Below are 144,179 nucleotides of genomic sequence, written 5' to 3'. Positions count from 1 at the left end.
ATCTGTTTGAACTGTTCATTCTTGGAATTGTGTCTCTGAAAAACCTCAGAGAAGCAATTCTCCAAATAGCCCATGTGCAGCAAAAGAAAGGCCAAAGCAATATATATGTATATATATTTGTGGAAGGCAGATGTGAGCACCTGCAGATGAATGTTAAAATGTAATCTTTCCTAAATTGGCAAAACCTTCTGAGACTTCCCAGCCTGAAAGGGGTCTTAGCAGTCTCACCATGAACATAAGGGGAGAATGAAATTGTGTTGTAGCTTTCTAAAGAAGAGAATGGAGACAAGAAAAACACCAAATACAGCTTAGTTTTATCATTATTAGGTAGGATGGGTTAGCCTCTCAAATGAGACAGATGATTCTTAATCAGCTTCCCCCAGCATCTCCTGATTGCTGCCTATCCTACTGAAGACCATTCCCTGATCCTTACAAATGCTCGGGGTTGAGCATATATACCTGCTTGCCCTCTGCTTCCTTCTGCTGTGTTAATAAAAACGCTTTCCCATTATTTTAGCAGTACATGTCTTCAAGTTGGAAATTCAAAACATTCCATTCTCTCTCCCTCTCCCGTCCTCTCTCTCTCTTCCAGAAATCTTTATCGGTAACTCCCATGGCACGTTCACTGTATGCAAGGCAGTGTCCAGGATGCATGGAAATGCCGGGCTAGGAAAGGCTGAGTGAGCTGAAAGCCTGGCCTGCCGGGGTGTGTGGGTCGCGGAGGCGGCCAGCAGGACAAACGGGCTCCGGTGTTGACTCAGCTGTGGCCCAGCCCCGCCGCGATGCTGTCTCTGTGCCGTCCATCCTGTCCCGAGCCGCCACGCCCAGCGAGGTGGCCGTGAATGCTGGTGCACAGCGAGGGAGTGTGGCAACACGCTGGGACGCTCGGAGCAGCGGTAAAGCAAAGCGCGTGGCACCGTCCCAAGGATGAATGGTGCTTGCTCAGTCGGCGAGGGCATTCGAGGGAAAGTCTGATAGAACTAAGACACACTAACATATCTTACTCAAAAATTCAGATAGAGAGGACAGAGGTTGTCAGAGTCAGGGGTGGGAGAAATGGACGAAGAAGGTCGAACGGTGAGTGTGTATGTGTGTGTGTGTGTGAGCGCGCGCCAGGAGTGTGTGTGTGTGAGCGTGCGCCCGGGGTGTGTGTGTGCGCCCGGGGTGTGTGTGTGTGTGTGTGTGAGCGTGCGCCCAGGGTGTGTGTGTGTGTGTGAGAGAGAGAGCGAGCGTGTGCCCGGGGTGTGTGTGTGTGTGTTAGCGTGCGCCCAGGGTATGTGTGTGTGTGTGTGAGCGTGCGCCTGGTGTGTGTGTGTGTGTGTGTGTGTGTGTGAGCGCGCGCCCGGGGTGTGTGTGTGTGTGAGCGCGCGCCCGGGGTGTGTGTGTATGTGTGTGTGAGCGTGCGCCCGGGGTGTGTGTGTGTGTGAGAGAGAGAGCGTGTGCCCGGGGTGTGTGTGTGTGTGTGTGTGTTAGCGTGCGCCCAGGGTATGTGTGTGTGTGTGTTAGCATGCGCCCAGGGTGTGTGTGTGTGTGTGTGTGTGTGTGTGAGCGTGCGCCCAGGGTGTGTGTGTGTGTGTGAGAGAGAGAGCGTGTGCCCGGGATGTGTGTGTGTGTGCGTGTGTGTGAGCGCGCGCCCGGGGTGTGTGTGTGTGTGTGTGTGTGAGCGCGCGCCCGGGGTGTGTGTGTATGTGTGTGTGAGCGTGCGCCCGGGGTGTGTGTGTGTGAGAGAGAGAGAGCGTGTGCCCGGGGTGTGTGTGTGTGTGTGTGTGTGTGTGTGTTAGCGTGCGCCCAGGGTATGTGTGTGTGTGTGTGTTAGCATGCGCCCAGGGTGTGTGTGTGTGTGTGTGTGTGTGAGCGTGCGCCCAGGGTGTGTGTGTGTGTGTGTGAGAGAGAGAGCGTGTGCCCGGGGTGTGTGTGTGTGTGTGTGTGTGAGCGCGCGCCCGGGGTGTATGTGTGTGTGTGTGTGTGTGTGTGTGTGTGTGTGTGAGCGCGCGCCCGGGGTGTGTGTGTGTGAGTGCACGCACCCGTGCGCAGGTATGGACACATGTGAATCTTAATGTCAGAAAATCTGAGAACTGGCTGTTATTAGGCTTGTTCTTTAACACTTCTGTACACCGCACAAGACCGTAGACCTCAGAGGACTAACCTAGTATTTTCTTTTTGTGGCCTGAGAAAGGGTTCCAGAATTTCCTGGCTCTTTCGCTGGCTTGACTTGCTAGAATGAATAAAAACCTGAGCCCTAAAGGTTGTCTTCATGTAAATCATACTGAAAGAAAAGGCATAGAACAGGACATGTTTTTAAAGCTTCAGTTTGGAACTCTGTGTTTTTAAAAGCCCTACAGAAGCAGGCTGGTAAGTCTGTAACTACAATTAAGCTGTAGCTCCACAAAGAAACCAACCAACACAATCCAAGTAGCGGGTGGTCTGATCGCTGGCGTGGTCTGGTGGCCTCCAAGAGACAGACGTGGTTCCCAGCCCAGCCAACCAGGGAGAGAATAACATGCAATTATCCCGAAAACCATGCCTCTAGAGTTCTTATGACGATACCAATTTTACTCGCCAACACACATGAGCATTATGAAATTGTGTCCTTTTGCACAGTATTTCCAGCAGAGGTGGTTTGACACCGCTCCATGGGCACCTCCTCACCGGGCACCCCGTGCACCTGGGCTGGGATTAGAGCCAGTCACGCCAGCCTCCCTGGGATGGAGCCGTGACAGTCCTTCCCAGCTCAGCCCCACAACCAGCCCTGCACCCAGCGACCACATCACGAGTCCCTGTGCCTCTCCAGCCAGCCATGGTGATGCCCCACACACGTTGTCAGGGATGCAAGACAGCCTTCCGCTCTGACGTCAGGCGTGGTGATGCTGAGTTAGGAGCAGGGAGGCCGACCCCGCAGTCCCTCCACCAGGGAAGCCATGATCCCCAGCACTGCAAGTGTCTGGCCTCTTGTGAGTCTCACCAAGCACCTTGCACAACAGGTGGATCAGATTCCACAGGAGAAATGAGGACATTAGGCAGAGGAGTTGTTTCCTTTTTCAAATGGTGTCAAAGAAACTCAACGGTAACGGCTCTATCTTTCCTCCCCCCAGAATGACCATTACTGTGATTTCACCTTAAAACCGTTGGGGAAGAGCCAGCCCATTGGGCATTAACAGGCCTGAGACATCAGCAACTCTGCTAAGTTGCTTCATGTCAAATTTCTCTGGATTGGAACTCCCCCCCCCCACTTTGTGGTTGGTTCTAGAATCAGAATTCCACGAAGAGGCTCCTGGAGGACTCTGTTTGGACGCCCGTCCTGGTCATTGGAAGTAACTGAAACTCCCTAAGCGATGATGGCCTGGGGAAGGTCACCATCAGGGGCTGCCCCGAACACCACCTTGGGGGTTGCTGCATCAGAGAGTGGACAGAGTCCTGGCATATCGGGACACGGCAGGGGGAGACGTGGCTGACACACAGGCTTTCTTCTTGAGTCTAGTTAGAAAACCTTTCAGTAAGAACAAGTTTTATTTAAATATAATTTATGTAGCATTTCCCCCTGATGGATATGAATTTCTTCTTGACCTTATAAATACCTAAACAGAATTTTTTAAAGTTTCTTTCCATGAATTTCTTGACTATTAATACGAATTTTTAAAAATGATTGTATGAGAGCGCCTGGGTGGCTCAGTTGGTTAAGCGACTGCCTTCGACTCAGGTCATGATCCCGGAGTCCTGGGATCGAGTCCCGCATCGGGCTCCCGGCTCAGCGGGGAGCCTGCTTCTCCCTCTGACCCTTTCCCCTCTCATGCTGTTTCTCTCTCTCTCTCTCTCTCAAATAAATAAATAAAATCTTTAAAAAAAAATGATTGTATGATTTCCTAACGTGGACACTATTTATGTATCTAATGTGGATATTAGTTTATTTAAAATTAAATATGCTTCATTATAACATAGGTTGCTTAAAAGAATCTTCCTTTTAAATTATTAGGGTCAACTTTTTAAAAAAACATACTTGTTAATAGACTGAGGAGCCTCATCTGAGCTTCTGCGACACGCAGCAGATTTTGTTGCTCGGAAGGAGTTCCCCCTCAGTGTTGTCCATGTCCTGCCTACCTGGTTCTTCCAATGACATCTCCATCCACACCCCGTTAGGTCCCGGAGCCCCTGCGGACAGCACCTGCACCGCGCTCACTGTGTGCCTTCCCCAACACCAGAAAGACACCGTTCTCCCAGTAAACAGCAAATAGTCGATGTGAGGTTCATTAACAAAGAAAGCCATAAATACAAGAACCACCATAGAGTCCTAGGAACTTGTAGGGAACCTCAGGAACTCAATATGATTATAGAATGTGTTCATTTGCGTCAGCTGTTCATAGAAATATTGCTCTTCAAGACGATTTCTTCTTCGGGCCCCAATTTAAATGAGTTGGCAGTTTCGGAGGCGGCCCTGAGCAGGTGGGTGGGGAGCGCGCCCAGGCTGTAGGTTGACCAATTCTCTTCACCCCTATGCCTGGTTCACATTTCCCGAGTACCCTTCACAGTACGGAATAGAGTTTTAGGAGGTCAAATTACAAAGCCCAAAGCCAGCCATGGGGAAGCATCCTTCACAAAATACTTCTTCATTTGGAAATGCAGCCCATTAACACTCCTGTCTGGCTGCTAAAAGCAAGTGGTGTGTGGAATCTCAGAAGCCGTGAAAAGTGGTAGCCCCCAGAGTCTGCCTGCAAGAGATTTATAATAGGTTTCAGGCATGGAGATACTCAGTGAGTAAAAGAAACCTAAAACCAATGTAGGCAATATATTCTGTGTAGTTTAGAAATGACAGGCTGGCTGGTGACATAGTTTGTTGGATAATTAGATAATTAGATGAATATGTGGCTGCCCTTCAGTAGGTCAAGTGACAATGATTAGAGTTTATTCCACCAGACTACAATCTATAATTTCATTTTTTATGAAGGACATTCCTAAAAGACCAGATGAACTGTGACGCAGCCTGACTACACAGCAGGAGTAATAAATGTGATAGCTAACGTTCCTGTCCCCGGCACGGTTCTCCTGGGTGAGCATCATACAAACGTGCGAGGGCCTTGCTTCCATTAGCTGCATTTTGCAGAAGAGGACATAAGACGTGGGGCAGTCTCACCAGCACCGTGCAATGACTCGAGCAGGCAGCTCCTAAGTGTCAGGGCCAGAATTGGAACCAGCACCCTGGCTCAAATGCACACGCCCAGAAGCTCCAGGCCCGATGCCTCTGGAAGCGTTTGGTCCATCACTAGCACTGACCGCGAGGGAGGGGACTCCAGCTGCATCCACAGGCTCAGTGGACTGAAGCCTACACTGTCTTCTCGAGCCCAGTCCGTTGCTCAGGGCAACCTGTCCAGAGGGTCCTAGAAACTGGATGCCCCACCCAGCTCTGAGAACAAAGCAGACAGCGGTGCACAGGCACCTGCTTGGCGCCCTTTCGTGGGACTTATTAGGGGAGTTACAATCTCTGTAATTCTAGGGGGTTGAATCTTTGGCAGGGAATAATGGGAACAAGTAACCTAATGGGGAATTTCCCGAATAAAAGCTTTACATAATAGCTATTCTTCAAGTCCAGAGTCCACGGCTGGTGACGGAGGCAGTGAGCCATCTGTTCCAAGACACCTGCGTCCTCGTGCATGTTTGTGTCTTAGACCCTTGGCCGGTCGGGCACCCGCTGCCCCAAGCCAGCTGTGTGGGCATTTGAGCCACAGTGCGCCTCGTTCTCGAGCTCTGGCCGGGGCACCCTGTCTGCAGGTACCGCCTGCCTCACTCCCTGTGAGGTGGTGCGGTCTGTGTTCCCAGAGAAGGTCTGAGGTTAGCTCCACGCAGGATCACCCCTTGTCTGCCGTGCATGCCCCTTTCTAGAATGTGGAATTCGGGACAGAAGATTTCCTTAGTCATTCTATCCTCACCATAATGCTTTTATAATCATAAAAAGTTGTGGGTTTTAAAGATACAAATGTAGGGATCCGAAGGGGTACGTGCACCCCAATGTTTTACAGCAGCAATGTCCACAATAGCCAAACTGTGGAAAGAGCCAAGATGTCCATCGACAGATGAATGGATAAAGAAGAGGTGGTATATATACACAATGGAATATTATGCAGCCATCAAAAGGAATGAGATCTTGCCATTTGCAACGACGTGGATGGAACTGGAGGGTGTTATGCTGAGTGAAATAAGTCAATCAGAGAAAGACATGTATCATATGACCTCACTGATGTGAGGAATTCTTAATCTCAGGAACAAACTGAGGGTTGCTGGAGTGGGGGTGGGGTGGGAGGGATGGGGTGGCTGGGTGATAGACACTGGGGAGGGTATGTGCTATGGTGAGCGCTGTGAATTGTGCAAGACTGTTGAATCACAGATCTGTACTTCTGAAACAAATAATGCAAGATATGTTAAGAAAAAAGAAAAAGAAGAAGATAGCAGGAGGGGAAGAATGAAGGGGAGTAAGTCGGAGGGGGAGACGAACCATGAGAGACGATGGACTCTGAAAAACAAACTGAGGGTTCTAGAGGGGAGGGGGGTGGGGGGATGGGTTGGCCTGGTGATGGGTATTAAGGAGGGCACGTTCTGCATGGAGCACTGGGTGTTATGCACAAACAATGAAGCATGGAACACTACATCAAAAACTAATGATGTAATGTATGGTGATTAACATAACAATAAAAAATTAAAAAACAAAACAAAACAAAAAAAGTTGTGGGTTTTAAATTACAGATTTGCTCCAGGCCCAGTCCAGCACATGGCCGGCTCCCGGGTCTGACTCAGCAGAGCATGGCCTCAGGCCAGGTCTCTGGCTGTCCTGACTCAGCTGCCTTCCAGTTGATGCAGGAGGAGGAAGGGCCCTGCCTCAGTGGGTCAGCGAGCAGAAATCAAAGGAATGCTTGTCTTCAGTAGAAGAAAAGGAAGCCGACTCACAGAGCAAAACCTAGGAGATGGAAGGAGAGGACACTTGATCGAGCCATGCCTACAGCCAGCCTCACCCCGGGACTTCTGAGGTATGTGAGCTAGTACATTCCATTTGTAACATAAGCTACCTTGTGTGGGATTCCCATCCCTGGAAACTGCGGTCCTTCTAACTAAAAATCAGGACCTGCCTCACGGCGCTGCCCTGGGGCTCACCTGGGACGTTTGTAAAGAACTCAGCACAGCACAGTTCCTGCCCCCGAGAAGCACGCACAGTGAGGGTTCCCACCCTGGCCAACGTCGCAGACAGCCTGGGCCAGGACGGAACGAGCACTGACAATCCCAGCCGTGTGCACAGACAAGCCCCCGGCGCCGTCACAGCAACTCCCCGGTTCATGCTCGTGACTCACGGACAAGTAGGACAATCACCAGGTCTTGATTCGGTAAAGGAGAAAATGCCTGATGCCCAGAAATCGCCAGTTACTGGTCTCATAAAACCAAAAACTTTAGCAACAGACCCAAACCACAGCACAGTTTTCCCTTTTCCCACCTCTGGAGTGTTGAACACGTGGCCTCAGAAAAAATGCCGGAGATTGTTCTAGCTGTTCACCACATGAGCTGGCCATCTGAGTCCACAGGGACTGCCTCCTGCCAGCCAGGAATTCAAGAAGGTTGGTGGGCACCTGGGATTCCAGCCTGAGGTGCCACGCTTTGCAGAGCTGTGCCCCCCACCCCGCAGGCAGCTCGGGGCATGCTGCGCCGGGGGCCACGCAGTGAGGGGGGTCTCTGTGTCCGCACCCTTGGCCATCCCCAGTTACCGCCCCCTGGGAAGGAGTGAAGCCGTGTGGAGAGATGAAATTTACATTAACCCAGTCTGACAACTAGGTCAAAATCTGTTGAATGGATTTACTGTTCTGTTTTCTCCATCAGATCGTGGATTTTTTAAAATTCAAGAGTTCTGAGATACACACCATGTTAGAGCTCCAGGATGTACAAGACGTTCCTTTGTTGGTGACAGAAGGACCACACTGGGAAGGAGAGGGGGGTGGGACGAGCTCCTGCAGGCGGCTCAAGGGAGCGCTGGGTCTTGACAGGCCACCTGCAGCAAGATCAGATGGCTGCTGACTGCAAGCTGCCCCACGGTCCTGTGTGCCCCCGAGTCACAGGCTTGCAGAGATGAACGAACGGGTCTGCACATTCCTTCCAAAGACCGTCTCCTACATTTCTGGAAGTGCCCTCAGAGCGCAAACTGAGAATATGTTGAAATAGAAGCATTTGTCTGTCCCTGTGGGTCCAGATTCAAGAATTACAGATTTAGCCGAACATACAGTGTGAACACTAAGGTTACAGACAGAACCACTAAGCGTCTGGAAAGAGGCACGTGAATTGCAAAACCATGCTGCACTTTCCAGCTATAAGATGCAATTCTGAGCAGGATGTGGGTAAGCCTGATTCTTCCAAAGTAAATCTGTTCTGTCCATCCATGGAAATAAAGCTGAGTGTCCCACCAATGATGGAAAGCTGGAGTCAGAAATGAGACATTACCTGGGCCAAATAAATCCCAGTTTTCCTCAATCGTTCAATCTGTTAAATCCCCATGGATACCTCAACACTGATAAATTATTAACAATCTTCATTCTTTTGCCCATTTATTGGCAGATATATACTGAACACCTACAATGTAGCAGGAAGTGTACGAGGTACCAGAAAGCATCTAGGAACCCAGCCAATGTGGTCCCAGCCCCCACCGAGTTCATGGTCCAGTGAGGAAGGCAAGCCTGAAGCCGTTCTATGAATTTGTCAAGGGAATGACAAACTTATGTCATGAAGGAAACACACACAATTCTGAGAAAGAAGGATGGCTGGACCGGACTTCTACTCTGGGATCAGGAAAGACTCCTCTGAGAATAGGGAATGCATGCTGAACCCCGAGGAGACACAGTGAGGCAGGTAGCGTAAGAGGCTAGCAAGGGGGAAATCCTTGAGGTGGAAACAAGCTTGACCAGTTCTAGAAACAGGAGGAGGCTGGATGCACTGGGGAGCTCTCCAGGGTCAGCTGATCCGCCACACCCAGGGAGCCGCAATGTCTCCATTACAATGGACATCCCTTGATGGTTGGTGGAGAAGTGAAGGGAAGGTGACCTGGCCGTAAGGTGATCAGTCCTGTGCTTGAGAAAGATTGCTTTGTGTCCTTTTGCACAAAAAGAATTCACTAAGTTGCTTTTAGACTGATTTTGGATCTGCCAAAATTACGGTACATGTTAAAAATGAACTGGATTTACATGTATCGTGAATACATTTCAAAAACACAATTTTGAATTTTTGAGGGTTGGCGGTTTGTAGAAAGAGACTGTGTAATCCCATTTACTACATTTTACACACACAAAAAAAATCCTGTGTGTATATTGGGAATGTGAAGGGGACAGGCAGGGATCGGGTACAGAGATTACTTCCCAACAAGGAAGGAAGGAATGGGACCAACTCGGTAACGTCTGTTTTTTTTTTCCTAAATGTAAAGCATAAAGGGCAAAAGGATAATGTATGTACTTCTTTTTATTACATTGTTTATGATGTTTGAAATATTTCATAATTGATTATTTGAGATGTTATTCTGTATGTTTAAATGGCTACCAGTATTTATCAGTTAATGAATCTGGCTTAGTCCTGAAAATTGATGGAAGCCACACAACCTTAAGCATAAGTAGAGTTAATCTTCAGGGTAGGAATCCCCTTAAGTTACTTTATTCCTAGTGCTGGAGTCGTTAGTTAGGTAACTTATTCAGGATGCTTAAAGTCCCAGTGGAATTGAAATATGGCAAAATTAAATAAAAACTCACATGTTGTCATCTTTAAAGATTTAAGCTCTTGGTTTTATAAAAGAAAGCCTTGTTCAAGATCACATGCCATTCATCTACAGGGTTTAATTAAAACCTATGTAAGTCCAGGGATGCCCCGGGCGGCTCACTCGGTTAAGCGTCTGCCTTCAGCTCAGGCTCAGGGTCCCGGGATCGAGCCCCTCATCGGGCTCCCTGCTCAGCACGGAGTCGGCCTCTCCCTCTGCCTCTGCCCCTGCCCACACAGATACATAGATCTCTCTCAGATAAATAAAATCTTGAAAAAAAAAAAACGTGAAAGTCCCAACCTAGTGCCTTTTCGGCTAATGTCACTTGCTTAAATACTGTTGGCACAAATTGAAAAGAGGGTGGAAACCCTTCTCTCCAACTTCTGTTCTGCTCTGGTTTGGGTGAGACGTGAGGCAGAGTGTCCCGTCTTTCCTGTCCTGCGGCACCTGCACAGTCCACACATCTGCACAAGCCTCGCACAGAGCATGTGATCTCACTTGTGCGCCCTCCGTGGGCACGGCAGCGGCTGACAAGGAGTGTGGGCTCCGCGAGGTCCGGGGACAATGCTCGAGGCGTCCTGGACAGCCACACAGAACCGTGCTTTCTGCTCAGGGTCCAGGCACAGCGCCCGGCAGAGAATCACGGAGCAAGACAGTGCCCTGGCCCCCACGTCCACTCACGACCGTGCGTTTCCCACCGTGGAGAAGGGCCTGCACAGAGGGGAGGGCAGCTGACATGCTCACCGGCCTTGCAGTGATATCTTAGCCACTATTTTTGAAGGAGAAAGGAAGAACGGTGGTCTGACACATCCGAGTTCACCTGTCTGCACAGTAAGACCACTTCACGTCAGGATGGTCCAGAAATCGCCCGCTGGGAGTGTGTGGATACAGAAACTAAACGTTCCTAGTTCTCTCTTGAGACTGACTGAGGAGCCTCTGTGGGATTATTTGCTGCCTTGGCTAACGCGGAACATCAGAAGGAATACGGTGTATCAGTGAAAGTCAGCCACATCTTGATTTGTACTGCATTTTTTCCTGACGAGTTTGAAGCTAATGTGAGAGTGAGTTCAGGGCAAGAGAGGAAACTTCAGTCTCACAAAGATGATGATTTTGGAGAAGAGAAAAAAAAAAGTCCCCCTTTGCAAATACCAGATAACAGTGAGCCACCTCAGTTACTCTGGGGGGTCTGCGGCTTCCGTGCAAGCCCATGAGGTACCAGGCGGCGGCCCCCGCAGTCTGTCCAGTGTTTGGAATTGCATGACGATGTGGAAGGTCGCTGAGTGGAAAAGGTGGTTTTGAGGCAGTAGAAGCAGGTGGTGATGAGCATCTGCCAGGCCAGGCTCACTGTGACCTTCTGTTGTGATGAGCCGACAGCATATCCTCACCAAGGAGACAGACCCTCACTGAGAGCCGGGGCCCCACGCAGGGCGTCCCTTCCACAAACCCACAGCCTCCTCTCCTGTGGCAGATCCTGCTTTTTGCAGCCACCCCTTCTCTTTGGGGGGTCTCTGCACACAGCCCTGCCCCTCACGGCCCAGCCCGCAGCAACAGGACCTCCTGAAAAGGTCTTTGGATTTTTTTTGGAAGTTTCCGTCAACACTAGGACATACTTTGGATAGCTTCCAGAGCAGGGGAGTGCAATGCCCGGACCACCTTAATTCAAGGTCCTGTATCTGACCTCGTCGACACGGGGTCAGGCTGTGAGCACCTGCTGCACTCTGTTCCCACAGCTCCCGGATGACCTGCTGCTTAGACAACCCGAGCACCTCGTCTAGCACGGCCTCAGTGCTTGGTGCCTTGGACAGAAACTCAAATCTCTGGAAAATTTCAGGACAAGGACTTTTGCTTCCAGAGCATTCTCATTTGCAAAGCAATGAATAATAAACAAGGAATTTTGTCAATAAATGACATTATATCCCTATGCCATCATTAAACACTACATTCTCGGAATTTCCAAGCATTTGGAAAAAGGCCTCTGTCACAATGCTGAATTTAAAGACCGAGATCACAACGTAGATCATGCCATTTAAAGAGAGAGTTTGAGAGAGAGAACACATAGGGGGAAAACACAGGGAGAAAGACATTGAGAAAAATGCCAAAATGTCTAAAAGGCTTGTTGATGGTGAAATGATGTGTGACTTCTTTTTCATAATTTTTGGTGTCTTCAAACTGTCTCTCCTCAACGTGTACCACTTTTAGAATCAGAAAAATCACACACGCAGCCCTCCATGTATATGTGCATATGTGTGTGCATTCATGCCCGTGTGTGTGTCCTTATGGGGGTGCACACGTGTGCGTGCATGTGTGTCTGTGTACAAACCAAAACAACGCCAGGTCCAGTCAGGCCCCCAAGAGGAAGGATGCTCAGGGAAGAAATCGGTGAAACCGAACACACGCTAATGGCCAGGCTCTCAGGCACAGAGTCCTGAAGATGACGTATCACATTTAAAAGTCAAATTTTGCTAAATCTTAGGCCTGATTTAGGCTGTAGGTTTGCAGAGAAAGCATGTTGACATAAAAAGCCTGCTAAACCTCTGAATGTCCAGTCCCAGAACCTGTCCCCAAATTCAGGATGTCGGGGACCCCTGAGAGCACCAGCTCCCTGCCTTTCACAAAAACAGGAGAAACTGAGCCCAGAGGGGTCCAGCGACTGCTCGGGGCCACACAGCTAAGGAGCATGGTGCTGGACCGGAACCAGGATCCTGCTGCGCCCTTCTTACTGTGCGATGCTATCTCAAGTCCAGGACGTGAAACAAATGATGTCTAAGATCCAACTATTTGTAAAGATTCCTACAAATCCCACGACACACAGAAGACGGCCCAGGCGACCAGCGGATGTGGTCAGCAGACTGGTGGTGTCTCCCCGAAAGCTCCCAGAGACTCACCTGCTGGGGCCAGCGCCTCTGAGAACAGGCAACAATCAGAACAGTGAGAAAAGACGCTGCCGCACTTTTGTCCCTCGTCCCGCTTGCTGCCGATTGCCACCTGCGCGTGCCAGGGGCTCCACGGGCAGGGACAAGTGCCTCTCAGCTCACACTCCCATGTCAGCAGACCCCAAAGCCACCACGAACCCACAGCCACGGCCACGTCCAAGCAGCATGAGACTCCGGACTGCAGGGTCCCTAAGAAGGCCTTGGGGCCCCACACGGGGACACCCTGCTGATCCAGAGGCGACAGGTGCCTGGAGTTCCTTCAAAGCTCCCGTTGCTGGTTCACAGCCTTCAGTACCTAAACTGGGCCTCTTTGCCCTATCTCAATACTTCTCCTTGAAATATGCAACCTTTCCAGAAGGTCTCAACAATAGAGTAAATAATACGAGTGTTTGTGTTAAAATGAATCCTGGTGATGTCTGTCTGCATGAACGAAATGAAGATAATTGCTCTTTCCATCCTGACTTCTTTAGAATGATAACATACAGGGCCAGAATTATTTAGTTCTATTTCCATATTCAGTCAGAATGATTCCCATCCACCCCTGGAAGAGCAGGAGTGTGCACAGGTGAGCGCCCGTGCCAAGTGCCGCAACGAACCCATAAAACATGGGACATGAGCTGAGGCCCCAGTCATACTCCACACTGGCTATGCTGCCCCGGGGCTGGGAGAGACAAGCTCCCCTCTGCACCACGAAACCTCCCCCCACTGAGGACACCAGAGCACCACCCTCCTGGCAGACACGGCCTCTACACCTGAGCTGCCCAGTGCTGTTTATCAGGGTCGGCCTTCCACCCATTAAGTCATGTATTCATCCCACAAACATATAATAATACAAGCCTACCAAATGCCAGGCCCACGTATAGGCCACACAGACCACAGAGAACAGGACACGAGGAATCCCGGCGCACGGGCTTCCGTTCCAGCAGGGACGCCTACCCTACATCAGCCCCGCAAGCCCCCCGAGTGCAACCCGCAGGGGGCTGGTGCAGAGCCGGCTTCGTGGGGCTCCTGATCCCAGGAGGGCAGTGACAGACACCCCCGACCCCCATCACCAGTGACCGAGTGAATGATCACAGATGGGGGACAGGCTGCAGACGCACAGGCCTGCCCTGGCACCTCCAGGGAACCCCTGGAGGAAGCCAGGTGTACGTGGGGGCGAACAGGCGGAGTGGGACTTGAGCGGAGGACGGGAGCCGCTCAGGCTGCAGTCCCCGCACCGACAGCGCTGCCGGCCGGCAGACAGCGAGGGACCGGAGCTGCAGATGCACAGGTGGATATAGCTGGGGCACGTGGTCACTCCCGAGGGGGCCCCGCCGCCGTCGCTGCAGCCCATCCCATGCCATCCCCACCAGGTGAGGCGGACCCCCCCAGCACGGGTCCTCCTGGCCCGCAGCGGCCATGGGGAAGGGATCCGAGCCAGGATGGCCATGCAGCTCCTCCAAGAGAAGGACTCGCACCTGGGATTCCCACGCACCGTGGAAGACGCGGAGTGATGCCGGAGCGCCCGGCACAAGAGGCCGTGAAGACAACGGGCCATGCCCCCTGACAGGGTGCCCCAGCCAGGCATCTGGAAGGGAGTGTGCCCTTCCAAGAGCTCATCTGCACTTCCCTCAACTGAGTGAGGCACACTGAGCTGCCCAGATGGCAGATCTGTGAGCAGCATAAACATGCTGGGATGGCTGGGTGGGCACCCCATGTGGGGGCAGCCACGGCACAAACCTGCAACGGAGCAGGGGCTCTGGGTTGGGCGGCAGGCTCAGTCAGAAGCGCCGCCAGGAGCCGTGAGCCGACACCCGGCAGCTCTCAGGCCACTGTCAGCGATGCTTGGGGGGGCGAGGCCCACGCTCGGGGACCCCCATTCCAGGGCGGCCCAGAAGCTGGTGGTGTGCTGGCCTCACTGAGCCGGACGGCCTCGGGGCGGGTTCCAGGCAAGGTCTTGATGCTGCTGCTGAGTTTGTTCTTGGTGGCTTTGGTACCATGAGAGGGGACAAGGATGGGCAAGGAAGTGCTCTGTTCTCAAGGGAGACTTGGAAAAACAGAAAGGAACTGGGCCTTGCTGGGGGCTGGGATCAAAAATCAAACTGGCTCTTCTCCCAGCCTCTCCAGGACTGTCGAATTAAGAAGGAGCTTTGGGGTAAGGATCACATGCGGGGGGCACAGACTAGGCCTCCTAAATATCGGGGAGTGCCTCGACCACACATGAGGCCGCTAAGGCGATGGAGGGCAGGCCTCCCAGACACTGTCAGCTGCACCTTTTAGGAATCTTCGGGACTTTTCACAGCAGTCCTGCAGAAGTCCAAGGTGGAGAAAGGAAAGGCCCGTGTCCGTGACCTCTGTGCGTGTCGCTTTTGTCGGACGGCACGAGCCCAATGGATCCACAGAAAACCTACCAGGCCTGTTAGCTCATCTCACGGGAGGAACCACTGTGTGGGATGGAGACAGCACCAGATGGAAACAGGAAACGGGCTGAGTAAACCATCCGCTGCAGACACCAGCCACTTCTTACAGAAAAGAAAGGACAGCTCGGAGGGAGAGCCAGGAATCCAGAAGGCAGAGCCAAGAGTGATGGAAAATCCTGCCCAGGAACGAGACTGGAGCCCTTTCCAGGAACCGCGAGCTTGGGCCGCCTGCAGTGCGGGTTGCCATGGGCCAGGCCGCTGGGCACCTCCCCAGGAGGGTGCGATGGTTCATTTTATGTGTCTTCGTGGCTGGGCCCCGGGGCCACATACTCCCTCGAGCACCAGTCTACACTTGCTGTGAACATACTGGGTAGAGGCGATTCACGCTTAAATCGGTAGACTCGGCTGAGGCAGAGATGCCCCTCCAATGCCGGGGGGCCTCATCCAGTCGGTGGAAGGCTCAGGGGGAAAGGCTGGGGTGCCCCAGGAAGAGAGGATCCTGCCTCCGGATGGCCTTCAGACTCCAGCGGCCACACCAGCCCTTCCCTGAAAGGGTTCCCGCCAGGAGCCTGCCCTGCAGACTGCACACTGGCCAGCCCCACAATCACAGGAGCCAACACCTTACCATAAATGAACCTCTCCCTCTGTGTCCAAATACGGACATCCTGCTGGTTCCAACACAAGGGTCTACGGCATTTGTTCTATCCCTGCCCATCACTGTTGTTGGATGTCTGAGGCCGATAGCTCTTCTCTTCGGTGTGTGGGGCTTCATATGAAGAAGAATATGCTCAAGGAGTTGTACGCAAGGACTAGTGCCCAAGAGCACTCGTTCATACCTGGACCTGATTTCAATGACAAGATCCTGGAGCCTGAGCCCAATGCCACAATAGGAGGAGATCTGGGAACTGGATGCAGGGAGTCGGGTCATTGCATGTGGGAGGAATATGAATTTAGTAGCCAGAGGGCGGGCTGTAGCAGATGATATTTTCCCAAGATGGCCCCATGGATGCATCCCATCCAGCACTACCCTCTTACAATGCGAGAGGACACTCCTCCACGAAGCTGAGGGCCGTGTTCCCTCCCTGTGAATCCAGACAGGCCGGGAACTATGTGAAGTGATGCAATGTGACCTCTAAGCCTAGTTCAGGAAAGGTGGTGCAGCTTGCACCTGTGGCTCTATCTGCTCAGGACACGGTCCTTAGGAACCATGCCGCAGCATGGACGAGGTCCCGAGGCACGGGAGCTGCCATGTGGGGGAGGGCCCCTGGAGCCGACACAGAGAGACAGAGATGCTCCAATCCCCACCTGTTGGCATCAGGCCAGCCTGGACCCCAGACACCAGAGGTCAAGAGCCTTGGGGTGGTTCCAGCTCTTAGCCTTCAGACTAGCCCTTCTCCCACTGAGTAGCACAGAGGTGAGCTGTCCCCATGGAGCCCTACTCAGACTGCAGCCTTGTATGCAGAATAAATGTGTTCGAGGCCACTAAGTCCACTCGAGTTGCTATCATGAAAATACCATGGGCTAGGTGGCTCATAAACAACAGACTGCTCTGGAGGCTGGGCAGTCCAAGATCGGGGACCAGCATGGTTGGGTGAGGGTCCTGCCAGGTGGCCAACTTCTTGCTGTGTCCTCACATGGCTGAGGGTAGAAAGAGGGCAAGCTCGCTCCTGTCTCTTCTCATAAGGGCACTAACCCCATTCAGGAGGGCTCCATCCTCATGATCAAATCACCTCCCAACAGCCCCACCTCCAAATACCATCGCACTGGGGGTTAGGGTTTCACACACGGCAGCCCTACGTTTGTGGGGCAGTCTGAGTACAACCACACCTAACTACAGCAAGGGTCTTGGCAAGCCATATGAAGAACTGTGGGCTGCAGCTTTGACAAGAGGAAGCGATGGACTGCCCAACGCCAGCAGCTTTGTGTTTGTAAAGGACCACTCTGACAACCGTCTGAGAAACTGACCGAGGGGACAAGAGTAATGTCCAGCGCCCCAAATGGGTTCGACTGCCAGTGAGAGCAACAGACCACGGTGGCTCAGAGGTAGCAGGGGCAGCATGCACACACGCAAAGGACCCCACAATCTCAGACTTTTTCATACGGTGGTAATAACAGCATTAACATTGGCACTGTGGTGATCAGCTTAGGAAACACTTTGTCTACGTCACCTTATTTAATGATTTCCCTTTATGATTCAGTGAATCTCGGTTCTGTAAAATTAATCCACGCCCTACTCCATCAAACCCTGAAGTATAAAGCCCCATCAGTTTACCTAAAGGGAATAACACAATTAACCTAGGAGTAACATTATATTAAGTTACAAATTATGACTCTCTGCTCTAGGTGCTGCTCCCTGGCCTTCCGTCAGTTTTTCTGTGTGCCCTATTCCTCACCACAGGGCCTTTGCACACGACTTCCCCTGGAACTTCCCCAATACCATCCTCCTTAGCCACTTCTCAACCTTCCGATCTATGCTTTCACAGTTTATTCCTTTCCTTCAGAGCACTTGGCTGGGTTTGTTCCTACACATGAATTCACATGGTTACATGTTTACCACCTTTCACCTTACAGAGTCTCTCTGCAAGAGGTGGGGAACTGAGTCTACTTCACTTGCCATTGTATTCCCAGGACCTAGAATTGTGCCTGACCCACGGAGGCACTCAATAAATATTTGCGAAAGAATGAAATTAATTTTTAACTGGTCAAACATCGCCCAAGACATGGAATGGCTTCAATTTACAAGGCACTGTTTATTTTAATATCCTTTCTAGCAGGAGCCAGGTTCTTGGCAAAAGATAAACTCCTAGAAGTTTTTATTTTATTCCAAGTTATTGCTGCTCTGTTTGAACTATTTTGCAAATATGCTCTAGGTACCAACGCTATAATTTTAGCATAATTACAATAATTGCAAAAGAAAAACCCCAATCAGGGCCACAGTGGAAACGGTAATCCCTTGAACTCCAGAGAAGAGCAGGTATTACCCTGAGTCACGAGGGGAAGATGTGCAAAATGGCAGGACAGGTTTCTGATCTGCAAGCAGACTGTGCCACAAGGCACCTCTGAAGCCCACTGAAGCAGCCGTCCTCTTGGGTCACACGGCTCAGATGTAGGGGGGCTGAGGGTCATTACAGCTGCCTAAGTGATTCCAGATTCCCTGCAAAGCTATTATTACTGAGCAATTTATGCTGTTGACATTTAGAAAACAACAGAAATACGATTCCAGATGGAGGCGTTCAAAGCTTGGAGAGCCTCTGTTTCTCGGTACAGGAACAAAGACTCTAAAGGTACATCTCAAGCTAAAAAGAGACCTTTGCCTTCCCATGGCCGAAGCTGCTGCTTGTATTGGGGCCTACGGAAGCGAAGTCAGAAGCGAGGGGGACTGTCTGGAAAGATGATCACCACAATTCCAGATCCTTCAGCCCTCCCGCTAACAGGCAAAGTGCTCTGAGGGTCAAGGTAGGGCCTTCCCTGAAGGAATGCCCAGATTATCAGAAAGGCAAGATGACCATACACACAGTTGCCCTGCCTGCATTTAGCCTCAGTCTAAGATCCACAACATTTAATTTTTTTCTCACCCCCTCCCCAAACCAAGACTGCCTTAAATACAGGCAAAAGCTTCTATTTTCATTGTGTCCCAATTATATTATCAGCAATGGCCTCGCAGTTGACACTAAAAAGCTCAAAAGACTTTTTATCTCATTAAAATGTTTGCTTAGTTTTCCCCAGAAGAGAGAGCTGGAGTGCCAATTACCATAAATTTGCAGACAATGGCCATCCCCGGCAGAGATCTGATGGCAGGGGAAAGCTGTCTTCTGTGGGTTTTGGGGTGTGGAAAGAGGTATTCTAATAATAGGACGCCATTAGCTCAGGGTAAAAGGCTCACGGGCAACGTTGGCATCCATTAGAAGTTCCTAATTAGAATCTGAGTAACTGCTACTTAATGAGATGGAGGGAAGGGCCCAGAGAACAGGCTGGGAACAGGGCGAACTCTTCATTTCCTCAATGCTCCAGCGGGATGAACACGAATTTCAGACCTGCTGGTCACGTGCCTTCAGTGGTTTGCGCGGAAATGCCGCGCCTTACCAAATTGGCTTCTTCTTTTTCTTTTCCCTTACAATAAATATGGGGGGTGGAGGTTGAGAATATGGCTTTGTAGGAAATTAAGAGGTGCTGGAATGATTTAAAACCTTCCTGATTTAATGTTATGGGAGCCCTCACGCCTGGGCTAGGGACCCTCCCCCATGAACTGCGCCGTCCCGCGCAGGAGGCAAGGGTCCCCAGCACGTGGGGGTGCGGACCGGGAAGCGTGGCTGGCATTTTAAACTCCCCTCCAGACGTGTTCCAAGCGATGGCGCAGGGCGAGCCGGTTCCGTGCAGCCGTCATCCCGCGCCCCACCGTGATGTCGGGCACGTTCGCACAGGCCACCAGCACCGGGCGGCCCCGCTCAGTCCTGGGGGCAAAAGGCTGCCCGCAGCGGCAGAGGCCTGCGACCCCCGGGGGGCTCGGGGTCCCGAAGTGCCGCCACAGGGCGCACAGCGGCCGAAAGAGGAGAAACGGCGAGGCGCCGCGGACGGGGAGCACGTCCCTCCGCTTCCCCGCGTCCCGGGTCCGGCAGGGACCTCTCTCCCGCTTCCTGAGGCCCCACGAACTGGGCGCTTCGGAGGCGCAGCGCGCAGGCCCGGGCCAACCCCTAGGAAAGCGCGGAGCCACGGCGCCCGGGCGCCTCTCCCCACCCCCGTCCCCGAGCGACTGCTTCGCCGGCGGCGGTCACCGCGGGGGCAGCGCGGGGGCTCGCGGTCCTCGGGACCCAGCGCGGCTGCCGAGTCCCACCCGCCTCCCCTCCCCCCACCGGCACGCCCTGCAGGAGGCGGCCACCCTCTTCCCGGGGGAGTCCCAGCGGATCGGCCGCCCACCACTACGCGGACGCCCCCGGGGATGAGGCGGAGGTCCGCCCACCCCTCTGTCCACACCTCCACCCGGAGCAGAGCCACCCCCGGCCACCTCCCCCACCTCGGCAGCCACCCCCTTCCCACCCCTTCTTCCCCAGTCCTGTGCCTCCGGGGGCCGTTTGGTCACTGCCTTCCGTCCTCGGGGCCCACCCCTACCTCGCCGCTCTGCGACTCGCCCTCCACCCCGGCGCCCACCCGAGCCCGGATGCGGAGCCCTAGTCGGTGGTCTCCGGCGCGCATGCGCGCGGGCCTCCTCCCGCGCACCTGTGCGAGCGCCCGGGGGCGGGGCGGCCGCCTCCCGCGCACCTGTGCTAGCACCCGGCGGGTTCCCAAGCATCTTCCCACGCGCAGTCGAGCGCCTGGGGGGGGGGGGTCTTCCGGCCCTTCCCGCGCGCCCGGGAGGGTCCTCCGCTCCTTCCGGCGCGCCCGCGAGCCCCCAAGAGTCCTCCGCTCCTTCCCGCGCGCCCGCGAGCGCCCAGGGTCCTCTGGCTGCTTCCCGCGCGCCCGAGAGCGCCCGGGGTCTTCCGGCGCGGCCAGGCCCGGGCCGGCGGGTCCCCAGTGCGCCCTCGCCCCCAGGGGAAGCACGCTCCCCCAGCCCGCCGCGGAGCGGGCGGCGGGGCTCCGGCACTCACCCTCGTCCGTGGAGGCCCAGCCGCTCCGAGGAGCGCGCCGAGGCTTCGAGCCGCGGGGGCGGGAGCGGCCACAGCCTCCGCCGGGCGCGCGTGCACACGGGCGCGCAGCCTCCGGGCTGGAACGCGAGCCCGCGCCGCCGCCAGTGCCGGCTCCGGGGAGAGGGCCGCGGCTCCGCGCCGGGCCCTCCTTGGCGCGCCTAGCCCGCCCGCCGCTCGCTTAACCCTTACCAGAGCCCCGGGAGTTCCTGCAGATGCGGGGGCTCGAGGCGTGGAGAGCCGCGCCACCTGTACCCACGACGGCCCCACGCGGACGGGCGCCAACTGCGAGCCGGACCCGGTTGCACCTCGTGAATATTGTTTGAATCCCCCCAACTACCCCCACAAGAAGCGAAGACCAGGTTCCCGCCGGCGCGCTGGGGCCTCTGCCAAAGGCTACGCTCTTTTGTGTCCAACTTCCCCTCCCCCGCCCATCCTTTGCAAAACCGTGAGATAATCGAATGTAGTGTTTATATGTATTTTTTGTGTGTGAAATTAGAGACGATGCATTGTTGACATATTTAGTGGTTGAAAACCTATTGCCTGCCTCCTTATAGATTCCAGAATAAAAAAGAAAAACGTTCATCAGACTGGAGGAAACGTGGAAACTTGTTCTGTCTAGCAGTGTGGCCTCAAGCATCCCCAGCTCCCTGCAGCTCGGGCCGGGCGTGGAGCCACGAGGGACCCTCTGGACCTCACAGAGAGGGGGAACAGCACCGTGCCCGAAGACCTGCGAGTGGATGAGGAAGACATTTCCTGGGACTTCAGCAGCTTTTCATCCCTACAGACAGCTGCTTCCTGCCGGGGTCAGTTCTAATTAAGACTGGACCTCGATGGTAAATGCTATTTGTAAAGGTTTTGTGCAAAATAAGGTTGATTAGATTTCCATAGGCACAGAGAGCCTCACACTGTTTCAGATTTTGCTTCTGACAGTCTTTGCCAGTTTACTATGCTAGGAGGCTTTTGGGTTCCAGTACCAGAGCATCCTGAGAAGACATTTTCATTCGGTGGCCCAAGTAGAATACTTTATGTCAGGATTTGGATCAAAGGAAGCAGAAACCAAGCAACCTATTGGGATATATATTTTTACATTATCAGTTAACTCTAACAGAAACAGATCTTCTGGGGGCTGAGATCATTCCCATCATGTTCCATTTGTATTTTGTTCTTTTCACTCCAAAAATATTCCAAAGTCTACTGGGATCTTTTTAGTGGATGTCTGTTTACCTTCACGTGGAGATCCTGTCACCAGCTCACCCTACACCATTGACTTAAAGACGCCTGGAGTAGAGTTTAAATTTCCCCAGCAGTGCCTGCAGGCCTTGCTTGCATACTTTTACAGAGGCACTTTAGGCTGACCCACAGAGTGAGAGCTCCATCTGGCTTCCCCACCCACTTTTGTGGATTAGTGTCCAGTGGCCACTAAGCTTTCCCCAACAGCTGGTGCTGTTGCCAGTGAGGTATTGGCCTATCTTCTCTACCATTCTGCAAACTTCCAGAGGTCACATAATATGTCATATTTAGCTTTTCTTTCCACTTTACAATGCTTGCCTTATACTAGGTTCTCAGTAAATGTTTATTGAATGAAAGAAAAAATAAATGAATTAACTTAAAATATTCATCCATCGCCTACACCATCTGGCAGATAAGGTGTGTGGGGAACCCCATCCATTTTCAGACTTTACATGTTTTATTTTAAAAAATGTACTACGGCCCCAATATGGTCAATGGAAATTGCAGAGGAACAATCCATGCATTTAATTAATTCATTCAAACTACAGGGATCTCCAGGGTTCCCAAAATCAAACATGGGATATAAGAACATCAACAAGAAGAAGGACTTATCTTAAACATGAAATAACATCTATTTCAAGAATACTTCAAGAATAATATTACTTTACTATTTTAAATTTTCCACTGCTCAGAAAGAGCCAAATCATGCATGGCAGCTTTGAAGAAGTGTACAAATGTATCACTGTGCAGAGCTGTGGAAAATGTAAATGAAACTCAGAACTGTCCTGGGTAAGACAGTCTGCAACCCTCTGAATGCTGGGGTCCAGCAGCCTGGGCTCCAGGCTTGGGGGACTATGAACCCCACTTGGAATTCAGCAAGTGGGATCTCAAACACCCATCTCACCATCTGCAAGTCTTGAGAATTTTGAACAAGACACTCGATCTCTCTGTGCTCCGCTCTCCTGTAAATCGGGATATGATTGCCCCTCCCACGGGGACTAACCCAAGGTGATGCATGCAATGCACTCAGTGCAGTGAGTCTTAACTCCAGGGGGAGGCCAACTCCACTCCTCAATTCTGAGTCTGTCCCTGCCAGTCTGGGTGATTGTCAGCAAATACACTCGACCTCTCCAGTTCGTTCTCCCCCAGACTGTGTTCGTCATACACATGCAGTACTTGGACGCAGAAGAGGTACCTGGCTATCAATGAGTCACGAGTTTTGAGCCCTGTTAGGGTGCTAGATACCGTTTTCCTACCAGTGCTCATACCAGAAAACAGATAATTTCCCCAAAGCTTTTAATAGCCCCTAAGAGTTTATGCACTCCCGCCTTCAAAAAAAAAAAAAAAAAAAAAAAAAGGCAATTAAACTCCAGTAGCTGTCAGGAATTGATCCAAATGCTACAAAGTACTTTGAGTCTCTTGGCATGAAAAATTAATTAGAATATCTGTGTGCTGGTGTGGAAACAATATTCCCTGCTTCATTTAAAAATTCTGCCCACACCGTAGGACTGTGAGGCCAACTTCTCCACCGCGCTCCCTGAAATTCGCTTTCCCCCCCTCGACTGCCCCCTTAGGCTCTGATGGACTCTGGGTCCGTGTGCAGTGTTTGGAAAGCTACTTCTTGAACACTGTGAAGCTCTTTCCCTCATGCCTTGAATTTTCCCAAGTCTCTAACTAGCCAGTGCCTGAGAATTTTACATTCAGAAGAGCATGCTCCTACGTAACCTGAAACACTGTTGACGCTGGGCTATGAATCGTGCGCACATATAGACTGTGTACTTGTGATGTCACTGCAAACATTTTCTGTTACAGACAGTCCCTGGTGGAGGGTGATACCGTGGCTCCTGATTTGAATAGAACAACAGAGACCCATCTTTTTAGCCTTCGCAAGTTATGATCAGTCCGCGGGAGGATGGTGCCTTATTGTACTGAATGTCTCCCTCCTGCCGTCTTCCATCACACTCTGCCGGGGACGCTGGGACCTGGCCTGTCCTTCACTAGGCTGCAGGCCGCGAGGAGGCAATAAATTCTTGTCACATGAGTAAATACGGCAACACTAAAAGGCCATTAAGTGCATTAGTGCTGATACTGGTAAACCTTCTTTTGGAAAAGATGTAAAAATTTAAGTTAATTTTAAATATTTTCAAGGTATGTGTTCATAATGTTAGAGCAAGTTATTACAGTTAAATATGATTTCACCTAAATCTATGTAGTATATCCATGTGTAAGTGTATGTATACTTTTGCGAAATACCTGGTGTAGATACACACACGCACCTGCCAGAAGTGGGACTGTTTCCATTTCACGGTGGAGGAAAGTGAACTCTCAGAGTGTACTGTAACTCTTTCAATTTTTTTTAAAGATTTTTATTTATTTATTTGACAGAGAGACACAGCGAGAGAAGGAACACAAGCAGGGGGAGTGAGGATGGAGAAGCAGGTTTCCCGCGGAGCAGGGAGCCCGATGCGGGGCTCGATCCCAGGACCCTGGGACCATGACCTGAGCCGAAGGCAGACGCGTAACGCCTGAGCCACCCAGGCGCCCCTGTAACTCTTTCATTTTATGTGAGGTGGAGCAGGGGTTCTAATCCTGTCCAGCCCCAAAGCCCTTCCTCATATTCACAACGAAGCACTGTCTTCTCGAATGAACGAATCCAATCTTCAGAGTAAAAATCAACAAGGTTGATGAGCACAAACACCATACTTCACCTAACAGGAATCAGTGTGTTAAAAAATAAAATTGGTTTCCTAGCCCATCTTAATAGCTCCATCCTACCACATTGATTTCCACCCCAACCCCTGAAATACTTTGTGCTGAGTTCAAGATTCACTTTTGGAGCTCAAACTGCCCTCTTGCATCGGCATGAGTCGCCCGAGATCAGTGGTGGGGTGCGTGCTGGCCATGCAATGTGGGGACGAGTCCTGCCCTCAGAACCACTCTGCTCAACGCTCCTACTTCAGACCATGGGCCTGGGGGAACTTTCCAGACAGGAAAAAATGTCTTATTTTTTCAAGTTCTTTTTACATAGTAAAGGTCTAATTAGTAAATCCTCAAAAGTGTAAAGTAAATACGGACACTTTTTCCAGGGCGCCTGGGTGGCTCAGTTGGTAAAGCCTCTGCCTTCAGCTCAGGTCATAATCTCAGGGTCCTGGGATCGAGCCCCGCATCGGGCTCCCTGCTCCGCAGGAGTCTGCTTCTCCCTCTCCCACTCCCCCTGCTTGTGCGCATATGCGCACACGTGCTCTCTGTCAAATAAATAAAATATTTTTTTAAAAAAAGGACACTTTAAACAATAAACCCCAACTTAAAGGTTCTTATGGGCTAAAATGTGTCCCCCACCCCCCATAGAGATATGCTGGAGTCCTAACCCCTCAGTATCTCAGAATGTGACTCTATTTGGATCTGGGTCTTTCTGAAGGAAGCCAACTTAACAGGAGGCCATTAGGGTGGGCCCTAGTGCACGACGAGTGTCCTTCCAGGAGGAGGTTCAGTCACAGGTGTGGACGGGCACAGAGCAAGCGAGTGGAGACAGACACAGACCGGAAAGATGGATGCCAGGGATGCTGGAAACGCCAGGGGCACAGGTCCTCTGCCAGCCCTCAGACAGCGTGGCCCCATGACACAGGGATTGCAGCCTGGCCTCGGGACCGCGGGAGCATCAATCTCTGTTTTCTCAGCCCCCCCCCCCCCCCATGTGGTGCTTCTTCACAGCAGCCCTGGGAAACTAAGACAAAGGTTTTGTGTCCTCTTTGAAAAACAGTGCCTTTCAAACTGTCTGCCGTGAGGAATCAGGGTTTTTTGTGGTTATTGTTCTTATTTGTAATTGATTGTGGACTGGCCTTTCCAAAATCCAGTAGAAATGAATTGGTAGAGAAAAGAGGATTTAGAAACGACATACAAATACGAAGCCACTTCCTTCCTATGAAGCTAAACGGGCACTCGAGCTCCGCACTCCGGGTCCGGCGAGGGGCCTGGGAGGCGGCCGTGGCCCAGGCTGTCCCTCCTGCCCCCCACAGGCCCCATCTGCGGATGAGCGGGCCGTCGGCTTGTCCTTGAGAAGCCCAAGACCACAGCACCCAGGCTGGCCGCGGGTGGAACTGTCCTGTCCACCGTCTTGCCAGACGATGTCCTATTGTGGAATCAGGCAATGCACTTGTGAAAAATCAGTCTGGGGCCAGGGGAGGAACGTGTGAGCATGGGCTCTGAACTATCTCCAGTAAATCTACGCAGAATCCAACAGCCTGCCGCCAGACGGCTCTTTCCTGCTGCCTGCTGGGATGCCAGTGGGTGCCAGTGGGTGCCAGGAAACCAGACCTGGATGGCCTATTTGAAACCTCAGCCTCCCGGGACGTGGGGATGCTCCTGATTTTAAGTTGACAAAGGTCCTGGACCCTGCTGCTTCCCTCCGCCCCAGCTTCTGCTCTCAGCCTCCCGGGAAGCAGGCAGCAGGGGTGGGGAGACCGCGTGGGGAGGGTACCCCCCTCTTCCTGGCTGCCCCACCCCCCTCTCCGCGCTGTTTTGTTCTGCAGCCGAAGATCCAGGCAGCCAGAGGGCAGGGGAGGGGCAGGCTGAGCTGGGGCTGGCCACCACCCTTTCCAGCTCCACCTGCTTCCTCCTGAGGGGCCTCTGCTTCCTGCTGGGTCTCCCCACCCCGGGCACCCGGTAGGGTCCCGCTCTGGAGCCTCCGTGGGAGGGGACCCCCTGGGAAAGCACCCAGAATCGTCAGAACGTACTTGCCTCTGGACCCTTCCAGCAAGACCGCGCTGGGCGCCTCCTGAAGCCCTCAGACAAAGGTCTGGTGCTGGAATGTCAGCGCACGACAGGCTGCGTTACCTGGGCCCCCCCACACCTGTGCAGCCCTTCCCCCGGACGCACCCCAGGCCCCCTCAGCGCCCCCACCTGCGCCTCAAGTCGGAGGCCTGTTCTACCTCCTTTCCTCGATGTCTTTGCCCATTCTCTGCTGCTGGGTGGCAGCAAGCTCCCAAAGCCGCTGGTTGGGGGGTCTGTCCCCACCCTGCCCGCTGGGTTTCGGGCGCAGGGACCCGCTCCCAGCTTGTCTGCGGACTGTAGCCGCGCATTTCTCTCCCGCCCTGCCTTAGTCAGCCCGGCTGCCATAACAATACCACCATGCTTCCTTCCTTCACTTCTCCCACGTCTGGGGGCTGGGACGTCCAGGGTCATCGGGGTGCGGCAGGTTGGCGCTTGGGACAGGGGGGTCCTTGGCTGTGTCCTCACATGGCCGAGAGCGAGCTCTGGGGTCTCCTCCTCTGATAAGAACACTCACCCCAGTCCGGGCCCCACCCTCATGACCCTCATTCGCCCCTGCTTGCCCCCCAAAGACCCCTCTCCAGGTGCCGCCCTGCTAGGGTTAGGGCTTCAACCAGGCCCCCAGAATTTGGGGGTCCAGACCTTCAGTGCATAGCAGGCCCCTCAGAGAAAGTGTATGTCTTCCTCAAGACATACACCACCTATCTCCAGAATCAGCTCTGCCTGACTGTTTTGTTCTTTGTGCCTTTTATTTCCCCTTGAAAGTGTATTGTTTTGCTCTTAGAACTGAAAAAACAAAAACCAAAAAACAAAAACCAGCTGCATGTGATTACCTCGGACGGGTCTGTTTAGGGAATGAGTCCCACAGAGACTCTGTTGGACATCCCAGGGCTTGACCATGCCCTTGTTTCCAACTGTCTCCTCTCCCCTGCCAAGCAAGGCCTCTCCGCGGAGCCCCCTGCTCCTCCCTGCCCGGCCACAGGTTCGGGCCCTGGGCCTCGGGCCTCTGCAGGGACAGGGAGCGTCGTAGGAGGGTGCGTTCCGAAGGGATGGTGCCGGCTCCCCGGGATTTACCACCCTCACCTTGCAGGACTGTGCGAGCGTACAGGGTCGGGTTGCGGAGCAGGCCGGGGGATCCGAGAGCCGGGTATGCCTCCCGAACCGAACCTCAGCTGCCTTGGAGAACAGCAACGTGTCATGTCCACAAGGCCTCTGGCCGGGGGTCAAGGGGCCTGCGTTTGGGGTCTGTCCTTACCTGTGCTGAGTCCTTGGATGCTGGAAACCCCCAGGCTGCAGGTGCGCTGTGGGAACCCCTGGGTGGGGTGGGGCTGGAGCTCTCAGAGCCCCCTACTGAGACCAGGTCACCCTCGCCCCTCCCACCACCTGCTCTGAGCAGGTGAAGCAGACAGGACAGAACAGGAAGCCAGGGAGTGGGTCCCAGACCAGGAGCTGGGAGAAAGCGGAGGCCAGGCCATCGGGGAGCCCTCCTGGGTCAGGTGGCGCTGGAGTGATTTTCGGACAGAGAGCGCACTGGAGAAGCTGCTGGGACACGTGCAGGCGGCAGGTGCGTGGGGCTGGCAGTCGCCCGGCGCCAACAGCGGGCTGTGTGCCTGAAGGAACCGCCTCCTGGTCCCCTCCTTCCCGTGGTAAGAAGACCCTTTGGACTCTGCTTTCCTGTGCTGCCTCCCCTTCACCCTGGAAGTCTTTTATGGCCCCCACAGTGAAAAGGGAACATTGAAGCCTTCTCAGAGACCCCAGTGTGGAGGCCCGTCGGATCGCGCCTCTGTCGGGTCTAGTCCCACGTGATAAACACCTGTGTGTCTAACCCACAAGACTGTATGGGGTCCCCGTGGCTGATATGACGAATCGCCAGAAAATGGGTGGCACCAGACAATACTAATTCATTTCTTACAGTTCTGCAGGTGGGAAACCCGACCCGGGCCTCGCTGGGCTGAAATCAAGACGTTGGTAGGGCCGGTTCCTTCTGGAGACTCAAGGGGAGAACCTGTTCGCTCGCGTTTCCCGCCTGCGGAAGCCCCTTCCTCCACCTTCGCGGCCAGCGCCGGACCCCTGCAGCCCCTCCCGGGCCCGTCTGCTTCTCTGACCCGCCTGTCTCTCCCCTGCAAGAACCCTTGCGACGGTGCCTGGGCCCCGATGATCCGGGCTCGTCCCTGCATCCCAGGATCCTTAATTTAGTCTCTGCTAAGTCCCTTTGGCCACGTTATGGAAACACATTCACGGGAGCTAAGGACGTGGCCATCTGTGGGGGCCGTGACTCAGCCCGCCACCAGCACGCTGGGATGGGCGAGAGCCACATAGCCACCCCGCACAGCGCGGACAGCAGCCTCCATCCCGGCCGCGTGGGCAGCTCCCAGCCGGCGCCCACTGCAGGCAAGCACGTCCTTGTTGGGAGAATGAACCTATCCGACCAGAAGTGGGAAAATCGTGGGATCGCCAGAATATTCACGGATGGCAGGACCACACAACGGACACGGAGGTCCAGAGGGAAAGAGAATCCTTCAGCAACAGCGGCAGCCTACTGCACACCGACCGCATGCCCAGCACCGAGGGAGACCGTCACCCATCACTTCAATTAAATCCTCTCGCCCTTGTGAGGCAGGAACTAAGTCCATTTCACACATGACAGAAATGAGGCTCAAAGACGTAATTCGCCCAAAGTTGGACGTTTAGCAAACCTAAGTGGTAAAGCTCCCATTTGACTTTCAAAGCCTCTGGCACATCTGGGGGGCTCAGTCGGTGTAGCGTCTGCCTATCATGATCCAGGGTCCTGGGATCCAGCCCCACATGAGGCTCCCTGCTCTGCGGGAACCCTGCTTCTCCCTCTGCCGCTCCCCCTGCTTGTGCTCGCTCTCTCTCTTTGACAAATAAAAATAAATAAATAAAATCTTGAATTTCAAAGCCTCTGGTTTTAACCCCTCGTCTGTTATTTCTTAGAAGTGAAAAGAAGTTTCAGAGTGCAGACACAAACCAGGAGGGTGGCTTCCAATAATTTTCTGGTCACTAATTTGGACAGAAGGAATGTGTGAGCTTTTTCCTGGGGCAGGAAATGCGCACACACACACACACACACACACACACACACACACACACCACCCAGCACACCAGTTGCATATTCTTCCTGGAAATTCATAGCCCCTGATGGTCAACCACGGCCCCTAGGGATCCACAAAACCCAGCCTGTGGATCCTTGTCTAAAGAAATTCTGTCCCTTGAGGAATTCCGTAGTGGAGTCAGTCGCGAATCTCTGACTCTGTGGGAGACCAAGCCCAAACTTACCACTTGTGTAAATCTGGATGTGCGTCTGTGGAACGTGCCTAAAACGGGGTGTGGCCAGCAGGAGTTTCTCTTTCTCTCTCGGCTGAGTACAAATCCAAATCCACTCTTTTCTATAAATTCACCACTATATTATGTCTTGCTTAAATGGGCTAATTGTTCACACCTGTTAGTCTGTATCAAGAGTTCCCTGTTGGGACCTAAACGAGGTATTTTTCAATGTTTTTTAACGTTTTAATTTTTATTTTTTTAAAGCGCGAGAGAGTGCGTGAGCACGAGCATGAGCTGGGGTATGGGGGGCAGAGGGAGAGCGAGAGAGAGAGAGAACCCCCAGCAGGCTCCACACCCGGCACGGAGCCCGGTACGGGGCTCGATCTCACAATGCTGAGATCACGAGCTGAGTCAAGAGTCCCGTGCGTAACTGACTGAGCCACCCAGGCCCCACCCCAAACAAGATATTTTTATGTTCAAATTAGAACAACAGCGCTGAAGACCGACAGATGCAGTAAGGAGACCGGGACCTCTGAGAACAGAGCAGGAATCCCGTATGTGCCCACCCAAGAAAGAAATCAAGCAACTGATCTCCAGGGGAGTGGAAGAACATGGAGACCTGGTGTTTCAGCCACGGCACAGCTGAGGAGGGGCTGTCCCACCCACCGGGGGCGTCCAGCAGCGTCCCTGGTCCCTGCCAGACTGCTGCCCCGTCCACTCCTGTGATTGCCCCCCAAAGCTAACGACAATGAACATGTCTCCAGACGTTGCCAAACGTCCCTGGGGGGCGGGCTAATCGCCCCTGGTGGAGAACCACTGAACCAGAGACCATGGGATAGGAATCCCACACATTGGACACCACAGAAACAACAACAACAACAAAAGCAAGCAATGATTTTTTGATAAGCAGAAAAAAATAAATAACTCCTCCATTACTCACCTACCTGGAACAAGGCGCACGGTGCTTTCTCTCTGCATGCGAGCGTGCAAGCCACGCACCACACCCCTGCACCTCAAAACCTCGGAGAATTCACCTGTCAGCCTCGGGGGGGACCGCTTTACTGGTCGCTTCAGATTCCTGTGCCCTCACTTCCCGGGGTGCCCCCCCAGCTCTGCATGCAGCTGCTGTACCGAGGCAGGACCCGTGGGGACCCAGGGCACACCCCCTCCTCCACCAGCATCTTGGATCTGCCCTCCTCCTCACGCCCCTCCCCCACACTCACCACCGCCTCCCTGGGCTTTGCCTCAACCATCACGCGGCATTCTGGAACACTGCACCGGCCGTATGTTTGCTTGTCCTCCCAGAAGGCAGCTAGTTCTCCGGGCCTCAGCGGCCACGCTCCACACAGGGTGGTCTGTGGGAACCTGCTGGACCTTAGCTGGAGACGACCTGGTAGAAATCTCCAGCCAGCAAGCCACTCTTCGGGGTGATGAGTTATGCCTAGCAGTTCACAGCCACCACCGAGGAGAAAGTTCCTAAATCACGGAAAACCTCTGATTTCTGTGGGCAGTTTCTCTGTGGTTTTGCCTCCAGCCCTTCTGTGTCTCTGCTCCGCAGCCTGGCCGGGCTCCAGGCAGCCCGGGTTACACAATCCCGGCCGCGCCGAGCCCCAGCCAAGGACCGGCACCTCCCCCTCCTTCCCTGAAGCTCCCCCCCCCACCCCCGGCCATCCCAGTGCCAGGCAATTCTGGTCCTGGATGTGGGCCGACTCCAGTCTGGCTGTGGGTCACCGGCCACCAGCTTCTGCTGCTCCTCGCCATGTCCCCTTTGGCCAGACACCTGAGCTCTCTGAGCACAGCGGGATCTAGACCGTCTTCCTCACACGGCGGTTGGCGTTATGAAACCCCAGAGCTGTGTCCACATGCTCTGCCCACAGGGGCGCGGTGAGACATCACTCCAACAGAGTTCCACTCAGATCGGCATGGAGCGTGCAGACGCCGTGCTGGGGCAGCAGGACAGCTCCGAGACGCACGTGTGGACGTCCGGTCATCGTGCGAGGTCGGCAGAGCTCACAGCCCTCATGGGACAGGTGCCAAAGATGACGGCCCCCCCGCTTCCTGCCCTGGCTCTGCACTTTCTCGCTGGGAACCCAGGGCTCGGCACCTTCGGAGGAGGAACAAGGGGATGACCCACCTGCTGCGGGTCCGGGGGGCGGGGGACGCACCTGGATCCACCGGGAAGGACCCGCGTGGTATTCTCAGGCCATGAAGAGGCTGCAGAAATGTGCCTTCAAGCCAACACAAGCTGTCAGACACCAAAGAGTCACCAACCTGCTTTTCAAGGGTTAATTCTCTCCGAGTCTCTTTGGAGAGAGGCAGCCGAAAACACAGTGCTGCCAGACCCCAGCAGAGGGGCAGCCCTGGCCTGCTGTCTCGTCTTCTTCCACCCGAATAAACACTGCCCCAACAGCCCCTTGCAGGCAGGCAAGCACACCAGCATGGAGGGGGGTGTGCAAGCCCGGAGGGTGCGTGCCTGAGTGTGCACGGGGGCTGCTGGGGGGCGTGAAAGACAAGGGGTCTGGAGAGCAAGAAGTGCTCCGTGCCCTGAATCAGAACCCATACACGGGGTGTGGAAGGGCAGTTGCCTAGAAACAGTCCAAACACGGGGTCTTTGGCTCGTGTCCTCCAACAGCCAGGCTTCTTCAGCGACAGTAAGTGCAATGGGTACAGCGTGCACACCGTCTGCCTCCCTCAGGACACCTGCAGGGTAAAACGTGTAACAGAAGGTTCTACTCAGTGGTGACGTCAGCGACTCCCAAACCACGTACCCATAGAAAAACCCAGTTTTAGGAAGCATTTTCGTGCCCATAAAATCCGAAAGTTGCCAAAAACCTGCAAGTTCTCTAGGGCTTAAATGATGTCCATTTTACGGGTGACAAAACTGGCTAGAGGTGATCCCACTTTCCTCTGGATCTGGGACACGCTTTCCAAACTGAATGTACAAAATACTGATTGACAGAAGATGCTTTAGGACATGATTTAGAAAATCAAACAGGATGACTCCATTTGCAAAAATTCCATTTCTCTACAGCTGGTCAGAAATACTGCAAAAAGAGAAGCAAGTCACCCATTCCTGCCCAGGGGAAGGCCTTCCGTCTTGATGTGGGCTGCGCTGTGGCAAAGTACCAAGCAGCCCCGCTGGAAGCAAGCCCGCAGGCCTGGGGTTCACAGAGCCAGGAAGCGGGCCCCTGACGGGAGGCCTCATCCCGGCTTTCGTGGCAGGCGTGGCTCTTCCACTGTGCAGCGGCTGGTTTCCTGGCCTCGGGGCTCACGGGGCAGCAGTGGGCCCGGCCCGGCTCTTAGGACATTTCGTCTCTCTGCCGGAACAGGGACTTTTTGCAGGGCCCCGGTCTGAAGCAGGGCTGCAGAGGAAACGGTGATCTCAGAAACACGCGTCCCCGAAGGCTCAGACTGCAGAAAAGACTGTGCTCTCAGCCAAAGGGGCAGACGCAGGAGGCCATGGGGGAACAGCCCGAGCGGATCAAGTCAAGTCAAAACTGGGTCCCTGCAGGGGCTCTGGAACATCTGCAGGTCAGCGTGGGGTGGGGTCTGATCCAGCCAACCCCCACCAGCTGCCCCCTGACAAGGGGCCAGGGGCGGAGACAGGAGGAGGTGGGACGCCCTGACCAGGAAGGGGGGCAGGAGGTGGGGCGCCCTGACCAGGAAGGGGGGCAGGAGGTGGGGCGCCCTGACCAGGAAGGGGGGCAGGAGGTGGGGCGCCCTGACCAGGATGGGGGGCAGGAGGTGGGGCGCCCTGACCAGGAAGGGGGGCAGGAGGTGGGGCGCCCTGACCAGGAAGGGGGGCAGGAGGTGGGGCGCCCTGACCAGGAAGGGGGGCAGGAGGTGGGGCGCCCTGACCAGGAAGGGGGGCAGGAGGTGGGGCGCCCTGACCAGGATGGGGGGCAGGAAGTGAGAGTGTGGAGGGTATGGAGGGCAGAAGCAGAGGACAGCTGTAGAAAGGCCTTCTCACCACCCCGTGTGGCTCTCATCCTCAAGGGCACCAGGACACGCCCCCCCACCACGGGAGGCCTGATGTCACCCCCCAGGGCGCCCTCCCAGATGAGTCCCGCTACACTGAACAATTCTTTGGCCTCAGGACAAGGTCTGCGCATTTCCCATCTCCGAAACACTCCAGGACATCACAGTTCTCCAGACTTGCTGTTCTGCTGCTTCTGGGGGTGCACCCAGCTGCTCCCTGATTCAGCCGGGCCTCTTCTCATTCTGTCTGGCCACCTCTCTACATGCCAAGTCCGTCCAGATGGGACCCCACTCCCTGTAGCTAGGTTGGGGACGGCTCCTGTCTGGGCCAAGCTGGCCAATGCTTTATTCACAAGCACGTGCAATCACAGGGCAGCCAGAAGCCTGGGGCTGGGAGCTGAGGCAGGAGGGTCAGAGGGCTGGGGCGGGGGGAAGGCAGTTTGCCTTCTTCTCTTACCCTAAGTTTTCCCAGCAGCCCATTATCTGCTGAGCTTCTGAGCTGGGTTACTCATCCCCTGGTCGGCTGCTGGAGCTGAGTCCCTCCTCAGCTTGGGCCCCAAAGTATGGGGCTGCTGAGACCCCGGGGGCTCCCTGCCAAGCAGGCAGCTGAATGCCCCAAGAGTCCAGGGACAGTCCCAGGGGCCTCCGTAGATTTGCAGGCCTGTTTGCGCTGCCCGAGGATACCCAGCTTCCAACCTGCCCGTGTTTGTAGGAGCCAGATGCCACCCCTTCTCCTCTGAAAGGGCACAGACCCCTCCTGCAGGCTCAGCGTCTTTTGCCTCCCACAGCTTAGTTTACCCCATAGGACAGGTCCCCACTCCTCCGTTCCTTCAGGGGTCACGGCACCCGCCTTCCAACACGTGGAGAAGGCGCGTGGCCAGCCCTGCTCCTGCTGTGACCGGGGTTCTTCGCCTGCACGCTGCACCCCACCCGCTCTAGATGGCCCTGCTCCTTGGGCCGCGCATCGGCGGGCTCGCAGCCTTGGAGGCTGCAGCGGGATATTTATTAGGGCAGGGGAGCCGGACGAGCCTCGTCGGGGAGCCCCGCACTCCTGGTGCGGTGGGACCCTGGCTACTCGCTGCAGCGGCCACCAGCCCAGCGGGAGCCATCCTCTGCTTGCTGGGTTGCTGCCCACAGGGGCAGCCCGTCCTGCCTGCTGGTTTGCTGGAAGTTTCGTTTCCCTTTGGACACAGGACCTGAACTTCAGCAGCACTTGAGGCTGCAGAGGTGAGAAGCGCCCTCCCAGGGGAAGACAGGGGGCTGCTCTGAAGTTTACCCCTTGGGGCTGGATGTCCAGAGTCAAGGCCCAGCAGAGCCAGCATCAGGTGAGGCCTCCCTGGCTCGCAGAGGTCTTACTGAGTCCTCACCAGGTGGAGGGGCTGGCAGCTCCCATCATGGGGCTCCACCCTCACGACCTCATGACCTCCCACCTCCTACCATCACGACCGTGGAGGTTAGGATTTCAACACATGAATTTTGGGGGATGCATCCAGTGCACAGCACTGGCCCAAACTCACCCACACCCGTGGCCAGACACTGTTGGTCCCAGGACGCTGCCGGGCAGCCAAGCCCACACGGAGGCACACGGGCCCACCAGCTGTTGCCCCGGGGCTGGAGGGCCCAAGGGAACCCGGCCTCGCCCCAAGGCAGGGTGGTGAATCCCGGTCTCCTTGCAAGCGGGGGGACAGACACACCCGCGTGGCCCTGGGTCCCAGGCAGCCTGCTGTCCCTAGCCGTCTGCCGCCCAGGAGGGGCTCAGCGCTCTGTTGGGAGGTGAGCGACCACAGAGACAGTGACGGCCCCACAGGGAGGCCCTTCCCTGCACAGAGCCCGGCCAGACTTCTGACCCGTGAGTACAATATACGGCCATCACGGGAGATTTGTCTAAATGTGTCGGTATTCTAAAATAAGTGTAAACCTCAATGGGTGCCATGTCTTTTGTTTTGTTTTGTTTTGTTTTTTACTTACTTATGCTGTAAGAAAACTTAGTGGTTTTGAGTTTTTTGAGATATCGATGAAGACCAAACACCTTTGAGTACCAAGGTTTCAATAAAATTCACATCAGAGTAGTTCTGTTTTATTTAACCCATAAAAAGACCAAGAAGTTCCACGGTTTCAGTCAGCGCAAATAATATGGAGCCTGGCCAGAACAGAACGTAAGTGCCCCTCCACGGTTCATGGGGGAAGAAAAGGCAATTCGAATACTGTATTTTTAAATAAAAAGACTTTATTGATGATTTAAGATAGCAACTAACAATGTAAGGAAGCTTGGGAAGATATTACTTTCACGGTGGGGGTATATATGCACCTTGGAAAATATTTGGCTGGGGCATAAAATTAGCATTTTTAGTCATCTGTAAAGTGCTGAGAAATTTACCTCCAGTGACGCCTGCAGTAACGGTCTTAAAGCCCTCAGTAAGTACAACACGGATGGATGAATCCACGTGGGGAGCCACAGACTCGCTGCTCAGCCGCACACCCGGACATGGGCACCGGCTTCGTGAGCGCAGAGCAGAGCCTGTGCGCCCGTGGGAGATGCGGCTGAGGGACGGGGCGCGTTGAGGGCAGGGCTGCCCGCCTCGGCCCGCGTCCCACAGCCACACTGACTAGCACCGTGAAAGAGCCGGCCAGCGCACTCTCTGCACATTTCCTACAACAGGGAAACACACACTTTTCGAACATGGGCATCAATACTCTTGGACGCGAGGAGGGAGGAAGAGTTTGGCGTTGATGCTCGAGTCCAAATGTCGATGAGGTTTTGAGCATTTTGGTTCAAAGCAAACATTATTTGTGAAATGTTACAGATCATGTATTGACTGAAACGTTAACTGTTAATTTTTAATAGACAAAAAAAGCAATATAAAAATACCACTTTGTTAAAATATACAATACACACAGGGTACCACTTTGGAAAACCCAGTTCGCTTCAGAAAGCAAACCAGTCCAGCAGACCCACTGGACTGGTGTGTGTTCACTGGCTTTCTTCATTGTTACAAACTCTACTCCAGAATTTAAAGACAGACAATATAAATAAAAGCAGTGACTCTGAATCAAGTAAAGTTATTATTCTAAGAATTGTTAGTAAGTGTCCATACTACTGAACAGGCTATATCTTCCCAGACGTTCTCAGTCTGCAAATTCTCAGGGTAGCAGGGCCCAGGAGTCGGTCTGGGGCACCCCGGGCGTGTACGTGGACTGCGGCGGTCAGGAGCGCGGGGTGCCCTCCCGCAGCTCCCGACGGCCCCCTTGTGCTGCCTCCTCACAGCAGCTGCACCTGCCTCTGCGTGGACAGAGGGGACGGGCCGGCAGGAACCCACCACCACGACACCACAACGATATTGCACATGCCTTCCCCAAAGACCTAATTCATCCTCAACCAGTGTAGACAGTCTACAGCCCGCCAGGTCACCCAACCCAGCTGAGAGCCGTCCTCGGCCGCCAACGCCCCGACTCACGCGTTCAGCAGGGGGATCTGCCAGACCATGACAGAGGAGGCCAGCTCCTCTGGGCGCTGCTGCCGGGCCTTCCTGCTCACCCGCCGGTGGCCCTGGCCCCCACACGCCACCAGCACCGAGCTGGCTTTCGCCCTCCTGGCCCGCCGCCCTCTGCTCGGCAGGACGCTGGGGAACCGCAGGAGGTCGTAGACCATGGTCTCCTCTGATCTGGGCTCCAGGGAGCCCGAGCCCTGTGAGGGGGTCAGCGACCCAGAGGACGAGGAGAAATCGCTTCGGTGAGTCACGGAGCCCAGCGAGTCCCCCAGCCAGATGGCGTCTGCGCCGCTCGGACTCAGGCTGGGCCCCTCGCAGGGCAGCGCCTCCTTCTGCTCTTCGTCCTGGGGCTCCGCGCCGGGGGATGGGCTGTCTGCAGGCTTGTCCTTGTCTGTCCTGACAGCGGCGGAGGCCATGACCAGGAACTTGACAGGCCCGTTGTGCGCGTGGTAGGAGACCATGCCTCTTCCTGAGTGGGCGTCATTCCGCGAGCACCGCATGCAACAGACAGGATCACAGAGGAATCAGCAAGCATCTCTCTCTCGTCCAAACCACAGAAACCCATGCAGAACTCAGATACCAAGGGACAGGTTAAAGCCAGGATGGTGCCCGGTCGCATTCTTGTGGACTTCTACTTAATTCCCAGAAAGCTTTCAGAGTGATGGTCTAAAGCCCTAATGCCCACATGGGACTCAGAGCAGTAAAGGGGCGGTGCTCCTGTGCCCCGTGCGAGGGTCCCCTCACCCACGCTACAGAGAGAGATGTGATTGTCCTAAGTCTCAACTGAAAAATTAAGTGCCAGACATGTGTCTGTTTTAGGCACAAGATGCTTAAAATACCAGCAGCTTCCTGCCATCTCTCAGTATAAGAAGGTTCTAGGGTTTAGAATGAGTTCCTTCCATTGTTTTGATTAAATTGGGGACTTTTCTATCCATCTATCTAATGAATTAATTTATTTAGGGGGGACTTTTCAATTTAGGAGTGATGTGATTTTAACTTTAAAATCCTCACCTCACCCAAGAGCACATGTCAGAAACTACCCAGAGGTCTGTTTTGAAACAGGATTATTGCCCGTCCCCGAACGCCCCGTCCCTATGTTGTCAGGTGGGAACAGGGTGTCTACACTTTCCAAGCGCTTCACAGGTGAGATGACAGGGACATGGCAGGTGTGTGCCCTTTTTCACCAAGTGCTTTAAGCCTGACACACACCCGAGCCCTCACCTTCATCCCATCTTGGCCAAAGCAGATAAAATTACAGGATTCTTTAGCCAGGGTGAGCTGCCGTTCCTCCATGAACAGAGCGCACACCCCGCAGGTACGGGGAGGGGGGAGGGGCAGGAAGGCTCAGACACCAGCGAGGGAGGCGTCCCCCGACGTGACAAGCGGGGGGAAAACATCTCCGGGTCACCTAGGGAAGGTGAGCACAGGCGTCTCCTACGCGCAGTGATTCCGCGCCTGGCGTGCACCCCCAGAAGGACGCGGGCCGGTATCAGCGGAGGCGGCCAGACGAACACACGCAGAGGCATCGCAAGCAACACAGAACACTGGAGACTGAACAGCCGCCGTGAGACACGCGGACGCCGAGGGCGTCCCCTACACCAGCGAGCATGAGGGAGCCACAGTCTCTCGCGCCAGTGAGGACGCCTCTCGGCAATAACGTGGAAACAAAAAGAGTTACGGAGAAATACCTACGTTAGGAGGCAATTCTAGGAAATGGGAAAAACAGCGAAATTACAAATTTGGTTTTTTGAGGTACAAACTGGCAAGACTATAGGGAAAAATCAATGGAATGAGGATATGCAACTCAGGCGAAGGGTTCTGTATGGTTGGGGGGAGGGGCGTGCGCCGCCGGGGCCAGTGGAAGCTGGAGGGTGACCCCTTCACCAGCTCCATGGAAACTGGACGTGTTCATCACATGCGATGCTGTGTGTGCCATGTGTGGATCGTCATAAAAACAGGAACGGAGACATGAACAAAACTGGAATCCTTGACCCTAACAGGTGGCTCTTGAACTCATGTCAACTACAGACCTATTTATGATAGTCAGTCACAGCTCGCTGAGGAAGGAAGGGCATCTGAAGTCACATGAAATATTCTGGTGTTGTCATTAGGAAGATGGTGTAGGAACACAATCTTTATTAACATTCTGGTGAATTTCCTACAAATCCTTTTCTCTGAGATTTTTTTCCCACATGGCTGATATTATGTAATCAATATAAAATTTAAGACACCTCACATGCTGGTTTTACTCATAGAAGTAACGTTTTTCCGTATCATTCAAAGCTCTCCACATTGTTTTTACCAGCTTCGCTATATTCTAAAATGGCAGTACAACCATTTTCTTAAATCTCTCTTCACCCCTAATTTTTAAGTTGTGCCCTACTCTGTGCTATGAAAAACTGAATGCTGTGTCAAGTATCTTTTTTGCATCTTGCTTTTGTTCATAGACTCAGCTGCTTCCCAAGGCAGATTTCAGAACTGAAAAATCCTGACTCCAGACACACGAGCATTTTGAGGCTCCTGATCCAAAATGCCAAATCGCTTCCTGAAAAGACTGTACCCATTTGAACCCTACCAACATTGCAAAAAACCTTGTTCAGATGCTGAGCTTCCTTCTTTGTAATATAAAATGTAAAAAAAAAAAGCATCCACTGCCATTGAGCAAAATCATGTATCTAAATGCCAAAGAGTAGTAAGTGGCAACAAAGGGAACATGAAAACGTTTTTGGGGTAAGATTCTCCCTGGGCCACTAACATAAGCAGCAGAAAAACACAAGTAGGAACTGATGATTCAAATTAACAGTCTACAGAGTACGCTAAAAGAAGAAAAAGTAATAATTCACAGTGTGTAAGCAGCTCCCGGGATGCAAGAGCGTGACAGAGATGGAGGGCTTGGTGAGAGCACAGGACGGGACAGGGGCCCGGGAGGCGCAGGCCTGCAGGGGCGTCTACTCACCAGTCACCTTGGGGATGCCCTGCAGACGCGGGACGGGCAAGGCCACCACGATGCCCAGGCTGGTGCCGACCATCAGCAAGCCGTGGCAGACGAGCAGGCTGGTCACGGACAGGCGCTGGTGCCCTGGACGGAGAGAGGGAAGTGGAGTGGTCTCGGCAGCTGCACAGCGCTGGGGACAGGCACTCGGTGCCCCCCCTGGAAACACCACCAGCCTCCCGCCAGAGCGCTTGCGGTGCCAAGCACGCCCTCCCGGGGCTCTCCAACCACACGCTGTGCTCACTTCCACTGCAGGGAAGAGAGAGACCAGGGGCCGGGTTTCCGTCCTGGGCACCCCAGCAGAAGGAGCCCCCACGCCTGCCAGGAGAGAGGGGCTCTACCGTGCCCAGGACAGATGTCTCCGCACATGCCCCGCAGCACAGCTCAGGCACAACAGGTGACCTCCTGCACCTGCTGCTGGAAACAGCACGGGCAACGGCACGGGAAAGGTTCATGGGGAACAACGGAGTCAGACGGGCCTTCCTGGCTTTGGCCGTTTGTCTAGTTTGGTTTTACAGCCACGGCCCCGAGACCCAGAGGCATCATCGGGCCAGGAGGGTACTTCTGGGCGCCGCGGGACTCGCTACAGCCACGCTTCTGAGGAGAGTCCTGGGGACTCCCAGCCTCCTTCTGCTCTAACATGGACACGCAGACAAGAATGGTTCAGTTTGCCCGTGAGAAGCGAAGGTGGCATTTAAAACAACATTCTGCTTCTCTTCTGTAGAAATGAAGGTTACTTCCAATATGCCTGAATTCCACCTGAAGTCCATCTTGCAGAAAAAACACGGACACAAATGGTCTAATACCAGGGCCAAAGGCAGAATAACATGACCATTTTTTTATGAATTTTCTTGCAACGACAAACACACACACACACACACATACACACAAACGCAAGACCCCCTCCCCAAAAAACCCCAAAACAAAACCAAAACAAAATTTACAAAAAAATTAAGATTTGGTTTTATTTCTCAATATAGACATATGTTCTTTTAAAAGCTAATAGTGTTTTTGTCCCCAGGAATTATGGACATCTGTCTGTTTGAATGACTTCATTTTGGAGATGGGTGGGCACTCTGTGTGGATTTTGCATACAGGTATAAAATATCTATAAAACATACAGGTACAGGTGTGCAGACACTTTCAGAAGCAAACGAGACCAACTCACAGCCATTATTACTGAGTGACACATCACATACTGGAAGGCTTATCCACGTGCTCATAATAAACACACCCACAGAAGGAACAGAAGCAGCAATGAGCCTCAGTGTGGGAGGAAATGCACCAACTGGGACTCTCTCTGCACCTCCAGCCCTGAACATAACCACAGCACACAGGCAGGGCCCAGCTGCTGGCTCACCCAGGCTCAGCCGCCAACCGGTTCGCTGCTGGCCCACCCAGGATGTCACCAGGATGCAGGAAGACACCAAACCCCAATCCTCAGTTTTGCTTCCTAATTCACAAATAATCTTGAGTCTGGTTTCATTTGCTGATGCTTTTGATGTGGTCAATGTGTATTTTTTTTTTTTTAAAGTCACACTGATTTTTAAAAAATCCTAATTTAGCCATTTTATGTGGCTAGGTCCCTCCCGGCAGGCAATGTGCTCACTCAGTGGGGACACAGGAAGGCTGATTTAACATGACCTCTCAGAACTTTTCCATCAAAATATTTTCCCTTGAATATTCCGGACAGCGCAGCAAAACCTCCATCATGGGGTAACTGTGACTGCTTGCGACCTACAATTCACAAAGCTCCTTCCAATGTGTTTGCTGTAAATTCTATGCCTTCATAACCCAGAAGTTTGCTCTACAAGATGTGCGTGCTCGTCACGGACAAGTTCACTGTCATTTGTTAGACAATGTGATCTGTGATGTGGTCAGTGCCAAAGAGCATGAGTGTGACTGTTCTCAGAACTGAGTTCTGAGTGGAAGACAGCAACCCTGCCCAGTCTGCACAATCCTAGAGTCCGCAAGTGGGAGCATGCTCAGATCCCCAAGGATGACCCAGATTCCGTGAAGCTTTGTTCACGTCCAACAAAGGGCCTGAGTTATAGAATATCGATTTTATTTTCAAATTTTGTTCTTTCTAGCGTGGGAAGTCTTCATCTTTAGAACCTACTGGAATTTGATAGTCCAGTAAGAGCACAAAAGGGTAATTTTATGTATATATGTACACGACACATCCCACCTGAGCCACGTCAAGGACACAAGTCTAGACTGGAGGTTTGATGTTTGTGCACACACAGAACGCGCAGGTGTGCGGGTGCCACTGGGCGGTCACGGACAGGAGTGTCCTGGGGGTGACACAGCCCAGTGGACTCCAATGTGCCTACATCCGCGTAGCACAAACACGTGCAGAGTCACCTGAAGGTAAAGCTGAGTGCACCAACACTTGTCACTAGGAAACACTGGCCTGAGGATGACACGGGTGGGAAGAAAGGAGGATATGGCTCTTTGGTGATCTCGTTCTCTAACGCACAAAATGCAATGCAAACCAGACCAATTTTGGGTCACGGCTTTCCGAGCGCTGTACTCAACAGCCACGGTGGGAAGCATAACAGGTGCAAGAGCATTCTGGTGGGACTGAATTCTGCTCTCCACACTCTCCTCCTCCTTCCAGGTTGATGGGCCACGGCGGCAAGACAACCTCCGAGGTGAACAGGGTGTGCGGGGGGGCGTCAGATGCCCCCAGACACTGGGGGTAAGCGACTTCGGGAAACCATACGCCCCGGTCTGGACTGGATGCGCACTTTGTGCTTTTGCAGCGGCAGATGGACACCGGATGAAGACCCAGGACAGACGGACCTCGCAGACAGCGTCGGAGGGAGCGTGTGTTGGGACCGCAGGGGCAGAGCCGAGCCCAGGGTGGACGCCGGCATCTGGCCCACGGAGAGTGCACTCGGGGAAATGGTGTTGCCAGATGCCCGAGGCCCTCGCTGCACACCCTCTCGGTGCTGCCAGCGCCCATGTGGGTCCATGATCAGCACTCACAGAGCCACGCAGGTGGGAAAACAAGGGAGTCATTAATGGAGGGTAAAACCAGCCATGAACACGGTCACGAGGAACGGAGGAAACAGCACCCATGCGTGGGCCTGTAAACGCCGTGTGGACTTGAGGTCGGCAGGGGGAGGTGGAGCACAGTCCTGGGAGACAGGTGCTGGCCTGGGGCGTGTCTCGGCTAGTCTGTGGGGGGCCTGGACCCGCCGTGACCTCGGGGGGCAAGGGCAGGGTGCCAGCGGGTCCGGGCTCCCACTGCCGGGTCTGCTTATCCGGTGAGGCTGGGGACAGCGGAGGCAGGACTCGGGGGCTCAGGCGGCAGGCCCTTGGCAGCAGCCACCCACTGTCCCCCTGGAAGGACCTGGCCGCTCATGGACAAGATGGCTGCCCGTTCTGGTTACGGGTGAATCTGACTTTGTTTCCTGCCACCCACGACCACAGACCCCCACTGCAAACATCTGCTCCACCAGCGTGTGTGAAGAGAAAACCCATCATCCCCAGAGAAGCACCCATGTGCTCACAGAGCCAGGAGGCCGTCCTCCATTTCCTTCAATGTCAATTGTCTGTTCTGTAAATCTGGTGTCCTCATGACACAAAAACTGCCTACATTCTTTAGGACGTGATTTGTACAGAGTTGCCCCCTGCACCTGATCCCCTTGCCACATGCACACGTGTGCACACACGGCAACTACGAAGTGAAGAATGTGCTCGTTAGCCTGGCTGCACTGAGCCCTTCACAATGTACACAGACATCAAAATGAGGAGCCGCACGCCAGAAACAGCTCTGTGGGTCAGACATCCCAGTGAAGACGTAAAAACAGCAAAGAAACTGCTCTCATGCACTCACCAAGCCCAAATGTGTCACCCACCCTATTTCCCGCCCCCATCTACCCTCAACTCCTCCCTCCCCATGTCCAACACCAATGTTCCACTTGTCAGAGGCAGTCTTTTTGGAACTTGACCCTTTATCCTGTTTTTCATGCATCAACGGCAACTATTCCTTTCACACCTTCTGCTGAAGCTACACACGTCTTCAGAATTGTTACCAACCACCACCCACCACCAACCACCCCCAATCAGCCAACAACCAGCCAACAACCCTCAACCAGCCAACAACCACCCACCAACTAACAACCACCCACCAACAACTACCAACAATTACCAACCAGCCAACCATCAACCAGCCAACCACCAACCAGCCAACCAACAACCAACCACCAACCAAATACCAACTAGCCAACAACTAACCAATAAGCACCAACCGACCAACTACCAACCAGCCAACCACCAACCACCAACTAACTGCCAACCAACCAACCACCATCTATCAACCAACTGATCAACAACCACCAACCGACCAATCACTAATGGACAATCAATCAACCATCAACCACCAAACAAAAACAAAACCTCCCAGTGGTACCACCACAGTCTTACTTCCTTTAAGTGATGGATAAAAAATAAATATGTATACACAGGATACCTGGCCAGAATATAATTTGCACTGAATTTGTGAGATTTTGATAACTTGCTTTACTGCCTACGTAAGCAGGGGACCCAGATAACTTCCAGGAGGTTTTCTTCACACTTATGGGCTTGCAGAACTTAAAATCCTATCAAACATGTAAAGTCAACTTGATTGGGGTCCTCTGATCTGGCTTATTAGCCTTTTGCTATTAACTTTTCCAAACTGAAATCTAAATTCAATCTCTTTACCTCCCTGGTCCCCACTGCTCTTAAAACATCTGCAGCAAAGCTCCTCCCTCACACATATGCACACACACACGTAACCCACACTCTCTTCTGCACACAATCAGTCCTCACACATGCACCCACCCACACTCATGGGCACACAAGTGCAAGCGCACGCGCACGCGCACCAGCACTCAGGCCATGTGCTCGGCCGTCCCCCGCCTGGTCCTCTCCTCCCGGCCCCTTGGATGCACACCGCAGGGCTCTCCGGGCTCCTGACACCCCTTCTTTCTGACTCTGCATATGCTCCTCTCACCTCCTGAGGGTGGGATCTCATGCTCTGACCTGACACTTTCTGCCCTGTCCCCTGTCCCTCATCACTCATCGCCCATCAAACTCCCCAACTGTGGCCCCTTTCCTGACGCCCCGTCCACGCGCCGGACCCCCTTCCAATTTCCTATGAGGCTGCTCTGCTCAGCACCAAATGCAACGGATACTCTTCCCCAAACTGGCTCTCTGTGACCCCATGTCTGTTGATGATTTTACGTTCTTCCCAAAAACCCAGGCCCCAAATCTCAGACTTTCTGGCCCTTCCTCTCCCTCGTCAGTCTTGCCCCAGCGGACTCTGCTTCTCCCTGGGTTCTCACGGCTGCTTGCGAGGTGTGCCCCTCTGGACCACAGGCGGGTCCCCACTGCCCCGCTCCTGCCCTTGCAAACTCGCGGCCCCACAAACTCTTCAGCCTCTTCCTTCCGTCTGTCTCCTCCTACACAACGGCCACCTGCTTATCGCCACACCTGCTATGTGCCTACAGGTCCCGGCCACGCGCCTGCATAACCTAGTGGTGCCTACACGGACCAATGATGTGCCCACGTGTGCTCACTACATGCATACGTAGAGCAGCCGCGTGTCCGCACACACCAGCTACATGTCCACACACACCGGCCGCGCGGCCGCACATACCAGCTACATGTCCGCACACACCGGCCGCGAGTCCGCACACACCAGCTACATGTCCGCACACACGGCCGCGCGTCTGCACACACGCCAGCCGAGCATCTGCACACACCAGCCGCGCATCCGCACGCACACCAGCCACATGTCTGCACACACCAGCCGCGCATCCACACACACACACCAGCTACATGTCCGCACACACCAGCCGCGCGTCCGCACACACACCAGCTACATGTCCACACACACCAGCCGCGCGTCCGCACGCACACCAGCTACACATCCGCACACACCAGCCTAGCGTCCGCACACACCAGCCGCGCGTCCGCACACACACCAGCTACATGTCCGCACACACCAGCTGCGTGTCCACACACACACTGGCCACATGCTCATAGTCAGCAGCTACACCCATGTACCATCTGCATGTTTATACACAACATACACATGTGAACTACATGCTTATACAAACCAGGTACGTGAGTATGTTCTAGCTACATGCTTGTGCACACCAGCTACCTGAAATACAAGTGTATACATACTGGCTAGACGCTTACAGACCGGCCACATGACTACACCTACACGTGTGTACATGCTAACGACATGCTCATACGTACCAGGTGCCTGCTTGTACTTGCTGGCTACGTGCTTATGTATACGCTACCCCCATGTTTCTGTATGTGCAGCACACACACTACACGTATGCACATGCACACACTAGCCACGTGTGCACGCACGAGCTACCAGCTGTCCTCACAGTCCGATTTCTGCACCTTTGCCTGTTCCATCCCCTCTGCTGTGGGCACCCTTCCCGCTCTGGGCCTGCTGGGCTCCCAGCTGAGATGCTGCATCTCTGGCTTCCCCCAAGAGCCCTCTCTACTGAAAAGTGACTCTTTTCCTTCTCTCTGTTCATCAAGTTGAGGTCCCTGCTCCCAGGGTCTGGTCTTACCTGGCTCAACTACAAGCAATGTCTATGGTCACAGGCTTCTGAGCTATAAAAACCATGCTCTAATTTGGCTCTATGCTAACGCACAGACTCACTCCTGTGTCCTTGCCCGGAAGGGGCCACGCCTGCACTCCACGCCCCCCACCCTCTCCCTCAGGACCCTCCCCGTCCGGATCTAATTACCTGGCAGCATATGGTGAACGGGGGTGGCTATGTTGATGTCCTGCAGATGCTTGAGTGTCTCAGTGTGAAAGAGGCGAAGTGTGGACCCGGAGGTGAAGGCGATCCAGATCCCCACGCCAGCGATGACCATGTGAGAGACCACCATGCCTTCTTCCTGGTGGGCCTCGAGCTGGTTCTGGAAAAATCAAGGAGAAGTGATGCACGGGGCTCTGGCTGCAGTGGGGGCCTTGCCACCACGTCACTGCCTGCTGAGCTGGCCCTCTGCGCCGCAGCTTAAGCCCCAGGTCATACAGCTGTCCTGGCTGCGAGTGGCCAGCTGGCACTCCAGAGGGGCTCAGCGTGACCCCCAAGGACCTACAGCGAGGGGGCTACTACTCCAAAACCACAGGGACCTCCGTGTCGGCAAGACACACAGTAGCAATCGAACTGCCCCCGTTCCCGCTCCCAAGCAGTATTCACGGTATTTCCCAGCGACCGTGAATCCCAAGAGCCTGCTGGAAGGCCTACCCACCACCAAGGTGGGGCCCAACAGTCACTGGCAGGTTGGCGAGCACGGGAAAGCAAGAGCGACACAAGGAGCGGAGAGTGGGAAGGTCTGGGAACGTGACGGCCAGCCAGCTCCCTGGGACACCGGCGTGGAGCCGGCAGCCCCTTCCCCAAACCCTGCGCAGGGAATGCAGGCCCACGCCCTGGCCTCGGGCAAGCCCTGTGAAGGCCTGCCAGGCCCCACTGCTCCGAACCCTCGTGGGCTGCCCGCGGGGCTCTGGGTCTGCACCCACCCCGGCCTGGTCTCTGAAAGCCACCTGCTACTTCTTTGCGGGACCAGTCCTTCCTTCCCAAGCATCTGGCCAAGCTCTGGCCCCTTGGCTCCGTCCTGCTGACCCTGCTCCACGCAGACCCGTGACAGGAGAATTTTGTAACTTGGCTGCAGCACAGATGGGGAGCCCCAGGTGGGCAGCGAGCGGCACTCCCTGGCAAGTCTGGAGAAGGGGCGTGCAGGGGTGAAGCTTGCAGAATCGGTGTGTAGACACGGCATCTTAAAGCAGCCCCTGAGCTCTCCGGCAGATCAAATCCCGCACAATCCTCCAACCGGTGGGAAACGAGATGGGCTTGCCTCTCTGATCTCACGGCTGTTCCCCAACGTCATGGAACAGGGGGGTTTTCAGAGCCCATCACCCACCAAGGAAGCTGTGTTTACACATCTTGTGTGCCCACCCCACACAGAAAGGGGTCGCCGGGCTTCACCCCTCACCCAACCCACGCGCCCTGTGTGGCACGCCGTGAGCTGAGCGGAGGGTGAACACAGGCATTTCCACCGCAGTTAGCGGCAGAGCCCTTGTCCACCTGCACCCCGAGGAACCCAGACAGGGAATGGGGCCCCCATGTTCCGAGCTGGCCTGGACGCCCCACTCCACACAGCCATCACGGGCACAGATGAGGCTTCACTCTTCTGGGGGCTTCTCGGGGAGAAAGTTCCGTTTTGTCTCTCAGGAACCAGTACAGAATTCCTGATGTGAGGGCTGCAGGAAGCGGAGGGTTAACTACACCCCATGGCCACGTGTCTGCCCGCGGGGCTGACTGATGGGGCAGCAGAGGATGGGCCGCAGGAGATGGGCACGCACCCCTGCACGCTCCCCCTCCCCTTGTGAGGACAGGCTGGCACTGCCCACGGTCACTGCCACACGTCACCACAGTGACGCAACACAGGTTGCTGGCCCTCAATAGAATCCAGCAGGCCCGGGGCCCAGAACTATTTCTAGAATGTTCCCAGGAGTGCTCCTGGGCCACATCCACCTTTCACTGCTTTCCGGCAAGTGATTCATTCCCTGCTGTTCATCGTCCATCCTCTGTCTTATTGGTCATGTCACGCGCCTCTGTGCTGTGCAAAGCGCCACAGGAGCGCAGGGGTGCTGGGGTCGTGCACTGACCATGACCACTGCCGTGTGCTTCTTCCCAGAGCGGCACCCTCCGCAGGCCCGTGGGTCCCGTGGGGTCCGCCCGACTCTCTCCTCCATATGGGTGGTCTCTGGCAGCACCCCCCTAAACTGCCAGCAAACCGACCTTCAGAGAACAGGAAGGTCAGAACACCTGCACATTAAATCCCTCAGTGGCTCACCATCGCCCACGGCAGGGGGGCGTCCCGGCAGGAAGGACACATGCGCCCCAAGAAAGCCAGCCAGACTCTCTGCTTTCCATGGGACGCCTCCAGCATGGTGAACCCCGACAGGCCCCCTGCGAGGACTCACAGGCCCCGGGGAGAGAAGCCCCGGCTCCTCGGGGTTCTGCCCGCACCTGTGCCAACTGCACCTCCCACCACGCCGCCGGACTCGCCCACGCCTTTCTCCCACCCGAGGTGCTCTGCTCCTTCCCTTCCAGGGATGCCTGCTCTGCCTGGACAGCCCGGCCTCATGCGGGTTCTCAGGCGGGAATAATTTAGACTGCTTCTGTCGGCGCTCTGTGTTCTTGGCATCATAGCCATGATTCCTGTCTTCCTGCCCACAGCCTGTGTGGCCAGAGCCACGAGTGGCTGTCTTTCCGTCTTGTAGGATGCTGGCGAGGCACATCCAGGACAAAACCCAGAAGAGCTATCTGTGGTCCAACGGGAAGTGCTGCACCCCGCGGGTCTGGCTGTGGCACCTGGTGACCTTCCCAGAGCGCGCCCTCCACTGCCCCTCAGTGGGCTCGCGCAGTCTACGACCATCTCCCACGTCCGCAGGGACTGCCCGCTCCCAACCACTGTCCGCCGGCACTCTGGCACATGAAGGAGCTCCGGGCCGGAGGCTGACACCCCACCTTCTAAGATCACAGAACATGCCGCCAAGTGTGTCCCAAAGTAGGCTTCACGCATGTCTTAAAACACGTCTCAGTGAGCACTGGCAAAATGGCTGAAGGTCCCTACCCTGCTGAACGGATCATCCTTTCTAAGGAGAGTCTGGACAAACATTTTCAGGAGTCCATAATGACTACAGTTACTCACAAACTTGCAGAGGTTCACACCAGTCACTGCAACGAGCCCACAGTGTGCTCGCGGAGATCAAGGTGATCCCTCCCCTGAATGGGTTCCTTTCTCTACTACCTTTCATGTGATAGTTGGAGGAATTTCTAGTCGTGACGTGATTCATTCCATTGGCTGAAAACAGTACTACTGTTGGTATCTGGGTTTACGTAGAGAGGAGGTAAGGAATGGTCATGGACGGCTTGGCTTCTTTTTCTTCAAGTTTCGTAAGAACTCTTTTTCTATTAAGGACATTAACTTTTGGTCACAGAGATGGACGGTATTTTCTCCATTTGTCATTTATAAAACTTTCTTTCTGTACAAACACGCACACTTATTAAATGTGAACAAAATACATTCTAAAATGACCACGTTCATTGTTTTGTTTATTATGGCAACCTCAGAGCACGTGTCTGGCTTAGGAAATCTCCCGCACTGCAGAGTAATGCGAACATTCTATGGCTTTCTATCTAAGTTTGTGATTTTGTTTATGTTTTAAAATTACCTCCATCTGGAACGTTTAGGAGGGAAAAGACCCAGGGCCTGGGGCACGGCTCCATGTTTCCACATGGCGCGCTATCTCCTGATCCTTCACCGAATAATCCAAGCGCTGCACTGACTGGAAGGGCCACCTGACCTGGGGCCAATTTTCCCCGTGTCCTCGAAGACTATTATGTTCATACTAAATACATTTTTTAAAATAGTGTGTTTGTGTTAATTAGCAGGTAAACGATGAACAATTCTTCCACAGACACATAGCCACATGACGGTTAGCTGAATTACCTAGTTAATCCTGCCTTTCACAGACAGATCTAGGAGGAACTTTTCTCTTGGTGCAGGGCCATGGGCAAGAGGCTGCCTGCCTCCACCACAGACCAGGGGCTCCCTGACCGCCAGCACTGGAGCTTAAGTGGGGCGGGTTCTAGAAACGCATCTCCTTCACGCCGGACACTCACTTAGAACGACTTACCTCTATCGCGTGGGTCTCGGTGCTGACTGTGAACACCTGGCCCCCAGAAGCTGCCCACAGCGTGTCCTCCGTCGTGACAAGACTTCTAACCGGCAGGACGCCTAATTTTATCACTTTCTGAGGTTCGGAATTCCAGGATCCATCTTAAAAAAAAATTTTACTTTCATTCAGATTCAGTTATCCATGCACAGGGCCTGGGGGAAAGGATCAGAGATCATTTTATGCTTGTCTTTTTTTTTTAAGTAAGGTCTACACCCAGCATGGGGCTGGAACTCACGACCCCGGCATCAAGAGTCACAGGCTCTACCAACCAAACCAGCCAGGCGCCCCACAGACCATTTTAAATAACAAGCAAAATACCATTGGTAATTCTGAGGCTGACACCTGGGTCTGGGTATCCAGAGCTCGAGGAGTTGGCACCATGTCCATGAGACAAACTGACTCAGTAATGGAGCAATGTTCTGAGCCCAGTCCGGCCGCCTGGTATGAATCGTTCAACCTGCGTCTCAGCTTTCTTCCCTGTAACATGGGGACAATACCACCACGCGCCCCCAAGGCTGCATGAGAGCGTGAGGAGTGACCAAGCGATCAAAGAGCTCAGCGCCATGCCCAGCACACAGGTGTCCAGTGAGTCCTATCATCTACAACGACAACACACGAAACGGCTTGGTCGTCAGTACAAAGCTCTATATCTGAATCAGCGTGGGACGAGGCTTACATTTCCCAATTACCTGTTCTTCCTTTTGAGATACCCCTGGCCACAGACTGTGTTATCGGGACCCACCACATCTTCAGTGCATTAAAAAAAAAAGTCAGAACTGGGGGAAGAGGCTTCCCTCACTTCTCACGAACTCGCTCCATTCCTCCGGCACAGGCAGGGATGAAATATTTTGCTTTGAAAATATTTCCAAAGGCCTACTGATGAGGTTTGTCACACTTTATATGAAGTGTGAGTCAACAGGCAACTGGGATGGCAATAAAAAATATTTAAAGCAAGACTTCACATACGTTTTCAAAGTGTGTAATTTCCCCGTGAAACATTAAAATAAATTCTTCAATTTTCAAAGTAACAATTAATTAAGCCACGATGCCTAAGAACACAACTATAACCGTTAGTCTGCCAACACCTCAGATCCTAATCAAATAAAGCACTCTGCTCAAGGAAGGGGGCAAGGTCTTGGCTCCAAACCGAGTGCTTGCTTCTGGGTTCTATATTTGAACCACTGAACCTTTTCATCCAAACCCTGTTTATGAGTAACTGTCTTAAGCCGAGGGGTGCCGACGCCAAGAGGCACCTAGTCAAGTTTTGAACTTTGTAGCCTACTTTCAAGTTATGATTCAACCGTACTGGAAATGCTTTTATGCTGCAGTTAGGCCAAAAGATGCTGCCGGACAATTACCACCAGTTCCAATGGATACTGACCTGCCGTTCACTTGTAAGATCTGCACCGAAACCAGGGTATCGTTGTGTGGTTAAACACACGCACACGGTCACACATGCACACAGCCACACATACATACACATGCATGCAGTCACATGTGCACACACATGCAGTCCCATGTGCATACACACAGTCAGGCATGCCCACAGCCACACAGGCATACACATGCATGCAGTCCCACGTGCACATGCAAGCAGACCCACGTGCACACACACACGTATATACACACGCAGTCCCACGTGCACACACATGCATGCAGTCACACGTGCACATGCAAGCAGACCCATGTGCACACACATGTATACACATGCAGTCACACATGCACACACACAGTCCCACATGCACACAGCCACACATGCATACACATGCATGCAGTCACGTGTGCACATGTGTACATGTAAGCAGACCGACGTGTACACATATACACACAGGCAGTCTCACGTGCACACACATGCAAACACACAGTCATACGTGCACACACAGTCCCACGTGCACACAGCCACACATGCATACATATGCATGCAGTCCCACATGCACATGTAAGCAGACCCACGTGCACACACACATATACACGCAGTCCCACGTGCACACACATGCAAACACACGGTCATGCGTGCACACAGTCCCACGTGCACACACACCCAGTCACGCGTGCACAGTCCCACGTGCACACAGCAACACATGCATACACATGCATGCAGTCACACATGCACATGTGAGTAGATCCACGTGCACACACACGTATACACACAGGCAGTCCCACATGCACACACATGCACAGTGACACATGCAGTCACATGTACACACGCAGTCCCACGTGCACCCACACATGGTCACATGTGCACACACAAGCACAGAGGCTTTTTCATCCAGGACTCACAACCCTAAGAAGCCCTGCAGTCTTCACTTCCAATGGGATTACAGCAGTTCGGGATGGAGATACAATTCTCCCCAACACACACAAGCGCCTGAGAGTGCAGGGCCGAGGATGAGTGCTCCAACTGCCTGCCCCATGGTGTCTGCGTCCTTGGATAGCCGTCACATGGCCACTGCCAAGTCCTCTGGAGCAAGAAATCTGCTGCAGACATGTTATTTTGCTTAAGGATTAACTTCTAACAATTGAACTTTGTTCTCTGAGCACCTAAGTTACTCTTTCTGCAGGTCCTGTGCTCTGGGCCCTTGCACAAAATCCCCTGAGGGCAGCAGGGAGGGCACACCAGTGGGCACTGGGCTGTGGGCGTCAACTCCAGCTGACAGTCCACCTGCCTGGGGACAGCCTGTCTCTGGAGTCTGCACTCTAGACCAGAGTGCTCAACCAGGCTGCCCAACCACGGCAGGGCCCCGTTTTGAGCTGACACTAATTTCCTGCAGAATTCCAGATTTCAAGCTCCCTAAAAAGTCAAAGACTTGCAACAGTGCTTGGCTGAGAAGCGGTGCAAGGGCGGTGGCCTCCAGCAAGTCTCCCACCTCGGAGAACACAACAGCCGAGAACAGACCTGTCCCCAAAGACGACATTCAGACGGCCCACGGGTGCACACATGAACGCGCGCTCAACACACTCAGCAGCAGAGAAATGGAACACTTGTGGGAATGGCCATCCTCAAAAAGACAAGAGGTAACAAGGGTTGGCGAGGACGTGGAGGAAAGGGAGCCCGTGTGCACTGTCTGTGGGAACGTAAACCAAGCAGCCGCTCTGGAGAACAGCGTGGAGGTTCCTCAAGAGACGAAAAATAGAGCCACCCTCCGACCCAGCAATCCCACTCCTGGGGACTGATCCGAAGGGTGTGAAAACACCAGTCAGAAAAGGTAGTTGCACCCCCACGTTTGCTGCATTATTCACAACCACCAGCACATGGAGAAGCTCTAAGTGACCATCGATGGTTGACTGGACAGAGATGTGCTGTGGAATATTAGTCACCATGAAAAACAAGGAAACCCTACCGTTTGTAAGGACATGGATGAACCTTGAGGGCATTATGCTACGTGAGGTCAGTAAGACAGAGAAAGACGAATACCACATGATCTCACTCATGTATGGAAGCTAAAAACCTCCAACTCGCAGAAATACGGCGGGGGTGGGGTCATAGAGGATGGGGTGTGGGTGGGGGAGATGGTGCTTAAAGGTACACACTGGCAGCCAGAAGGTGAGTCCTGGGGAACCAATGCACCGCACAGACCTGAGTCCACAACACTGCGTTATGAGCATCCCAGTTTTAAGAAAGAGGATCCAAAGTGCTCTTACCACGGGAAGAGAAACAGTACATACGTGACGGGAGACAGGAGTTAGCTAACGCAGTGGCGATGGCTCTGCAGCGCATACATGGATCCAAACCTTAAACATGCGCTGTGCTATATGTGAATTATGTTTCACTAAAGCTGGGGGATAGAGAGAAGGTTTCACCAGCCCCAAATTAAATAAATATAAACGCTGAATAAATTCATCGCACTGGGAGAAATACACATCAATATCCCAAATCAATTTAGGAAGTTGAGCAGACGGGACTGAAATTATGGTACTTTCAGACTTCCAGATTTTTAGCAATTCCCATGAAAGTCCATCTCTGCCAGAGAGGCAGAAAGCACACCTTGAGTGAGCCACCCAAGCCAGAGACAACGGGGGAAAAGAAACACAGAGCGATGCCATGGTAAATATTCACATGCACCTAAAGCAACGCGTACTTCATTCTAAATACAGCTGAGCCCATGCAGAAACCATGCGTCTGAGCCACAGTGCTCACTCCACGGGGCACACCTGCTGGCTGGGCCCTAAACCCGGGTGCTCCCGGGGCTCGACGGCACACAGGCTTCCCGCCCTTCCCAGCTCTCTATCCCTGGGTGTGCAGGCAGGGCTCCCTTGCCCCAGGACAGTGAGGGGCGCCCCTCAGGCTCGGCTCCACCGCCTCCCTGCAGAAGGCTCGGACCCGGCACCTCCCAGTGCTCCCCGGGCACCCTGAGCGCTGTTTACCCTCGGTGAACTGTTCGTCCCCGGGTGGGAAAAGTGGGGGCTTGCTCCCTTCTGCAGCTGCGGGTGAGGCAGGAGGCAGAGCGGCTGTACGGCTCCCTGCCTCCACCGCCAGGAGCCGCGGCCCGGTGCCCGCGCTGGAGACACCCACGTGCGCCAGGAGGCTGCAGACCCGCACTGTGGCCCTCTGGTGTCCCCGGAACCCACCGGAACCCTGGGCCAAGCCTGAGACAAGAGGAGGAGCCTGAGCGGGAGGGACGACAGCCAGCACGTGCATCCAGGCAGTCCTTACTGTTGGGCGCAGACCTGGTCCAGCCACTCAGGCGGGCAGCCTGCGGTCCCCTCCACCCAAGAAGACAAAGCCTCGCGGCCCTGAGTGAGGGCACGGGCAGCGAGATGGCCGGGGTCTCGGCCGTCGGGAGAAGGACACACATGGACCTCAGCACTTTGTGGAATTGGGGGGCGTGGGCCGGGAGACCCGTGTCTGAAACCACTTCCCACCTGTGCAGCTGGGGGCAGCTGGGGGTGCTTGCGCTTTGCACTGTCCTCTCGAGGTTGAGCAAGCTGCATGTGCCTTGGGACGTGTGCTGATAGACGCTCGCGGGGACGTGACCCAGGAATATGAAGCTCTGTCCACAGGAAACCCCCAGAAACCACCACAAGATTGGACATGTAGACGTGCCACACGCAGTGTAGACACAATTACCTTCTGCTTTCGCATAGACGGCCACGGCGCCATTGACCAGGCCGGCATACAGGCTCTGGGGTGTGCAGGCGAGGCTCAGGACCGTGGACTTGTCCGGGGTGAAGAAGTGCTGCAGACGCACCTTCTTGGAGCCTTGACTGCTTTTATACACAGAAATGCTTCAAGAGAGACACAAGAGCCAGTAAGTGCATGTGTCAGGCGGGAGTGCACTTGGGAGGCAGGGCCCACACAAGCGTGCACAGCAACTCCCCGCACTGCCCCAGCCCCTCCCCGCCCCCGCCCCGCACGCACACACTGCTGCCACCGATCTCGTCCCGTATTGTGAAGGAGAAATTGTGGAAGAAATTACTTCTTCCTAGTGAGTTCACATCAGGAAAACCACCGTAAAGTGCCTCTGAACGGTGGCAGGGTTCCGTACCCGTGCAGCACAGACCAGGCCCTGGTATACTCCAAACATGAGCACTCAGCGACTTGTAAAAGCAGGACCAAGAAGAGACAGGTCAGGGGAAGCCGCCAGGCAGAACTGGGACGTTCCCTGCAGTCGCCATTCCTCCTTGGGGGTTTCCCGCAGTCATTCCCCTGGGCGGGCAGCGACCGAGCCAATCCCACCACGTGGTGTAACCCCTAACAGATGGGGCGGGTGACCGACCTACTGGGCTTGTCATGGAGCAGCGCAGGGCTCACCTCCCCTCCTCGGTCCCCAGGCAGACGGTGGGCACGCCCGGTGCTCTCCCGGCCGCGGTCTCGGGCTCCGCGTGCCGCTCCTCTGCAGGGATGAACACCATGCACAGGATTCGAGACTCCACGTTGAAGCACTCAATGACTTTGGGGTTGGAGTTTTGAAACGAGACGATGGCAATCTGGCCCATCTGGCTGGTGCAGCTTCCGATCTGGGGGGGAGAGGAGGGCCTGGAGCTTCCACAGCACCGGACCCCTGACCTCTGGGTGATTTCGTATCGCCACGGGAACCAACATACTTCACAGAATCAAGAGCTGTTTACATCATCTGCTCGCAGAGCCCGCCTTTCCTTTTCAACGTATGGGGTTACTTTCTCTTTTAATTTTCATAACGAGAGCCCAGTTTTGTTTTTGTTTTAATTCCTATTTCTATCCCTGTGGTGGTGGCTGGCTCAGGCACAATGCAAAGGCTTCAGAGCTGATGAAAACCAGTCTTAAACTAACACCAGCGTCAGACACGCTCACCCAGGGAAACAGGGCCTTAAAAAGAGAGCGCGTCAGAGCGCCCCCCAGTGTGGTCACCAGCATGTGAGCTCGAGGCGCTGTGCCTTGGCCCTGGGACGCTGGCGGGCGGTGGGCACCCCCACGAACCTATCTGCCGGGTCACTGGACACCCCACAAGCTTCGTTCCTGACTTGAAGTCCAATTGTTTTTTCAGTGGGAAAGAGTCACATCTTGTTAACGGAAGAATCAGCAGGACAGAGCGTTCAGGGTCCTGGAGGGAAAGCCAGCCCGGAGCGCGGTGGGGGGGGGGCACTGAGGCTCCCAGCTCCCGTTCCCTCTGGGCCAGCTTTGGCAACGTTGCCCCACCCCTCATACTCATACCAAAGCATTTCCACGCCACAAAGAAGCGTCCTGCTTTGACAGCCTTTCAGGGGAAGGGTGCCAAACCTCTAAGCCCCGCTGGGCTGGCGGGGGGAGCGGGGTGGGGATGTGAGCGGGAGAGGGAATGAGGCACCAACTACGGTCTGAGTGATGGGAAAACTTCTCTGCTAAAATTCGAAAACCTTAGGGAAATAAGCCCATCCAGTCCTTCACAGCTGGGTGCACAGAACGGCCCGGTTACTTGGCCTGCTCCTTCTCGACGCTCAGGGAGGAGCACTGACCACACAGAGGCTGGGGCTGTGGGAAGGTAGAGAGGTCACCTGAGGGCAGGGTGCCTGGGAGAGGTGGTCAGGGCGTGGTGCCGGAGGACAGCAGGGCACCCATCGGGGAGAGGTCTGGGGGGCACCCCGGGAGACCTCAAAACACAGTGCACAAGGATCGTCTCCCGTTTGCAAGAACCAGAAAGGCCCACTGTGATGGCAGCATAATTCAAATGCAGTATTTCATTTGCAACAAATTAATTTTAATTGCAAAGTTTCCAGTGTAAAGAGCCAGCAATGTCTTGGAGGGGGGTAAAAAATCCCACGCAATTTAACCACCCAAATTGAAGAAATACTTAAATTACTCTCACATTAGCTAAATTGGTTGTCTCTGGGCTGAATCTAATCTGGCAAAGCTTTAGATGAAAAAAAAAAAAGAAACATTTTAATTCCTGAGACTTGGACACCTTTTCCAAAAGCGTTCAGTCCCCTCTCGTGGTTTGTGACTTCCATGTTTATAAACACAGCCTGAGACACACAGCGACCAACGGCAAGTTCTGCATTTGAACCTCTCAAACCCATACTAACCACGGACCTCTCAGGAACCCACAATATAGACACACAGTGCGTCTTACCCACAGGAAGCCGTGTGCGGTGGACAGCGAATCCGGCTGAGCCTCATTATTCAAGCAAGGTTCAGGATTGTAAGCAGCACATTCAATCTAATGGGGAATAAAATCAAACACCCACATTTAAAACAGGACCGGGAGACATCCTGGCGACACAGTGTCTCAAGCGGGTAAGAGACTACTGACATTTAGTCACAGAAACCGCGGGTTATTACTTGTTGCAGATTAAAACAGGGAAAAGAACAGATCTCAGAAACCAGCTTTTTAGAGGCAAACATCAGTCTTTTTACTCTTGCATCTTCACACCCCGGCACGCACCGCAAACGTCCTTCATGAGACAGCACTGAGGTGGCTGCCACTTCCTGGGTGCGGCGGGAGGGCGCACACACTGCACCTCCTCCCCTCTGCCCACCCGCCTGCCCTCCCAGGAGCTCCAGGGCTGAGTGTCGGCCAGAGCCCAGAAAGGAGAAGTAAGAGTAGACACAAGGCCTCTAACTGTGACCCACTGTGGACACTGAATATGGCCAGGCAAAGGGCAGCAGAGCAGACAGACCTGAGGTGTATGCCCTCAAGTAACTAACAATGCCTGGAATGCACCAGGTGCAGCAGGGAACCCCCAGCCCCTTGATGGCCACTGGGCAGAATGCACCAGGCACAGTGAGGACCCCCAGCCCCTTCGTGGCCACTGGGCAGAATGCACCAGGCACAGTGAGGACCCTCAGCCCCTGGACGGCCACTGGGCAGAATGCACCAGGCACAGTGAGGACCCCCAGCCCCTTCGTGGCCACTGGGCAGAATGCACCAGGTGTGGCAGGGACCCCCAGCACCCAGACAGCTGCTGGGCAGAAAAGCAGGCTTTCAGCTTCATAGTCTAGTAATCTTAATTCCTAAACAAATACCCACAGAGAAATGGTAACTGGTTGATCTGGGGAAACAACATGGGACTTTGCCCCAAACCGGACAAGCAAGGACTGTCTCTGTGAACAGTGGACCCCATTTCCAGGCCCTTCCTGCCCATCACCTTGAACTCCTGCTGCTTGGCCACCGTCACCGGCATGTGTCCCACGAGGAGAGGGTGTCTTTCCTTCTTGATCTGATTCCCATCATCTTCCACACAGAACCAGCCCATGTGGTTCTCCTCCTCTGCGGGCATGTGAATGAGAAATGGGGAAGGGCAGCACTGCGCCACCAGCAGCTTTGACATGGCCCTGAGGGCCCCAGACTCAGACGTCATATTCTACACCGGCCTGCAGAGCTGAATACTGTTTCTGGAACACAGCACGATCTTTTTTTAAAGGAAGGACTGTGCATTCACTGCTCTATTCTGAAAAGCGTGTCCTGTTTTCCTGTTTGCTCCCCGATTGCACGGATGTGAAGGGCTGAGAAAGTCCTCGTAAAATACCTAGGATTCTTTTTTTTTTTTTTTCAAAGCAACTGAGATGTTTAGATTCAAATACCACAGACACAGTGAGAGTTAACATGGTAGAATACTATGCGATAAAAAAGCGTGAGGCAGGGGCGCCTGGGTGGCTGAGTCAGTGAAGCGTCCGCCTTCGGCTCAGTTCGTGATCCCGAGGTCCTGGATCGAGTCCGGCATCGGGCTCCCTGCCCTGCAGAGGGTCTGCTTCTCTCTCTGCCCCTCCCCCCTGCTTATGCTCTCTCTTGCATGCGTGCGCTATTTTTTTTGTTTTAAGATTTTATTTACTTGACAGAGAGAGACACAGCGAAAGAGGGAACACAAACAGGGGGAGTGGGAGAGGGAGAAGCAGGCTTCCCGCGGAGCAGGGAGCCCGATGTGGGGCTCAATCCCAGGACTCTGGGATCACGACCTGAGCCGAAGGCAGACGCTTAACGACTGAGCCACTCAGGTGCCCCTAATTAATTAATTTTTTAAAAAGCGCGACGAAGTGAAGAGACATTTTGCTATAGAGCAAGTTGTCAATCTTGGCTGTGAACGGATGAAAGGAAGCCTATTTTCAGGTTTAGCCTCTCTTGTCAGAGAGGGGCCGTTTCTGGCTTGCCGATGCAGGTAAGAGTCTGCCATGACAAACCATGGAATCATTGGGGGAGAGAGAGGAGAGCCCACAGGAGCCCGGGCGGTGGCAGGAAGGCTCTCCGTCCCCACTAACCGCGGCTCCCTGCAGGCTGAGCAGCAGCTCGGCCTGCTTCTCCTCTGTATTTTATTTTCACTTAGCAGACTGCCGGCGTCTCAGAGAGAACAGCACACGTGCATGCGGTATCACAGTGTGTTCTGAGTAACAGATCCGTGTGTAAACAACACACGTGCACACATATCGGTCTGATTCACGGCTCAACAGACCGCAAGGCTGCAAGCAGAGGAGCAAGAAAAAATCAAGTCCCCTCGTCTCTGATCGAAGCACATGACTTCCTTTCCACACAGGATCTCCGGTGACACCTCAGGGCCACCCTGTACGCTTCCCCAGGTGAGGGAGGGAAGCAGGGTGTCCCCACTGCAGGGAGGGGCGTCCTGGCGCACGGGCCACACACCCAGCCACAGACCCACAGGGCTGTTCTGCTCATGTGCACAGTCTCAGCTGATGTCAATGTGTGTGTATAATAAAAGTGAGGGCTTATTTTTTTCTACAATCTCTGAATTTATATAGATATCTTCAAAATCATTCCTGCTGGGGGGTGGGGGGCACCTGGTTGGCTCAGTGGGTTAAGCGTCCCACTCAATTTCGGCTGAGGTCGTGAGATGGAGCCCCGCGTCAGGCTCCCTGCTCGGCGTGGAGTCTGCGTCTCCCTCCCTCTCTCCCTCTGCCCCTCCCCAGCTCTCTAAATAAATAAGATCTTAAAAAAAAAAATCACTCGTGCTGGGGTTCATTTTTCCTGTTTAAAAACATTCTTTCAGGGCACCTGGGTGGCTCAGTCGGTTGAGCATCTGACTCTTGGTTTCGGCTCAGGTCATGATCTAGGGGTCCTGGGATCGAGCCCCACATCGGGCTCCCCACACAGAGGGAGTCTGTCTGTCTCCCTCTCCCACTGCTCGCTCACTCTGTCTCTCAAATAAATAAACCTTTAAAAAAACAAAACTAGAAACATCCTTTCAGGCGAACAGAGAAATCTACTGTCAAGGTCTTTCTTGTGATGCTCTCTCCCAGGCACGGACTTCACCGTCACGGAGAAAAGCAGAGGACGGGGGCACGCACTTGTCTGCACAGGCCTCACAGAGCTGAGGTCACACCACTTACCCAGGGCGAGCTTGGCCATCTGCAGGTTGTTGATCCAAGACTCTTTGATGGCAGGGGTGAAGGTACTGAACACAGCAGTGAAGAACGTGGGCCGCCCCGACCTGCCAGGAGGAACGGAGAGGCATTTGGTTTACACACCGTGGGATCACAGAGCGAACTCTGCCCGTCCTGCCCGGTGGCCACGACCGCGCCACGAGAGCCATCCTCAGTCCTGCCCAGGAAGGCTGCCTTGCAAAGTCACCACTGACTTGTCCTGCTTCCCCGGGAGCTGCAGCTGGATTCGGCAGCAATCCGCCGCACGGATTTCCTCTTCCTTCTTCAAAATGAGCCTCTGTAAACCCGACGTCCAATCGTGGGCCACGGACTGGTTTAAGTTCTGCGAGGGGAACACGCACACGCGGTGAAGGTGCTGATGAGGCAGGGCCACCCCCAGAGAGTATGGTGCACGAACCCTCGAGGAGACTAGCTCTCACAGTGCATTCCCAACAGACACCCCTGGAGCTCGGGCCGCACGCAAATGAAGTGACCCCAGAACAGCTTCAGCCACAAACCCCCGCCCGAAACAGGAGAAAACACACCATCAGACTGGTTCTCAAAATCGCCCTGATTCTCACTTCCGGTAGAACCCAGAGGCATGGCCACACACTGACGGCGGTCTAGGACGTGGAAACAGAATTCTATGTCCCGGGGCCCCGCCGGTTACCTGGTAGTTTCCTCTGAGGTTCCCGATGAGCTGAGAGATCTGACCGACGATGTTTAGGTCATGCAGCAGGTTCTGTAAGTCTTGATACAGCTGCCCTGGCCCCACACAGACCTGGTCTGCAGGAGAAGCAGCAAAACAGCACCAACTGAGAGCCGCGTTTGTGCCGACCCAAGAGGGGCCACAGCACCAGCGTTAAAGTGCCAGGTGACTGAGAATTTCTAAAAAATGGATCTCTTCAAGCATTTAATGGTTCTTCCTTTTCTAACTTCTCATTTTGGAACGACTTCAGACTTACAGAAAAGATTCGGAGCTCCCCCCGTGTATGCCCTTCACACCGCGTCCCGTGACGTTAAAATCTCAGAGAACCACAGCGCCGTCGTCAAACCCATGAAGTCACGTGGACACGACACTGTTCACTAACCGGCAACCCCCATTCGAGTGTCCCAGCTTCCGCCCCGAGCTCATCCTCTGCTCCCAGACCCAACCCACGGCCCCACATGCGCTTGGCTGCTGGTCTCCTTGACTCGTGAGTGCCTGTCTTCCAGGACCTGAACTCCTGGGCCACAGCTGGTGCATTAGGTCACAGAACCTCTCTCACTTGTGTTTTTAACACATTGTTGATGTCACTGCGGTTAGTAAGAGCTATCTAGGAATGGCATTTAACCTAAACCAGATTTCCAATGACCAGGGTCATCCAACAGCTCCCCAGTGCCCTTTCTCTAAAGGACAACGGGACACCAAAAAGGACAGTGATGGGCCAGGGAAGAGCCCCGTCCCTGACTCGGGGCCACCTCTGTGTGTGGGGGAATAGTTACTCATTCCCCTCCCCTGCAACAGAACTACGCCCCATCCCCCATTCTCCTAGTGAGGACGCTGAGGCCCCACGCTGACATGCAGGTGGGATCCAAGGCAGAATCCGTCTCAGAGGCCCCCCTGTAAAGGACATGCGGTCACAGCCCCCCTCTTCCTCTGTGTCCATGGAAACAGACGGCCTCAGCGCCCCCCCCCCCCCGCCCCAGCGCCCAGCAAACCCAGGGAGCAGAGCAGATTCATCCACCTCAAACAAGGTGAGCCTCCTGGAGTCTGTTTCCACAAGGCGGCTTCTCGGGCATCAACCCGGGTGTGAGTAAAGTAGACGTCACCCTTAGAACTTAGCACCAGGCTGTGCCGGGTCAGTCATCGGCAGTTGGCAAGTGAAAAGCAAATATGCGTGCTATTAGCTAAAACTACTTTAAGGGACAAACATACTGTTAAGGGAAGATAAAAAGTTAGTACATGTGACTGCTGGGACAGTTTTCAGGGTTGGCCCAGGAGAAACCAAGCCTCCTGGCTCCTGTCAGGCTCTGCGGTCGCGGTCTCAGAATTCTTAACAGTGGTGAGCAAGGTGCCCTGTGTTTTCATCGTGCACGGGGCCCAGCCAAGTACGCGGCTTATTCTATCCTTCCCTGGTACGTCTGTGTTAAAAACGAAGATATATTTCCAACACAAATATTTCAGATGTATATCCATCTAACCACACTCACTGCTTCACCGCAGAGTAAGATAACAATGAGTAATTTTGCAGAAACGCCATTAAAGACATTTTTACTTGGATCTTTACGCTTCCACCAGGCCCGATTTTTAGGACTCATCTAGACAAATTGTATGATCAACTGCATATCAAGTATCTTCATGAAGTTTCATTTAAAAAAAAGGAACAAGCTGTTCAATTGATTACCATTTATCAAATTTGTTTTTCCTTAACAGTATGTGCACATAATTTAAAACATCTGTAGTGAACACCACACACATTTCTTTCATTTATAAACTTCTGATGACAGACTCCATGAACTCACCCTTGTGATAAAATTACTCCTGCTACATGAACTCCATCAATTTGCCCACATCTAGTTTTTAGTTATTTTATTTTTTTAAATTGTCATACAGTAAAACTGACACTTTTACCTTGGGTGCATGGTCTTTGAATTTTAACAGGGGCAGGTATGGGCCATAGAACAGCACCTTCACCCCCAAAGACGCGGGCCTGTCCACCCTGCCACACCGAGTCCCATCCAGCAACCACTGGTCTCTTCTCCAACATTTCCGTTTTGTCTTCTCAAAAATGTCACGTAAGGGTGCACCCGGGTGGCTCAGTCGTTAAGCGTCTGCCTTCGGCTCAGGTCATGATCCCAGGGTCCTGGGATTGAGCCCCGCATCAGGCTCCCTGCTCCGCGGGAAGCCTGCTTCTCCCTCTCCCACTCCCCCTGCTGTGTTCCCTCTCTCGCTGTCTCCCTCCGTCAAATAAATAAAATCTTAAAAAAAAGAACGTGGCGTAAGAGTGCACACGATATCCCACTTCTGTTTTTTAAACACATATACAGGATATTTCTGTGCGCACAGAGGTCTGACTGAGTTGCCTTGAGCCTGGGAGGCCAGCGTCTAACCTGACTCGGCACCTCACACATGCAGTCCTGAGCCCGGTAAGCAGAGCACGTGAGCACGAGGAGAGCAGGGCCGGGCCATACCCTGCGGAGAGACGCTGCTCTAAGTGTTCGCGATGTGAGCAGGGAGGTGGGCTCCAGCCTGAGCACGCTGAGATTCTGACATCGGTGCCTGCCCTGCAAACATGTTTCTCCCATGGAGCTCCCACGTGTCACGCGATAAAGCACGTGTCTCGGGAGACAGAGACCACTAAACGCTAGGTCAGAGGTGTCTCAGGGGCCAGGCTGTATCCTCCTCATCGAATCTCACCACCGGGGACTCGGGACTCCCTCTGGGAGAACCCCGAAGCCTCTCCCATTTTGCGTTCCTCGTGTGCACCCAGGGACAGGTGTGCCTTCCCACCCACCTTGGTACCACCCTGAAGCTGGAGGGGGATGGTGTGCCTGGCAGCTGCAGTATTTAAACCAGGACAGCTTCGGGAGCTCCCCCAGTCTCCCCACACGAGCAACTACTCTACAGGTGGCCGCTGCCTCAGAGCCTCTGGGAAGCAACCCTGCGAGAGGAGCCCCATGCACCCCCAGAAGCCAGCCGGCTGCGGCAGGTAGGCAGCCTTCACCCACAGAGGCTCCCCGTTAAGGGTGTGAGCTGTGTCAGTCATCAAGTGATCTCAGCTTTGGGGAGCAGTGGGCAAACGGTTAGCACGTGGACAAGCTGAAGCTGGTGGAGCATTTCCGTGAACCGTGTGCACACGCTGCTGGTACCATGTGTGAGACAGACACGCTGGACTGGAAGTCCTCCATGGCCGTCATGGACGCGCCGCCCAGACGCCAAGAACTCACAGGTCGTCTCTCACCAGGGCCTCCCCACCCCACGCCTCCCAGAGACGGGCTGTCCTGCCTGGGCGCTCAGGACGGCAGGGCCCCGCGGTCACCCACGGTCACTGCTGCTGTGTCACCCAGGCCAGAGTGCCCAAGCAGGTGCAGCGAGGCGGGAGATGGGGCAGGAAGGAGAGCAGGGCTCGGGCGGACAGAGGGCCACCTCGGTCCTCATACTCGACTGTTAGGACTGACTCGGATTTCAAAACCAAACCTAAGTATACACGTGCGTTTCTGGCCCGGTCACTAAATACTCATACGTGCTAAATGTTTCGGCTGTCTGCACGAATGGAAGGAAGGCAGGGTTGATTCTCAGTGCTCCTGGCGTGCAGACCGCGGTCTCATGAACGCATCTTCACCGCCCTCCAGCGCAGGCCTCGGGAGCCTCACTGCCCTGAGAAGCCATCTGGGTCTCATCACAGGTACAATCACATCTCATTGACTGAAAACTTGTACGGAGATCAATACTCAGCGCACCATGAAAGGAAACAGGACAAATTCCACACAGGGCTCCAAGGCAGCTGTGGCACAGTGACACAGCCAGCCTTGCTCCGTTGCAGGGGGCTGGCCTGGACGCCCTTGGTCCCGGTCACTGTCTGCGGGGGCGCTACGGACCACGTGTTACCAGCCCAGCACCCAGACGCAGACCATGGACGCAGACCGTGGGGGTCTAGCCGACAGTCTTCAGCTGCTGTCCAGGAGCAGAGCGGAGGCGGGTGGGCGGCCATCTGGTCTCTGCGACAGGGGGGCGGGGGGGCCTCCCCTCCATCGGGGCACGGGGAGCTGAGGGTCACGCACGGCAGGGGAGCGAGCTCGGCGGCACAGCTTCAGGCGGATGCCACGGATGCCGGCATCACCAAGGCAATCGGGACGCGCCTTCCTCCTCTCCGGTCCCTCCCAGGGCAGCCCTGACCCTAAAACGGGCTGTGCCTTTCCAATCACTAGGGTCTCCCTGGAGGCAGCTGCGCCCTCCTGTCCTCTGACCTTAGGGCCACCCCAGCTCGCTGGCTCAGAGGGGAGGCAGGCCGCGGGTGTGTCCCCACCCACAGACCACAACAAGCTCGGGACGCTGGGGCGGGGGGTGGCGTGTGGATCAAGCCCTCAGCCCTCGAGACCCCACGCCGGGACTGAACAAACCCCATGTGCCGGCCCTTTGCTTCACAGAGTGAAAACCTGGCCCCACAGCCCAGAGCGAGGGCTCCTGGTGACACAGAAGTCGAGGCCTGGCTTCGTATTTTAAAAGTGCAGGCACCACGTGGGCCTCTGCCTTCCGAGGTAGAGGGGTCAGAGTGTGGCTTCCACTCCACTGCTGACGTGCACCCCTGCACACCCACTTCTGGCCACAAAACCATAAACCACACCCACATCCCCCCAGTGTGGCATCCGTGGTCTCTTTACAGTTCACTTTCTGCCCAGGACCCGTCCCACCCCTGCCCCAGCCTCTCCCTCTGGGACACGCCTCAGAATTCAAGGATGCCTAGGTCTCTGCCAGCTCATCTATAACAATGATGTGATGCCCTCCTTGTCTCCAACCCCTGGTACCCACTGTCAGAGCCCCCACTTTGCAGCCGGACTGCAGAAGGAGGTCTGGCACTTTGAGAAGACTTGAGCAGAGAGCGGACACACTCTGTAGATGCTCTGGGGATGGGAGGGGACGCTGATCCAGAGCGGATGGTCTGCCTGGCCTTCTCTGTACAGAGCTGCTGGGGGCAAGCGGGGGCAACTTTGCTCCCTGGAGCTGCACGCTGCCCGAGAAAGGGCAGGACGCCACTGGGGTGGTCTCACCCTATTCCCACGGCGATTTTCGGCTGCACAGTGTGCAGTCTGCGGTTGCTCCATGAGAAGCAGATGCTGGTCCCACAGCCGCACAAGCCAAGGCCTGCCCTGCACTGGTAACAGCATGCCGTACCCGAGCACAGAGAAGTACAGCCAGGCTGACTCTCACCATCATCTTCAAGGACTAACTAACGGGAAAGCAACGGGCATGATCCCTACAGGACCGCAGTAGCTGCCCTGCACACCACGGGCGCTCCCCTCGGAAACACACTCAGCCTGCACACTGTTCTCAAGGTGTCTGAAGGCCTTCTCGGGATGTGCCGAAAAGAGGCGATGGCAGGTCTCTTCCAGCAGAGGCTCCTGTGGGGTGGGGACCCCCTCCCTTTCCAGCTCCGGCAGTACCGTCCCCTGAAAACTGGGAGTGCTCCAGGGTCTACCATCGAATGGAATTGATCTCTACGGATCCTGCACGAGTCAGCTTATATCTGGCAACGGGGAAATGTATTTTCTGGTAAACCCACCAGACAAGCGGGGAACACAGTGATGGTAGGAGCATAGGCAACTCTACCCGGTGCATCAGGTAAACCCACCGCGCTGCGGGGACTTTCTCTTCCCAACCCCAGCCCCAACTCACAAAATCGGCGAAAACTGTACAATCACCCCAGAAAAAAGCGCAGAATTTGGCAAGGTAATTCAGAAGTTCTGGAAGCTGAAACCAGCCCATGGAATCCCAGAGGACCCCTGGACAAATCCGTGGGCACCAGCCTGCAGGCCCCTACACAGAGAGCAAAGTTCAATGCCAATAAAATGTCACAGCTCAAGGAGAGGGACACGGCAAAGCAGATGCACACCCTGCGGGGGGCTCCTCTGGGGATGGCGCCTTCTGCGGGCGGCTCCCACGGGGCTGAGGATGGTGGCCACACGGGCTCCTGCAGTCTGGTTGCTAGGCAGTGACACCCACACTCTGTCTTCAGTGCTGAACCACAGACCAAATTTTCCAATGCTGATCTCAGAGCTCAGTCGCTCACACACCAGAAAAGTCACATGGCTATGGGCGGAGCAAAGAATTCCTACTTAGCGTCTCAAAATAATTGAAGGATGACAAATGCCAGAGACTCAGAAGGAACAAAAGCACTGTGGGTGAATCTGAAGCCCTTCTCTAAAAACTCGGAGACCACCGAGACAGCCCAAGCTGATTGTGACTCGTGGAGGGGACACGGTTTTATGTGCATGAGTAGAGCACAACTCGCAGGCTGCAGGCTGGTGGGAATGAGATCAATATTATGGATCAGAGGCACACAGAGCAGCTCCTTGTCTGACTGCAACAACAGACGGGCCCTCATTGCTGGGTGCGTGTGGACGGGGCAGGACGGGCCTTCCCCAGTGCTGAACATGCCAGCGAACGGACTGGTCCCTGTTTCCCTGACCGGAAGCCCAAAAATGCCCCAGGAAGTCTGGCTTGAGTTCAGTCTTCCAACACACACAGAATTAGCACATTTTAATTTGTTAAAAAAAATTTTTTTTAATCTGGAAGGCATTTAAAAGGCCATGGACTCCACACCCATTGTCTCAGAGCTTACAGCTAAAACTCAGATCCCCTCTACAGACAGGGAGACCAAGACACGGGGGTCTGCACAGCTAAGGGGCAGCACTAAGCCGGGAACGAAGCAAATACCTGCTCCCACAGAGGTCCGGGTGCTGGGAACCCCCCCGACCTGCAGACTCGAAGCCCCTGGCCTCCCTGCTCTCAGCAGTGTCTGTCCATTCGGCGCTGCCAAGGTAATGCCCACTGTACACTCAGAGCGAACTGTATCATATGGGAATATAGCAAGGAAGCCCGCTATAAAAACTCTTCAACAAGTAACACGTCCGACACGGAGCTGAGATTAGTGAGTGACAGGTTCAGGAAACGCGAACACAAGGATGGGCCCAACAACAGGCTGATGCTCTGCAAAGCGCCCCTCCCAGGATTCCGGGGCCGAGAACACGGCTTCCTGGAGGCCTTCTCATCTGGAAAGCTGCATCCGGACAACTCCCGGACAATTCCCAATCCAACCCTTTTACGGTCACAATCTGTTAATGAGGGAAGACCCCCCCACGGACGAACAGCACATTAATTCTCTCTCCTGGAGAAGCCAGCATTACCTGCACATGACCAGTCACCTTCATCCCGCTCATTATTCCAAGAAACAGGCAGTTTACAGAGTAACCGGCAGCTCTGTGGTCCCGCTCTGAACCTACACTCTGCTGTCCCGGCATCCAAGCACGCGTGTAACTGAAGCCATAAGAGGAAGACAATCTGCCAAGCAGCGTCTCAGGTTCTAGGGTCCACACGGCACCACCCTGCCCAGTCCGAGCGCCCTTCCTTCCAGACGCTGAGATCCCACCAGCTGCAGAGCCAGCACGAGCATTTTACTAGGCCTTATGCAATCACAGGACAGCCTGGAAGCCTCTTCCAGTTCCTACTTCTGTGGATGGAACTGGACCCTGAGAACAGACAGTGGTCAGTCGTCCGGATTCTGGAGGGACTGCCACAGGCTGGGAAGGTTCCAGTCACAAGAACTCTTGACTCCCCGGACGCACAAACCCCTCATTGTGCTCCAGGCAGGTGTCAGATGCAGATCAGCTGAAGGGATCAAGCAACCAACTGATGCACGTCCTCCCACACCCTCTGTCTGCTGAAACCCCGCTCCTTCTCTAAAACCGAGCTTAAGCGGTGTCTCTCTGAGAAAATTAACCTTTTTTGATCTCCCCAAATATTCTGCGCCCTGGTTTCTGTTAAGGAATGTATCACAGTGCGTCACACCCGTGTTCTTGCATCCGTCTCCTTGGGCTTCCAAAGGCACCATCTACCCCTTACTCATTTGGGGGTTACCAGAACATGGCGCTCGGTTTAGAACAGGCCTTCAATAAACAGGTAGGTAGAAAGACACAGTTTAATTAAAAATTTAACAGTGGTTGGTGATGCCGATTTTCCTTTTCATTTGCTCAACAAACACTCATTGGGCACCCACTGCAGGCCCCGTCCCAGAGCCGGAAGGGAAACAATGAGGGATTAACAAATTGTAGATGAAGTCCCCCACATACTTATCAGTTACCAGTACCTTGGTTTCTTTTTTTCTTTTTTTTTTAAATTTTTTTATTGTTATGTTAATCACCATATATTACATAATTTGTTTTGGTGTACTGTTCCATGATTCATTGTTTGTTCATAACACCCAGTGCTCCATGCAGAACATGCCCTCCTCAATACCCATCACCAGGCTAACCCATCCCCCTACCCGCCTCCCCTCTAGAACCCTCAGTTTGTTTTTCAGAGTCCATCGTCTCTCCTGGTTCGTCTCCCCCTCTGACTTACTCCCCTTCATTCTTCCTCTCCTGCTATCTTCTTCTTTATCTTTTTTTTTAAAATATGTTGCGTTATTTGTTTCAGAAGTACAGATCTGTGATTCAACAGTCTTATACAATTCACAGCGCTCACCGTAGCACAGTACCTTGGTTTCTTAAAATAAAGGCACTGTACTAACAGACCATTCTGAAAGAGGGTGCACGCCACCCCCAAGGGCTGTAGCACATGAAGTGACACGGATTACGCCCACCCACAAAACGGAGAACAAATGTCTATGGGTGGCAGACAGGTCTGTCAATTAAATTCTCTCTTTAGGACAGTGCGCAAAAAAGATTCTCCCCAAACAACTGCTTTCACCGAGGTTATGTGTGTGCTTTTTCAAAGGGACATGAAAAGGTCACAGCAAGTCTGCAGAACACAATCGTATATGTTTCCAAGTATTTTCCAAAGTCTCTTGAACTTTGGATACATCAACAAACTTCTCCTTAAATTGAAGAATGAAGAAAACCGGATACTCTCCAAAGTGCCACATTTTCTTCTCCCTGACAATGACAACTATGTCCCTGCCGTCACAGATGGAAGCTCATAGGAATGCCTACGGCGCCTATCTCCTTTCTTCCATGGACAGTCGACCCTTGAACAACTTGGCTTTAACCTGTGCGGGTCCACTTCTACACAAGTTTCTTTGATAAATACAGAGCAGTACCATAAATGTGTTTTCTCTTATCATTTTCTTAATGACGTTTTGTGTCCTCTCGCTTACTTTATTGTTGGAACACGGTATAGGATTCATATAGCACACAAAGTGTGTGCTAGCCAACTGTTGATGTTATTGGTAGGTTTTTAATAGAAAAGGTTTTGGAGAGTCAAATTACATATGAGGATTTTCAACGTACAGGGGGTTGGTGCCCCTAACCCCCATGTTCTTTAAGGGTTGACTATATTTTAAAAATTGAGTCTTCCTCCTACATGCTTTTTAATATTGCTAACCAATTCGAATCCTATTCTAAGTTAGCGCAACAGAGTCATAAATAAAAAGATGAGTAAGAAAATGTAGTGCTGCCTTAATATGCAGTATCTGTTTCTACAGATCAAAGCTGTCCCTGATGACTTGAGCACAAGGAGGCAATCTTAATTACAAATACATTTTAACATTGCTACCATTATAAACATACAAAGGCATGATTCCGTTCATAAAACCAAGACACATGTTGGATTTGCAACCAATACTGACAAGCAATTTAAATGGGCTTTCACAAACTTTTAACAAATGAGATACCCAAGCTGAACTTGAGTAAGATCTTACCAACATGCATCAGTTTGGAAGAACCCTCCCCTTCCCTCCCCACATCACTCCTCAGTATATCCCCACTGTGGAAAATCTGTGACACAGTCTGGTATATTTTGATTATTTGCTGAGACTGTCTGCAATTCCTTTAAGAAGGACTTAGCAGTTAGTGATTCAGGACTGCAGGACCTGTAATACCGTGCCTAAGGACGTGGTCTACCAGGCCGATTACCCAACCAAGTGACCGACTATTAACGTTACACAAATAAGAACAATGGGAGACCTCATAAAGCTCATCAGGCCCTGTTCCTGTGAGTCCGAGCAAACGTGCATATGCAGCCAGAAAAGTTACAGGGTTTAAAGGTACCTTCTTCTGAACATGTCGGAAGCAAAATAATCTGAAAGGTTGTCCAATATATTTACATCATGAATATTTAATATAAAGGCTCATTCCATGTATGAAAAGTTTACTGCAAGTCCCCATTCACTCTATTTGGTGTGTTCCACAACTGGGGCAGAGGCTGGTGAGTAAGTGAAAACTAGCCAGGCTTTATTTGGATTAAAAAAGATAAATGGAAGGAGAAAGTCATGAATACTATACTACGTTCAAAATCTACAGTCCAAAGACCATAAATATTACCCAGCTGTTGAAGCATTGCCAAAGTATCAGGACACCCTTGGCTCATCTTGGCTCATCAGGACCTGGCACCCCCTCCCTGGGGAGCCTGGGGGCGGGGAGAGAGGAGGGGCTGCATGAGGTGGTGCACAGCAGAGCAGAGCCTACCACCGAGGTCCACATGCTAGAGGACTTCCATGCATGCTCAGGAGACAGGAGACAGAGCCCTCACTGGGGGAGGGCTCTGAACTGGGAAATGCAGAAGAGAAATCAGACCTGGGGAGACTGAATGCATCCTATATGGTGGGGTTCTCTGTAAACCCAAAGGATGCACACCAGTGGGGACAAGCTCAAAGATGAGGGTCCAGTGGGCTTATCTGTCTACATTTATCAGCCAACATAAAATACAGGCTCCAGAGATGGTATCGTTCAACAGCCTGACCATCTCCGTGGGTCCTTGGATGCTGCGGAGGCCGAGGAAACAGGGCCTATTCGGTCAGCACTGACGCCAGCCCCAAGACGCGCACGCACATTAGTAAAGTGTCACTTACTTGGCTTAGCGTTGGCAACCACCGCCAGGCTCTCGGGTGAGTGCACAGGGGGACACCTGTTTTCTCCAGCACCATCATTATTGCCATACTCTATTACTTCCACGTGTCCAAGAGGAACGCTCCACTTTAATAAATACCTTTGGCTGGTTGACATTATCGTGTTGCTGTCCGAGGTGCTGAAAGGAGGAGGCACCAGGATGTTATGATTCATTACAGGTGTAAGTCAGGATACTTTTCAGCCCTTAGATATTCAAGTGAGAAACACATCCTGCTTCTGCCTTTCTTACAAACAGCTACCATTTGGTTCTGTAAAGTGGCCTCCCAATGGATGGTAGGAACTCTTCACTGCCTAATCGTGGAAGACGGGAGAACACAGAACGCTTATCTCCCAGAAAACTCTCTTGTTCCCATAAAAGCTTAAAGGGAACATGCTGGAGGCCCCCTGATGGATACTGGAGCCAAGATACTCATGTGTTCTGGCAAATACTGTTAACAGGGAAAATCTCCTATGTGCAGAGATATTCTCTGGTCATTTCCTATCAAAGTTCCTTCTTTACTCTCAGTGATACTGTAACCATTTTAATAAAATTAAATCCTGTCATTATGCTCCACGATTAAGATACTTACTGTGTAAAAATTAAACGAAAAAATCCTATGACCTATGTAGATTTTTTTCTCCTTTTACCATAAAATGGGGTATACATGAAGAGACACACACAAAGCATGACTGTCCAGATAGGTGGAAAATGCTAGAGCAGACACCTCCTTGGCCAGCACTCAGTCAAGGCTACAAGGCTACCAGCAGCCTGAGGCCCTCCATGTGCCAGGAACCCCCCCTCAAGACAATCACTGTTCCTCACTCTGGTGATTGTATCACAGTTCGCTTTCTTCAAGATATACATATATTTTCCAATCAAAATGTAGACAGAAATAACCAAAATGCCGGACACTATACTTTAAACTGAAATACTTGGCATGTTGGGAGCCAACTGGTACCCAAGTGCCCCGACTTCCTTCTGATGCTAGAGGGCTTTGCTTTTCAATGTCTAGTCTGCGTTGGAAGGGGAAGGAGGAGAAGGCAGAACTCAGACACTGAGTAAGAAAGACTGCATGTTCTGTGAGTTACGTGTGCTCTCTATACAAAAACACAGAAGCCCATGAACCTGGCCCCAATTTCTACCCATCCTGTTGGAATCTAAAATCCTCACTCCTATAGAGGTTTGGGGGACCTTGCTGTTCTGATAACCCTTGGGGCCATTTGAACATTTCAGCCTGACCAAAGTGGGTCGCCCTTCACTGCCTCCTGGGGGGTGTCCCTTGAGAACACCACAGTGGGAACTGCGCTGTCTCCCTTTCCTCACTTTCTGGAAGGTCGTCTGAACCTGGGATCCCTGCCACAGCCCGGGTGTTATTTTAAGGAACAGCCCTGGTAGTGAACACAGATAAATCCATTTTTAAGTGTTCATCCACTTCTTGTTCATCTCGGAAGTGTATTTGTCAGCCTGAGGTTTTTAAAACGACATAAAATTTCAAAAGATCCAAACTGACGGAGGAGCATTTGGGGCGCCTGGGGGTAGCTCAGTCGCTTAAGCGTCTGACTCCTGATTTTGGCTCAGGTCACATTGGGGCCGCGAGACCGAGCCCCACATCAGGCTCCGCGCTGAGCCCAGAGTACCCTTGAGATTCTCTCTCTCCCTCTGCCCCCCCACTCATGCTTTCTCCTCTCTCATAGAATCTTTTAAAAAAGTTGGCATATTTTGCAGACTTCTTCTGTAGCTGCCTCAAAGCAAGGGAGGACGAGGAGGAACCGTAATAAAATGGACAGTCACCAGGCAGCAGTGCGCCGGGCGCGGAGCCGAAGGGCCTGACTGTGGCCCCTGGCCAGAGCCTCCCGGGAGTCCCAGGGATGGCTGGTTTCCCTACCACCACTCTGCAGAGCGTGGGCGTGAGGCTCGGCGCGACGGGGTGATTCCCCGGAGCCCTGAGAAGGCTGGGCTGCGCGGCGTGAGCCCCTGGATGCCCACCCTCACCCCCGGTCTCCCTCCTGGGGCTCCTCAGCACCACAGGGCAGTCGCCACAGAAGGAGCACAGGCACACGTGCTGGCTCCCATCCGCTGGTGTGCTTGCGAAGGTCTAACACCCAGCCTCTGCCAGGAGAGGGAGCCCTGCCTGTCTCACGGGCCAGTGTCTGTGCTGTCAACACCTGGAGTGGATGAGTTCGAGCGGCCAGTGGTTGGCAACTGCATCCTGAACTCCGGAGAGTTTAACAACGGAGCCTCTCAAGCCATGATGAGCTGCTCAGGACACCACGTCAGCAGGCACTACTTGATAAAGCCCCCAGGGCGTTCAGCTCAAAACATTCACGTCTACCTCAGTTCCCTTACCATCCCTCTCTACCTGAAGACCCTAACTTCTCAAATATCCATCCAGCTACAACATTCTAGGTGTTAGGGAGCAGTCCTGATGGTAAATGACTTTAAGGATAAGAAATGAGGAAGTGGTACGTACTCATTTTCTTGGTTCACAGTGAATATAAACACCACCGACATAATCATAGAAGAAAAACACTTACCAAAAATGTCTCCACAGAGAGGCAGCTAAAGAGAAAGGATCTGAACAATGATCACAACAAGACTGTAGAGTGATTTAGGAGGGAAATAAAAGAAACACAATGCAGTTTCTGGTTCCAACATTGGCCTTACGTTAAAAGAAAAATATACCATTCGTCCTGAATTTCCTCCAGCAGTGACCTTGTGACTTAACACTGGACCCATTTAAAAATACACTAGTCTAGTGGCACGTGCGTGGCTCAGTCAGTTAAGCGTCTGCCTTCGGCTCAGGTCATCATCCTGGGGTCCTGGGATCGAGCCCCACGTGGGGCTCCCTGCTCGGCGGGAAGTCTGCTTCTCCCTCTCCCTCTGCTGCTGCCCCTGCTCGTGTTCTCCCTCTCAAATAAAATCGTTCTAAAAATAATAAATTAAAATTAAAAAATAAAATAAAAATATGCCTGTCTAGGTCCTGGTTCCCCTTCATCACAGGATGAGGTGACGAAGTTCTGCGCACATATAGAGGCAGCTCGAGGGGAGCATTATTGGAGCTGTCCCCTCATCTGGGACGCGGCACGTTCCCAGGCACAAAGCTGATCCCGCGAACTAGGCGCATGCTCACCGTGCACTGACCGTGGCACACATTAACACATCACTCAGCATGAAGATGCGGCGCTCCTTCGTTTTAATGATCTCTCCTCTGTCGTTGTAAACGGTTTCTATCATATCGTCAGATCGCACGAGGTACCGATTCCCACTGCTGAGAAGCTGAACATTCAAAGTCACACTTGACATGCTTCCCGCAATCGAGTTCATCAAAAGAAGAAAAAGGGTGAGCGAAAGTCTTGCAAAATACAGGAGCATAAAGTGTCAAAGCTTTGCAGATTTTCCCCTTTACAGAGAATTCATGCACTTCCAATCGTACTTTTTGTGTATACTACGTAGAATTCTCAGAGTGGCTTTTTTTTTTTTTTTTTTTTTAACTACATAGTTTCACGGACAGTGTTTGGAGTTTCCTAAACAGTGAAAGGAGTCTAACCCAGCCCTTGTAAACACAATTCCTCCAGCTGAGAGATACGGACTCAGCAAAGGAGGGCTCATTTGTTTTCACCTGTCAGTCATATTCCTTCTCTTTAAATGACTTGCCCGAGTACAAGCTCCATTCCTTACAGACTCTCATCCACAGCCGGCCAACCATTGTTATTTATAAGTCTATGCCGACCAGGAATGTTTTATTTAAGTGCAAGAGCTACTCGGGGATTTTTGTTTTCCCAAAGGATAGTATAATTAAGAAAACATCTTAGCTTCTTGTGATATGCCATATTTCATTTCACTGAGCTAAACACAGTACCCTTGGTCCTTTACAGAGATGCTTTGTACTCCTTAGTGTGATGAGATAAGTCATATAGAAGTCAGACTCATAACAATTCAGCCCAAAGGAACATGGGGAATTCACGTTCAGATGGTCCGAACACCCAGATGGTGTTCTGATCCTTTATCTACAGTAGCCAAGTTCACTGTCAACCTATTCCTGACGTGCTCACGGGGATGATGAGGCTGTGTGCACAGGTTCGGGATCGCTAGCGAGGAACACACACTACTTCCTTATCGGCCTTACTCTGTCCCCACAGGTTTGCAAGCACTGTTACCACAGGCAAGCAGGATCCTAAACAACATAACCATCACTTAATGCAATTTTCAGCTCATAGAAATTCCTATATAAATCATTTAGAAAATCAGGAAAAACCCGTTCCTCAAAATGTATTACAGTTCTTGTAGCTAAGCCACTGACTGTCACTGTCTGGTAGGAAATTACCCCTACAGACAGAAATGAAAGTGATTTTAGCAACGAAAAATACGGTATGAAATTATTTAACACCGCTCCTATCAATGAACCTCTTCCTGTGGACCAGAGCCATAAGTAAGTATGGTGAACTCTACATAAAATCAGCTTGCTGTTGCAAGAAAAGGACTTGTCAATGTAAAGCAGAATTACAGCCTAAGAACTGCTTTCATGCCGTATTTTTCTCACGTTTCCATGATAAACACAGTTTAGTCCATACATAGACAGGTGCAGATAAGAACGTATGTAACAACTGAGGGCTGCTGGAGTGGTGGGGGGTGGGAGGGATGGGGTGGCTGGGTGATAGACATTGGGGAGGGTATGTGCTACGGTGAGCGCTGTGCATTGTGTAAGACTGTTGAATCACAGACCTGTACTTCTGAAACAAATAACGCAACATATTTTAAGAAAAAAGAAAGAAAAAGAAGAAGATAGCAGGAGAGGAAGAATGAAGGGAAGTAAGTCAGAGGGGGAGACGAACCAGGAGAGATGATGGACTCTGAAAAACAAACTGAGGGTTCTAGAGGGGAGGGTGGGGGGATGGGTTAGCCTGGTGATGGGTATTGAGGAGGGCACGTTCTGCGTGGAGCACTGGGTGTTATGAACAAACAATGAATCATGGAACACTACACCAAAACAAATTATGTAATATATGGTGATTAACATAACAATAACAAAATTAAAAAAAAAAAAAGAACGTATGTAACATCCTCTGCTTTGATTACGACCATCTAAGAGGAAACACCGCATTTTGGCAGTAAGATTCAGACCGTGCGAGGGTCTCGTGACTGTGGGAGCCCCTTCCCCAAGAAAACGCGCCCGGACCCGCCCGAGGCTCTCCATCGACTTCCGAGGCAGGGCCCTGGGCCGCGGCATCACTGCAAAGCTTCCAGAAGATTAGTAGCAAGTGGCGGGAAGAATGGCGGCTTGTTAGTACAAAGCAAACTGAATCCCAGCACAGACTGAGAAGCCTCGGTCAACCTTGTTCAGGTATCTCTCGTTAATGGCTTTGGCGACGTGCTTGATCTCGCAGCGCTGGTCAGCGTCTCTCTTTCTCTCATTCAGCTTCTCCGCTAAGGTTTCCAGCTCCGTCAGTGCCATCTGAAGGGGCAGCCGGTCAGGGTGGCCTTTGGATGTATTCTTCAGCATGTCCTGGGGGAGAAAGATGGTGAAAAGGAGACGTGTGACTGCTGGTTGCGAGGGAGCAGGTGGCTGCCCACGCACGCTCCCAGCCAGGAGCCGCGACGTCTGGCGGCTGCATCAGCTACTTCTGGGGTAGGATAATAAGCCAAGTCACTCACGGTCTGGATACACACTGGAACAGCTCCTCTTGCAAAAACAAAATGAACTTATTAAACAGCTTGCTAATGGAAAAAAACAGCAATTCCCAATAAAGGGCACTATAAATACGAATGTGCCACATCTGGGAAACATCCCGCCCTCTGTGGCTACGTTCAGGTAACTCCCAGCCCGTCTCTCTCAACCCGAGTTGCACCAGTGGACCCAGGCCCCAAAGGTCGGCTTCCAAACGCAAAGTGGGCGGCATTACTCCTGTGCCTTCACCCCGCCCCCAGGGGCGTCCCACCCCTGCTGGAAGGGGGCCACACACCCTCCCGTCCACGTCGGCAGGGTCACCAAGGGAAGAGGAGGTTGCACGGAGGACGAGGGAGCGACAATCTGGTGACCGATAAAACGGCACCACGTGCATCCATCGCAGGAGTCGGCGTGCAGGAGCGACATCTAAGTGACAGTCCGAGGGGGTCACCTTGCTTTTCCACTGGACCCTTAGTGTGGTCCAGCTGGCTCACGCAGAGCACACCCACTTCCGCTGACGGAGGCAGATGCGGGCGGAAGCACCCTTCTCGCCTGGCCCCCAGAAGCTGACGCCCGCTCAGCCGGCGCGGGAACGCCACCGGGCCCTCAGCTTGTGACCTGCTTTTCATCTGAAGAAACACAACCCTCCAGAAGTGATGACATATTTCCGATCTGAACGGACCATATACACTGTGCTGTACGCCCGTTTCCCTACGAATCACTTCAAATCCTATCAAGGCCACGAAGTCATGTCACGAGGATTCTGGCTCCAAAGTCACGAGCTGGCAAAGCCGGCCTGGGACCTGAGCACGATCAGGACAAGCACCACACCAGGGGAGCCGTGGAGTGGGGCGGGGGGCGTCCTCCAGATGCCGGAAGAGAACCGAGTAAGGAAAAAGGGACGTCTGTCGTTCTGTCCAGACTGAGAGTCATGTTGGTCCAACACGGGATAGAAAATGGCAGCAGGATACAGTGAGACAGAGATTCCTACGGGACCACGTGTCCCAAACCAGCAGGCCTGGCAAAGCCGGGGCCATGCAGCTCTACTAGGGATCAGGGAAGGCTGTGGGGTCCCAGCACCACCAGTAACAGGGCCCAGAAGAGCTGGGATCAGTGCAGAGACAGGGAGAGCAGGTGCCTGATGGGCCAAAGGAAGGGGAAGGAAGTACACCGGTCCCCATGCCATCCCTCCCCACGTGCGCAGAGCAGAACTCGGGAGGGAGGGAACACGCCTGCCCCGTCTTCCAGCCTGGCCACCAGCCCCCGAGTCCCCCTCAGGCAGCAGCTCCCAGGAGCATCTTTACTGGGAGCAGGGTCCCTGGACAACCCAGGCAATTCTCTCAGCTGCACACACTGCACCCTCTCCTCTGAGTCCAAACGTGCATGTTCCTAAGTGCCCCGGACGCGCCCTGGGCCGCCCCCTCGCCTGCCAGGGAAGCTGCTCACACAAATCCGGGAGCTCTCTGATGAGTCTCCTGGTGCCCAGGCAGACAGGGAGGGAGGAAGGGAGAAAGAACTACACAAGGACTGACCTCACCAAGCCCACGGGAAACCAGGTGCAACAGCACACGCCACAACATTCTCAGGTGTTCTTAGACCAAAATCAGAGAGATGTCACCCAGGACCACGTCCCTGCTCTCAGCCACCACGAGGCTCGCAGCCTCTCCTCCGATGCTTTTGCTCTCTTTCCCACGGCCTTCCCACCCTTTCTAAAAATATATATTTTGGTAAACACCTGGGCCAAAGGTTTGCCATGATTTATTAACAGTTAGCCAAAGGCTGACGAGCTAGATTGAAAACTACATCCAACTTTAACTAAGAACAAAAAACTACTCACAAGTGAGGCATGAAAACCCAACAGGGTCGTGGGTGACCAGTGATAACCAGGCATTTACTAGCACGGCACAAGCACAGTCTGCATGTGAGTTTGAACGTGCGCCACATGGATTATAAGGTGGTTATGTCTTTGCCCTTGGTCCCTGTGTCTCCATCTCGCTAAAGAAGGAACTAACTGGTTCCCTACCGTCTTTCTTCCTCACCGAACTGCCCGCCTGGAGCCTCCCACGTTTGAAGAGCTCAGTAAATACCAGACAACTGGAGGAATAAAACACATTTTCTGGATACTTGGATTTTAGGGGTAGGCAAACAGCTTCTGTTATTAACACTCTAACACAGATGTTGGAAACCGGAAACTGGATCTAATATGTACATATGGTAACCAGACACTCACTGGAAAAGGTATGTGGAAAAGGGAGGAAGACAGAAACAGCCTATGAGACTAGCCATGGAAGTGGCTGATGCTAACAGCCTGGTGTGTGTATCCTTTTGCTCTCAGTCTTGTGAGCACTTGACTTAGCAGGTACGTTTCTCACAGATCTGGGTGGCCACAATAGCAGCCACAACCTCAGGGGAAGGGGCCTCGGCAACGTTGCCACGTGCAGGTCCATTTCCAGGGATGATGTGGCCTTCACCTTTGCTGTGTTCCCACATGCAAGCCACGCCGAGCCGCCTGAGGAATCTGAGCCGGCGCGGACTGACCTCAGAAATGCCGCTTCGGACAGCCCGCCATCCGCCTCCATGAGGCCTGCGCACAGACCGAGCATCCCATGGAATGTGTTGCATCTGCTCTCAAAACCAGGTTTGTCGGAAACAACACATGCACCAATGTGAATATTCTTAGTTTTCAACCACTTGGGGTCCACGGGTGAGCCTCTCCACCAGGGTGTCTCCGCTCCACGCACCGTCTGCAGACCGCGCTCACGGCAGGCATGGTCTGCCTGAATTGTGACTTGGGCTCCTGAGCCCCCCGTCCGCTCTGACCACAGAGGGTGGATCGTTTTTCCACCAGACCCTAGACCCAGACCCTGACCTAGACCCCGCCCCAGAAGGGGGCAGATTCCTTTCTGTCCCCGGGGAACCCGCGTCCGGGCCCCCTCCGCCCCTGCAGGAGCCAGCTGGTGAGGGTCCACGGCCATGTCCGTGCTCGGGGCCCCCACCCCCCGACTCTGCCCCCCTAACTGCTTGGGGAAGGAGGCCAGAGGAGGCCAGAGACAGAACCGGGAGCACAGACGTGGCTTTCAAGCAGATGCTGGGAAAGGTGTGCATCCTTACCTGGAGCAGCAGAATGAACTGTGGGAACCTCTGTATGGGCTTCATCATCAGACTGTAGAGCGTGACGCGGTCGGGGCTGGACTCCTGGCACTGCTGTGGGGAGAAGCCCGGCTTACTCGCGCTTCGGGGCAGCGGGGGGCCCCCACCTCGGTCCTCCCAGCACAACACAGACGCCTCGGCAGGGGGCGGCCTGGAGCCCATGCCCATCTTCACTCAACGGAGACCGTGCATGCAGATTTGCTACAAAATCCTCCCCACACCTGGATCACACCACACACGTGCTTGCGCCTCTGAGGTCCAGAGCACATTTGCATTCGATGCTTGACAGGCCACCTCTGACCGCGAGGCAGGGTTCGTCCATTTACAAACGCATTTCAACCTTCTAGGGACTGAGCTAGGTTCTGAGATTCTACAACCAGTTGAAAACTACATTTACAAAAAAATAAAGAGGCGCCTGGGTGGCTCAGCTGTTGAAGCGGCTGCCTTTGGCTCAGGTCATGATCTCAGGGTCCTGGGATCAAGCCCCACACCGGGCTCCCTGCTCGGCGGAGAGTCTGCTTCTCCCTCTCCCTCTGCCACTCCCCCTGCTTGTGCTCTCTCTCTCACTTACTCTCTCTCAAATAAATAAAATCTTTAAAAAAAGAGAGAAAAATACCCCAGAACCCCAAATAGGAGTTGCCAGGGCCCTTAAAAGCAGCCTGGTCCATGCACTGGGGCGAGTTCTCGTGGCGGCCACTGCCGTCCAGGCTTGGCTCTGGGGGCAAGGGTCTTGGGGTGAGGGGTGGGGGTGACCTGGGCTTGCATCCTGTGTGAGCTGCCCCAGGAGCAGCTACGGCCGAGGACGTCTGGTCTGAGAGCGGCTCTCCCACGTGGCAGGGGCTGCCTAGTCCCTCGATGCGCCTCTCTGAGCTGGGGAGGGACGCTCCAGTAGGCAGGACCCCGGCACACCAGGGTGGGGTCTCCAGCTAAGGGAGCGGTGTGGTCGGATGGCGGGGCGAGGGCCCAGCGCCACCACCACCAAGGCGGCTCAGCCTCCTGACAGCAGTTCCCAGGCTAGGGACACAGGTCCTTGTCCCCAGGCCGCCTGGCAGGGGGTCACCTGACGGTGGGGGCTGCGCCCGGCCCCTCAGCTGACATCTCAGGTACCGTCAGTGTCTGCCAAGACAGTTACAACCTCCTCCAAGGCAGGGAACGTCTGAACGTGTCTCCGTCCCCCCAGGAGCCGTGCTGTGATATGGAAAGACCACCGAGCACCGAGACCCCCGAAACTGAGGGCTGGTGACCAGGGAAGGGGTGGGGGAGAATTCAGCTTCAGTGTAATAGGCCAGTGAGAACGTCACCTGAGTCCACTCGCTGCAGGTAGCAGGAGCTTTGAAAATTTAAGTAACAGGGACAAACTCTGGCTCAAGGTTTTATGACAGGAACTGGGGCCTCGTGCAAGTGAGGTCTGGGGTCGGTGGCTGGCCACGGTGAGGGACCGTGGGCTAAACATCCCAGGGCAACAACTCGCATTGTCAACGTCAGACGCACCTCACCTCTCACCCTTGGCCCACGGAGGGCTCGTCCTTCAGCGATCAGCTTATTGCTCTGACTCGAATGGGGCCGGAGAGCTCCACCCCAATCCCAAACGTTCTGTCTGTTGCCCCTAGTGCCGTGCTGAAGGACAGGAAGCCAAGCCAAAGGCAGCTTCCTCTGGGATCGGACCTTACCTTTCGGCCTGCCCATCCATCCACACCCTTCCAAGGATGTGCAAATAAAGGTTATTTTCAAAAAGCTCTGCCACCTCTGAAAACTCATCTTCCTTTCTAGCCCTGACCCAACACGTCGGCACAATATCTTTACGACAAATAACATGACATGTGTAGAGGCAAAATGTGGTAAGATTCCACTATAAAGTATTTGGACACGGAACCTGTTATCAGAGGGTGTGAAAACCCAGAATGAAAAAAAAAAGTGCTTACCTTTAAAAACTCGAGAAATGCAGGCTTTGTAGCACACGTTTTCTTGAGGATTGCCACCGCTGTGCTGAAATTATTCACATACTCGCTATAGGCGTCGAGCACCATGGATTTGGAAAACTGAAACAACAGAGAACATTGAGAACTATCAGCAGTGCATAGAGCCCAGGGCCTCCCTCCTCCAGGACATGATAAAAGATCCGAAACCTGCCCTAAAAGTAACCTGTCAGTCACTGTGATGTTTCCACAGGACACACTTCATCACGACCCCATGTGTTTTTTTTTCTTCTTTAAGCAAACTTGTTAGGAATCGTTTAAGACAGTGGGTGGATCTCACTTCGCTCACCCCGATGCGCTTGTCGGCATCCTTGTTCAGGTCCCTGGTGGTCTGGCCTTCAGCTAAGCGGTGTCCTTGACTACAGACACCTGTCTTTAACTTCCAGCCAGTCCTCACTTTGTGGATTTCACCTCCGGAGGCGGACGCCACGTGGGCCCCGACAGCCTGCCTGGCGGGCTCTGAGCGTCCCCTGGAAATGCTCTGGGGGAGGAAGGAAACTGATTCCCTCCTGCTTCTCTGGCTGAGGGGCCACTCTGGTCCCTGTCCTGTTTCCCTAAACACCAAGAGGCCTCCCTCTGATATTCTTCTAAGAGCCCACAAATTCTCAAGATGAACAGGCATATCCATAAGCGGGTATCTGATGCGACCGTCACTTACAGAAAAAATGCTTTCATCTCAACTATATATTGTTTAAGATTTTTTCCTTTTAAAAAAAAATGTCACCAAGGTCAATATTTCAAGAACAGAGATGAGTAATTGTAGACAGTGAACGCATAAAACACCAGAAAATGCAACTGCAAAGTAAATATCCAGTTTCCTCTTTGTTTTCCATAAAGATCCCTGAAAGGCATCATGCAAATATTTTAGTAAGAACTCCTGTTCCCGTGTTGTGTTCGAGGCATCCTGTAATTTATACACTTCCTGTAATTTACATACGTCATCAAGCCCACACAATTCTATAGGAAAAAGAAAAGGTTTTTCGTGTCATTATTACAGCATTCACTTAAACGGCCACTTGAAACTTCAAGCTGGATATCCCTTTGCTCCCGTAAGCTCCCACGTCTAGACAGAACACTTACTAAGCACAATACACATGGTTCATAAATGGACCACGGATGAAAGGGCTCAGAACTGCCGGACGCACACAGGAGGCTGCTGGTTTCCAGGGCAGGAAACGTGAATGCACGCCGCTGCATCCTGTGTCGGCAGAGGCCTGGAGACGGCGTCTGCACAACAGGGCCCGGGCCACAGAATACTGGCTGCAGGGGACACGTGGGCATTTTCCGCTGCCTCCGGACAGGGACAAGGAGTCGGGCAAGACCCACCTGCCCCGGGGGTGAGTGGGACAGAGCAGCACACCGTCCACAGAGCCCCGGCTCGCCATGAAAACCACGCTCCCACTGCGTGGCGATGCACAGGATAGAGCTGGTGGCATTCCAGACACGCGCCCGGCGAGCCTCCGGACGGCATCCTGACCACGTGCACCTGTGCTCTCATGGCGCGTGCGCTGAGCAAGGCACCGAGGCTGCTAACCCGGACACCCGGCGTGAGGCATCCCCCTGAGCACGGAAACCGGGGCAAAGCACAGGCGAGCTCCGTGGGGGGGTGGGGCCTGCCAGCAATTACCGAAGCCACAAAGACGTCCCCGATGGTTTCCACGGAGTCCCAGTCAGCCACGCGGCTGGCCAGCGCAATCTGGAACATGCCGTGGCACTGCAACAGCTCTTTGATTCGGTAGAACACCACCTTCAGCTTCCTCTCGCTCAGGATCTTTGGCTCCATCTCCGACAGCGGCTTCTCGTATTGCTAACGAAGACACGCGGGAAGACGGTACAGGCTCTTTAGAGGGTGCGTTGAAAACATATGGAGACATCCCCTCACGTACGTCACGGTTCACGCAAACCCCACGACTCTTCATGTCCACACACAGACCCAACACTCAGCGTGTCCTGGGACTTCTGCCACTGCGATCACGTCATGGTTCGTGTGCGCGCGTAAACCCGCAGGTGTGCAAAAGGCCTGTGAGGCCCGAGTGTCCCCCGCGACACGACGTTTCGGTACCTCCAGAATCCTCTTCAGGGCATCCACGTAGTTCTTTTCGCTGTCGACCACTGAGCCCAGGATGTATCTTCTTACGACCTGTTGGCGGTTGGAAAAACACAGCGGTAAGCAAACTGCTGCAGAAAACAGAAATTTCACTTCTTGTGGATAAAGAACTTTCTTGCTCTGTTTCTTGGTTCTCAAAACAGGAGGCAAAGGAAACCTCCACAGGCCTCTAGGGTGCTATGAACAGTGCGTTAGCTAACGTTATAGGCACAAAACCTACTTTCCCTGTTGCCACGGTCACGAAATAGGCCAAACCTCAAATTACAAACCATAAGGACAGCAGGACAAGTGACGTTACTGTAGGAACGTCAACAATTGTGAGCTGAAGTAACGGTATCTTCTGGGCCCTACGCTGCGTTACGGGATATTTCACATAGGACTAAAGCATGAAAAGAGCCATTCCAGTCTTGACTCAAAGAATGCTAGTAGCAGCACAGATCAAGTGAAATTATTATTGCCAAGTTGTAGAAGGAGAAACAGCTTTGAAAGGTGGAAGAGTAGGGGCGCCTGGGTGGCTCAGTCATTAAGCGTCTGCCAGGGTCCTGGGATCGAGCCCCGCGTCGGGCTCCCTGCTCCGCGGGAAGGCTGCTTCTCCCTCTCCCACTCCCCCTGCTTGTGTTCCTGCTCTCGCTGTGTCTCTGTCAAATAAATAAATACAATCTTAAAAAAAAAAAAAGAAGAAAGAAAGGTGGAAGAATAGATTTTTTTGGCTCGAGAGCTTTGGCCAAGCGAAGACACGCTCAGGAGGTGGGGGCAGGGGGGGGCAGCTTGTGGATTAAGGCCAGCGAGCGGCTCCCGCCTCAAACACACTGGTCACTCAAGCATGGAGATGGGGCTCTGGGCGCACGGTTCCTGTTAAAGGCCAGTGATGATGCTGGGCACTTCCATCAAGCCTAGACATATTCTGGCAAGTTATTTTTGCCAATAAATGGAAAATGAGCACAAAATTACAGTAAGACTGCCTCTAGACCACACACACCCCAGTCCCCCGCCCCCCCACCCAGGCCTTTGAGGAGGAGGGGAGGCTCGCGACAGGAACCACAACTCCACCCAGCGGGTGGAGACGGCATTTTCCACAGTGCAGAACATTCCAGAGCTCTGTGACTGACAAGGGAGCGACTCTCTCCACAAAAAGGACCATTCAAATTCACAAAATTAAGATAAAAACCAGTGCTTCTAGGGCAGATAAAGAGTACAGAAGGCTCTGGGGTTAAAAGAGGCCCTCGCGAGGCTGCCAGCCACCTGGCCCCATTCGTGGTCAGGAGTCTGGGCGCTCACCCCTCGCTCCACGAGGAAGGCTAGACCCCACAACCCAGTCACTCCCCAGACTAGCAGAGGGCCCATCTCCGCCATCCTTTTTCCCGAATTCAGATTCCCAGCGGCTGCACGTCTCCTCAGGCAGAAGATCTGGGGTCAAACCCAGGAAATCACAGGCATTTGTAGCAGCCCTGAGAGGACTCTGAGAGGTCAGGTCCCACGTCCTCTACACAGCTGTCCCCTACGACGTCACAGTGTCCCGCCTGCGCTCGCTAGGAGGGAGGGCCCTGCTTCCCCTGGCACCACGTCCTCAGACAAGGGGACCCAGGTCCAAGTCACACTGTGTCCCCCCAGGAATGAGCACGGAGACCCCATTAGTGGACAGAGCCCCAGGCCGCACAGGAGTGGGGCAGGAGGGACGCAGGCAGAGAGACCTCAAAGGAACATCAAGGGTGTTTTCGAGAACTCAAGGCCCTTTCTCCAACTGGTGGGGCTGGAGAGCGGCGGGTGAGCCACGGCTCGGGACAGCCAGCACCGCGCCCCACAGGGATCGCAGCCGCACGTGCCCAGGGAGCACCGGACGGTGCAGAGCATTTACGGGCCATCCAACTAACTGACTTAGGATTTGGGATTTTAGGTTTGGGGATCAGAGACTTGGCTCAGGCGTCGGGCCCTACTGTGCCCAGGGCAGGGCGCCACCCCCATCATCGGCCTCCTCGGAGCCACAGCATCCTCCCGTGGGACGTGCGCGCGGACATGGAGGGATATGCGAGCACTTAAAGACACCCCGCACGCCCGTCGGCATGTCCTCCTTCATTCCCGACATGCTCACAGATCAGCCATGGCCCACAGACACGCTTCCTCGTCCTGTCAGCCCTGCTGCGCGGGCCCCCCCCCTTCAACTCCCGTGAAACTTGAGCTTCCTAGTTTGCAGACAACAATTAACGGCCCCTGGGCATCCTCCCAACTCAGCTCTTCGTTCAGACTCTGAGCTTAGCACTGTCACCACCTTGTTCCGAGCCACGCCGCTCTCCACACGTGTCTACCTAGCGCTGTGTGTCTCCAGGACATGCGTCATGCTGACCCCATGCAGAACAACTCTCCAGGGCCCCCCAAAAGCCCCAAACCCTACTCCACGCTCTGGTCCTCAGGCTTTCTTTTCCTTTTACCCAAAGATCATCAAACGGACACCACCGCATTTTTTTCCCTCTGCTACCTCTTTCCAGAGGCTAAGAAACTCGTTGATATCCCGCTGATTTCACCAGTTGTTGGAAATCTTTTACTCCGCATACATGCTAGTGTCTCTAGGTAAAGTCGCCCCGCCAGTAAGAACCAGTATAAATCACACCCACACACGTCTCACACTTACTCGGGGGGTGATACCCAAACACACGTGGGCCAGAAAGCCCACGGCCACCAAGGCCACAGAGGGGCCGCGAGCGGGGGATGGCAGGCGCTCGGCCGGGGGAACACAGCCACGCCAGGAAGCAGCCCCCCATCCTACCTGCTGCTGAGATAGACCTTCGGGCATCGGGGTGAGGACAGCTTCTGGATGTTTGCAGTCAACATCAATAAATAAATTCTGCTCCTCTTCAAGACAGGGTCTGTGATCTTAAAGAAAAGTCAGAATGCACTAGTTTGACCTTGAAATGATATATTCATAATATTACAGCGTGGGGAAAAAAAAAATCAACGCTTCGGGCAGACACTTCGATTTTCCGCGCTTACGTTCCACCGGGCCATGATTAAATTGAAAATTTTAACAAGCAAATATCCTTTCCACCAGAGGAACACAGTGTCCATCGATACCTGAAGTTTTCAATACTTGGACGTTTAATTTCAAAAGGCAGAGGTGTCCTCTCAATACCTGGTTGGTAAGTCAGAACTAAATACTTCAATTTCTTAATCTATAAAATACCGCATTCAGAAACAAAGAAGGGCAGCTAAGAACCCTCACTCAGTAATTGACGAAAGCTAAGTGGAGACTCAGTGTATTTCTCGACTTTCTGTCTGCCCTGCTCACTGGGAAAGCAGAACTACCATCAGACCAAAACTCAGCTTATCCTTAAAAACTTGGCTGTAGCTAAGTAATCCACAGAATGGCTGGAAAACAGAAAAGCAAAGGGGTTCTTAGGTAACAGGAGCCCAGAGATGATCAAATTCCAATCTCCAAAAGCCTGGCTGCACAGAAATATTTGTGAGGAGCTTTTAAGAACCTCCCAGTGTCTACACACCCATGAGAGCGGCCCAAATCCGGAGCGCCAACCACACCACGTGCTGCGAGAGCGTGGAGCATCGGGGGCCCCCACGCACAGCTGGCAGGGTGCAGAGTGGCGCAGACGTTTTGGAGGACAGTTTGGTGCTTTCTTACAAAAGTAAACACACTCTTACCCTACAATCCAGCAATGACACTCCTTCGTATTTACCCAGAGAAGTTGAAAACTTATGTTCACATACAACCTGCAATGGATGTTTACAGCAGTTGATTCATCATTGCCAAAACCTGAAGCCACCAAGATGCCCTGCAGTAGGCGATGGACACATAAGCTGCAGTCCATCCAGACGTGGGATGGTGTTCAGCGCTACAAAGAAACAAGCCTTCAAGCCATGAACAGACGTGGGGGAGCCTTAAGGACATGTGACTAAGTGAAGGAAGCCGGTCTGAGAAGTCCACACACAGTTGGACTCCAACTCTGACAATCTGGGGAAGCAAAACCACAGACAGTGACAAGATCAGAGGCTACCAGGGGTTGTGGCGAAGGGAGGAACGAGCAGGAGGAGCACAGGCGACTTTTAGGGCCGTGAAGCTACTGTGTGTGGTACTGTAACGGTGGGTACCTGTCACTGGACTTGTGTCCAAACCCACAGAACGCACCACACTGAGAAGGAAACCATGTAAATGTACACTGCGGACTCTGGATGATGATGTGTCCGTGTGGGTTCGTCAGTGGCAACAAATGCACCAAGATGGCGGGGATGCCATACGGTTGGGGAGGCGGTGCACGGCAGGGGGGTATATGGAAGATCTCTGCGCCTTCTGCTCAGTTCTGCTGTGAATCTAAAATGGATCTTAAATAACAAAGTCTTAAAAAGAGATAGAACAGAACCTTCTGGTATCCAAGGTCCCCCCGTCGGGTTTCACAGATCGGTCCCAGGGCTCCTGAGCCTGCACACATGGGATTTGTTAAATGCTCCTTCATTCACGAGTACATCCAGGCTTAAGAACCACTAATTCAGTCCCATCTTCCCATTTTATAGCTTGGGAAACTAAGGTCGTCGGGCTCAGGGAGGCACTTGACCAACTGCCGCACCCCTCTGGGGGTCCCCGCAGACCTCCTTCCCGCCCAGCCTGGGGCTTCCTGCCCATCCTGTGTGCTGGGTGCTGACCTGCAGATTCCTGTTCAGGGTCTGGGGTGGGGCCCCAAATCCCAGCCTGGGCACCTGTCAGACCTGCCCGGACGCCCCGTGAAGCAGTTCGTCCCGGGGGCGCCCGGCATGCTGCCAGTAACCCGTCAGGGCACACACTGTACCAGAACCCCGCACCCCAGCCGTCTCCTTCCCACGTAACCCACGGGGGCTCCTGACAGCCTCTTGTGCATCTTGTTTCAAGATGCTGAAGATTTCACTAGGGCTAGAATTTATACAAGACTCTAGTTCGTTTTAGCACCCAATACACACCGTCCTCCGAGACTGCTCCTTATGGAAGCGTGGTTTCACGGTGCTTTCCAGGCACAGCTATCGGCAAATGCTACGTGTGCACCAGCTCGTCTCTCAGAACACTTGTGCAAAGAACAAAGTCAAGTTTTTAAAGGAATCTGTCAGGGTCCCGGCGCCCACTCCGGGAAAGTTCGCTCCCAGCCACCATGTAGGTAGCCAGCTGTCTTGTAATAATGCACCCATGTGAAGACATCTTCCCAGACGTCAGATAACCCTTGGTCCACAGCTTGTTGTCCACATGGAACACTCCAGACACAACCTCTCTCTCTGACGTAGATTCATCATTGAATCCCTGTGCCGAGAGCCTCAGGAAACCTGAAACTTCTGGAATCATCCCAGATCTTTCCTCACCAACAAAAGGGTTCCTAAAATCCCTGCTTAGAACAAGCCCTCTTAGCCTGTGTCTTTCTGGGAAATAAATATACGCAAGAGAACCTATACTCTGTAAACAGATCATCCATTATTATGCCTTATCAAGAATAAACTTGCTGGGGCACCTGGGTGGCTCAGTTGGTTAAGCATCAGGTCATGAACCCAGGGTCCTGGGATCAAGTCCCACGTCTGGGCCCCTGATCGGCGGAGAGCCTGCTTCTCCCTCTCTCTCTGTCCCCACCCCCCCCTTCTCTTACAAATGAATAAATAAAGCCTTAAAAAAAGAGAAAAAGAATAAAGTTGCTGAGAATCCAAACTGACTGAGGTCGGATACCCAAGGGGATTTTGGGAGAGAGAACAGAGAGTGAAGCCCCCAGGGCAGGGGTTCACGAAGGGCCAGTGTGCTGAGAGACCACAGAAAGAGAAGTGAAGTCTACCACCCACGAGAATTCACTCAACTTTCTGCTGCCCGTTGTGTGTGTGCTGTCCATCCCTGAGCTACTGCACAGGTCCGAGCATATGCCTTCAGCTGAGAAAGCATGCCCTCCCTCCACCCGGGAGGGGAGACCCAGGAGGCCCAGCTATGTCACACCCCAGCGACGGGCATGGTGCTGAGGGGGGTGCTCGTGACAAGCCTGCAGCTGCACTCCGCGCCACCAACATGCTGTGTGACGGACAGGTCTGCGAGCCGTGTCACACACCTGGAGCCATGAAGGACCTGGTCCGAATGAGAGAGCGGCCTCTCTTCACGGCGGCCTTTGTCTTCTCGAGCCCGTCCTTCGTGCCCTCTTTGGCGGCTTTCATGAGCTTCTGCATCTGTAAGAAGAGCAGGAAACATGAGAAGTGACACCGTCGATAAAACTTCACTTGCTGCTTTTATTTTAAAAGAATACTGTCAAGTAGCTTGATCTTAAAAGGTGCCCTCAAGTTGGCTTTGTGGTTTGGCGGGGGGGGGCTCCCTTGCTGCGCGTGCGTGTGCGGTTTGGGCCATGTTTGTGTGTTTAACAAAAAAGAAGGAAGGAAAGAAGGAAAAGCGCACTTGAACAACCAGCCCTTCCTCGACCTGGGGGATGGGGAGGCGAGGGTCTCCGGCTGCGTGTAAGGTCAGTCTCTGTCGCTCCTGGGACGACTCACACACAGTGCTCTGCAGACCTCAGAGGCAGTGAATCGAGAGCACACACAGTTACGCGGCGGGCCCGGGTCACAGGGCGCACACAGGACACGGCACGACAGCCCCCCAGCTGCCTTCCTGAGATCGCCGGGGGGCAAGTCCACGGCGTACAGGGGCGCCCGCGGGCTGCTCGGGCCCCGCTGCGGGCTGTGGGGAGCCAGAACCACACTTCCCACCGGACCGCCATGTAGGGGTTCTGGTTCCCTGAACCCAGAGCCCGAGGACACACACGCACACACCAGCCGTTGGGGCTCAGAGCTGCAACGACCTGCTTTGGCTTCTTACCTCCCTTATTCTCGAAAACTCTAAGGTCTGAGGTACTGGCTATCAGGCTCCAAGGGATTCTTTTATAAAGAGAAACCCCAGATGGCCTGCTCCAGACAAACCGGCATCTGGTCCAAGGGACCCCACACTGCCTGCCGCCCTGGTCCTCCTGCCGACTCCGTCCTGACAGCGCACGGACTTCAACCCTGCCAGTGTGTCTCGGGGCCGGATCATCTGGGCCCGGGTGCCCCCCGGGGGTGCACGCCGGTGTCGGACAGGCACTGCAGCCCTGGCTGGCCCCGTGCATCCTCCAGCCCCCCAGGCCTCCACCCAGCTGCACCCAAACCACGTCCACGCTCGCTAGCCAGGACCCTGCTCCAACGTCCATGGGGCACGGCCACCGCAGCTCCTGGGTCCTGCGTCCCCCCCTCCCCATCCTGGGGACATGCCCTTCACCACATGCGCCATCTCCCCTGCCGGCCACTGCTGGGGCCTCCACCCTGCACGCCCCTCCCCCCAGGCTCGCCTGCTGCAAGGCACCTCTGCGTCGTCTCCTGACCCACCAGCTTCCCCAGACCTCATCTGCCTTAGCCCACGCCGGACCGCTAAGCCTCGATCTTCAGCCAGACCCTGACCAGGGTCTCTCAGATGAGAATCAGAGAATTGCAAAGAGACGACGAAAGGGGGCCAGCCTGCAAAGCGCCTGGTCCTCGAGCAGCGATGAAGACCCAGGTGCTGGGGAGCTGCGGTGCCTGTCCCAGATCACACAGCAGCCAGGAGACAGAGCCAGGGCTCCCGACCCATGCTACTGTCTGCTTCTTACTGGATGAAGGGGGTCTGCTTGGCCTGGCCCTAATTACTTACCGTGTCTCAGGGCTCCCTGCTTCCCAGCGCATGCTGCTCTCCCTGCCACACACCTGCTTCCAAATTCCTCCACCAAGCTGGCCTCCTTCATGCCTCCCCCGTGACCAATGACTGCACTCACGGCTCTCTGCAAAATCGCGCCAGGCCCCAGACACTCCTGTGTGACCTGCTGCCTTAGATTCGTGCACGGGAACCAGCCAGAGGCTGGGCTGAAGGAAGTGACGTGACTCCCAGAGTTTTGCTCCTGCTGTGGGAAGCCCAGGGCACAAGAACACCCCGGAATTAAGCAGGTGACTCTAACGGAAGGGAACATCTATTTTCAGTTAGACACTATTTCACACATACAAACAAATCACAAAACGTCGGAGGAACAAGAGACCTAATGGACGTGAACGTTACTTGACAGTGCCCTTTTAAAACACCTCTACGAGGACGGACCGCCACCACGTTCAAATCTAGCGGTTCTCGAACTTGCTGGTCTCAGGAGCCCTCTATACTCGTAGAAGTACCAAGGGCCCTACGAGCTCTGTTCATCTGGCTTTCACTGGTCTACGTTTACTGGATGAAGGGTTAAAATTGAGAAAAATATCAAACTTTTCTGAACATTCATTTAGAAATAATAATAAACCTGTCCTGTGTTATCCAAGTAGCGCATTCATGAAACACCACTGTATCTCCCCCCAAGATAGGTGGTGCGGTTGCGCATGTCTGGAAATCTCTCCGGCATCTCAAAGATGGCGGATCCTGCAGGCCGTGGCTGCGGTCCCACACAGCGGGGCCTCAGGGACACTCGCGTCCGCGTGTGAGCGCACGAGGGAGACAGAGGGTAAATAGCGTCTCAGATCTAATGTGAGCGCGCTACACGGGCCTTGGGGACACCTGGGAGCCCAGGACCACACTTTGAGAACCACTGTTGGGTTAAAAAGGGCCAACATGGTTGCTATGGTGCTTCTTTTAAAAGCATGGCCTGTCTCTGAATAAGCACGTTCAACGCAGCTGGTCAAAAAATGAACCACACTACCTTGAGTTCATGTCTCTGCTTTAGCTGCTGCATCTCTGTGGCTCCCACCGTGTTTGCCATCAAAGCTCTCATCTTTTTCTCATAGTGCTCCTTGAAACGGGTTAGGTCATGGGAAAGCTACAGCATAAAGAGACACAATCTTTTCACAAGGACGCTCCTTCCGGTACTTTCAGACAGTCTTACGTTGAGAGGACATGGCGGTGGTGGCGTCTGGGGGACCCCACGCCCCACGGGGAGCCCCTAATTCTGGCCCACCAAGTCCTGAGACATAAAAATGAGGAAGTCAAACTCGTGGGGCGAGGAGGCAACTGTGGACGAGCCAGACTGGAGACATTTCTACACCAGCCTAAAGCAACTATGGGAACCAAAGGAGCTAGGACCTCATTCCCCTGCATTTGATCATTAAGATGATCCAAAATGTAAGTAAACAAGGTATAAAATTATTCTTTTGTGCCAGCACCAAGGCAGACGATACCCGAGTTCAGGCCTGCCCCTACATACAGGGCGTCATGATTTGGGAATGGACAGCACACATTTTTAAGCCTCCGAACTGACATTAACGTCGGTTGTCTCAGTGGATGGGGAAGGGGAGAATCCTGCAAAACACTGTCCACCGTGATCCCACAATCTCAGATATGGAAACCAAGGCCTCAAGGCTTCTCCAGCAAATGCTTCCCACGTCAACTCAGGAAAAGATACCTTAAGCAAATTTTCATTAAAAATTTGGGTTTTTTTGAGTTGACTAGTCAACAACTTAAGAGTGTTCATTCAGTAGGCCGTTTTTAAATCCTGACTTAAACGAGAATGCCCGGTCCTTCCCACGGCCCTGTCTTGCCAGCCGCGCTCCCAGCTGCCCCAGGGTGCGGCCGAGCTGGGGCAAGGGAGGGAGGAGGGTGCCCAGGTGATTATCCCGCACTCGTGAGCCACCCTGTGGGCCGTTCACCCGCTGGGAAGTGGCCTCTCACTCGGCATTTTGGGGAGCCTGCCCGGGAACGGAGTTCCATTCAGAGGGCGAAGAATACAGTCTTTCAGTAAGTGTGGGAGTGGCTGGTCCGTGGGCACCTGACACCCGGCCCACCAACAGAAGGAAACTGAAGAGTGTTTTAACCATTCTTCTGAGGCCCCCGCGCACGGCTCTCCAATCTCAACGTAAGCCCAGCGTGGCAGGTGCATGGGGTCAATCCGACTACGGCTTCCCTTGCCAGTTAAGTCTCAGCTGTGCTGACTGCCGGCAAGGGGTCCAAGGAAAGGCTGTAATGATGTAAGGTGCTGAGGTGACCTGCACAAAGGGGTAGGGTCTTCTGGGCTTCGTGAAGCCAGTTCCCAGAGTATGAGAACACTAGGTGACCCGTAACCACTTGCAAGCTGGACACACATGGGAGCCAGAGCCAAAACCCCACCACTCTGCTCCCTGGGTGCAGGTGGGGCTGGTGATTTGCCCATACCGTCACACAGGCCAGTCTCCCTGTGCCTGTGGCCTGATGCTCAGCCTCACACAGAAAGCCCGTGAAGCCTGCAGACACGTCGGTGAGCGTGAGCACAAATGACCCCTTTCACAAATAGCCAGAGCCCAGCAACTGGGAGCAAATAGCACAGCCACGCACCATGGAAAACCACACATCTCAGTAAGAGGATCCGCTCAACGAAAGCGCTCCTAGGTCCCACAGTCAACCACCACCCAGTTCTAGAATCCACACTCCTGATCTCTGAAGCTCCTCTTCAGACCTTGACCTCAGGGTTCACGCACAGGTGTGCACACACACACTCCACTCAGGACGGATAACTGGGCAGCTCAGGGGCTCTGTCCTTCAACACCATCTGCGTCCCACAGAGACCCGACACCGTCCACTCAGGCTGCATGGAAGTCGTGCCTATCTGTGCACAAACACAAATAACGCTGAGAACGGTCACTGAGGGCCTTCTGAGTGTGTCTGTAAAAACTGAATTTCCCATCCTGCTATGATTATACACACAAGGTCAAATCAGGAACCCCTTCCCTACTGCTTACACCTTCCTCACACTATGTGCCAACATCATCAAGAACACTTAAATATTACGGGGTGCAAATTTTAGAGGCCTGTTCACGTGCTACCGGAAGATATGCTGTCTCCCACACAGACTGAACACATACTTGCTTCTTGTGGCTACTGCGCAGGAAGGACCTGGGGACCCCGTTCTTGCACTCCGAGTCACTCTGTTCCTCGTAGCTTTCGAATTCACTGGAGCTCCAGCCGTATTCCAAAGAGCTGTTCCCACCTTCCTCTCCATTCTCAACGTCATCGTAAATCATCTCATCTGAGGGCAAGTGAAATAAAAAATGCAGAATTTGCTAGTTATGGTCTTGTGCATGCTTCTTGTTTCACCATATCATGGAGAGCCGGGGGCTGGGAGCATATCAGACCTCGGGGGGTAGGCTCCCCGATAAAGGTGGTGGGCGCCACCTCCAGGATGGGCGCAGCGATGTGCAGGGCTGGACAGAGCACCGGTGAACCCCCAGCCCCAGGTGCATCCTGAGGGCCACTGGCCTATAAGAATCTACCAGAATTATACCAAATACCTTGTTGGCCACACGAAGATAAATGTAGGGAATATAAACAGATTAGATAAGTAGATGATAGATACATAGATGAGAGAGACATTCAAATATGACACATGGGAAGCTCACGGGAAACAACGAAATTTTGCCTTTGTGCTAACAATGGTCTAATAAATCTCATAACCTATTACTGCTTTTAAAATATTTTAATCACATCAGTCATTTCAGAATTAGTAAAGAACACAGGTCTATGTCACCAAATACATGGACAAGGGATCTTTTGTTTAAAACTTCCAAAGGCTTTAATTCCCATCTTTTACTTCATAATCTGTATTCTGCAAAAGTGAGTTCACTGAGCCGAGCTGCCTTATGGACACTCCCACGGCAAGGAGAAAGTCTTGACATTCATCACCGATTAATTAATCCGCTTCCTTTCTAATAGATGCCAAGGCCACAGATTCACAAAAAGTAATCCTGTGATACGCCTTGACTGATACAAAAAATATGCAGTGGAACAAAAAAATACAGATGGGTTTCCCATTTTCAGTGCCATGCTGCTGGTGACAGGACTTTCTGAGAATGAAATGTCATTCTACAAACTTCCAGGATATCAGTGTCTCTCTGATTTCTATTACTTGTTAAACAAATGAGCATCAAATTTCAGATGAACTTTCTCAAGTATAAATGACTTAAGAGTAATTTCTGCTTAAATTATCACCGAAGGACAGTACAAAGTGGGATAAAAGACACTGTTTCCATGCCTGAAAATATATTCACATTTCTTGATAAAATTTATTCCATATGCATCCTCCACTGTCCTCTGTAATAAAACTTGGCCCTAAAAATCTTCAGTAATTAAACCTTGATGAATAGATTCTTCAGGGCCAAGAGCTAGCTTTGTATATATAATACTTAAAGGCAAACATTTGCTTTCACTGGAAATGAAAAGTAGATAGGAATTTGTCACTTTGAAAATTCCTGTAATACTCCAGATTACCCTGGCCCTGCATGACATCTCCACTGGATTCCGATATATTCTAGAACATAAGACAGAAATCCAAATTTCTGGTTAAAAGCACTAAGGAGTAAATGTCATCTGGGTAAAACAAAGCCATATTTGAAAATGAGCTCCCTTTCCAGGAGCTGCAGTGGTGTGGTTCAGCTGTGCCTGAAGCACAACAAACCACAACCACGAACTGGGCAACTGGGGCAACAGGGCAGGTGGATTCTGGGGATGCAGCCAGACTCCAGCTTAGCCGCCATGCAAGTCAGGACCAAGAGCCATCCTGACAACAGCAGTTGGCCATGAGTGCAAGAACCTGGTGACCCTCCATGGACCAGTCAGCAATGGAGGCACCCACACGTGCCGGTGTGTGCCCGTGCCCTATTCCCCCAGCGTGGTGCGTGAATCCTGAAGCTGCCAGATTAGTACATCCTCCCCGCTTCCGCAACTGCTCTGGACGTCGGGCTACTCTGTGTGCAGCGAAAAGTCCACACACATAGCACGGCAGGTGGTGCTCACACCTGCAGCAACATTTCTGGAGTGCGGGAGCCAGCGGCAGGTGCACCAGCTGGTCCCAGCTCTGGGGAGACAGCTGAGGGCCCCTGCTCTCCTGTGAGCCCTGCTCTAGGGTCGGCTGGATGGCTTGTCCACCTCGGGGGCGTCAGAACTGTCACACCCCAGGCACAGTGGACCACCTGTAACTTAGGGACGTTACCACTCAGTGGTCAGGACGTGTGACAGTAATGGTGCTCTATGTTCTGGAAAAGGTAGTGCTATTCGGGCCTCCCCTGCATGCTCAAACTTTCAAGGGCTCTACAGCGTCGTGTTAACTAGAGGATTGATGGTTTGTGAATTATGAGGCCCTCCTCAGTTCCTAGATGCACGGAGTGAGGCTTCCTGATGCTGGAAAGTGAACACAACCACCGGGCACATGTTTCTCCCACAGGCCAGTGAAGGGAGAGCTGGTCTACCTGGCTGAGTTTTCTGGGCAGCAACCTTGCTACCTGCCCTCAGCCAGGACTGCGGCGAGGAAGGCCCACCAGCCCGTGAGTGTGCTTCATGCCACAAACCGTCTCCTCTCAACTAGTTAAAATGGTCAATTGTATGCAGTGTGCACTTTACCGCAAACGGTACAAAGCGGACATGCACACAACCAGAGGCCTGTCCCCTCCCCCAGGTCAGCAAGAATCAGTCCTGGCTTGCGGGTGTCCACTTACCTCTGAGGTGTGCATCCATCTACAGGCATATGCACCCTAGCTCTGTGTGTCTTGTTTTTTGCTCATTGCTTTTGAGTGTGTGTGACTGAAAGTGTGTGTGTGCATTTATACATACACACATCATTTATTCATTTTTAACTGCAGTATAATGCTCCATTGTATAAATTCACTGCCATATGGATCCTTTCCCCAAGTGTGGAGCCACTACGTTTCCCCACATCTTTTGCTCTTTACAAATAGTGCTGCAGAGGGGCATCCCTGCACCCGTCTCCCTGAAGCAGGCATGAATTTCTCCAGGAAACACACCTGCCAGGAGACCACTGGTTTGTATTACCATCTGCACTTTAGCTAGGTCTTTAACTAAAGTGTTTTTTCAAAATGATTGTGCCACCAAGGCGTTTAACAAGCAAAGAGCAAAGGGCCAGAGGGGACCGGGAGCCCTTGTGATCCTAACAAGGGAGAGTCCTGGCTGATATGTGAGTGAAAGCATCCACGCCATACACATCAGCACCCTGCAGGGCACTGTCCTCACAGGGACACCGCTGGCTCTACCCAGGATGGCTGTCACCTTTGGTAGGGAGACTACTGGAAGAACTCTTGTTGTTGTTTTGATGCTGGAGGCCTCAGATCACCCCGTCTGGGTTGGGAAGGGCCTACCTGGTAGCATAAATTACCCAAAAATAAATTTCAAGCTTGTTTTTTTTACAGAAACCAGTCTTTCATTTCCACTTTATTTGCAGCATGCATGCATTTAAATAAATACCTGGAAGCACATTCCTTCATAAGTACTTCGGTTTTATTTATGAAGGGATGTAAATGTTAAGTGTTTGTCTCCCTCAGTGTAGGAATCTTGAGGGCAGGGACCGCTCTGTTAGCTGAACCTAGATCAATGCTCAGTATGGAACAGCGTCTAAACGCATTGTGGAATAAATAAATTACCAAGTGCTTTTAACTCTTTATAATTTAGTACACTGGATGTAGATTATGAGAACACGTCCTTTATTAGGCTGAGGACATTTCCTTCTATTATGAGGGTTTAACACTGAATGGCCACTGAATCTTATCAAGTGCATTTTAAGTATCTATTGAGATGAGTGTAAGGTTTATGTCCTTTAGTCTGTTCCTGGGGAAAGGATGGTAAAAGAACCTGCTAATATTAAGGGATCCATAAACTCCTGAATCCAAAGGGTAAGGTTGGCTTTTGCTTGTTTGTTGGGATACTACTGGATTTTATTTCTTTACATTTTCATTACGATGTTCAGCATCACACCTTTGGGGAAGGGGGTTATAAGCTTATCCTAAGACCCTAAAGTGACTTACCTGCTCCTGCCTTGTACTATCCACTGGAACTATGTGTAGAGCAGAGGGACTGTCTGTCCACTGACAGTTTAGCCACTCTGAGCTGAGGACCCTGGTCTTAGCGGGCGTTCTGGCACATTAGTTAAGCAATTAATTCTAAATCAGGAATCATTATGCATTAATGTTTTCCACCTCAGATGCAGTCCAAGTGTTTCAGCTGATTGATATCGAGTTGTTTCTAGAATCCCTTCATAGTGTTTATGGGTTTCTACTGCAGTTTCTTGCTCCTGATCCATTTTTCCTTCCCTCCTTCCTTCTGTCTCCTCCCAATAATATCCTTTCTTCCCAACACTACCAGAGGCTTCTCTATTTTCTTTATTATTTTTAGAGAACTGCGCTTTGGTTCTGTTGATACTTTCCATTATTTCTTTGTTTTGTTTATCACTTTTACTGTTACCATTTTTATTTCCTTCTATTTTCTCAATTTGCTCCGCTATTCATTAATATAACTGAGTTGGATGCTGGCTCATTATTTTTCCATCTTCTTTTATTAACAAATGCCACTGTGTCTATAATTATTGTAAATCTATCCCATAAGAATTTATGTAATGTTTTCATTATTATTCAAGTCAAAATATTCCTAATTTCCATTCTCCTTTCAGCCTTGTCTAAGAGCTAGGTATTAGTATTATTTTTTAATACTCAAATGTTCTTTTTATTGTTTTTTTTTTAAATCAAGGGAATGAGGCCTGAATACTAATTCTTTGGCATTTGTTAATATTTGCTTTGAGAAATGCTATATAATTTTTATAAATATTCCATATGTTTGAAAAGAAGTACATTCTGAAACTATTAGCTTCAGGGTTCTATATATGGTCTTTAGGTTGATTGTATACTGTGTTCTTCTGCAGTTTACTAATTTTACATCCAGAATCTATGACCGTGGAAGGAGCTTTCTTAAAAACTCCCACTCCTTTGCAAATGACACTACAGATAAAGGGCTAGTATCCAAGATCTATAAAGAACTTCTCAAACTCAACACCCAAAAAACAAATAATCAAATCAAAAAATGCGCAGAAGACATGAAAAGACACTTCTCTGAAGACATACAGATGGCTAAAAGACACATGAAAAAATGTTCATCATCATCAGCCATCAGGGAAATTCAAATCAAAACCATATTGAGATACCACCTTACACCAGTCAGAATAGCAAAAATGGACAGGGAAAGAAACAACAAATGTTGGAGAGGTTGTGGAGAAAGGGGAACCCTCTTACACTGTTGGTGGGAATGCAAGTTGGTACAGCCACTTTGGAAAACAGTGTGGAGTTGCCTCAAAAATTTAAAAATAGAGCTACCCTATGACCCAGCAATTGTACTCCTGGGTATTTACCCCAAAGACACAGATGTGGTGAAAAGAAGGGCCATATGCACCCCAATGTTCATAGCAGCAATGTCCACAATAGCCAAACTGTGGAAAGAGCCGAGATGCCCTTCAACAGATGATGGATGAAGAAGATGTGGTCCATATATACAATGGAATATTACTCAGCCATCAGAAAGGATGAATACCCAACTTGTACATCAACATGGTTGGGACTGGAGGAGATGATGGTAAGTGAAATAAGTCAAGCAGAGAAAGTCAATTATCATATGGTTTCACTTGTTTGTGGAACATAAGGAACAGCCTGGAGAATATTAGGAGAAGGAAGGGAAAAATGAAGGGGGGGGACATCGGAGGGAGAAATGAACCACGAGAGACTATGGACTCTGAGAAACAAACTGAGGACTCTAGAGGGGAAGGGGTGGGGGATGGGTTAGCCTGGTGATGGGTATTAAGGAGGGCACGTTCTGCCTGGAGCACTGGGTGTTGTACGAAAACAATGGATGGTGGATCACCACATCAAAAACGAATGATGTATTGTATGGTGACTAACATAACATAATAAAAATTAAAAAAAAAAAACTCCCACTCCAATTATGTACTTAACTATTGCTGATTATATCTCAGTCATATTTTGCTCTATATATTTGGAGACTGTCTTGTTAGGTGCACACAAGTTTAGAACTGTTACAGTTCTCTCTTGTGAAGGACTCTATGCCTAATATTTTATAGCCTAACATTCAATATATTAGAGTAATACTGGCTATATTTTGGTTGGAATTGGCCTTATATTTCTTTTTCCATCCATTTACTTACAAATGTTTTGTATCCTTATATAGCTCTCATAAAAATATATGCCTAGCTCTGTTATTTTACCCAACCTGAGAATTTCTTTTATGGGCAATTGGACTCAGTTTATATTTACTATATAGAAATATACTTGGACTAATTTTGCCATCTTTTTTCATATTATTTGCCAAACTTTCTTATTTTACATTTTCTTGCTTCTTCCACCCAGACTGGGTTTTTCTCTACTGGGTTGGAAGTTAAATAATCTATTTCTATTCTTTTAGTGGTTGCCCATAAATGCAGAGCCAACCTATCACAGGAAAAAACACACAATCATTATTTATATCCTTTTCCTGAAAAATGCACAGACGTTAGACACGGAGGGTCAACCACCCCCCAGATGTCAGGTGCAACTGTCTAGGGCCTCAGCCCCACCCTGCAGTCACACTTGTGAAATCAAACAATACTATTAGTGCCGTCTCAATCAATGCTTGCTTAGATTCATTCACAAAGTCATTATTTGCTCTCTGTTCTTCCTGCAGCCTATTAGGTTCAGTACCCTTTTCCTTGACGTGCAACGTGAAATAGATTTTAGAGTCTGAGTGGTAAATCTCCCCAATCCTTATCTGATATTGCCTTTGTCTCCCTCTTTTTAAACACTTGTGTTTTGGTATTAGTGGACTGCGTTGTGCTCAGCGGTTTCAAGTGCATGTGCTATGGATTCAGGCTTGAGCCTGCTTTGATTTTGTATTTCTATAATCTGAGAACTTACATCATTCTTTAAATCTGGAAAAGTATTAGTACTTCCTTCTTCTATTTTCTCATTTAAATCATTTATTATATATATGCTGGTACTTACAGCTTCCACTTTTTTACCTTTCCATTCATATTTTTCACATCTTTAACTCTTTCTGCTTCTTTATATTAATCAATGCTTGTTTAGATTCATTCAAGTGCTATAATATAACCACACACACCTATGTGCACAGACCAATATTCCACCCCGTGATATCAATGAGACACTACACAATATACAAACCACGAACATAAAACATATAAGCTGTGTATTAGGGATTGTGTGCACACTAACTAGTCATTTTTTACACCCAGAAGGAAACACTGATAAACCGAATCCTCTAAAACTCAATTACAAACAATTCAAACCTGGTTCAGAGTCTGAATTTTCTCTTGGCACGTCATCATAAATGGCTTCTTCTGGATCTGGAATAAAAAGAGGGAAATGTTAAAAACCGACCAACACCAACCAAGTATAATTTATGTTGTTTTTAGGACCATAGTCTCCTATGATGCTATAATTATTCAAAAAATTAGTTTGTAAGGGCTAATTCGTGATACCTTACCAAAGCATAAGCGTTACTTTTGGGACAGGATGTTTTCTTGGGATTGAAGCATGACACTCTACATGAACCAGCTGTGAAATCTCTCCAACAGGGACTTTTGTGGTTTCTAGGTCAATTTAGTCCATTATTTAGTCCATCTCCATGTGGCTCTTTATAAGTATTTTTAAGTTTATGAAGTTAATGTGTTCTAATATGCAAAAAATACAAAGGTGGTGTACATAGTTTCCCAATAAAGGGAAAGCTCAAGTGGGGCTATATTAAAAGGAACCTGGGAAAATAAACCCATTATTCCATGATACTCTGAACCACTGGATAGGAAAAGTAGGCTTAGGCAAGGGTGAGAATGTTCACCTGTTAGGATAAAATCTCTCCCACTATATAATGTGGAACATTCATGTCCTCTGAAATTGAACAAGTTTTCTTAAGAAAAAGTGAAGATCCTCCACGGGCAAACTCCTCAGTGTATACTGTCTGAGAAGGTCATGTTTAAGAGCAGTGGTGAAAACAGAAATGCATTTAAGTATTTGTAAGAGTTTAGGCCTCACATCGAAATCAACCACACTACAAAGTGACTAAGCAACAAGAAAATGAGGTAAATACACTGAACTCTTCCTCTGACACTGAGCCATTGTTACATTACCGGGGGTGGGGGGGGCGGAATTCGGATCGCTCCTCATTCTCTTGCTGCTGTCAAGCCCCCACGTGACAGATGTCTGCTTCCTTGTTACAATATTAACTGCAACCACGATGAACATGTCTACTCCCGTTAGATAGTGCGAGGGATGCTCGTCTGTGGACCCCTGAAAACCACAGCTGTGAACTGCACAAGCCCACTTACGTGCAGATTTGTCTTTGATGTCTGCAGTACATACTGCAAATGTATTTTCACGTATTTATGATTTTTCTAATATCATTTTCTTTTCTCTAGATTACTTTACTGTAAGAATGCAGTATATAACACATACATAAAATATGGGTTAGTTGACTGTGCATGTGATCTGGAAGGCTTCCGGTCAACAGGAGGCTATTAGTGGTTAAGTTTTTGGGGAGTCAAAAGTTATACCCAGATTTTTTACTGTGGTAGGGGTCACCACCCCTAACCTGTGTGTTATTCTAATTAACTGCCACTTACATAATAAAACAAGTAATGGGGGAAAGTCAGACAAATTTTACTTTGGAAATAAATTTTCTAGAGAATTGGAAGATGTTAATTTCATCCCGTAATGCTCCCAATTTAGCAGCCCCCTGGCAGAATCATCTACTTATGCTAAGTTCCTTGCTTGACAATGTCATAATAAAATCCAGAATGACACATTCCAGGAGATAATTTAATAATTAGGAGACAGTTAAGATGATTCTTTCTTGGAAGTCAATCACGTAAAATAATTATACAGAAATCAGTGAGCCAGTGGATAATAAAGAGGTAATTAGAAAAGCCATCTTACTTTTCTTTAAAAATTAAAAATCAAATCTGGTTAAAAATAGCTCAGCTTTCTAAACCACACGTGGAACAGAAGATCTGGTATGCCATCTGGACAGTGGGCTGGCTTAACCAGCCACCCACCCCCTTTGCAAAATTGTAACATGAAAAAGCATCTTTGTGAGAATCCCAAGGAAAAATACCTGGTTGATGTCTCAGTGGTGACTTGCTGACTACGGGCCTGGGTCAAAGCATCAGTTCCCCAAATAGAGGACTATCATGACAAAACCCAAACACCGTATGAGGAAGAACCAATGAGGAACAAATAGGTGCTAGGATGGGGTGAGCAGAGATGTTCCAAAGGGATCTGAAAGAAGGGCTACAGAGAGTGCAGGGCACAGCAGTGACACAGTCAGCCCTGGTCCGTACGTGAGGTAAATGAATACGTTTCTAAAGTGTTCGATCTGAACAGGACATGAGAATAATCGGCAGAACCTGACAAAAACACACGCCCCTCCCCCCCCCCCCCCCGCCCCGGGGTGGCGTCCACACAGCCCGGCGAGGATCCTGGGACGGCCCCGCCAGGTTCCCGGTGCCGTGCGGTACCTACTCTCCATCCACGCAGTGTTGGCTGGGTCCGCAACCCACCGAGCGAGCGCACTGTCCTCCTTGTGCACCCGGTCGTCACTAGGAGAAAACAAACCACAAAATCACAACAGTGGAATGCTTCCTGTCAGGAGACCGTGGAGGTCCCCAAAGAGTGTATCTGCTTCACCGTATGCACACTTCATGTTTTCCCCAGATATCATGATGGATGTTCTGAGCTGAGCACCGTGTCTTCTGAACTGCTGCCCATGCGTTTTACAGTATGACAAGCCTGCTCACATCCACAGTCTGGACCTGTGTAGAAGGACCGAAGCCCGGGATTCCCACCATACATTCAGGGCACCCTGTGAAATCAACACTTAAGAGTTAAGCCTTTGAAAAGCTAGTGATCTCTGCTCCACTCTCATCTAGTAAGTGACAGGTCTGGTGACCTTGCTCTGTATCTACGGGGGCAGAGGACACCCTCCCCCCGGCTCACTGCTCACCTGCCCTGGTCCTGGGATGCATACGGGATAGGTCTGGTGACCAGGCTGCCTTTGTGTGGGGGTACCGGAGCCGTGCCTTCCATCAAAGTCACCCTGGGGTGTTCACTCCCCCAAATCGGTCACCGGGAGGCTGAGGGAGCCACCTGCAGACACGTGCGGGAGGCTTCTGCCCCCTCACTCAGCAGGTCTAATCTGCACGTTCCCAATTTAACACCCAGCTGTGGCTTCTCAACACAGAGCCCAAGTTCAAGCTTCCATTCCCTGCTATTTACGATGCTTTTGAAGGCCCACTGAAAGCATGGCACAGGACCTGGCATGACAAATACAAGAAGACATGAAGTCCCTGCTCGGGAAGACCTGAACTGGCTTCCAGTTCTCCACCAGACCTTCTTAAGGGTCTGTTAGGCGTCACACACGGTGCCAGTCAGAAAGTCACCCCAGAGTGACCAACGGGCCTTCACCGCCTATAATCTTTAAAAATGGAAAATAAGTTCGGTGATCTTACGAAGAAATCAGAACTTGTACATTGCTGATGGGAATGTAGAATGGCGCAGCCCCTGTGGAAGACAGTGTGCTGGTCCTCAAAAAGTTAAATACAGCCTCACCACAAGATCCAGCAGACCGCTCCCAGGTTAGAGCCAAAGGGGTAGGGAGCAAGGACTCAGATGCTGTACGCCGGCAACTCCCAGCAGCCTTATTCACAAGAGCCCGAAGGTGGAGACCACCCAAGTGCCCATCGAGAGGTCAATACGGACTCACAAAGGATTATTATTCAGGCTTGAAGAGGAAGGCAATCCCGACACACCCTACAACATGGGGGAGCCTTGCAAACATGACGCAAAGGGAAATAAGCCAGACACAAACGGACAACTACCAGGATTCCAATTATACGAGTTAGCCGGAGTAGGCAAGCTGGCAGAGGTGGCACGCAGAGAAGAGATTCTCTGGGGCTGTGCCGGGGATGCTAGATTACCACAGAATGGACAGTTTCTGTTTGAGAAGATGAAAAATTCTGAAAGTAAATAGTAGTGATGGTTATACACAATACACGTAAACGCACAAGATGTCACTACACGTTATACTTAGAATGGCTAAAATGCCTAAATTCTCTGTTATATAGATTTTAACTATAAGTTTTAAAAACAATTTTAAAACATGATGCAATGCACCAAAACCCACAGGGCAGTACACTTGAAACAGGCGTGGTGTGTGCATTATACCTCAATACGGCTGCCCAGGATCAACACACAGGCACACATACCATGCTACAACCCTTGGTAAACCTGGTCTTTAACTTCGTAAAATTCTTACCCAGCAGCAGAAGGGGCACAGGAAATGACAGCGAGAGCACATAGCAATCAGTTTTAATGCAGGTGTGCTCACAGAGTTCTGGAAGAATGAAATGAGACATGTAGGCACGGTTCTGGAATGGAAGTAGCAGTTCTCCTGGAAGATGGGATTTTCCTGGGCATCTCAAGCAGGTGACATAGCATTTTTGAAGGCAAGTGGCATGAAAGAAAGATCTACAATCAAATCAGTTTGGAGGATTCTGGATGAAAGGTGGGTTAGACACACTGAACCCCCCCCCCACCTGCCACCACAGGATTCTGAGGCCCTCTACGATGCTAAAGCACATGGAGCGTCAGCTACACGGAGCCTGAGGAGGGCTGTGTCTTCCCTGGTCCACCTGCCTGTGCCTTCAGATGGCCTGTCTTTCCACAGAACAAGATGAACACCTTGCAGAGTCCTTGTTTTCCAGAGCACCCATGAGGGTACAGAAGACAGAGCTGTCCAGGGCCTGGGAAGGGAGGGTCTTGGGCTGGGGACAGGCCTGGTCGGTCACCACCTCTCAGCACTGAGGGCGGGCAGGCCAGCACCTCGTATCACTGTGTTCCACATCTCAGGGAAGGGTCATGAACTCAGAGCACGTGGGAAAAATAGAGATACCTGTTCGTTGGATCCTCAGAACTTAAAGAATTAAACTGACCGTCTTCTGTTACCTCTTGTGTTTCTGTGAGGAAAGAAAAAAATTCACACAGTTTTAGTCTTAGGGAAAAGTATTTAGGAAGTGGATTTTTAGCCTTAAAATGGTTTTATATTTTTTTCAAAGATAAGCTTAGCATAAAAATGATTAGTTGATAGATTTAGAGTTTTTTCAGGTTTTAGGTAAGATGTATGTAAAATAGGATGACAGTAAAAACAATATCCAAAGATCCTCTAAAATAGCTGGAATTAAAATGGTGACCCAAGGAAAGCAAGCTAGAGGGACAAACCTATTTCTCTCATTCTTAACTTTTTCATGGAAATTTACAATTGTGATTTATTGGAAAGTGTCTAAATGGCAGCCCCCAAAGATTCTCAAGGGATAAAGAGTTATGTTCATGATACCTGACAACCAACCTTTCATATACTCATACACGCATACACACACACGTGTGTGCACACTCACACACGCTCACAAAGTCCGTCACGTGTGTCCCGGCCGATGGCTGTTCTCCCACCTCTGGGTTTGGTTCAACGAGAGGGTGATGAGCTCAGGACAACAGGCCACGTGCTCAACCAAAGACCGGTTGGTAATGGCTACACTGGGGAACTGTCCATAAAAAGCCTTTAAGGAAGAATCCATTGTGTGTTACTGTCCACGAAAGCTGGGAGATTTCACCCACAAAAATGGTCCCCTGATCCCGCTAAATACCAACAAATACCCTTCTGCAGTAGTGGGGAGCTCCCTGGCAGTGCAGCGGAGACCACAGAGACACGAACTCATTGCGTTCTCAAGGCCACTCAACGGTAGGCATCTGCCAAGGACCACATGTCAGGTCAGGGGCAGGGCCAGCATTTGAACTCAAACCTGCCCCCTTCCAAAGACTGCTCTTCCTGCCACATCACACTGCCCTAAAGAATGATCGACGGGGCCTCCCAAAAAGACAAAGCTATTCGACAAAGTCGTTGAAGAAAGGACATGAATCGGCAGCAGGCACACTTCACACCGTGAGATTTTCCCTGCAGCTGGGTCAAGGGCACCACTCCCCATCCCTGAATGCATACCACCCAGGCCTCGTCTCGACTGCCTGCCCAAAACACTTTCTTTCTCTGGGCTCCCCCTTTCAAGAAAGGAGATGCACCCGATTTACTGTCTGCTCAGACACAAGACCTTTGATAAGGGGAGGTCAGGAGAAGATGAGCGTACTCAGAAGTTCTCTCTCTGGCAACACCAACTGCTCATCTCTTATTGTTCCGGAAAGATCTGGAAGCTCATGCTAAGGAGCAGAGCACCATGAGTTTCTGGCCATTGGAGGACCACTAACGAACAGAAGGGGAATCTTGGAATCTTTTTTTCAAAATAGGTCTTGGGCAGTGGGGAAGAGAAGGGGTTCTGGCGGTTCCTGTATCTAAGGGTCGTGTTCCAGGTGGCGCGGCCTCCGTGCTGGGCAGCCTTGCCCTTGTAGAGCCAAGAGGCCCGCCATGTTCACAGGAGAACCACAAGGTGCAAAGAAGCTGGTCAGCACATGGCAGGCCACCAGCGCAGGTCCAGGCCTTGGACGCCAGCCTCACACCGTACTCCAGGCTTTCCTCATGACCCCAGCAAAGACGCCAGTGCCTGTTTGTCTTTAAAGGCTCAAGAGACAAACATAGACCCGTGTTCCTGGATCTGGGGCCTTGCAGTAGTGTTTACTATGATAGGGTTTTATCAATAGGTCTAGGATGACAGCATAAAAATAGGCCAATGGTTTATAACTATACTGAATTACTTAAAAATAACGTTGAATTATTAAAAATAACCAAATGATCTGAAAATAAGCAAATTACTTTAATATAAGAATGCGTTCCTTAATCTTTTTTTAACTGCATAATCTACTTCCTTATTTTTAGATCATTCTTACTCTTTGGGCTACAAAATACGAACAGCATTGTTGATCGTGGTAAATTTCCAAGATTACTGCCAATTACAACAGGAAAACATATGGGGAAACATCCACCCTGAGAACCTCGTGTGGTTTTCCCAATATAAATTCAAGATTTTCTTTAAACACTTTTTGTCTCCCTTGTGATTAAGTGGGAGGGAAAGAACCCGTTTTCCTGAAATCTCATGTAGTCAGAGTTACGACTCTGGGTCAGGGGCCTCTCGCCCCCACTTCGCCTCGTGGCGTGTCCTGGCACACACAGCACAGAGGTCAGGCAGGGAGAAAACTCAGCAGGGCCGCGTTCACGGGGTCCGTCCTGAGTAGAACTCACGGAGCTTCGCTAAGGGGGGGGGCAGTGTCGTGCTCTCGGCAGCCCCCAGACGCCTGGGCCCGCAGCATGGGGTTGCAGGTGCCCATGGCCTCAGCCGGGAACAGCTGCACCGGCACCTGTGTCTGGTCCACTCTGGCGACTAACTGAACACCAGGCACCACTGGTCTTACAAACAAGATGTCTATCGCCTGTGATGTGCAGGGAGGAGGCGCACCTTCCCCGTGCAGGGACGTGGCACGGATGACGACGGGGCTGGAGTAGGCCGGCAGGAGCAGTGGCAGGTTGCAGGGCACGGCGTAGCCGCAGGGAACGGGCACCGAGTACCCACTGGGCACAGGCAGGCTCATGCTGTCGTCCTCAGGGCCCGGGTCTGCGGGCGGGGACTGCTCTTCCTGGAAGGGCGTGATGTCGATGACGGAGTAGGGGTTGACTCTCGTTGGGACCTCATGGGTGGTGGGTTCTGCCGGGGCGTCTGTGTCTGCTCCCATCCCAACTTCACCTCCTGGAGGCAAACACGGACGCATCAACGGGGGGCTACCGCCGACCGGCCCTCCTGGGTCGGGGGTGAGGAGGAGGTGGTGAGCCCCCTGGGGCCCACGCACCCCAGGGCACCCAGGAAATGCCCCCATCTGGGGGTTCTGAGGGAAGCCCCTGCCTCTGGGGCATCAGAGGGGCGAGGCAGCCCGTGGCGGGAGGTGGGGCACCCGGGGCCTCTGCACCGAGATGAGCAGGGTGAGAAGCTGCCTGAACTCGGGGAGCTGCTAACGACGCGGAGAGGCTGCTGTGAGGGCCGAAGACACACCAGGTGCGCACCCCTCCTGGTTGGGGAATCCCAGCAGACGACCCCACCTCCAAGAGCTAACGTGGACCTAATTCATCCCACGGTGTTAGTTCTGGAACTGCCTCACGGCATCTGCCGAGACTGGGGGACCGTGTTCATTAGGTATCGACGACACCCACCACCTCCAACACACACAGAGGGGAAGCAGAAATAAAGGAAAGTCAGCCAATTCAAATCCGCCATTCGGTTCACATCACAGACAGGTCAGGAACGTCCGCTCCTGGAGGCCGATGGCGCCTCCCACCCCCACCGGCTGTCAGAGCGAGGGGGCCGTGCGCCGCGTGGGCTGGTGGCCGCGGGGGACCCACCTGAGCCGGAGGTGGCGTCTGCGCCCACAGCCTGTCGATCTGCCTCTGGGATCTCGTCTCCGCTGTCAAAGTCGAACTGCTCCCCCTCGTCCTCCTCATTGCCATATGTCACCGCGTTGTCTGCAGGTTGAAAGAACACCAGTTAGGCCAGCAGGACAGACACAAGCGCTCACTTTCAGCAACAAAGGACGTCTGGGGGTGGGGGGGCAGAGGAACGGGGTGAAGATGAAGGGAAAATCCGGAAACAGGGGAGCCCACGATAGAAAGTTCAACTTCAATATGGAACGGACGTGGCTCACGCCCCACGGGTCCCCAGCCCCGTGGGGTTCCATCCACGCCATCTGACCGGCAAAGCACATCGCCACCCAAAGGTAGGGGACATCGTGACCCCTGCCCACGCCAGGCCCACCTCCGGGCCCCTCCTGCCCCAGGTCCCTGGGTGAGGTTGTGTGTGGAACAGCACGGAGGGTGCTCGGACTCACGGATATCACCAAGGGGGCCTCAGGTCGGCATGAAGAGGGGCGTCTGAGACGGGCCATCTGGGGACTTGTCCACAGAGATGAGGCCCATACCCCCCATGCTTGGCTCACAAAGTGGGGGGCAGATGGACAGATGCCCGGTCACCCCATGAGAGGTCACAGGCCCAGGCTAGGGAGCTGGGGCATGGGACAGAGGACAACATGCAGGGGAGAGCACGGGAGGGAGGAGCCTCTTCTGCCTCACCGCACCCCAACACAAGGGCATAAAGTCAGAACATGGAAAACCCCCTCTTCTATTATAAGACGTTAGGTATTCTAATGATCTCTGATTATTTCCTGAAGGTAGACAGTTCATGGTAGAGTTTGTGAGATGAAGGAGATACAAAATTAGAAGGGATTAGAAGAATTGAAGACCCTTATCTACCAGTGCAAAACTCCCTGCTGGTGACTGTGCTCAGACAAATCACAAAATATCACAACAAACCAGTCACTTTCTAGGGAGAAGCTCTGGTCAGTTAAGGTTATGTTCCCTTAACGTGGGACCCCAAGCAGCTCACGGGAGGGGCCCCTCTTGCAGGACTGAGGGACCTCAGACCCTACAGGTATCTAGGGTGGCTCCCTTATGAAATAATGGGCACTAAGGAGAGGAAAAAAAATGATCTGCTGAGAGACATGACCTGAAGGTTAGCATGAGCCAAAATCGCTCACTTTGCCAGCAGACCACCAGGCCCTAGGGTGACGGGCCACAGGAGGCAGCTCCCGGGTTTGGGGACACCTGCTCAGAGGGGCTCGAGGCACAAAGAGCTCCAGAGTCCTACGGAGGCTGGGGAGGGATCTGCTGGGACAGGCACCCACTGCCCCAGGCCGGTTCCCTTCCAGATGGTTCCACTCCGACTCGCTAGCCAAACAGCTGGTTTCAAAAGGCACCTTCGGGAAACGGAGGGATTTAAATGCAGTTATCTTAGAACTGAAGGCGCGTAAACAGGATCAGAGGCCAGCCTCAGAGTGGTGTTTCTTAGGGGTGAGGTAATGGAGACATCAGGGACCCTGCCCTCCACACCCCTATGCTGAGGCTGCAGGGCCCCCCTTCCCTGCTCTGCCCCCGGGGCTGGGGTCCAGGTGGATTCCTGGGATGGCCTGGGCCTCGGAGAGGGTGGTAAGGGGGTTCCATCCCCGGGGTCAGGGTGGGTGTGGGATGAGGCCAGGCCGGGGCTGTCCCAGCACAATGGTGGGTGGTCTCTGCCCCTCCAGCTCTGCTCAGAGCCCCCCGAGCACCCCTCGATCCCAGGCCAGGGCCTGGGTCAGCAAGAGCCAAGCAGCGCAGGTGCCGAGCAGGCTACAGAGACAACCTTCCACGGCCTCCAGCAGTTCATGAGCCGGGGGGTGACTGGGGGGCGGGACAGTCAGAATTGGGGGTTTAGAGGTGGAGTAATTTCCAGGGAGGGAAGTTGACAGACGTGTATCAATGCTAGAGTCAGTCTAGAAACTGTCTTTCCAGCTGGGGCCTCGCTGTCTAGACGAACCTCTGATGGTCCAAAAAGAAAAACTGGTTTTAAGTACCAGGTGTTTATTTTTTCCCTGAATCTTCGGAAACAGCAATACATTCTAACAGGTCCTTCAAAAGAAGCACTTTTTTTTATCAGCAATGAGTAATGGAGAGTTCAGGCTCATCCCTGCGACGGGGCAGGCAGGAGGGGCTGCTCAGCCGGGACAGCCACGTCCACGGCACACGCGGGACCCCAAGCGCATTCTGGGACAACTTCAGCCCAATTTATGCTAAAAGCATGACAGTGGCAAATACTGAAATGGAATCAAGAAAAGTTTCAAAAAAAAGACGTTTCTAAAACATGTAATTCTGATAAGAGTGTGCATCAGTGACCCTCTGGATGGTAGGTTGCCAGTATTCACCACAGCCTTCTAATTTTGTATCTCCTTCATCTCAGGAACTCTACCATGAACTGTCTACCTTCAGGAAATAATCAGAGATCATTAGAATACCTAACGTCTTATAACAGAAGACAGATTTCCCACATTATGACACATTTATACAGTGAAATACTACTGAAACCATTAAAATTATTTTGAAGTTTATTCAGTAATTTGGAAAGAAGTTTCTGATATACTAATAGTGTTTTTAATTGGCCCTTTCACACTCATTTAATAGAAAATAACAAATACTGGCAAGCACTGGAGAAACTGGAACCCCGGTGCACGGCTGGTGGGAACGTGCTCTGGAGCAGCTGGTGTGGACACGGTACGGAGGCCCCTCAACACACTCAACACGGAACTCCCCTACGGCCCAAGTCCCTGCTTCTAGGTATTCACGTGGAAGAATTAAAAGCAGGCACTCAAGCAGATGCTTGTACGCCCATACACATGTGCAAGCATACGAGCATGCAACCACACCCGTGTGCAACTGCACACACGTGTAACCATACAAGTGTGCGACCACACAACTGTGCAAGTGTACCAGCATGCAGCCATACATGTGTGCAACCATATGAATGTGCTACCACGAGTGCAACCACATGTGTGCAACGGTACACATGTGTAACTGTACGAGTATGCAACCACACATGTGCAAGTGTACCGGTGTGCAGCCATACGTGTGCGCAACCATATGAATGTGCTACATGAGTGCAACCACATGTGTGCAACTGTACACATGTGCAACCCTACGAGTATGCAACCACACGTGTGCAAGTGTACCAGCGTGCAGCCATACTTGTGTGCAACCGTATGAATGTGCTACCACACAAGAGTGCAACCATATGTGTGCAACTGTACGCATGTGCAACTGTATGAGTGTGCAACCGCACATGTGCAAGTGTACCAGCGTGCTGCCATGTGTGTGCAACCGTATGGATGTGCCACCACACGAGTGTGACCATACGTGTGCAACAGTACACGTGCAACCGTGCGAGTGTGCAACCACAGGTGTGCGAGTGTACCAGCATGCAGCCATGCATGCGTGTGATTGTACAGGTGTGCAACCATACGAGTGTACAGCCATACACGTGTGACCGTACGAGTGTGCAACCACCCACGTGTGCAACCATACAAGCAGCATTATTCACAACAGCCAAGGGGCAGACACAATCTCAGGGTCCCCACACAGATGAAAGGATAAATAAAATGTGGGCGATACAGACAACAGGGGCACAGTCTTGAAACGGACAAATCCTGGCCCCTGCTATGACACGGACGAGGCCACTGCACCGAGTGAAACGCACCCATGACCAAGGGGTGGACACGGTGCTACTCCACTCACAGAAGGTAGGATGGTGGACACGGGGGCTGGGGAGGGGATGGGGTGAGAGTCTACGGAGGACAGAGCTTCAGCGTGGGAAGATGGAAAGTTCTGGAGATGGAGGGTGGCGTGAATGAGCTTCATGCTGCTTAACTGGACACTGAAAGATGGCTGGAGTGGTAAATGGTAGGTGTATTTCACAATAAAACAATCAAAAACCCTTGGTTTTAGTCATCTAATCCCTTTCACACACAGACCAAAATACGACCCGAGGTGCTCTCGGGCTGCCACAGAGGACGGGCATTTTCTTCTCCGCGCTCCTGTGTTTTACAAACTTTCTACAACAAGTACATTTCCTGTCTGTTTCATGGCCATTTCTGGCTTAAGCAATTCTACTTGGCAGTCTGAATTTGTGGAGCACATCAATCCTCTGAGATTCGTATTTAATAAAGACACGGATATGACTCACCTGTTTCCTGCAAGTGAGGAGAGTTTACAAGTAAAACCACCAGACAATGGACTGGACTCGGGGGTGGACAGAACCTCTGTCCCCACGCGTCGGTCACAGCAGCTCATGTACTGTCCAACCAACTCTGGCCGCGTGCCAGGCGACGGGAAAATCATCGTAGTTTGGGTTTTTGGCTTTATCAGTAAGTAGTGAGCTTATTCACAGAAACAAACTGGTCAACAAATCTTGGGGCAATAAATCCCTTCAATGGAAAAACCAAAACCGACAGAACGTTTTCCAAATACAACTGTGACCATTTCTGTAGACTCCTGTTTGCCAGATTAACACAGCAGGGAAATAACAACACACGACCCAAAATGACAGGGGGTGAAGGGGTGAGAGGGGGGAAGAAGCTGATGGTCTGACTTAGCCACGTAAAAATCACGCCGTGCACGTGTCTCACTCTGCACAGCAGAGACTCGGAATCACATGCTGGCTCTTCCCTCTGTCAACCCTCTTCCTGGAAGTTATATTCTATTACTGGGGAACATTAAGAATTAGATAAAATACACCTAAAAGTGACCTGTAAACACCGCTTTTAAAAAAGCCTGACGGGGGCGCCTGGGTGGCTCAGTTGGTTAAGCGACTGCCTTCGGCTCAGGTCATGACCCTGGAGTCCCGGGATCGAGTCCCGCATCGGGCTCCCTGCTCAGCAGGGAGTCTGCTTCTCCCTCTGACACTCTTCCCTCTCATGCTCTCTCTCTCTCAATAAGTAAATTTTAAAAGTCTTTTAAAAAAATTTAAAAAAAGCCTGACAACATCGGGCACCACGGAACCTAACCCTGGGTTGCCCCATGCAAGGAGAAAGGGATTCCTGTTTAACATGTTCAGGAAAGAAAGTGGGCGGCAAGGAGTTGGGCTCTGAGAGACACAGGCCTGTGGCCCTGTCCGTGGTATTTGGCATGGCTGCCCGAGCGGACTCCTCCTTGAGGGACCCGCTTGCTTCTGCCCCCACAACAGCATTCCAGTGTAACCGACACCCTCCCCATGGGAGGCCAGGCCTGCCTGTGGCCTTGGTCTTCATTGGCACAAAACCCAGCATCCACGTCAGACCTCCTGCCAGAGCTCTGGAGTCACATCCAAAGAGCTCTGCTTGGATTTCCACGAGGCCCCTCCCAACTCAGCCATACCTCTGTCCCTCTCCATCCCTGCACGCTCCCTCTGGGGTGAGAGATCCCCATGGCAGGAACCTCAGGACCCCCCCCCCCAGGCCCTGGCCTACTGCAGTGCCATGAACTAACCCACGGAGAAGTCCCTTTGCTTCAAGCACCCAGGGATCTCCCCTTCCTGACCTCCTGCTGCGTTCCTGGATGAAACCACACAGGCGCCGGGCACCACCCGCTCTCCATCCTTCCAGGCGCCTCCAGATCTTGGGCCGTGCCTCAGATTCCCTGGATTCCTTGGAGAGCCCTGAGTCTGCCCTGGGGGACCCTGGAGCCCCGAGCATGCTGCTTCATGGTCTGTCTCCCACAAGGGGGGAGACAATGTCTGGTGTGCATCCGTGTGTCCCGGGGTACCACACAGGCTCCCACCCATGGCCCTCCAGGCAGAGGAGCCCAGCCTTCCGACTCAGACCCCATGCCAGGCTGGCCTTCTGGTCAACACCCCGACAGCGATCTTGTCAGCCAGCACAGCACCAGGGATGTGGTCTGGCCTACGACCTCCCTCCTTCTGAGTCCCACCTGCCTCAGTCTAGCAGCAAACTGCACCACTGAGGTCAGCATGCTTCCAAGGAAAAGAGAGTTCACACTGGATCTCTTAGGGGTCAAGAAGGTCTTAGTCTCTCCCCCAACTGCAACAAAAGCTAAGTCACTACAGGCTACAATGTTACACTTCCCACTGGGAGGGATGTAAATGTTCAGCAGGGTCCTAAGGAGCAGAGAGAGGGAGGGAGGGAGACACCGCCTACCCCATCGCTCCTGGCACACATCGGTCTACACAGCTGACACAGAGCCTGGGCTCAGGATGGGCAGGCTGGGGTCGCTCACCCCTCAGGGGGACAGGGGCTCCAGGGCTCAGGGACACGCTGAGAGGGGGGAGGGGAGGCTGCCTCTCCCAGGTCATCCCCTCCTTGAGCAGACAGCCCTCCAGGACTGCTGAAAAGCCCCCAACAGTTTTGAAAGCCATGCCATGGAGGAACTAAGACACTGAGGGAAAAAGAATAAGAGAATACTCATTTTTAAGCTCAGAGATAAAGGCGACACATTTTGTCCCTGGGGCCATTAAGACCACATCTATTATAAAGTAAAAGCTTAATCCAAGATAAGATGTTTCTCTCATTTCTAAAGGAGGATATTTGTGCCTTCTTCCTTATTATTGGAAAAGAAGAAGAAAAGTGCTTTGCAAAGCTGCAGGGGCAAACAGCTCCCCCAACAAGGGGCTATTCACAGCCGCGTCCTTGTCGGCCTCCTCCTGGCTCTGGACGTCCCTGGGGTGGTGGCTGCCTGTGAACAGCGGTGTCCCCAGAACAATGCCACCCCTCACAGCCTGACGCCCCCCACCCTCCGCACACGGCTTCTGTTCCCTGTGCTTTGTTGGAGCCCGACCCGTCGTCAGCAGGGGAAGGCACCCGGCTGTGGGTGCATCCACGTTCCTACGGCAATGGGGCAATGGAGGGCTTCTCCTTCCCTACCACAGCGGGGGCGGGGGGGGTGTAATTTACCTATGAATTCCAGAAAGGTACCAGGAGACTGCGGGGTTCGGACCTATCGTGGAGCGTCTCCTGATAGGATTCAGGATTCTTAAGGCCCGTGGCACCTTCTCACGGACCCGCCGAGCGCCTGCAGCAGTCACCACACTGCCTGGTCCAGACCTCGCACAAACCTGCAGGTCGGGGTCGCCACTCCTGTGGACAGGGGGACTGAAGCCCAGGGAGGCCGCCTACCTGCTCACGCCCCGCAGGGCCGGCCCCACGCCCCTGCCCCACAGCCCGGCCCCTGCACAGGCAGAAAATGTCTACAAGAAATACGAAGAGCAGAGCAGAGCACCAATCTCAGGGAACAAGGACTGTGTCCACGTGGTGCCAGCAAGACAGACCTGGTCCTTCCTGACCCTTCCCTGCATCCAAGGGCAGCTGTGAGCAGACGCTTTAATGATGGGGAGCTTATAATTAAAGTATCACTGATTCGGCCCAAAGCGACGCCAGGCCATGTGCCCATCACAAACGGTCACAAGAGCTAACCGCCTAGACCGTCGTGAGGTATCAGCACCTCAGTTCTGAACTATGCAGCTTGCTGTCCAAGTTGCCCTTGGACAGAGTCACAGGCCACACCGCACATCAGCCCACAGACACGGGGACCTTCTCCACACTGTAAGGACTGCTGGCCATGTCCCCAGAGCTGCCAGGACTGTCCCAGCTCCCAGAGGACACCTCCCGGGGGAACCAAGAACAGGGGTCCACGGAGGGGACTTCTTCCACCCTCCTGCCACCCAGGGCTAGCTCCCAGCTGACAGGGCCTGCGGCCGAGCCCGTGGACAGCCTGATGGACCAGCTGGGGCCCCACAGTGGCAGGCCTCGCTGGTCGGCCTGCTCGTGACCCTGAGCACACAGAACAGGGTGGGTGAGTGTGTGGTGCCGAAGGGGACAGCGTGGGCATGCAGGGAAGACAGGATGCCCTCTCCCCAGCCCCTTGACTACCCTTTTGTCCCAGCTCTGGGGGCCTTCGCCCTCTGAGCCTGGTCCTTCTTCCCCACTCGGAGGTACAGGTGACAGATAAAGACGTGCAGGTTTTCAGGAGCACAGCGGAGGATCTGAGACTCGTGGACACAGTGAACCAGCCGCCCCAACCGGGCTGCCCACCATCCACCCCACACACAAGCACTGTCCTCCACCCGCCCTCGTCCTGTGGTGAGAGCATGTGGGGTCTCCCCTCTGGTCGTGCTCCAAGTGAACAGCCACCCTGCCTTCCCGTCACAACCTGCTCCCGCTGACCCCTGCTCGCGGCCCCCTGGGGCCAGGACTCCAGGTCCCAACGCCTCCCCGGGGCTCATGCACACCCGCCAAAACCCCAGCCACTTGGCCGCGCCCCTTCCCTGACCCAGACCACATGCAGAGGTGTGTCTGCCAGGCGAAGCCCGCGGGCAGACAGCTGCTCCTACAGATCTGCGGGGTGTCACTGTCGAAGCCATGTCATGCACGGGACCGGCCCCAGCCAGCTCTAGACGCTGCCGGCAGCAAACACCGGGACACACTGAATAAGAGAGGGGCCGGTTTAATTCCCTTGGAAAGAGCAGACAAGTCGGGGTGGAAAAGAGCCGGCATCCACCATCAGATTCTGAACACGTCGTGTATCCCCCATATTCCTAACAACAGAGCTGCAGAAAGGGCTTCCGGGCCCTTTCCTTTACCAGCTTCTCTCCGACAACTGTCAGGAGCCACACCCGGAGCCCCGCCCTGACCTCCACCATCGCTGCGCTGGGGATGCTACGTGGTCAGGCTCCCTAACACAGGGCCCAGGGTACCAGACCCGGACGGCAGCCTCACGGCACGTCCGGCCTATGCCCACACCTTCGGTGAGGCACGCTGGGTGAGCCAGCTCAGCGTTCATGGGAGGACCCCAGGAGCACACCCCACGTGAAGGGAAGGAGAGCAGGGAGCGGTGCTGGTGTCCGTTTCAATGAAAATAGTCAAAGGAAGATCTAGCCTGGAAGAATCTAAGTGTCACCACCTCACACGTGGGTGAAACATGCAGCAGGAAGTCACCCAGAGCCCTCCCCACCAGACCCCACTGGCTGTGGCCCGAGGAGGGGAGCCGGCCTGCCCAAAGGTGCCCCGCAGAAGCCGGCGCGTGGTGGCCTTGCACGATTCCCGGGGCGCCCTCCAGCACGCCACCCTCACCTCGGGGCTCACGGCTCCTGGAAACTCTGGCTGAAGGCATGCAGGGGCCTCTTTCAACCATGGGGCCAGCTCACCACTGGGCTCTCCTGGAGGTCATCCATGCTGACCCAGCACAAGCAGGAGATGCATCCCTTGGCCTGGGCCCGGACTCCCTTAAGGATCAGTCCTACTGGCAGGCTGCCTTCCTTCTGCTCCAGCTACAAGCTCAGGGCCCAGAGCGCCACCACCAGCACAAGGAGAAGGAATGGAAAGGCTCTGACCCTGCATGGGTTCCTTCCAGACTCTGTGGCTTTCTGCCCCTCGGGTCCTACAGCCTCCAGGTGTGCAGGGGACACGCGAGTCTGTCCAGGGCAGCATGTCCAGGGAAGGCCTGGGTGACGGGAGCCCTGAGCAGGCCGTGCCCTGCGAGCCGGGAGTGATACCACCAGGCTCTTCGGTGTGCCACTGTGGTCTCCCCAGCAGTGGCTTAGTTCTGGCCAGCGGACAGGACAGGCCTCCCCCACGGTCCTCACATACAGAGCAGCTAGACAAAGAAGGTCTGCGCTTTCCCTGAGCGAGCCAAGGGCGGAGGGAGGCAGACCTGGAAACCGCCCTACTGTTCCACCTGCCAGCGCCTGGAGTGGCCAAGGAGCCCATGTGTAGTCTCTCAAATACGAGGTCCACCCTTCCTCATCACCAGGTGGGCCCGTGATGGGTCAGGAGGAGGCGGACCTCACAGATTCTGTGCTGGCGCATGCCCCTCAGGGATGCCCAGGGCCCGACAGGTGGCTCAGCCAGGTCACCCCGAAGTGAGGGAGGGGCGCTGGGCAGGCGGGGGCTCAGAGCTCCACCACCTCGGGACCCGTGGGCAGGCCCTCCCCTTCTCCCCGAGGGCACCCCAGGTGGGAAAGAGCCCCCGCAAGACGCCCGTTACCTTTGGGAGCGGGGGCGGGTGGCTCTGGCTGGTCCATGGCGCAGCTCCGGAAACCTCACTCCTTGGACCCCTGCAGAAGGAAGGACACCGCGGTCACCGCGGGTAGGGGGGCTGTGTCAGCTCCACGGGGCACTCAGCTCCAGTCACGGCACTCACTGAAGGACAGGCACCCACCCCTCGAAGGCTGTCCACTGTCCCCTGAAATCACGCCTCTGAGCACACAGAGTCCCCAGGGGCCTGACTTCCCGAGGTTGCGGCGGGAGTTCCCTCCATACCTGGGCTCGCTGGCGGACCCTCCGCCCCGGCCGCCCAGCCCTGCATGTTGGTCTAGGGAAGAAAGGAGCCCTAGGTCAGACGGCTGACCTTCTTCAGCTTCGGACGAACAACTCAGTGCCCGGGGTCGTAGACCGGCCGGTGGTCCCTTAAGCCTTCAGTCCCTAAACTCTGGGGTCTAGGCCAGGTCTCTGCACACTTGGCTTTTTTTCTTCTCTTTTTTTGCACTTTTTGTTTCCCTATGTGCTTTCAGAAGAAAACGAAGTCTGAGAATCAGTGTGAAACCAGCCACATCGTGAAGATGTTTGCCCCAGCTCACGAGGAGGCCACATCCTGCCCCCAGCTCCCCCGTTCACGAGGGCTTACGGCATCGGACACCTGCCCGCTTCCAGCACAACGGCCGGGTGAAAAACAAACGCCCAGGCCCCGAGGCAGCGAGGACAGCACCTCGGGCGGGCACAGCAGGGACCACGCAGCCCAGCCCTGCCCACGGCGCGCAGGAGAACAAGCTGGAGGAACCGGCAGGCGAGCTCTGGGCCCTCCCCCACCGCCCCGTGCAGAAGGGATGCTGGTGAGAGCACCGACGGGGGCCGCGCACCACCCCTGCCCGAGCATCTCCATGTTGTGCTCCGGGCCTATCCGCTGGCTCCATCCCATCTCACCCCAGTGACACGGTGCCCACACTAGCTTCAAAAGGGAGAAACCGAGGCATGGGGGGCTTCCAGGAACCCACCCAGGAGGAGACCCAGGACAAACGGACGCACACGCTGGGGCTGCACGCCTGCTCCCTGCTCCCCTGCAGGCCACAGAGAGCCCCGGAGGGTCCCGCGTCTCTGGGCACAAGTGGCTCTCACCGGGAGCGTGGGGACAACAGGGGGGCCCGGCCTCGGCTGCCGCAGGGGTGAAGCACCCAAACGCAGGGGATCAGGACGGGGCCTGGCGCGCAGGGGGCACCCGGTAGATGGCACTGGGCGCTGGTCCATCCGTCATCTGTGCCACCACGCCCACTCCCAGCCCTCTCCAGGGATTCACTAGGACAGATGCTCCGTCGGCAGAGTTCACCCTCCCAGACAGACGCGCGCGGACCACAGCGGTCACGGGGGGAAACCGCGCAGGTGTTCCCCGAGAAGCTGCGGCGGCCTCAGGCTTGCAGTGACCTGGTCCACAAGGAGAGGGACACAGGCACGGAGACCCTGACACCGAACCCCACGCCCACCACTCCACGTCAGCCAGCGAACGTCCAACCAACGTCCACCGCATTCAAGGCTCCGAGTGCGTGGTCTGCAGGGGTCACGGCCTGCACAGACACACACACGCTCTGCCTGACCACCCAACATGGACGTGGGACGGGCCGCCTCTTCTGGGGCAGCAGGCGGCGGGAAGGACAGGGCACCTGCTGCAGAGATCGTGCAGGCCCCAGAGCTGCACGGAGGGGAGCGCCTTCTCCTGCCACATCATCTCCCAAGGAACAGAGTCAAAAAGGCTCCAACACTTACACGTCCTACAGGTGAGCTTGCAAATGTGACATGGACCCGGGCCAGCAATGACGTGATGCAACGCACATGAGCACATCCAGGATGCTGGGGGTTCTCGCCGATGCTGGTCACACAAGGAAACGCCCGGCTGGCCCCCACACTGGATCTGGCCCCTCCTGGCCGGTGTGGCCAGACCCCACAGGCACCGCGGGGAACAGGAAAGAGGCGAACATATCCGCAGGAAGAGGGGACAATGGATTCCACAGTCGCGAGCAGAAGTGAGGAAAGAAGAGAAACTGGTATTTTTAGCAACCCGAGAGGTGAGGACCGGCGTGTGCAGCGACTTGACAGTCTCGCTACAGACCAGGGGTGCAGACATTCTGCACTGTGAGCCGCATGGACAACATCCCCAAGTTAACAGAGCCCCAGGGAGCCAGAGGGGTCTTTGGGCTTTCGGGCAAAGCTTTCTACTGGGTCTGATCTCAGCACAACCAAGGTCCCTTCCACTGAGAAGCAGCAGAAAGAATAAGCAGCAGAGGGCTGGAGGCCTGGACTCTGGGGACACCCTGCTCTCCTGACCCCTCCCAGCTAGACAAAGCTCTGCAGATCGGGCTGCAGCATCCTCAGCTGTGCAACCCACCTGCAGGGGGACCAGCTGCAGGGCTGCTGGGGGTGAGATGACCCTGTCCCTGAGGTGGGGGCAGTGCCCTGGAGGAGACGTGCTCACCGCACAGCAGGCTCAGTTCTGCTGAGGGCACAGCGTCTCATGCACTGTGGGCACTGGGGTGGCTCCCGAACATCCACTCCACCAGTCTCCCCACAATCTGAGTTGCACAAAGACAGGTAGCAGGCAGATCTGCGCCTGGCCCAGATCCGTCTGAGCCCACCACCACCGACTGTGCGAGAACCAGAGGACCCACCACAGCGTGTCAGAGGCACGCAGCGCCCGGCCTCCCAGCCAAAGGGGCTGGCTCAGCATCAGCATGGAAACTGGCTGGAGCAGGGGGCCTCAGGGCCCTCATGCGTGAGGGCAGAAGACACCAAGGACAGAGCCCAGGAATAGGGGGACAGAGCGCTGGGCGCTGAGCAATCAGTGTGAGCCAGGAAAGCCCGAGTGCCCGCGGCAGGTGTGCTCCGTTTGGGACTGCCTCTGGATGGACGTGACATCAGTCAGGCTCTCCCCCAACAGAGGCCATGAAGGGACAAGGAAAAGCCACAAGATCTTGCTGGAATGGCACCGTCTAAGTTTAATCAAATTCCACGGCAGCCCAAATGCACCAACCTCCTGCACGGAACGTCTTCAGTTAAGGTAATGCTGACAAAAGCAAGAAAGAGAAGGAAAGAGAATCCTCCCGCCCGCGTGCAGGGAACTCGGCTGTCCGGGACTCTAGCCTGTGATCACCCGGATTTTACTGGTGGGGCCGCCGCGAGGCATCGTCTCTATGGCTGCGCAGGGCTGACACCAATCCCGAGGTCTCTTCCCCTCTTTCACTCACTGGCCCCAGAACACAAAAAAATTGAAAGAGAAGCAAATTTATTCTGTTAGTGCCTACTAGAAAACCTCTGGCCATCAGCGGCTAAGCAGCTCTCTCCCAAACAGCCCGCGTCCAGGGAATCAGGGTGAGGCCCCCCAAGGACACGCTCCTCCGGCCAGAGGCTTGGCCGCTGCCTCCCACCTGCTGTGCCCAGCTCTCCACCCCGCACCGTCCTGCTGGCCTCCTACCTGCAGCCACATGGGCCAAGTCTCCTGGGCGCCCCGCCTCCTGCACTCCCCCCTCCCCTGCAAACTCTCATCCCGGGTCCTCGCTCTGCCCGCCCTCCCATGGCTGCACCCCTGCTGCAGGGCCCGCTTCTGCTTCCAGCCACAAGGAAAGGACGCATCTTTTCCCAGGAAGCCTGTCCCTGCGGGCATGGACAATACCCAGCCTCAGTGAAACACAACATCGCCACGAACAAATCCTGACAGGGACAGCCCCAACTCGTGGCCTGAGGAGACAGAATCCTGGGACGTCCTGGGATGGAAGAGAATGACCGGGTGGGGACCACAGGCTGGAGGAGCAGAGCAGAGACTCAGCCCGGACGGGTCCCGGACTAAAAGTCTCAAGAAAGGAGCCTCAGCTCACAAGAGAGGGAAGCCATGGATAGGCGGGGGCTGAGGTGCTTCCCCCACCCAAACTCTCTCCACACCCTCCCTCCCCGCTGCCTGGCCCCTGCAGCTCACCACACTATGTACCCCCCCCAGTGCTTCTGCACCCCTGCCTCCTCCCCCCCAACCCAGGGCTCTGCACCCCTGCCTCCTTCCCCCACCCCAGGGCTCTGCACCCCTGCCTCCTTCCCCCCCCACCCAGGGCTCTGCATCCCTGCCTCCCTCCCCCCCCACCCAGGGCTCTGCACCCCTGCCTCCTTCCCCCCCCACCCAGGGCTCTGCACCCCTGCCTCCTTCCCCCCCCACCCAGGGCTCTGCACCCCTGCCTCCTTCCCCCCCACCCAGGGCTCTGCACCCCTGCCTCCTTCCCCCACCCCAGGGCTCTGCACCCCTGCCTCCTTCCCCCCCACCCAGGGCTCTGCACCCCTGCCTCCTTCCCCCACCCCAGGGCTCTGCACCCCTGCCTCCTTCCCCCCCCACCCAGGGCTCTGCACCCCTCCCCCTTCCTCCCCCCCACCCAGGGCTCTGCACCCCTGCCTCCTTCCCCCACCCCAGGGCTCTGCACCCCTGCCTCCCTCCCCCCCACCCAGGGCTCTGCACCCCTCCCCCCTCCCCCCCACCCAGGGCTCTGCACCCCTGCCTCCCTCCCCCCCACCCAGGGCTCTGCACCCCTGCCTCCTTCCCCCCCCACCCAGGGCTCTGCACCCCTGCCTCCCTCCCCCCCACCCAGGGCTCTGCACCCCTGCCTCCCTCCCCCCCACCCAGGGCTCTGCACCCCTGCCTCCCTCCCCCACCCAGGGCTCTGCACCCCTGCCTCCCTCCCCCCCACCCAGGGCTCTGCACCCCTGCCTCCTTCCCCCCACCAGGACCTCAGCACCCCTCCCCCTTCCTCCCCCTCGGAGCCTCTGCACTGGCTGAGAGGAATTCATCCCTATGTCCACCTTCTTGTTTATTGCTCTGTTCTCTACCCCTCGGCAACCTAGAGTCAGGACGGGCCCCATCACTTCTAGAGAGAGAGAGAGTAGAGAGAAGGAGCAGTGCCCCTCTCCACCCCTCCCGCGGTGCCCACCCCATGGGAGTAGTGTGGTTCAGGAGGGGGCACCACCACGTGGCCTTTCCAGACAGGGCTCCCTGTAAAGGATGCAGGCTGCTACATGCTGGTTCTAAAGAAGGAATGCAGGTAACCTCTGACTAATGCCTGAGCCATACTCTGCACATTTGCAGAGCTAAAAAAAACACATGCCTAACTATTTAGGCTACTAATAAGGAACAAAACCCAGAAAGTGGTTCACTTTCAACAAAGCTTTGTGAGGAGGAGCAGAGAGGAAGGAAGAAGCAGGGAAGGGAGGGGAAGGGGAGGGAAAAGGGGGGGGAGGAGGAAGGAAGGGGAGGGAGAAGAAGGGGGCAGGGGTCAGCTGCTGGGGGCAGCAGGTGCTCCTGGCTGGTCCTAATGTGGGCAGCTAGAGAGCCGGGTGGGGGGGCCCCAGGGCCCTGCAGACCGGTACCCCCCTCTGCTGCCCCTCCTGCCCTCACCTCTCCTTGGGGCACGCTGCCTCCTTCCCCTGCCGCTCACTCCTACTGGCCTACTCTTCTGTCTCTTAAATACCCAAACTACGGAAGGAGCCGGACGGACTGCTTGCCGTCTCAGAGTCTGCGATGTGGGGCGGGCGGAGGCTGCCCCCCGGGACTGGGGTCCACACTGGTTCTGCCAGGACCCGTGACAGGGCTATCCTCCTACCCTCTGGGGATCAGTTTACCAAGAGGAGACTACAGAGAGCAAACGCTTCACCACCAAACAGCACATCCCCAGGAAAGCTCCTGAGAGGCCCGGCCCACACTGAATGCACACACATGGGTCATCCAAGTCGGGACAACCCAGAGTTTTCTCTAAACCTCAAAATCACCTGGACAAAATTACACTTGCTTTGTGTGACCCAAACTTACCGGGGAGTAAGTTAACTCTGTCTCTAACAGACAATGTTTTCCAGCTATGTTTTCATTAAACATGATGCTCATAAAACAAATAGCAGAAAGTGACTCCTGGAAGGGAAGAAAAGCTCCACTTGCCTCTGCTCCTAGTGAAGACATTCTGTGCCCCCCGCCCCCTCCCCGCGCAGCCTGCCAGTACATGCCTCTTCCTCCGGTTAGTTCTGGGGCTGGCCCCCCTCCTCAGCCTGCTCAGGCCTCCGTCATCCCCCACACCCGCTGTGCCGGAGCCCAGGACAGGGACGGAGCACCCCAGGAAAGGGTCCGCTCGGGACGTGACCCACAGTAAAACCCCAAGTCCCTCCCCTAAGACCCACGTGCCCAGAGATTTCCTGCAGAATGTGAATTCCAACTATAAAAACCATCCTCACAGACAAGGACACCAGGCCTCAGAATGGAAGTCTCTGGGGAGGATCATGGGGGCCAGAGTCGTTCCCCTGGCTCCCTGCAGGGCAACCACGGTGCCTGCACATGGGGAGGGGCCAGCCCTGCACTCCCATTCCCACAATGAGGTGCTATTTACAGGAAGCGTAATGAGGCGCTCCCACAGAGAAGAAGGGGCACCATGTGAATGTGTTATTATATCAGTCAGATCCAGAATAAGTCCAGTCACCCCAGAGCACAGCGAGCCACTCTCCTCAAACACCAGGGGGCAGCAGTTCAGCCTGGGGTGGGGGGCCGCCCCACCTGCTCCCTCCCCCAAGACAGGACTCCCGACCCCAGGGTGCTGGGGCTGCCCACACACCCAACACTGGCTGGAGCCACACTGTGGACCCGGGAAGAGGAGAGGAGGGTGTCCAGATGGCAAAGGCACTCTGCCCACACAGCAGGCCTGTGGCGTGGATGCAGAAATAGAGCCAGCTGAGACTCTGCAAGGCTAGAAGGAGCCCAGAGCTGGGGAGAAGAGAGTGCTTCCTGGAGGAAGACTGACAGGAGGAAGGCCCCAGGACAGAAGGAGAGGCAGCTCACCTGCCATGGGGACCTGCAGCCCCGTCCAGGGCAGGGCCTCATCCTGAGCTCAGACGGGATCCACGGAGGTGTCTGATCAGGGGACTGGTGTGGTCAGAGTATACCAGGGAGGAGGGCCAGTCGGGTGGAGGGCAACACTCAGGAGGCCACAGGGCAAGACCAGAGGCTCATGACCATGAAGATGATGATAATTAGGAGACTAAAGACTCCTTAACCTGCAGCCCTCCAAAGTGGTGGGCATTTTCTCCTTGAGCCCCACTAAGTCTTAAGGTACGCGTGACAGACAGTCCAGACAGAAAGAAAAGAAACATTGGCCTTAAGTGGCACATTAGACAAGATGGACTTAACACACAACATTCACTTGAAAAGCAGAATACACATACTTCTCAAGTGTACATGGCACATTCTCCAAGACAAAGCACGGGTCAGATGACAAAACAAGTTTCAATAATTTAAGACTGAAATTATATCAAGCGCCTCTTCCAAACACAATGGTGTGCAACTAGAAATCAAGCACAAGAAAATGGGAAAAAACACAAATATGTGGAGATTAAACAATATCCTACTGAACCACCAATGAGTCAAAGAAGAAATCCAAAGAAAATCAGAAAAAATACCTTGAAACAAACGAAAATGGAAACATTACACCCCCAAAACCTATGAGATGTAGGAAAAGCAGCTCTAAGAGGGAAGTTTGTAGCAATAAATGTCTACATTAAGAAACAAGAAAAATCTCCAATGAACAACGCAACTTTATACCTCAAGGAACTAGAAAATGAAGAACAAACTAAGCCCAAAGTTAGTAGAAGAAAGGAAATAACAAAGATCAGAGTGGAGGAGAATAAAGACAAAAAGACAACAGAAAACATCAATGAAATGAATAGCTGTTTTTTTGAAAAGATAAAATTCACAAACCTTTCACTAGACCTACTGAGGAAAAAAGAGAAAGGCCTCAAATAAAACCACACGTACAAGAGGAGCAATTACAATGGACACCACAGAAATACAAAGGATCGTAAGAAACTAACATGAACAATTATAAGCCAACAAATTGTTCAAACTACAAGAAATGGAAAATTCCCTCAAACAACCTACAAAGACTAAATCACAAAGAAACAGAAAATCTGAACAAACCAATTACTAGTTAGGAGATTGAATCAATAATCAAAAACCTCCCAACAAACAAATATCCAAGGCCAGATGGCTTCACTGATGAGATCTACCAAAAGTTAAAATTAGAATACCAATCCTTCTCAAACTCTTCAAGAAAAAAATGAAGAATGGGAAACTTTCAAATGCATTTTAGGAGGCCAGCATTACCCTGATACTAAAACAAGACAAAGACAATACAATGGAGGAAAATTACAGGCCAATAGCCCTGACCTGATACTAAAACAAGACAAAGACATTACAATGAAGGAAAATTACAGGCCAATACCCCTGATAAAGATGTAAAAATCCTCAACCAATGGGGTGCCTGGGTGGCTCAGTTGTTAAGCATCCGTCTTCAGCTCAGGTCATGATTTCAGGGTCCTGGGATCGAGCCCGATGGATCGAGCCGCGCATCGGGCTCCCTGCTCAGCAGGAAGCCTGCTTCTCCCTCTCCCACTCCCCCTGCTTGTGTTCCTGCTCTTGCTGTGTCTCTCTCTGTCAAATAAATAAATAAAATCTTAAAAAAATAATTCTCAACCAAAGAGTGGCAAACCAAAATGAGCACAATGTTAAAAGGATCAAACACCATGATCAAATGGGATTTATTCCAGGGATGCAAGGATGGCTCAACATCTGCAAATCAGTCAATGAGACACCATATTAACAAAAAGGATAAAAACCATATGATTATTACAATCAATGCAGAAAAACCATTTGAAAAAATTCAACATCCATTTATGAGTTTAAAAAAAACCTCTCAACAAGTGGGTCTAGAGGGAATGTCCTTCAACATAATAAAGGGCCTACATGGCAAGCCTGCAGCTCACATCATCCTCAATGAAAAGCTGAAAGCTTCAAGACAAGGATGTCCTCACACCACTTTTATTCAACATAGTACTGGAAGCCCTAGCCTCAGCAATTAGGGAAGAAAAGAAATAAAAGGCATCTAAATTGGTAAGGAAGAAGCAAAACCATCTCTATTTGCAGGCAACATGACACTACCTATATAAAACACTAGAGACTCCACCAAAAAATGGCTAAAACTAATTCAGTAAAGTTGCAGGATACAAAATCAATATGCTAAAATCTGTTACATTTCTATACGTAATAACCAATTATCAGAAAAATTAAGAAAACAATCCCATTTACAACCACATCAAAAAAAAAATCTAGGAATAATTTAACCAAGGAGGTTAAAAACCTATACAATGAAATCTCTAAGACACTGATGAAAGAATTTGAAAGAGATACAAATAAAGAGATATTCCATGTTCATGGATTGGAAGAGTATTGTTAAAATGTCCATGTGACCCAGAGCTATCTACAGATTCAATCCAATCCCTATTAAAATTCCAATGGTGTTTTTCATAATAAAACAATCCTAAAATTTGTAGATAACCACAAAGAACCCAAATAGCCGATGAGACCTCAAGAGAGAGGAACAATCTCACTTGCTGGAAGCATCACACTTGCTGACATCAAACTACATTGCAAAGCTCTGATATTCAGTAAAACTGTTCGGTAGTAGGATAAAAGCAGACACACAGAACAGAAGGGAGAGCTCAGAAATAAACCCACACTTGTTCACCTAATTTACAACAAAGGAACCAAGAGTGCAGACAGGACAGTCTCTTCCGCGAATGGTGTTGGGAAAACTTAACAGATACAAGCAGTGCAAAAGAAAGAAACTGAACCGTTACATCACAACATACACAAAAACTAACTTGAAATGGATTAGAGACGTTAACCTAAGTTCTGAAACTGTAAACACCTAGAAGAAAACACAGTAAGCTCCCTGACATCAGTTTTGGTGATGACTTCTTGAATTTGACACCAAAAGCAAAGGCAACAATGCCACATAAATTAAATAATTAACTCATTAATTAAGGAGGACTTTTTCAAACTAAAAAACTTCCACACAGCAAAAGAAACCATCAGCAAAATAAAAAGGCAACCTACCAAATGGGAGGAAATATTTGTAAATCATGTTACCACATAAAGAGTTAATATTCAAAATATATAAAGAATTTGTACAACAGTAGCCAAAAAACAACCTAATTATAAAATGGGCAGAAGAGGGCGCCTGGGTGGTTCAGTTGGTTAAGCGACTGCCTTCGGCTCAGGTCATGATCCTGGAGTCCCAGGATCGAGTCCCACATCTCCCTGCTCGGCGGGGAGTCTGCTTCTCCCTCTGACCCTCCCCCCTCTCATGTGCTCTCTCTTTCTCTCTCTCTCATTCTCTCTCTTTCAAATAAATAAATAAATAAATCTTAAAATGGGCAGAAGATCTGAATAGACAGCTTTCCAAAGAAAACATACAGGTGGCCAAAAGGTACATGAAAACGTGCTCATCGATTGGCAACAGACCTATCCACAGAGACCTGGCAGGCCAGAAAGGACTGGCAAGATATCGTCAGAGCACGAAACGAGAAAAATATGCAGCCAAGAATACTATATCCAGCTAGGCTGTCATTGAAAATAGAAGGAGAGATAAAAAGCTTCCAGAACAAACAAAAACTAAAGGAATTTGCAAACACGAAACCAGCCCTCCAAGAAATATTGAGAGGGGTCCTCTAAGCAAAGAGAGAACCTAAAAGCAGCAAAGAGCAGAAACGAACACAGACAACAGACAGTTAACAGTCACCTTACAGGTAATACAATGGCACTAAATTCATACCTTTCAATAGTTACCATGAATGTAAATGGGCTCAATGCCCCAATCAAAAGACACAGGCTATCAGATTGGATTAAAAAACAAGACCCATCAATATGCTGTCTGCAAGAGACTCATTTTAGACCCAAAGACACCCCCAGATTGAAAGTGAGGGGGTGGAAAACCATTTACCATGCTAATGGACACCAAAAGAAAGCTGGGGTGGCAATCCTTATATCAGACAAACTAGATTTTAAAACAAAGACTGTAATAAGAGATGAGGAAGGACACTATATCCTACTGAAAGGGTCTATCCAACAAGAAGATCTAACAATTGTAAATATCTATGCCCCGAACATGGGAGCAGCCAATTATATAAGGCAATTAATAACAAAAGCAAAGAAACACATTGACAACAATACAATAATAGCGGGGGAACATTACACCCCCGACTGAAATGGACAGATCATCTAAGCAAAAGATCAACAAGGAAATAAAGACTTTAAATGACACACTGGACCAAATGGACTTCACAGACATATTCAGAACATTCCATCCCAAAGCAACGGAATACACATTCTTCTCTAGTGCCCATGGAACATTCTCCAGAATTGATCACATCCTAGGTCACAAATCAGGCCTCAACCGGTACCAAAAGATTGGGATCATTCCCTGCATATTTTCAGACCACAATGCTTTGAAACTAGAACTCAACCACAAGAGGAAAGTCGGAAAGAACTCAAATACGTGGAGGCTAAAGAACATCCTACTAAAGAATGAATGGGTCAACCAGGAAATTAAAGAAGAATTAAAAAAATTCATGGAAACCAATGAAAATGAAAACACAACTGTTCAAAATCTTTGGGATACAGCAAAGGCAGTCCTGAGAGGAAAGTATATAGCAATACAAGCCTTTCTCAAGAAACAAGAAAGGTCTCAAATACACAGCCTAACCCTACACCTAAAGGAGCTGGAGAAAGAACAGCAAAGAAAGCCTAAACCCAGCAGGAGAAGAGAAATCATAAAGATCAGAGCAGAAATCAATGAACTAGAAACCAAAAGAACAGTAGAACAGATCAACGAAACTAGGAGCTGGTTCTTTGAAAGAATTAACAAGATTGATAAACCCCTGGCCAGACTGATCAAAAAGAAAAGAGAAATGACCCAAATCAACAAAATCATGAATGAAAGAGGAGAGATCACAACCAACACCAAAGAAATACAAACAATTATAAGAACATATTATGAGCAACTCTATGCCAGCAAATTAGATAACCTGGAAGAAATGGGTGCATTCCTAGAGATGTATCAACTACCAAAACTGAACCAGGAAGAAATAGAAAACCTGAACAGACCTATAACCACTAAGGAAATTGAAACAGTCACCAAAAATCTCCCAAGAAACAAAAGCCCAGGGCCAGATGGCTTCCCAGGGGAATTCTATCAGACATTTCAAGAAGAATTAATGCCTATTCTCCTGAAACTGTTCCAAAAAATAGAAATGGAAGGGAAACTTCCAAACTCATTTTATGAGGCCAGCATTACCTTGATCCCAAAACCAGACAAAGACCCCATCAAAAAAGAGAATTACAGACCAATATCCTTGATGAACATGGATGCAAAAATTCTCACCGAAATACTAGCCAATAGGATCCAACAGTACATTAAAAGGATTATTCACCATGACCAAGTGGCATTTATCCCTGGGCTGCAAGGTTGGTTCAACATCCGCAAATCAATCAACGTGATACAATACATTAACAAAAGAAAGAACAAGAATCATATGATCCTCTCCATAGATGCAGAAAAAGCATTTGACAAAGTACAGCATCCTTTCTTGATCAAAACTCTTCAGAGTATAGGGATAGAGGGTACATACCTCAATATCATAAAGCCATCTATGAAAAACCTACAGCGAATATCATTCTCAAAGGGGAAAAGCTGAGAGCTTTCCCCCTAAGGTCAGGAATGTGGCAGGGATGTCCACTCTCACCACTGCTATTCAACATAGTATTAGAAGTCCTAGCCACAGCAATCAGACAACAAAAAGAAATCAAAGGCATCCAAATCGGCAAAGAGGAAGTCAAACTCTCACTCTTTGCAGATGATATGATACTGTATGTGGAAAACCCAAAAGTCTCCACCCCAAAACTGCTAGAACTCATACAGGAATTCAGTCAAGTAGCAGGATATAAAATCAATGCACAGAAATGGCATTCCTATACACCAACAACAAGACAGAAGAGAGACAAATCAAGGAGTCTCTCCCATTTACAACTGCACCCAAAACCATAAGATACCTAGGAATAAATCTAACCAAAGAGGCAAAGGATCTGTACTCAGAAAACTATAAAATACTCATGAAAGAAATTGAAGAAGACACAAAGAAATGGAAAAACGTTCCATGCTCATGGATTGGGAGAATCAACATTGTGAAGATGTCAATGCTACCTAGAGCAATCTACACATTCAATGCAATCCCCATCAAAATACCATCCACTTTTTTCAAAGAAATGGAACAAATAATCCTAAAATTTGTATGGAACCAGAAGAGACCCAGAATAGCCAGAGGAATACTGAAAAAGAAAAGCAAGGCTGGCGGCATCACAATTCCGGACTTCCAGCTCTCTTACAAAGCTGTCATCATCAAGACAGTATGGTACTGGTGCAAAAACAGACACATCGATCAATGGAACAGAATCGCGAGCCCAGAAATGGACCCTCAACTCTATGGTCAACTTATTTTTGACAAAGCAGGAAAGAATGTCCAATGGCAAAAAGACAGTCTCTTCAACAAATGGTGTTGGGAAAATTGGGCAGCCACATGCAGAAGAATGAAACTGGACCATTTCCTTACACCACACACAAAAATAGACTCCAAATGGTTGAAAGACCTAAACGTGAGACAGGAGTCCATCCAAATCCTAAAGGAGAACACAGGTAGCAACCTTTTCGACCTTAGCCGCAGCAACTTCTTCCTAGAAACATCGCCAAAGGCACGGGAAGCCAGGGCAAAAATGAACTATTGGGATTTCATCAAGATAAAAAGCTTTTGCACAGCAAAAGAAACAGTCCACAAAACCAAAAGACAACCGACAGAATGGGAGAAAATATTTGCAAATGACGTATCAGATAAAGGGCTAGTATCCAAAATCTATAAAGAACTTATCAAACTCAACACCCAAAGAACAAATAATCCAATCAAGAAATGGGCAGAAGACAGGAACAGACATGTCTCCAAAGAAGACATCCAAATGGCCAACAGGCACATGAAAAAGTGCTCCACATCGCTCGGCATCAGGGAAATCCAAATCAAAACCTCAATGAGATACCACCTCACACCCGTCAGAATGGCTAAAATTAACAAGTCAGGGAACGACAGATGTTGGCGGGGATACGGAGAAAGGGGAACCCTCCTACACTGTTGGTGGGAATGCAAGCTGGTGCAACCCCTCCGGAAAACAGTATGGAGGTTCCTCAAACAGTTGAAATTAGAGCTACCATTCGATCCAGCAATTGCACTACTGGGTATTTACCACAAAGATACAAATGTAGGGACCCGAAGGGGTACGTGCACCCCAATGTTTATAGCAGCAATGTCCACAATAGCCAAACTGTGGAAAGAGCCAAGATGTCCATCGACAGATGAATGGATAAAGAAGAGGTGGTATATATACACAATGGAATATTATGCAGCCATCAAAAGGAATGAGATCTTGCCATTTGCAACGACGTGGATGGAACTGGAGGGTGTTATGCTGAGTGAAATAAGTCAATCAGAGAAAGACATGTATCATATGACCTCACTGATATGAGGAATTCTTAATCTCAGGAAACAAACTGAGTGTTACTGGAGTGGTTGGGGGTGGGAGGGATGGGGTGGCTGGGTGATAGACATTGGGGAGGGTATGTGCTACGGTGAGCGCTGTGAATTGTGCAAGACTGTTGAATCACAGATCTGTACTTCTGAAACAAATAACGCAACATATTTTAAGAAAAAAGAAAAAGAAGAAGATAACAGGAGAGGAAGAAAAGGGGAGTATGTCAGAGGGGGAGACGAACCATGAGAGATGATGGACTCTGAAAAACAAACTGAGGGTTCTAGAGGGGAGGGGGGTAGGGGGATGGGTTAGCCTGGTGATGGGTATTGAGGAGGGCACGTTCTGCATGGATCACTGGGTGTTATGCACAAACAATGAATCATGGAACACTACATCAAGAACTAATGATGTAATGTATGGTGATTAACATAACAATAAAAAAATTAAAAAAAAAAACAGAATACAAAAAAAAAAAAAGAAAGAAAGAAAACGTGCTCATCACTGACCATCAGGGAAATGCAAATCAAAACCTCAATGAGAGAATGGCTAAAATTAACAAGTCAGGAAACAACAGATGTTGGTGAGGATGCAGAGAAAGAGGAACCCTCCTACACTGTTGGTGGGAATGCAAGCTGGTGCGACCATTCTGGAAAACAGTTTGGAGGTTCCTCAAAAAACAAAAGCTAGAAGAACCATATGATCCAGCGATCCCACTTCTGGGTATTTACCCTAAATAACAAAAACACTACCTTGAAGAGACATCTGCACCCCCATGTTCACTGCATTACTTCCAATAGCCAGGTGTGTAAACAACCAGTGTCCACTGATGGATGAATGGAAAAAGAAAATAAAGTATAATACACATGCAGTGGAATACTATTCTCCCGTAAAAAGAGAAATTCTTCTACTTGCAACAACGTGGATGGACCTGACAGCTAACTGAAATAAGAAAGACAAATTCCATATGATCTCATTTTATGTGGAATAAAAATGAGCTCCTAAGTACAAAGAACAGATTGGCAGTTGCCACAGGGGCGGGGGCGGGGGCTGGGCAAAATGAGCGAAGGGTGTGAGAGATCCAAAATTCCAGATACAACAGCTAACTCACGGAAGGTTCTGTGCAGCATGGAGACTAAAGCTCACCCTGCAGGATGGGGTACGGGTTCCCCCGCTATTTCAAAGTACAGTGTTCCTAGCAAATCTTCCACAGCAGGAATGATGTAAACCAAAGGAGGAATTACCATTCATTTATACAGAAAAATTAGTGAGAGTGCTCAGACTCCAAAAATGACCTCTCTTTGGCTTTTCTTAGGCCTCGGGACACAACTTCCTAATGAATGCCCAAAATAAATGGAGATAAAGCACAGCAGAGGCTCACAGACACAATTCAAAATTCTGGGGGCTGGACGCGGAGAGCGGTTCCCAGGAAGGAGGTGGTTGGGGTGCACGCCGCCTCTGTAGTGGGTCCCAGCAAAACAGATGCTGAACACAATGCTCATTTTTCGACTTTCTTCATAAGAGGGAAATCCTCTTCAGGTTTCTTCCTGTTACTGAAGCCGGGTAATGACGTAGATCTTTCAAAAAAGCCAAGTGTCTTACCGTGAACTTTTAAAAAGTGGGGAATACTTGTACTTGAAAGTTGCTGAAGGAGTAGATGTTAAATGTTCTCCTGGACACTCACATCAGCAGGTCCACCGGGAAAGGCACCTTCCTCAGCATGGGGAACACAGACGACCTCCTACCCCCAGAAACGTCCTCCTTCCCCTCACTCAGGACAATGAGCCACAGCTGGGAGTTACCCCAATTCCTCCTTTCTCCCATGCCCAACATCCAACACATAAGCAAATCCTGTGAGCTCCATCTTCAAAATGTACCCAAAATGGGACTAACCACTCCTTCCAAGGCCACCTGTCTGGTCCATGCTGGAGCCCATCTCTGGCCTGAGTTCCTGTAAAAGCTTCATCATGGACCTCCCCTGCCCATCCTCAACCCTCTGTCATCTGTTCTCAACACTGCAGCCAGGATGGCCCAGTGAAACAGGGTCCCATGGAGTCACAGCCTTTCAATGGCTTTCTATCTCCATCACCTCCCTGAGGTCATGTCCTAGGCTGTCTCCTGTGGCCACAGGGCCAGCTTGCTACTCCTGGACATACCTGGTATGCTTCTGCCCCAGGGCCTTTGCACATGCTTTGCCTTCCATTTAGAATGCTCTTGATGTGATATCACTCACCTTCTTTAGATCTTGACTCAAGGATCACCTTCCTAATGAAGTCCCACATGGTCCCTATGTGAATAGCAAGCACCACCCCCACCTCCCCTGCAGCACCCCAGCCCTCTCTCCTGCTCTATATTTCTGTAGCAGTTATCACAGTCACCAGTCCATCTCGGCAGGGCAGAAACGAAGGCCTACACTGATGGTTTCACCACTGACTCCCTCCCATTTCCTGGTCCAAAGCCCCGGGGAAAAGGTGCCCCAGGTCTCTTGCAGCCAGGATGCCCGGGACAAGGGGGTCCACCTACTGCACCCTGAACTCCATCAGGAAAATGAGCCACTTGAGGAATCCACCTGCACGTGAAACCTGAAACCAGACACCTTCCTCGATTACAGGTGAGCACTCACACTTCCTCTCCTTGCCTGAGGTGCTCATCCAAGAAAGCTGAGCAAAGACCCATTCCAGGACCCAAATCTCCCTCTGGCCAAGGTCCTGGGAAACAGACATCTCTCCTCCCTGCACCAACCACCTGTGACTGAAGTCCAGAATCCTCCCGTCGTCAGGCAGAGTGGTGCACCTGTCCCTCTTTCCTGTGACGTCATCACAAACCAGGCTTTGCTGCACAGTTTTCAGAAAAGAGCCTGCAGCAGGGTCAGCAGGCCGCCCAGGTTTGGCCTCAGTCTCGCACGTAGGGTTCCACGTGGAACTAGACCTTCACAGAGACCGGTGTCTTGTGTGGCCTCAGAACTTAAGGGCAGGAGCTGAGATTTCAGTTCGAAATGAAAAGTGACCTCTTCCACACAGCACAGGAATGTGGAGAGAGGATTTCTCAGGGGTGTGGCTCTGGAAGAAGTGCTTCTGCTGGCTGAATTCACAGAACCCACGCAGAGGACATTTTGTAGCAGCTCCTCCCAGGGAGCAGGCAGCACGCTGGGCATGATCCACACTGCTTCCTACCAACCACCCCGCTGAGCTGTGGGCTTGAGAACCAAACGTGAAGCAACTGTCTTTTCACTTGTGCAGCAAGAGGGCTGGCTGGGCGGGGAGCCCAGTCCCTGTCCTTGGGAGGGAGCAAGCAACAGCCCACCTCTCGGCTGTCTGAACCGACTGGCCCTGCCAGGCTCAGACCTGCTCACACGGTGAGTAAAAAGACGCAGTGAATTCTTTCCACTCCAACTCAGTGCTTCTCACAGAGAAGCAAACTCTCAGTTTCTGAGGTGAGCCTTAGAAATGTGCTCACCATTAGCTCTGGAATTCCCCGGGTGGTGTCTACACTGGCCCACAGAGGTGTCCCATCCCGACCATGCCACAAATGCCCTAGGGTCTCAAGCCACTTCCAAGCTGCCCTTAGAAAGGCAGGAACTCACTTGCCCGATTAGGCACACCAGCCAAGTGACTCGATGTGCTGGAAACTCGGACAACATCCTCGCTGAACACCAACGCTTCCAAGTCCGAGCTTCAAACCTTTGCTCACTGGGCACTGAGCACCATGTCAGCATCAACACTGCTCTTACAATTCACTTGTCTCCCATTCCTTAAAGTCAGAAACCAAGCTCCAGTCACCGCTCCATTTTCCCTTCAGAGAAATAAGGCAAATGACAGAATAAAACACTACGTGTGCACAGCACACTTCTATCAAAATATAACTCCTTGGCCTTCCTCATACGGGCAGCTCTACGTTATTAGCCATACTAATGAGAGATACCACAAGTTCAGTCATCATGTCTATATGTGACTGCAGTTTTCCATTTGGTATTTCTATCTCAAAGTAAATGTCCATATTTCTTTCTTAAAAATAATAATGTCCATACGTAAGGCTCTGGATCTCCATAACCACACAACATGACTCTCGTCCAAATAAGGATGAAGATACAACCTCAGCCCAGGAAGTGAAGCCCACACCCTCAGGGATCCCGACACGCCTCACGGGTGATGAGTTCCTTTGCTACATGGAGTTGCCCATTACAAAGGATGCAGGCACCCTTCACCATTCCTTCTGTTTTCTTCATAAATCCCCCAGTTCAAATCCCAAGTGACTCACCGGGTCAAGCTTCCAGAGCCCAGGATGGGCCACCAGGTAAGCTGCCCCCTACACCAGGGAAGGCTAACAGGGGGCTCAATTTCCTTTGGGAGCACAATGAGCCACTCCACGAGCTCCTAAAGAACCTACATTCCTCCATGTGTCCCTCTCACAAAGGGCACCACACCCTGTTACAGCTCTGAGGCTGTGTTTACTTTAAAACATAATTTCTAATATCAGAATGTGGTTCATGGAAGAGAGAAACATGAACACCCACAAAGAATTCTTTTAATATTTCAAAAGATCATTTTCCCATTGTTCAATTAAAATAGGAAATAACCCAGAGATACCCCTTCTCCTAGGAGGTCCGATTGACTGCAGTGACTTAAACAAGAGCAGGAAATAAAAGAGTAACAGATGTTCTGATGACCTGTCATTTCCACCATCTAAGTTTTGCAACTTCACACACACACAAAGAAAGAAGCTCAAACAAACGTCTTGGCCTGGCAACTCTGAGACGTCTGAACTCGAGTGACAGGGACAGACGATGACGTCGTGTGTGTTGGGTGAGGCTGGTGGCACAGAAGAAGGTGTTCGGCCAGCTCTCCACCTGGGCCTCACCTGTCCTCGGCCAGGAACCTCCTCACGGCCCTCACCTGTCACCACTCTCACCCGGGAGACCCACAGCCACCCCTGGAGCCCGCCCTGCCCACACTCCCCTGCTCAATGCACTCAGCTCTCTTCGGAGACCCCTGTCAGGTTTACCCAGACCTGGAACTCCCCCATCCGCTGCAGAGCTCCCTGGAGCTCCCCCTCTTCTTCCAAAATGACACTGGCCCAAGGCTTTCATGAGAAAGGTGGAAGGCTACGTAATGAATGGTTCACTACTTTCCCCTTCTGTCGTATTTCTCTCCACCTACCTTCCACTGTGCAAACCGTAAGTAACATACCAATGGAATATGAACATGCTCTGAGATCTGATTCTTTCATTGCAGCCTTCTCGGGACTCCTTGTACAATAAAATACCATATCCTATGACAGGGGGGTTTAAAACTATTATTTACAGAATAATACAGCCCAAATCACCTCATTTTTAGTTGCTCTTCATTAGGCAGAACAGTTTCTATATAAACAGTCATAGATATTACTTTCCAACGATTTCATAAGGAGTAAACGGAAGCTCTGTGGGATAACCTGACTCACCCAGGGTCAGGCAAGCAGTTCCAGAACTCAATCCAGGGCTCCTCTCACCAGACCCCTTGAAGCCACCAGCATGCCTCTATCCAGAATTCCCGAAGACTTTCCTCCTGACTTCATCACAAAAGAACTACTGAGAAAATATAGTACCTCAAAATATCAAGATGATACAGTAAAATTAAAAAGTCAAGCTCAACTTTTAAAAGGTAAAAGGCTATCCTGATTATTTTTGAATTTTCATCTACCCTAATTGTAACTCTTTTGATGAAAAGACTCCTCAATTACAAAAGAGAACCTTAGACAAATGACAAGACATCATCAAAGTCTGTATCTGATGACAAAAAGACACAATACACCTAAGCCTAGATGTTAGCCACTAAATCATATCCTCCGGCCAATCAAATAAATGCTGTTAGATTAAGGAGCAAATTATATTTTAAAAACACAGAGTAATTCTCATCTTCCCTAATAAAAGTTATTTCCTAGGAAACAGATGTTCAAAATACATTTTGTAAGCAATAAAAGAACAGAGAAAATGTTACACCCTGCAATGTTCTACCTGCAGGGAAACTAAGTAACTCTTGCACCAAATCCAGAATGCTGACAGCTACTTAAGTCTTACTTTGTGACTCAACTACAGAAAAGAGAAGAGCCCATGAGGTTTTGGGTTAATGAGAAGTTTTACCTCTAGCAAAAGTGAGTCACGGACATGAATAGCACATTACATCCAATATATCTGCTGTTTTTTTCTGAACATTGATGCCCTGTGACAAGCTGAATCATTTACTCAAGTGTTTATGTTCAAAACTTCAGGTCTCACAGAAAAGTGTGGCCAGGTGGGAATACGTAGGCACCTCCTGACCTGTGGCCTGCACACCTGCTTCAGTTTCTGGGGGAAGGGGAAACATACTTATTTTTTAGGTAGCAATTACCTTCATTCTAAAGTAGACTAATGACTTTGTCTTTATAGGAAAAGGGAAATTACTCTTCCAAATAAACACCTCAGCTCCTCATTTCTCATGCAACTTGAGTGGGGTCTGGTTTACTCAGCCTCCAGGCCCCGACCTGGAGGACCCTACCGCACCATCGTGACAGCCTAACACCACCATCCCTGCGGACACGGGGCACAACGCTGAAGTTGGGGAGTGCTGCTCATGGGCTTGTTACTGCCACACCTGTGGGTGACTGGGAGCGGGGAACTTGGGGGTGCTGCTCATGGTCTGTTACCTGCGCTGTCTGTACCAGGAGCTATGGGGGACACCCTGAAGTTGGAGTGCTGCTCAGGGGCCCATTACCTGCACTGTCCGTGCCAGGGGACAGGGGGCACCCCACTGAAGTTGGGAGGCTGCCTGTGGTCCTTTACCCGCACTGTCTGTGCCCAAGGGCACAAGGGACACACTTCTGAAGTTGGGGAGCTGCACACGGGCCGTTACCTGCGCAGTCTGTGCTCAGAGGAGCTAAGAGGACACCCCACTGAAGCTGGGGGCTACGCTGGGTCCGTTATCTACACTGTTCCTGGGAAACAAGGGACTCCCCGAGCTGTCTGCGCCCCGACCCGCAAACCTCGGGCGGCGGGCAGCCCAGAATCCACAGATCGGCGGGATTGAGCGAGTTCGGGAGCATTCAGCAAGACTTTCAAAGGGGAAAAAAAAAAAAAA

At 52.3% G+C, this 144,179-nt stretch overlaps 1 protein-coding gene across 1 annotated transcript; it reads right to left on the bottom strand.

The window, feature by feature from the left end:
• Positions 1–36,210: 36,210 nt before the first annotated feature.
• Positions 36,211–122,687, bottom strand: ARHGEF10 (Rho guanine nucleotide exchange factor 10). Its single transcript, XM_088020893.1, has 27 exons — positions 122,617–122,687; positions 112,630–112,749; positions 111,695–111,982; positions 109,192–109,255; positions 106,764–106,840; positions 104,537–104,593; positions 97,275–97,438; positions 92,525–92,639; positions 89,239–89,345; positions 86,433–86,510; positions 85,998–86,177; positions 84,317–84,433; positions 82,356–82,448; positions 78,912–79,082; positions 76,710–76,855; positions 73,542–73,717; positions 62,666–62,781; positions 62,211–62,338; positions 61,963–62,063; positions 59,772–59,893; positions 58,757–58,843; positions 56,983–57,188; positions 56,299–56,456; positions 51,189–51,331; positions 47,224–47,398; positions 40,418–40,540; positions 36,211–37,930 (listed from the first exon to the last, which is right to left on the bottom strand). The coding sequence occupies exons 1-27, from the start codon at positions 122,651–122,653 to the stop codon at positions 37,425–37,427; spliced, it is 3,855 nt and encodes a 1,284-aa protein (XP_087877019.1). The 5' UTR covers positions 122,654–122,687; the 3' UTR covers positions 36,211–37,424.
• Positions 122,688–144,179: the final 21,492 nt, after the last annotated feature.

Source organism: Eumetopias jubatus, unplaced genomic scaffold (assembly GCF_037043125.1).
Source record: "Eumetopias jubatus isolate StellerSeaLion01/CBP00866 unplaced genomic scaffold, mEumJub1_p1.0 scaffold_2, whole genome shotgun sequence".
Taxonomy (NCBI): domain Eukaryota; kingdom Metazoa; phylum Chordata; class Mammalia; order Carnivora; family Otariidae; genus Eumetopias; species Eumetopias jubatus.
The sequence above is the reverse complement of the archived record's forward strand: the minus strand, read 5'-3'. Positions and strand labels throughout refer to the sequence as shown.

Excerpts from the sequence above, each read along its gene's own strand:
- ARHGEF10 (XM_088020893.1), bottom strand. The coding sequence starts at position 122,653 with ATGGACCAGCCAGAGCCACCCGCCCCCGCTCCCAAAG. Across the intron at positions 82,449-84,316 it reads CATTTCTCGAGTTTTTAAAG|CAGTGCCAGGAGTCCAGCCC; the intron begins GTAAGCACTTTT and ends TTCTCCCCACAG. Across the intron at positions 62,339-62,665 it reads ACCTCAGAGGAAACTACCAG|AACTTAAACCAGTCCGTGGC; the intron begins GTAACCGGCGGG and ends TTCCCCTCGCAG.